This window comes from Pyrgilauda ruficollis, unplaced genomic scaffold (assembly GCF_017590135.1).
Source record: "Pyrgilauda ruficollis isolate IOZ18807 unplaced genomic scaffold, ASM1759013v1 scaffold21, whole genome shotgun sequence".
Taxonomy (NCBI): domain Eukaryota; kingdom Metazoa; phylum Chordata; class Aves; order Passeriformes; family Passeridae; genus Pyrgilauda; species Pyrgilauda ruficollis.
In genome coordinates, this window is record NW_024520318.1 from 818094 (window position 1) to 942923 (window position 124830).

A 124830-nucleotide genomic window follows, 5' to 3' on the forward strand; every position below is an offset into this window, starting at 1 on the left:
AGAGGGAGGGAAACAAGGGTGAAAACTGCTTTGTGGTCTCCTTACAGCCGTGAAGCCCCCGTGGCAAATGCAGCCAAGACTCACGAGCACCCCTGTAGCTGCAGCATGGCAGGGAGCTGCCGTGCTCTGAGCCCCCCACGCCCCTCTCATCCCTCCTGTGGCAAGCCCAGCCGAGCCCTGCTCAGGGCTCCTGTGCAGGTGTCCTGTGGTCACAGCTCTGCTCAGCACCTCCGGCTCTCTCCTGCTTGCAGGAGCCGTCAGTCCCAAGGCAGGGCTGCTTTGCAGGGATCCCTGAGCAGGGGGCAGGAGCATGTCCTGCATCTCACCTACAGCACAGCCCTTCCCCTGCAGCCCTCAGGAGGGGGACTGCATTGCTGCTTCTCCAGAATGGGAGCAACCTTCAGTAAAACTCAGGCCTGTGTAACACTCATGGTGCCAGGCACTGTTCAGCCCGTCACAACATTTTGAGACACTGGAATAAACCATGAGCTTCACTTTCTTTGTCTGGCTTTGCCATAAAGCAAATCCTTTTGGGATAAGATCCAATTTGTTGTGAAAAGAAATATGACTCTGTGTAAAATATTTATTGGGGAAAAAAATCTCTGATACAATAACTTTGTTGGCTGCACAGCTGTTCCTGTAAGAATCCTATCTGGCTTGGTTCTGCTAATTATATCTATCCATCTGATCTCATGGAAATAATTTCCAGCAGGAATCATGTATTCCTGACAAGACCATCTGACCTTCAGGGATTGGGATCCTTCCAGGCCCAGTTGCCACAAGCAAGGGCAGCGAGTCCCTGCTGCTCACAGCAGTTTGGGTAAGGCTCCCCAGTGAGTGCTGCCCTGCACGTCCACAGCTGGACCTAGGGGAGATCGACGTTGTAACTGCAGCAAAGAACACAGTAACAGTATAGACGTTATTTTAAACAGCACATCTTCTGTTGGGAGCTGAGGAATGAACTGCAGGCATCAATTCTACAATAGACCTCAGTCCAACAGCCCAAAACAAAAAAAAAAAGCAGAGGGACAGTTTCAAAATATAAGAACAAGGAGAGGACACAAGGCTTAAGAAAACTCTCAGAATGATCTGTGGCAAAACGCAGCTACTGCTTTGCTGCTGAAGAACAATCCACAAGAACAACAATTCCCTCATTTCTATTTGTGTGCCCTGTTACGTGATCTTGGTTTATGTTTTCCCCCTCTGTGCTGGGGCACTGAGACACTCAGAGTTACACTTGGATGGGCAGCTGGGCTCAGAAATGAGATTCCTTTTTAAATTCTAGCTCACTGAGGTTCTCAGACAGGTTGGTCTCAGGGCAGCCTTTGGGGCAGCCTCTGGGACTTCACTGCCATTAACTGCTGAAAGCTGGGAATCCCTTCAGATGCTTTAAATGGCTCCAGTGCTTCAGGGGAGTTAGGGCCAAAATCAGGAGGAGGAACGGGGTAAGGCAGCAGGGCTGCCAGGCTTTCTGTGACAAAAGAGATTTTAAGGGGAAAAATCCTTTTAGTGCAGGAGCTGTCAGAACCTCACTGACCTCCCCTCACTTTGCAAAGCAAATTGGCCATTTTTAGTGTTAAAACACCCAATATGTTTAGAGCACATCCCAGTCTTCATCACTGCATCAGTAGCCAGAGATCAAATACTGGAATGTCACATTTCTGTCTTTGTTGCTGTACTTGTAACCTCTGGGAATCTGAACCCACATGCAGGAGGCTGGCAAATAAATGTTTTGTTTTACAAATTCTATGTGATCCCTATAAATAACTGCAGCCTACACTGCTTTAGAGGAGATTGGAAGGACAGACCAACTCATCTTCACAAAGGGAATGCTCCAAGTAATAAAATCTTTATGGCTTTGTAATACTGGTATTAATTTTTAAATCATATTTCTTTCAATTGATCTTTTTTCCTTTAAGAGAAAACCCTGATTTACTAGCAAATCAAAAGCCAAGTTTATAAGCCTTGAATTATTTTACTACTTTCCCATACTCTCTTGTGACCTGTAGACTAACATATGAGAATATCAGATTATTGCATTCACAAAATAGGTTTATGTGTGGAAAATTTGTTTAATGAAATGTATTTTATTAGTCACACTAATCTTAGCATTTGAAAGCTCCCTTAAAAATTGCTAGACATTACTTCTGCTCGCATTTCCATCATGAAAATAAAGGCTGATTTATTTGATAACTATGCAACCAAAGACCTGAAAAAAATCCATGTATTAAGCTACTAAATAATTAATTCCACATGCTGCTCCCTAGGGCTCTGGGTCTACACATGATTTCTGCTGGCAGAGAGAGGCATCACTCAGCTGAGTGCTGAGATCCCTGCAAACACCAGCAGCAGTGTGATGGTGAAACAGAGCACGGTGCCGAGATCTCCGTGAGCCGGGCCAGTCCCCACCGGGGTCCCGGAACAGCCGCGATAACCAGGAGGGCTTGGCCCTTGTACAGCTCCAGTTCCTGGCAGCTGAGGGATGGCAGATTCCTCCAGAGCTGCCACAGCATGGCCCCATCTCCTGAGACCTCGCTCGCCAGGGCAGCTCCTGGGATCCCTGCAGGGCTGGAGGGGCTGCGAGGAGAGGAGCAGCAGTGGGAGCCAGGGCACAGCCCAGGGTACAGCCCGGGACACAGCCCGGGATACAGCCCAAAATACAGCCCAAAATACAGCCCGGGATACAGCCCAAAATACAGCCCAAAATACAGCCCGGGACACAGCCCGGGACACAGCCCAAAATACAGCCTGGGGCACAGCCTGGGACACAACCTGGGACACAGCCTGGGACACAGCCCAAAATACAGCCCGGGTCACAGCCCAAAATACAGCCTGGGATACAGCCCAAAATACAGCCCAAAATACAGCCCGAGACACAGCCCAGGATACAGCCCAGGACACAGCCCAAAATACAGCCCAGGTTACAGCCCGGGGCACAGCCCGGGGTACAGCCCAAAATACAGCCTGGGGCACAGCCCGGGACACAGCCCGGGATACAGCCCGGGATACAGCCCGGGACACAGCCCAAAATACAGCCCGGGGCACAGCCCAAAATACAGCCCGGGACACAGCCCGGGACACAGCCCAAAATACAGCCCGGGTCACAGCCCAAAATACAGCCTGGGACACAGCCCAAAATACAGCCCAAAATACAGCCCAAAATACAGCCCCCAGGGCACAGCCCAGGACACAGCCCAGGGATGCAGCAGCTGAACACAGAGCCCAGTGTCCCACAGGTCAGCAGACCAGAGCAGCTCCGCAGCCACGTCCTTCCCCTGAGCTGAACGGGCACGGGGCACAGCCCGGGGTACAGCCCAAAATACAGCCTGGGGCACAGCCCGGGACACAGCCCGGGATACAGCCCGGGATACAGCCCGGGACACAGCCCAAAATACAGCCCGGGATACAGCCCAGGACACAGCCCAGGTTACAGCTGAGCCCCCAGGACAGCCCAGCCACCAAAGCTGAGCCCCCAGGACAGCCCAGCCACCAAAGCTGAGCCCCCCAGGGCACCCCCAGCCCCCAGAGGACCCTGCAGCCCCGTGACCACCGCCCCTCAGCTGGCACGGTGGGCTCAGGGGCAGGAAAGCTTCCTGCAGAGGGGCTGAGGAGGGGAGGCAGCAGAGCAGCAGGCAGGAGCCACCTGGGACACTCCAGCAAGGGTTTTACCAGGGTGCTCTGCCTGATCCCGGACACAGGGGTGGGAACAGCCACACTGGATCACATTTTTGGCTGCTTCTGTGTTCTAACTCCTGAAAAACAAGGGATGTGCTCAGCCGGGATGTGTGTCCAGCTCTTGGTTCAGCCCCACATTTCCTGGTGGGAAACAACTGACCAGAGTGAAGATGCTGCACTCACAAACAACCACTGGCCTGTAATTCAGCTCATGTGCTGGGCAAAGTCAGACACGGGCTGAAAACATCTTTATTTGATCTGTGTCCTCTGAAAGAACACTGGCTTGTGCCAGCAAGGAACACAATGGCAAAACACAAACTGGCTGAAGAAGAAAGGGTGTGTTCATTATCATAAACTGAGAAAAACTTTCTAAAATGTCATGTTTGTCTAAGATTTATTTCTTGATTTGACCATTCCAGTTGACCATAAACGCCGGATAAAATGGAGCAAGCTAATTTCAATGTCCTCTTTAGAGCAAAATGAAGAATTTCTTCGCACTCTTTTATTCTACATTTTCGTAGAATCAGGGAATGGTTAATGTGATTTGGTGACTTTTAAGAACACCAAGCCCAACCATCAGCCCAGCAGCATCATGTATTAAAAAACTCCAGGTCAAGTGGGTACAAGGCAGCCTTAAAGTCACCTTCCCCAACAGAGGCACTGCAGATATCCTGCTCTTATCTGCTCATATGAGGATTCACTGCTTTTAAAAGCTGGGAAAAGCCAGGTTGGGACAAAATTCAAGATCAGAAGAAAACCTCTGATAAATCCAAGCCAGGTGCAGGGGTCTCCCAGCATGTCCCAGCAGTTCCTGGGAGTGCCAGGGAGCTCCACACGCTGCAGACTCCCCCAGGAATGCCAGCTGGATCCCTGGGACCTCGGTGCAGACTGGCACTGTGCTCCTGGAGGGGCTGCCTCACTTCCACTCCTCCTGCAGACAACCAGCCAGGTCACCTTCTCTTTCCTTTTCCAGGTGATTCTGCCATCACATTCTCTGATTCCATGCCCCCATGGAGATGTTCCCTCCTTTAGCAGCCCATCCACCTGAAGGAGAACACGAAAGGGATCCTTGTCCTTGCTTTTCCTACAGCTTATATATTCCTTTTTAAATGAACCCTCTGTGCTGGGAAAAATGCATGTCCCTTTTAAATTTACCATGGAAAATCAGTTAATTCAGAAAAGCTTTGCAAGCCTTGAAAAGCTGTGAAGATACTACCAAGTTTTACCTGACCAGAAATAAAGTTCTCAAAAGCAATAAAAACGGACCATTTCGTGCACAAATCAAAAGCCAGTCTTATTGGTAAGAAGGGAGCAGTTTTAGGAGAAGACTGCAACCAGAGAGTCCTGGGAGAGAAGGTGTGTGAAGAGCAGCAGCTCCAAAGTGGTGCTGCAGTTCCCTCTGGTGACAGCCAGAGCAAACTCCTCTTTGCAGGAGCCGGGAGGCAGTGATGTCCCCTGGAACAAACTCCTCTTTGCAGGAGCCGGGAGGCAGTGATGTCCCCTGGCAGCTCCCTGCTCCAGGCAGGGCTGGCTGCCAGCAGATGGCAATCCCTGCCCGCAGAGCCGGGCCGGCCGCTGTCTCAGGTCTAGGGAAAAGCCTTCTGAATGGTGAAAAAAATCAAAAAAACGAAGCATTTCTAGAATTAATTGCATTACATAATGTTTACATAGGAAAAATGTTATATTGACTAGTATTTCTGGATGCAAAGCCCTCCTTTTGGGATACAGAACCTAGAGAGAGAAGACAGTGAGGGAGCTCTGCCCTTCCATCAGCTCCCGGGAAGGGAAGGGAAGGGAAGGGAAGGGAAGGGAAGGGAAGGGAAGGGAGCTCCTCCTGCAACAGCCCTGCTCTGGAAAACACTTCCATAATCCACATTTCTGCTACCCCACCTCTCCACCCCCTTCTCTTGTTTCTAGGGAGCAAAGAGCAATGCCTGAACTCGCCTCTCTCTCCTCAAAAATCAGCGTGTTCTGCAATGCTCCTCAAACGACAAAAGAGGTCACAAGTGACATTTCCCCAGATTGGTGTTATATTTGAAGAATAATGGGTTTATAAAATCCTCCTTCAAAGGATAAAAGGCCAGTGGTCCCTTTTCCAGGCCCTTCCCCGCACACAGAAATTTACCACTTTAATTACTCCACTTTGAAGTTAATTGCTGCAAAAATACTTAAATTCTTATTTCAGTAAAAGGCTTTCCTCAGAGTCAGTTTATTCTGGCTTCATTTAAATTAATCTGAAATAAGCTATCTTTAAACCTCATCAAGAGCATGTTATCTTTTGTAAGGACTTAAGAGCTTTACGATCATGCTGCCAGTAAAAGCACAGGCAGAAAAGCCTCAAGGCTGGGGGGAAGAAGATAGTTTTGAAGATTGTTTTTAGGGATATCATCTCTAAAAATAGTCTTTTGATAAGTTATCTTGCAGTTTGGATTTAAAGCAAAAATGGAGGCAAATCACCCTCCTGGGGGTGTGATAATCTCTGCAAGATCATCTTATCAGCAGATAGCAAGATCTTCTTGTTTTCTAAATGTGCATCAGAACTTTTCATGGATTTTTACCTGAGCACCAGCCTTTGTCACTTCAGCAGGTGCTGTGAACTGCCATCGAGTTTTCTAGGCTACAAAAATCCCCAAAAATACTGAAGTCAAAATATTCCATGAGTTACACGAACAGTTACCATCATCATCAACCAGCAGCAATAGTTTAGAATATACCAAAACTCCAAAAGAAGCACCAAATCACTCACTTCTTCTCTCCAGAGAAACTGATGCTGCTGGTAACTGATACAAACATATTCAGTGAATATTACTATTATTATTATTATTATTATTATCTGATACATTCCCTCATGCAAATTGAGGATTCTCAAACCCCAAGGCTTACTTTTGTACGAGCAGACACATGGGAAGGGAAGTAAAGCAACAGTTTAATTTCCAAATAGTTTGGGATTTTTCAGACATTCCCTAAGTGACATTTTTCCCTGGGGAGTTATTTCTGAACAAGCAACATAAAATTTAAATGCTGTCAAATGCCAAAGGATGTTTTCTTCTAAATGAATGCTAATTAAATTAGTAGCAAAGGTAATCACATTGACCTGAAATTCTGGATGTATTAAGCGACATTCAAATGGAGACAGTTAATATTCAGTGTCATGTCTTTCTGCACTGACACATTAGCATATAATTCTTAATGGAACACAGTTATTAAATGAAGGATCATTACTGCACTGACCATGTCCTGGAGCTCTGTTTGTGCAGCTCCTTGAGCCACTGACTGTGACGCTGCCAGTGCCAGGTGCCCTCATCCCACAGGTGACACAGGTCAGTGCAGGACTTGGTGCCATGGCTCTGTCCTCCTAAAATAAGCTCAGGTGAGTTAAAATTGATCCCAGAGAACTTCATTTAAAACAGCGTCCTTCACACAGCTTGGAGGAACCTCTAGGTCATCTGTGACTCCTTCCAGGAGTTTGGAACTGTCACAGGGATGCCACCCTGTCCTTCCAACAACTCCACAGCAGCAGGGCTCAGGAAAGGGCACAGGGAACCCGGGGAAGACCACCAGGAGCAGGAGGGACAGGACAAGGGGGAACGGCTTCCCACTGCCAGAGGCAGGGCTGGGTGGGATATTGGGAAGGAATTGGTCCCTGTTCTCCATGGGGGAAGAAGCACAAACCCCAGTGTTCAGATTTAGTCAAATCACGTCACAGCCTCCAACGTGCCAACGCTCACAGCAATGACAGCATTAGAAAACCTACTGAAAACAGTCAAACAGTCTTAAAAGGCCATTCTTTGGCCTTTGTCCTGTGCCTGACAACTGTCCCCTGCCAGCTAGAGAGACAGGGGGCTTTGTGACACTGGTCCTCCCAAAGCAGCCTGTGCCCTCACATGGAAACAATTCCCAGGCTGGCATTTGGGATTTGGGCAGCACAGCTGAGCAGTGCTGCTCCCTCCCCTCACTGCAGGCACCTGGGGCTCCTCTGGGGACAGCAGACTGACAGCGTGTCCAGTTCCAGGTTTGTGCATGCACAGGCTATTTTTAGTTGATTTATTTTTAATTTGCTGTCTGTACTGCACTTACTGCTGCAAGATCCCTGACTGCATTTCCCAGTGCAGTGCTCACCCCTGTCCCGCTGCTCCTCGCCCTCCAGCCACTCCAGAAGCATGAAGTTAAGCATATATTGTATATGTTATATATTGGTGTACATAGGAGTCACTAAGATCACAGCTTTGGTCTCTTTCTGCTCTGCCCTAAGCTCTGACCCCGGAATGATGACATTAAAAACCTACACAATGGAGATATTTCAAAGTATTGTCCTCTAGCCTCCCCAAAGTAGTCAATATGTCTTAAAATGTCAATAAATTAATGTTCTCCTACTACAATGAAAAGTTTTGGATGGTTCTCTCCAGGCTGGTCAATAATACTGACAGAAGGAGCTGCTTTTGGAGCTTCAATGTCTGACAAACACTACAGGAGTGCCTGGGCCTTAAACCACAACTATTTCTATTCTCTCTGACAAATTATTGATCTCCTTGCTTTTCTGGTTGTGAGGAAAGCTCTCCCTGCCCATCCAGGTATATCCACCAAGCTCCTCCCCACCTTATCTCAGCACAGCAATATCCACCCACAGCACAACACAGTCCCATCCCTGCAGTGACAGCTCCCAGACACGGGAAGCCAATGATCCCATCACTTAAACATCCTCATCTTTCAATGCTGCACCTGGAAATGCATTTTAAAATTTAGCATGGGATAATATTAACAAATTCCCAGTATTGCACTTATCCCTTATTTAAAAGGCTTAAGATATATCCCTTTCTCCTTGTATAAACCAATTCAAGTTATGTAATGTATGTGGATTTACTTTGCCCCAGTTCCAGCTGGCAGTATATTGCTAAGCCAAGGCTGTACAATTGCAATTTGGCAGAAAACAGGTCAGGGTAATATTACACATCAAAACTCTCAAACTGTTCTGAATGCTTCAAATTAAAAAGGCAAATATAAATAACCCTTGTGTCAGAATGATCCTATTCCATTACCTTGCTGGTAAATTTATACTGGGGACACTTTTTATTGGTTCTTTTGCTGCTTTTCCACATCTGTAGGTGCAGTTTGTTGTGACAGATCTTGGGACAAAGCGAGGCTGGGAGTGCCTGGGTGCAGGAGGGGACACCAGCCCCCGGCCACTCCTGCCCTGCCACGGGAGGGGCCCCGGCTCAGGTCCTGCAGGGAAAAGGCAGCGGGGTGAAGGGGCAGGAGGCAAACAGTGGTGTGGGAAAGACCTCACAGGGGCCTGAGGGTTTGGTCATCCTGGCTGGACACCGGGCTGAGACCCAGGCCACGGGGGACCCAGGCCACGAGGGACACTGGGCTGTGACCCAGGACATGGGGGACACGGAACTGTGACCCAGGACATGAGGGACACCGAGCTGTGACACACACCAGAGGAGGGACACCGAGCTGTGACCCAGGCCATGGGAGGGACACGGAGCTGTGACCCAGGCCATGGGAGGGACACCGAGCTGTGACCCAGGACATGGGGGACACCGAGCTGTGACCCAGGCCATGAGGGACACCGGGCTGTGACCCAGGCCATGGGGGACACCGGGCTGTGACACACACAAGAGAAGGGACACCGAGCTGTGACCCAGGCCATGAGGGACCCAGGCCATGGGAGGGACACCGGGCTGTGACCCAGGCCATGAGGGACACCGAGCTGTGACCCAGGCCATGAGGGACACCGGGCTGTGACCCAGGCCACGGGGGACACCGAGCTGTGACCCAGGACATGAGGGACACCGGGCTGTGACCCAGGCCATGGGGGACACCGGGCTGTGACCCAGGCCACGGGGGACACCGAGCTGTGACCCAGGACATGAGGGACACCGGGCTGTGACCCAGGCCCATGTGGCTCCCCAAGCTCATTAACAAGGAGCTCCTCTCTGGAGCAAAGATCTCCCTGCTGGGGACATTGCTGCCTGTCCAGTGTCCTGTGACCAGAGCACGTGCAATGCCAGCCTGCTGCTGTCCCTGCAGCCCCAGGACAGCCCTCAGTAAATTCCCAGGAAATCCGTGGATCTGCAGCCCTGCCTGGCACACGGGTCCCTGCTGCCTGTGAGCCGTGGTCCTGGCTGCTGCCCTGGGCACGTTCACCTTGCCTTGTGCCACCCCACTGCCCAGCCTCTTCCTGGCCTGCCTTAATCCTCTCAGCATTACATTTTTAGCATAATTACAGCTGTTCACTAATTTGCTGCTAACAGATGATTCCAGGTTCATTGAAGGAGATACCAGAACTACCAAGAGCCTCTTTGACGCTCCACTGCCAATTTTAACAAATATTAAGGAGTCTCTAGTAAGTCATGCTAGTACTGAAATTAAGCTCCATATTGGCTCTTTTGGGAAAAATATCTTCCTAACGATATAGATCTTGAACTAACTACAGATCTTAAATTATGGGACTGTCTGCCACTAAACATGACATCCCCATATAAGCACGTCCCAATACAAGCTCCTACTGCCTCTGAACTCTGCTTACTCCACCCTTTTGCCTTTGTGATGTCACACTGTGTGCCTTAATTTCATAAACAGCAGCTGCTCCAGGAAAACAAAACACAGATCATTTCCTTCCTTATTAAATCTCCTTCCCAACTTGTCTTCTGGGTTTTTAAACAGCCTGTTGCTGAATGATCCCTCCACACGTTGATATGGATACATCCTGAGCCTCAGACTGCTTCCCTGCCACACCTGCACGTTGATTTTTTTTTTAAGGAGAAAAACAGAGATTAACGAAAGCATGCAACGCCTGGAATGCTCAGCCCTGGCTCAGGAGCAGGGGAGTGTGCCATGGGTGGCACCCCAGGGGTGGGCACACGGGGTTTGGGGCAGGAGGGGACAGAGGCAGGGACACGGCAGGGTCTGCAGGAGCAGGGCAGCACGGAGGGTGAGCTCCAGCTGTGGCCAAAGAGGAATGCTTTGCTCCAAGGACACAGTGACACACAGGACCCACCAGTCACTGCTGCTTTTTAGGGCCAGGGAGGGATTTTTTGGCCTGAAGTGAGGCAGAGCTCCCCAGGGAGAAGAGGAAGGTGCAGCACCTCTGTCTGGTGGCTGCACAACCCACACCTGAGGCTGCCCAGGGCAGCATCCCAAGGTAATTCCAGGTTCTGCCGCGGCTCCTTGGCTTCAGAGAAAAGCATTCACAGCCCCCCTCTGCCATTAAAATGCCTGGAAGAGTAAGGGTGGCTCAAGCCTGTCTAAACAGTTGTCATTTATTAACTTATGTTTTATGGCACCAGCTCTACTGCTGCAAGGAATTAGTCATTTATTTAGTTCTGACATTTCCTCTCCTGTCATTAAATTCAGTCTTCTGTATAATACAGAGAAAAGAAAACAATTCCCCCATAGCTACTCAAACTTTATGTATAACAATTCTCTGAACAAGATGATGATTGTGTGGGCTGAAATCTCACAGAACTGCAGTGCGACTCAGGAGCGTTTCCAGAGAACTTAAAAAATCCTATTAAAATTCATCCATATCCATTATTCGTGTCTCCTGACATGCGACAACTCATTGCACCACAAATCAATGAATTTTCATTGCCACAAATGCATTTCCCAGCACATCTTTGCACACAGGGCTTGTTCCCTTCTCCCTCCCTGCCGGGAGGGATTGCTGCCACACGGGAGGAGCTGTGAACAGCCCTGCTACACTCCAGACTTGCACATTCTGGGGCTTTTGTGATGCAGTAAAAGACACTTTGCTGCAGAATCCCCCATTTCCTGCTGGCCAGGGAAGGGTGCTGGGCATTCCCAGTCTGAGGAGTGAGGCAGTTGCTGGACAAGTTAAGCTAAGGACGAGGAGCAGGAATCCACGGGCTCTCCTTAAGGGATGGCTTTATTGCTGTTTCGCAGAACTATCTGCTGCACATCCAGGAAATATTCTCTCTTCAGTTTACTTCCCTCCATGGAGGGAAGCCAGGACTGCTGGAGGTGAGAGTTCCTGCTGGGAGCTGGGCCAGGGCAGCTCAGCTCCCTCAGGGATGTGCCCTGGACACTGAAATCCCTGACTCCACAGACCCCAGCTCTTGAGGGGACTCATCAGCCACAGACAGCAGTGAAACTGAGCTCCTATTATGAATTACAGAAACAAAACACCCAACATTTTTCTCTGCTACCATTAAGATTAAACACACTGCAATTCAATAAAGCAAACGCTGACGAAATAAATTCTGTTCTCTCAACACGAGAGTGTAAGGAACTAAGGATGGCAACAAAGTTGTTGATCATCTAACAAAACAAAGGCAGGTAATTAACTCAAGATGCAGGAATGCTAAACAAAGTCAGGCTTCACTGCACTGATCCATCTGAGCTCTTGCCTTCAAGCTGGACCTGGCACAATGCAATCCTGTCACAGTGGGAACAATTAATCATGGGAAGTCAGATGATAGAGACTTTCCTATCCCTACCCAACAGTTTACAGATTCAAGTATATATGACTAATGAGTAAATGAAAAATAATCATATTTTTCCATCTCCTCAGTTTCCGTCATTTCCAGGTACAGGTCCTCTTGCTTTTGTTTTATGGAGAAGGAAGAGATCTGCTGTACCTGCTCATTTTCTTGGCATATACCCTCCATGTTCAGAGCAGGAGCTGTGGGAGAGGAGCTTTTGAGTTACCCTTTGTTTTCAAATGCAGATCCACTCACGTTTACCCCACTCAACTTTAATTTGAAGTGTAATATTCTGCAGATGCTGCTCTGATTCTTTGTTCCAATTTCCCGAAAGCAAAAGGATTTGACAAGGGGCCAAAAGAGGCAGAAATGTCTGAGCGAGTTCCAGCTGCACCTCAAGAGCCCCTGCTTTGCTTTAGGAAGCTCCTGGTCTCCATGGTTACAGAGGAGTTGAAAAATAATGATCAAATCTTACCTTAAATGCTCCCATCCAGCATGAAAAAATAACCCTGCCCAGGATGCCCCGTGCTGACAGCCCAGTGGAGTGTGACCCCACATCCTGCACATCCTGCCCCTGGGGCTGCTCCAGCCCTGGCCATGAGCTGCTGCTGGGCACTGCCCTTGTTCCTGCTGGGCACTGCCCTTGTTCCTGCTGGGCACTGCCCTTGCTCTTGCTGGGCACTTCCCTTGTTCCTGCTGGACACTGCTTTGCCCCTGCTGGACACTCCCTCTCTCCTGCTGGGCACTGCCCTCTCCCCTGCTGGGCACTGCCCTCTCTCCTGCTGGGCACTGCCTTGCCCCTGAGGTTTAACCTGTCCCCTGGAAACCAAAGGATCCTTTCAGGCTGGAGGAGCTGCGTGTTATCAGACACGGACAGGCAAGCGCAGAGCACAAGGCAGCAGGGTGACACCACGGCTGTGCCAGATCTGCTCTGCAGACACTCGGGGTCCCTGCCAGCACTGGCAGCAGAGGGACAGTGACAGAACCCGGGTGGATCCACGCTCGGTGTCTGAGTGATTAATTAAACTTTAACGAGTGTCTGTCTGGCAGCTATTTAGTTCTTGTGCACAGCTCCAGCAGGTGTTTGGTGCCTCAGGGGGCCAAGTTAAACCCAAGGGGGTTTTTGTCAAATCCTCCCCTGCTGCTGCTGCCTCCGAGCCCTCCAGGCCCAGGTGTGCCCAGGTGTGCCCAGGTGTGCCCAGGTGTGCAGACAGGCTGCAGTTGCTGAAGGGATACATGATCTGCAGAGACTCCCAGCTTTCACCAAACAAAGCTCTGTGTGTAATTCTGGGTAGCTCAGGAGCTGCCTGGATGGAAAAGCCTTTGGCAGGAGGGTCAGATCCATGTCAGATGGGCAGCCCTGGGCTCCCTCAGCCCTGAGCTTCCCCATCATGTTCAGGATTGGTCTTGGAGAGGTCTCCAGCCATCCCTGCTCCTTTTTTCTTCTTTATTTCTTTAAGCTTCAGAAAAGGCTGCTGCCAATGCATTCAGCAAAGCCCTGTCAGCCAGTCTGCCTTGCTGTGAAATATTAGCAAACAAGCACTGATGGTAACACAGCCAAGTTTAACAAGATCTCCACTTATTATCCTGTCAATTTTGGTGGGAGAATATGGCATTGCTGTCAGATCCATCTGTTCAGTGCACAGCCTGTGCATAGAAATCACCTCGTCTCACACATGGGGAAAGATTGGAGAGAAATCTGAAGGTAAGAGTGGAAGATTAATTAAAGATCTGTTAACAAATAGTGAGAAGTCAGTTAAGATAATTGACCATCAGAGAGCAGCCAGGGTTTGTTCTGCTGTGGGGAGGGGGGGGGTGAACATTCTGTCTCTCTGGTCCCACAAAACCAGGATTTGTTGCAGCCTGCACAGATCAAATGTTATCCACAGCTTGGATCACCACAAAGTGATATGGACAGGAGGCACAAGAGCATGGCTGGGAAGAGCCATGGAAGGAAAGCCTCCCAGAAGGTATCAATTTAAACATATTTTTTTTAAAAATCAACAGATTAACCTGATCACTGGTCACAAAAATCACTGCTGAAGCTGGAGTAACTTCCTTGGAAGAAGTGGAAATGAAATGGAAAAACTAACAAATGCTAGAGAAGCTTCAAGGGAAACAACAACAAAGAAACTTCATGAAACTTCAAGAAACTAACAGCATTCTGTTATTGTTTATCCTGTTCCATCTAAGAGGTGGAAGGAAAGCTGCTGGGCAAGAGAAAGCTGGTGGAATGATTTCCTCAGCAAAAGCAGGAGGCTGCCATTGGATTCTGCTGGGGTGAAAACTGTGAGCTCTAAGGGGTTGTGTTCCTGTCCCTCCTGCAGAGGAGATGCCTCGGGAAAAGTGTCTGGGAAATCGCATTCCAGTTCTCACCAATCAACCAATAATGGCTTGACCAACTCTAAAGCCATTTCAATAAAAAATGAACAGAAATACGTTCAGCAGCTGCAGCCTCTGCACTGTTGAGCCTGGGAAGGCTTTGGTGGAGCAGCACTGCAGGGCTGCCATCACTCCCCACAGTTCTTCCACTCGGTCACAAATGAAAATATATGGGAGGTGAATGACCACCAACTCAGAATTTTGGCCTAATTTAGATTATTATATACCTCAAACCAAACACATGGAGTTACCCCTTGTTTAAAGCCTCCCATCAGAGCAGCACATGCCTGCTGTGTGAATTCCTCCTGCTGAGCTTTCAGCATCTCCGTTATGTGCAGCAGGAGGTGCTGCCAAAACCATCCCAGAGAGAGGAACCATTTCCTTTAGCTCTGGACTGAATCCTTCTGCACCACTCCCAGCACAGACCTACAGCAGAGCTGGGCCTGAGTTACTGGCTAGAGAAACACCTCCTTTGAGTCAGAACAAGGGCTCTTCTGCCAGGAAATCCAAGGGGCAGTTGCTGGACAAGTGTGCATCAGCCCTTTTCCCTCACTGCTGCTCTCAGTCCGGCAGCACTCCTGCTGCAGGGCTGGCTCAGCTCTGTGCCTGCAACACAGACCAGAGGAGCTGCTGAGGGTTTAGCTTTCCAATTAAAAACTGCATTGGGTGGTAAATCTTGGTTTCTTTCATGAAAGCACACGTTGGCTTTGGGAAAAGCCGAGAGATGAAATCCTCTGCAGTTTTCTCTCCCAGTTTGGGTGGGAAATACTGGCTAGAGAAACACCTCCTTTGAGTCAGAACAAGGGCTTTTCTGCCAGGAAATCCAAGGGGCAGTTGCTGGACATGTGTGCATCAGCCCTTTTCCCTCACTGCTGCTCTCAGTCCAGCAGCACTCCTGCTGCAGGGCTGCCTCAGCTCTGTGCCTGTAACACAGACCAGAGGAGCTGCTGAGGGTTTAGCTTTCCAATTAAAAACTGCATTGGGTGGTAAATCTTGGTTTCTCTCATGAAAGCACACGTTGGCTTCGGGAAAAGCCGAGAGATGAAATCCTCTGCAGTTTTCTCTCCCAGTTTGGGAAGGATCCCACGGCAACCAGGGCTGCATGGCCCCAGTGCTCCCACAGCTGCATGCTGCAGCTCCACCTCTCAATTAGCTTTAGAGAGCTAACGAGCACCCAGTTAAGAACAGTCCTCTTCCACACCCTGTGCACACAGCCAGAGCCCAGAGCAGCTCCTGCAGAGGCAAAATCCATCCAGGGGGCTTAAGCCATAGCAGGAAAGTGGGGTTCAGGCCAATATCACTTCTGCTTATCTAAATTAATTCAAACAGCACATGCACTCTCACTCACCCTTAGAAGGCCAGGCACATTCTAAAAATTTAACATCATAGTCCCAAGATAAAACAAATACAAGAATATTAATTACCATCTTGCTCACTCAGCACCACCTCTGTTTGGAAATCAAACATGAAATAGTACAAAAAGCCTGGCACATTGCTTTAAACCAAATTTCCATCTCTGGTGCCTTTGGAACAGCTTTAGATGGACCAAGACTGGACAAGCAGACAAGAAACAAACCCCACCCCAGCACACACCTGGGGAAACCACCCACTGCACCAGTTACACTGGATTCAAACTGTCTAAAGCACCCAAATTTAACACTCAGTTGTGTTCCCTCATCTTGCTGAACTCTGCACTGCAAGAGGATCCTCTGGGATGCAGCTGAATTTTCATGTTATTGAAAAAATGTTATCAGCCCTGGAAATAAGAAAGTCAAATTAACATGACTTGCAGCACTCCATATTCTGTTCTCTGAGCAGTGTTCATTTGCAGAACTCCACTGAATTTAAAAGTATCACTTTAGACAAACATATCTTTAACTGAAATAAGATTCTGACTATAAATGTTTAAGATGTGAAACACTAAATTAAAGAATTCACTTTAAAGCACTTGTAAGTTAAATGAGTGCTTGAAATTTCAGCACAAATTAATCATCTGCTTCCAGACATCTGTTACCTTAAAAATGTGCTTCCTAAAGTCTATTACTCCTTGAAATGGGATCACATAAATACTGTCTGGCTGCACTGGGGAGCTGCAGTCTGCCCCCAGCTGCACTTCAACTACCCATCCAAGGAATGCCTGGAGCAGGGGCTGGAGCAGAGCAGCAGAGCTGCAGGGGGTCACTGCCTCACCCAGGCCTGGGGAGCTCAGTGCCCCAGTGCAGGTCCTGCGGGGACACTGCAAACCCACCCGGTGCTGCAGCAATGTTTCACTTATCCCAGCTTCCCCAGGAATCCGCTGCCCCTCGTGGAACTGCACAGAGCAGGGGCACAGAGGGCTGGTTCCTCGAGGAAGGAGGTCACAGCCCTCCCTCACAGCTACAGGGCTGTCCCACACCCAGTTTTGGGCTGTCAGACACCAGAGCTGCCACCCCTGGTGTCACTTTGTACATGGCTGCATTCCCTGTGTGCTGGGATGAGATCAGAGAATAGTGGGGTTTGGAAAAGACCTGACTGGTTTGACTATAAAGGAACTGTTTCTGTGTTTTATGAAGTCTAACATGGCAGTTCCCATTTCTTTTAAATGCACCCACCAGGAAGAATGGGATTTCTCTTTATTTTTAAGTGCCCAGCCAAGCAACCAGTGAGATTCAGGCTGTTCAGAACCTCAAACTCCCTTTTCAGCAGCCCTTTGCTGTGTTTTCACTGCACACACACACACATGGAACCAGAGCAGCAAATCCACGTGGCTCCACCTGCAGAGAGGCTGCAGAGCTCCTCAGGCTGGAGCTGGACCCTCCAAAGCTGCTGGGACTGCAGCAGTGACAGGACAAGGCTCTGCTGCAGAGGGTTTCACCTTAAACCCCCAACTGTTCCTCAAGCAAGGACTAACAAAGCACTGCACTGCAGCTGCTCCCCGTCCCTGCCTCCCCTCGCACACAAACACAGCCGTGCCCATCTGCCAGGCCAGCCCTGGGAGCAGAGACAAGGCCAGGTAACTCAGCTGTACCCCGACTGCAAACCCTCCTGGCTGCTCCATAGCTACACTGAGGTCATGTGCAAAAGAAGGTATTTCCACTTCCATGGCTTTCTGCATGCACAAAATCCCACCTCAGCTAGGCCAGCCAGGCACTGTTCATTTTATTTTCTTTCTGTCTCAACCAACAAAGGACTTTAAAAGATAATCTCTGGTAGAAATTCAATTTGTTTCTGCTCCTGCATGTCTAAGCAGATCAGTAATCAGTGTAATCACTGTGCCACTGTCTCGTGTGTGACTGAGGGTCCTGCACGATTTTCCCTGTTGTGAAAAGGAACAGCATTAAAATCTTATCAAAACAAATCCAAATGAGCATCAGTCCAAGAACAAAATTGACTCAACATGCTCCTGGGTGAAAATCTGGCTGTTCTTTCACAAAATGTTTTATTCTTACCTTTTATTCATACCTTAATCTTATTTGAGATGCGAATGGGAAACTCAGGATGAAAGCTCTCCTCCCAAAGTGTCAGAACAGGGGCTCCTGTGCAGGAGTGAGGGATGTGGAATGACTCCCAACACCTGGAACATTCTGTACAACTGTTTAAAGCAGGGCCTGTTGATATTCCAGTAAACAATCATATAAATGTAACTGGACACTCTTCTTTACTTTGAATTAGAAAATATATAATTTCTCAAAAGTAATATTCCAAACCCATCTGTTCTCTGCAGATTGTTGAACAACTTAATTTATGCCTTCTGTCATGAATTAGCAAAGCAATTTAAGCCTGCTAACCCAGGATGTGAGCCACTAGCCTTTACTAGGCTGAAGTGATTGTTTATTCTGCGTTGGTGCAGATTCTGCACCAAAAAAGTCTCCACTAGATGGATTTTCAACAAGCTGCAGCCTTGTTCAGACAGTTTAATTAATTTTGGGAGAGGAATAAAATTGAATGGCCATCTAGATGTCTGAACTGCAGCCTGCTGGTCTGTCCCACCCAGATGTCTCAAACCCCTGGCTCTGCACAGTGCTGCTGGGATCCACACACCAGCTGTTCCCAGAGTTTCAAGGCTGAGCTCTGGAGGTGCCAAATTTCTGACCTCAGCATCCCTTCAGCTCGTGATCCAGGGCACAAAGCGGGAGAGGAAGACATTTGCAGTTTTCCCAAAGTGTCCCATTTCCAGGGAGTTTTGGAGTTGCTGCACAGAGCATGTCACTCCCACGATTCACAGAGACACAAACATTTCTGAGCCAGGGTCCCACACCAGCTCGGGGCTGGCATCACCAGTACTCACCAGTAACCCCACATCAGCTGGGCACAGGAGGAGCAGCAGGGTGGCTCAGGTACCCCAGGACACTTCGTGGCAGGAACATCCCCAGGGGAGCAGCTGGATTGGCAGCAGCTACATTTGTTTGTATTGCTTCCACTCCATGAAAGAAAATGAACCTTGTTCGTTTAAACTAAAACTGAAGAAATATTTTACATATATATATATATAAAGGCTGATGTGTGTTTGGCTTCAGCTGCACTACAGAAACCCTGCCCTGCTCCATTAGCCAAATGTCACTGTCACACAAAGAACTGTCCCCATCTGGATTAATTTCTAAAATTAAGAGAAGAGTATAAGAGATTATGTGATAAAACACTGCTGCAATAATCTATCCTGACCTCCTGCAAGCACCATACAATTTTTCTAAATTAATTCTAATTAAAGCAAGTTTTTTCACTTCCCACAACGGAGATCTTCTCATTTGCTTCCTTACAAGGCACTTTTGCTAGGTCTCAGTCAACCTCCCAGACTGCATCCTGGGCATGAGAAATAAACTGGGATTAATCCAGTGTCTGGTTCTGGTCCTCCATGGAAAAATGCTTTTTGTTTAGAAAATCCACTGTTCTCTCCCAAGTGATACCACAGGCACTCTCCTGTGTAAGAGCCTGAGTGGAACAGTCAGACAAACTGAAATGTGGCTCCTGATCCAGAAGGGAGAGCAGAGCTCAGCTGCCACCTCCAGCCAAGGACCACCCTGTGAAATGAGGGATCCTCCTTGCATCTCCTGCCAAGACAGATGTGTGCAGCCACTAACTGCTGGATTCAGCACCAATCTATCTGGATAGATGGTTTTTTTTTTCAGAAAACATGTAACCAAGTGCTTAAAAATCTATTTTAATGACATTTTCAAGAATAATAATACTCTGCATTACAAAAGAAAGAGGTAAAAGGTACGTCTTTGACATATCAGAAAAACCTACAGCAAAGGCAAAGAGTATCTTCCAACCAAAATAAAGCTATGTTGTTCCCTACAGGGAAGCTTTAGGTGTCTGAGATTCCTTCACCCAATTCACTTTCACTTCATAGAAAAAGGTGAACAGTCAAAATAGTCACTCTACCATGTCAGTTTAAATATTCCACTGACTGCTGACAATTTAGCAATAAAATTACAAATATACAGAAAGTGGATCTACTGTACCAAAGCTACTCACACAACCAACAGCAAAAATACATAACAAAATAAGCAGAAAATAAATGTTTTCATTTATGAAAGCAGAATTACTCCCACATTCCACTCTGTCCCAAATGAACACAGTAAACAAAAAGGAAGACAATTGTTGTCATACTTTGTAGAGAGGGCAGAAGACAAATCTACACAGGACTCACAAATCTGGACTAACCCTAATTCTACAAACCATTTGCTGCAGAATCACAGTTCATACATGAACACATGTAAAATTTATAGTAACAATACAGAACAAGGGATGCTAATGAAGGGTCGCTGCCTGTTGGGCAGAACAAGCCCCGGTCCAGCATTCCAGACACCACAGTGCTTTGGAGAATCCTCACAAAAGGCCAAAAGTGATCACCAAAAGTGTTTTTCCAAGCAGGAGGACAAGACACAAGGAAAGCAGTATTGCCTTCAGTGCAGCGTCAGGCTTCGGAGCACGGCATTACAGACACAGAATGCCACAAATGCACGCGGGCCCCGTCGGCACCCGGCCACGGCGGGCGGGCCGGGCTTCCCTCAGCTCCGGCACGACGGGCCACGTTAAACCGCCCCTGCCTCGCTGGCTTTAACTGCGTTCAGGAACACCCTGGGCCCGAGGCAGCTCCTGCCACCCTCCCTGCGGAGCAGCACCCCGCGGGCCGGGCCCAGCCTACAGCCGCAGCAGGAAATAGATCTCGGGCTGCTCCTGGGCGCCGGGCGGCAGCGGCAGCTCCCCGCAGCCGTGCGGCAGCGCGGAGCAGGCGCCCTCGGGCACGCCGCGGCGCTCCCCGGGGCAGCCGTGCAGGTAGCGGCCGATGTAGGAGCCGGTGGAGTGCCGGTTCGCGGCGTGCGGCGGCCCCGCCGCCTTGCTCCGCAGCACCACGCCGGGCACGGCGCTGCCGCCGCACGGCCGGGGCTTGCCCGCCGCCTCCTGCCGCTCCCGGGCGCGGCTGGCGATGTTCCGCACCCGGCTCTGGCTGCGGGACGACAGCTTCCTCACCAGGGCCCGCGGGCAGTCCTCGTCCGGCTGCCTGGGGCACAGCGGCTCCCGGCTGTCCTGCTCCAGGGACAGCAGCCGCCGCAGCTGCTCCGTCAGCGCGTCCGTCGAGTGGGGCCTCACGCCCTGCATGGCGGCCGCCTTCCTGTCCCTCAGGCCCGAGGAGATGAAGCTCCTGCTGATGTACTGATACTTACTCTCAAAGTTGCAGGAAATGTCCTCCGAGGTCAGGTCTCCCAGACTCTTGGACTTGCAGGGGCTGCTCTGCTGGATGGCCGGGTGTGGGGGGAACGGCAGAGCCGCCGGGCGCGGGGGGCAGGCTGAGCTGGCCGGGGGGGCACGCACTGCAGCCTTGTGCTTCTCCGAGCGCTGCTGCCGCCACAGCCCGGCGTTCTCGCACGCGGGCAAAGCCAGCTGGCTCCCTGCAGCCCCCGAGTTCCAGGAGCAGTGCCAGGCAGCAGCACAGAGCGCAGCGGCGGAGCTGCTCCCGGAGGTCCTGTCACCACCGTGCCCGAGGTCCTGCTTCTGCCTCAGGCTCACAGGAGAAGCCAGCTGGCTCATGTCCTCCCGCCGGTACTCACAGGCGGTTACCAGCAGGTCCTGGCAGTCCCCATCCACCTCCAGCAGGCTGCTGCTGTCCGAGTGCTCCTCAGGGGCTTCCCAGCTTGGTCCAGATTTTGTAGCACAATTCCTTTTGGGATTTGCATTTTGCAAAGAGAGGGATGAAGAGCAAGAGCCGGGCAAGTTACTTTCTAGACTATTTAGTCTTTTCTTGCAAACTAATGCCCTGTGGCTCTTACATTCAGAAGCTGGAGATGCTTCGTGGATAATTGTGTATGTGGAATACTCTGCATCCTCCAGGCTGGAGAACATGGCTGTGTTCGGAGCGGAGAATAAAGAGGATTTGTTGGATTTTGTGGGAGTGAAGTTGTGCCTGCAGGGGCTGCTCAGGTCTGCAGCAAACACGTGTGGGACTGCAGCCCCCACCCTGGGGGTCTGGCTGCTGCTGCCGTGGGGGCTGGAGACAGGGGCCAGGGGAGTTTGGTCATCTGTGCCATCGAGCTGCCCGATGAGAGTGGACACAGCGCTGTCCAGCTCGCTCTCAGTCGAGAGAGAGACTTCATCAATGAGGTGAGAAATGTCACTGTCCTGCAGGGCCACCGTGGAGTGACAGTCAGGGCCCTCAGAGCACACGGTAGAAGAAAGGCAAAGAGGTGCTGCAGTGCTTTTCTTCGTGTCATATTTGTGATTCTCCACCTCTGCGTTCTGAGAAACAGAAGTCCCCATGAGACTGATATTCCCTTCCTTAGATCCTTTTGTGTCATCTTCCTTTTTACCGTCTGCACAGTTTTTGTGGTGTAATTTTTCTGTGGGAAGTTCAGAGTCAGAGTCTTGCATTAGGGGGACAGTTTCATCAGAAAGATTATTCTCCTGGTAATCCACAAGGTGATTTGCTTGTGCTACACCATCTGCAAAAACCAAATGTTCAGGTTGCTCCTGTGGAGGTGGTACCAAACAGTCAGCTGTAGAATCCCTCTGGTCATTCTCCTTCTTGAACTGAGATGCTAAATTTGAAGCATTTGACTTTTGCTCCGAATATGGAAAACCCAATTCTTTCAAGCTTGTTTCCTTCTCATTTGTATTGTCATCACTGTTGGCTAAATTAAATGAGAAACATATTAGTGGCATACAAGAAACACATTAGTGGCTCTGTTTATCAACAGCAGTTTTGTCCTTAGACAGACAAATGGAGAACGCAAAACTAGGTACAGTTGTGACAGAACTTAATCATGGGGTTGTGCAGGTTTAGTACAAATTATCTGAGTGACATGAATAAATGGAAAAATACAACTGCAGGCACTTCATTGAAATTTCCTTGGAATGTCTATTACATCAAGCAGGTGATGTAATATTTGTTGTAAGTAATGTTAATGAGGTACCACATCATGGCTTGCACGTGGCATTACCTTCAGCTGTGTTCCTAGTCACATTTGTACTATAAAGAAGCGTGGCAATAAAGACAGAACAAAACAGCTCTGTTAAAACACACAACACTTGAAAACAAGATGCATGCTTCAAGCTGAGTCAAAAGCATCGAGTAGATGGACTCCAGACTGGTTTATACATGTGGTTACTGCAAAGTGTTACAGTACAAGGATTTCATTTGGATCTTCTACCAGCAGGCAGCATTCACAAGGGCAAGGGTTTGAATTCCTCAAAAAACACATATTGGATGTTCTCTCCACAAATCCTCTTGTCTTTCTGTGCCATATCTGAGCTCTGTGACTCACTCCTTTGGAGATTTAATGAAGCAGGCACTATAGAAGTGAACTTGGTGTAATAGATACTGGTTTTAATGATTGCTAGAAATCAGGTACTCTTGGAAGAAGCAAGGGGAGCCCTGACCTTTCACCAAAAGTAATTTTGGAAGCATCTTACCAGATGTGTTTTCCTCTCCCTTGGCCTCCTGGGCAGTGTCCTCTGCTGGGCAGGGCAGCTCTACCATGAGGAATCTGTCCACGGGCATGGACGCGGGACGCGCCTGCAAGGTGCGGTTCGGCCGCCGGACCACCCCTTCCTTGTCCTTCAGGTCTGTTGGCTCGGAGGCACTGTCCTTAATCTCAGCAGCCTCCAGGAAGCCCATCTTGCTCTTCTTCCTGCCCTTGGCCGGGGCGCTGGCCGTGCGCCGCAGGATGCGCTCGCCGATGGAGCGCTTGCGCGCGTGGTGCCCGCTGGCCTCGGCGGCGCCCGCCTTGGGCGCCTTGGAGAACAGCCCTCGGAGCCCGATCAGCTGCTTGCTCTGCAGGGACAGAACAGCACAGCCTGGCCTGAGCTCGCGCTCGCTGTGCAGGGACAGAACAGCACAGCCTGGCCTGAGCTCGCGCTCGCTCTGCAGGGACAGAACAGCACGGCCTGGCCTGAGCTCGCGCTCGCTCTGCAGGGACAGAACAGCACAGCCTGGCCTGAGCTCGCGCTCGCTCACAAGGCAAAGAGCTGCTCTCACCGTGCTTATGAGTGATGACGACAAAGTTCAAAATGCAGCAAAGCAAAAATTCACACCAAGCCACTCACAGCTACTCTGAGCAAGGAGCTCCCAGCACGGGTCTCCATGGATTCATGCATGCCTGCCTTTCTCCTCATTAGGATGGCAGCCTGCCACAGTTACCAGAGAGCTTTGCTGGGTCTCCTAATGGGACCTGACAAGGCTCTAGGAAGTGCTCGGCAGTGACAGGCTGCACATTAACGTGGAGTTTTCTGTGCATGGGTTTCACCAAAGCAATATTCAGATGTTTCAGAGCCTGCATGGAGAATGGTTCCAGTTTGGCAGTTGCAGATCATGCGATTGGGAACCACTGGAAAGTCTGTGGCCAGCAAGTGCAAAGTGCATGCTCATGAGCTCTACCTTTGTGGCTCCTAGAAAGTGCATTATTGTGTAACTGGGATTGAGGATTAAAGGGCTCCACTGAAAGGCAAAAAGAAATGCAAATCCATTTGGCTAATGTTTTCAAGACTGCCACACAAGCAAATAAGGTAACAGTACATCAGCTGTAAACAGAACCACTCTACAGCAAACCATTTAAAGCTATTTCTTAGTTTAATATGTGTCCCCCAGGAACTGAGCTGATCTCCTCACTCAGCCTACGAGAAACAGCAGTGCAGCCTATCATTCATTCAGAGCAGCACCAAGGGAACAGACCCAGGGACAGAGATGGAATACCAGCAGGAGTCCCCTCCTGCTGCCCTTGCCTCCCTCCTGGAGTTACACTGCTGGTTTTCTTGAGCATATTTGTTCTTACAAGGGCAGCAGCCAAACAGGCCCCTGCAAACCATCCCCAAGGGATGTGATCTCACAGATATGCCCAGATGTGCACATACCAATACATGTGATCCCATCCCGTGCTCCGATGGGATCAGGGAGGAGAAAGGAAGTGGAGCTAGGAGAGGATCTGGACAACAGCTACATTTAAATCCATTTTTATCAGAAGGAAGATGTAAATTTCCAGCTGTACTTACCTTTCCATAGGTCTCATTAATGATTATATGAACAAATATGGAAGCTTCTGTCAGTCCTTCTAAATACACATGGCGATAGCCTGGGAAAACAGAAGTAGAAATATTTCCACACAAACTCACCAAGAACCAGCAGTTTGCATTTTATGCCCAGCTAGCAATGACTGTCTATAAAAGTGATGTATACCCTGGAAGCCACCTGGTGCCTTTAGAAAACTTCTCTGGTGTCCTCACAGGTTTTTCGAGCCCCAGTACAAATTGGATCCAAGTTATAAAAAACTCACCAGCAGTAATTTCCAAAAGCATGGACAACCAAACTCCTTTGAGGAATGGTGCATAAAGCACCCGAAGAGAACAGAAGATTTGTCCAAGCTTCACATGAAGACACAGAGGTAAAGATTTATAAAATCTATCATCTCGTGCTGCTAACGACCTCCTTGGGTTTGAGGGTGGATTTGCATGCCCAGGAGAACAGGGGGACTCACCAGGCACGAGGCTGCTGAAGGCCACAGTTCTCTGCCCCACAAAGTCTCTCCCGATGGGATCGTGGTCCCAGACCAGGAACCGCACCAGGGCAATTTCGGGCATGTGGATGGTGAAGGTGAGGGTCTCCTCCCACACAGGATTGAACCCTGCAGGACAAACAGGACACACTCTGGGAAACAAGTCCAGAGCGAGTGCTTGCCTCAGGTCCAGGAGGAACAGGACACAGGCAGCAGCAGCAATGACTCTTCCATCATGTCAGTCACTAAATGTGACAGATCTGCCTCTAGGATTGCTTTAAAAACAAAATGGGTCTGCCTGGGAGCTGGCAGGGATACCCAGGCAAGCACTGAGATAGATACACATAGATTTGAACTTCTGCATAAAGGAAACTTAAGAACAATTTGGTTAAAAGACAATGTGGGGAACAACTCCTGCCCTTCACCTCTAACTTGTTTGTCTCCACACCAGAAATTCTGTCTGGGAAGCAGAAATAATTTGTTAAAATATAATCATTTTATTTCATCAGATAAGATGCTTTGCAATTTAGAAAACAATAACAGACACTAATTAATTTACACTTATTTAATATTTTACTCTAAGAAGAAGAAGTCACTTAGATTATCTTACCATTGTCATCCACCACCCTGGTTTGATCTTTACAGCAGTCAACAGGTAACCCAATAATCTCCACCTCAACAAAGGGATCTATAATCTGTTTTTCAAAAACACAAGATTTTAAAAGCAAGCCAGTCATATAAATGAAGGTGAACTTTTAAAAAATTAATGGAGTTGATTTAAATTCATGTGAGAATTCAAACCCCTTTGATTGACATGAATTTTCAAGCAGCATTATCATGGGAATTGGTTCCATGAAGTCCATATTGATGTATGGTTTGCATCAAGAGCTATGGACAGCTGTGACTAATTTTCATTAAAGTCACCCTTTAAAATACAAACCAAATCAGTTCTTAAACATCACGAGTAGGACACAGGCTGGGGGAAGTATAGTATGTAGTGACCAAATGCTTGACAGTATCTGAAATGTACTGGTGTATTTGAATAAGGAGAAGGTTTGAGTCACACACTGCTGTTTCACTGCAGGAGCTCCCCTGGAAGTGTCTGCTGGCACCAGAGCTTCTCACCTCTCCTCTGTCCCCCAGCACTGAGTCAGGAGGCTTGGGGAGCTGCTGCCCACTGATGATCTTCAGAATCAGCTGCTTCTTAGGACTGGCAGGAAGTGGATCAGCAGAGTAGGGGTTGAATGTGCCTGAAGGATGGCAAGAATGAGATTGTAAGGAAAAAGATACACATAATAAATATCACCCCCCAAAACACACACAGAGACAGACTAATTCAGTCAGAAATGAGAAACTATGAGTTACAACCTTTTATAAGTGGAGAACCCCTTGGTTTTCTGATTCCAAGTCAGAGTTAGACCAAGCCCTGGATACTTGCTTCTGGGCCACTGCAGAGCTTGCTCTACTTTCCTGCAGCTGGTCATCCTAGGACCCCTTTTTCTTCTTTTAAACTCATGTTAATAAGGCAAAGACTCAAAATATACATATACATGTATGATCACAGTAAGAGATTGCACACTGGTACAAGTCTAAGAGCTACGAGTGCATGGAAATATGAAGGATTCTAGATTTGTTTGCACTTTCTTTTCTTGTGCCTTTGCTGTGAAGGACACTTTGTGAAAGGCCTGGCAGCTACAGTGATAACTAGACTGGAACCTTACCTTTGCACATCTGCTGAGGTTTGAGGACATAGCCACAGTTGCCATTTACCCTGAATTTTGCTTCATTTAACTGCATCACACGTCCCTCAGACTGGTAGTTCAGGGCCACTGAAAGAGAGAAGTGGAGTGTCATTAATAAAGATAATATTACTAGGCACATACACACCCAAAGGGAAGGAAGTCTGTCATGCAGCTCCTACCTAACTGGCAGCCCACATTCCAGTAAGGAACAGGGTTGAAGTTGCTGGAGTCGATCCGGTAGGCTGAGGGATAGACCCGTGTCAGCTGCCTCTGGTTGTAAAGCATGAACTGCTCGGCCTTCTGCTGCACTGCCTGGTGGGCTCTGGTCTCACTGAACGACAGCACGTTCCCTGTGGAGCCTGTGAGCCATGGTACAACCAAGAGACAGGTGACAAACCATCCCAGGGCACGGGGCCTGAGCCCAGACCTCATTCCCTGGGTATTAATCAAGGGCAACGTGAGATTTAATCCAGTGTTCCAGAATAGACTGTCTTGTCTTACACAAATCATGCACCCTGGGTAACTGAAGGGCACCAGCTCCCCCTTCCAGGAGGGTCTGTTGTTCTCCCCAAAAATCTGCAGACTTGAAAGGAAAGCCAAGGGAGAGCTCCAGCTAAAGAGCCCAAGCCCAAGAGCTCCTGCTGGGCCGTTCCTCCTGGAGACCCCCAGACGTGGCAGCTCTGGGGAGCCTGCAGCAAAATCCTCTGCTGGCAGGAGGGGCAGAGGAGTCACTGCCAGGGAGGGAGTGCCCTGCTGGGCTCTGGCTTTGCCCTGTGCCACCCTGACAGCAGCACTCAGCCCCCTCCTCTCATGGGTGACAAGGGACGTGCCAGCCCTGTGCCACCCTGACAACAGCACGCAGCCCCCTCCTCTCATGGGTGACAAGGGACGTGCCAGCCCTGTGCCACCCTGACAACAGCACGCAGCCCCCTCCTCTCATGGGTGACAAGGGACGTGCCAGCCCTGTGCCACCCTGACAACAGCACGCAGCCCCCTCCTCTCATGGGTGACAAGGGACGTGCCAGCCCTGTGCCACCCTGACAACAGCACGCAGCCCCCTCCTCTCATGGGTGACAAGGGACGTGCCAGCCCTGTGCCACCCTGACAACAGCACGCAGCCCCCTCCTCTCATGGGTGACAAGGGACGTGCCAGCCCTGTGCCACCCTGACAACAGCACGCAGCCCCCTCCTCTCATGGGTGACAAGGGACGTGCCAGCCCTGTGCCACCCTACCAGCAGCCCTCAGCCCCCTCCTCTCACGGGTGACAGGGGACGTGCCAGCCCTGTGCCAGCCCCGTACCATCATCCACGATGTCCTGGGCTGCCACGGAGTTGGTGTACACCACCAGGTCAGACAGGGCCCGGCACAGCTTCACTGTCTTCCTGCGGCGGGCAAGCCTGCTGGGTTAAAGCAAACAAAAACAGGCACTTGCAGGATTGAAGGTGTATTTCAATGCCCCTTTCTGTTCTCTTCAACAACAAGGAAATGCAGAATTGTGGGCAGGGAACCCTGTGTAGCAAACTTCCTTGGAGAGGGTTTTGGGATGACTGCTCCTCTCGACCTCCACAGCCCATCCACACAAACAAAATTTTTCATTTAAAACATAATGAAACAGCTGCACCATGGCTGTTCTAGACAAAACCAAGGAGCATTTCAGTGAGAGCAGACACATTCTCAGTGGCACTTTTTTGATTGCTTTTATCCCCATTCTCAGATGCAATGAAGTTGCCTGGGCTGTGATACCTTCTTTAACCTGCATGGTTTGCTCTGTTTGCAGCAGGTGAAATAGGGCCTGGCATCTTTCCACGAGCAGTGGTGCTGCCACACTTCTCTGCAGTTAATTGCTGCTTGCAGCCTGTGACAGGTGACACAGCCAAAACACCGGGCTCACAGCAAACCCACCTGACAGCTGTCATGTGTGACTGACACGTCACACGTGACACAGACACGGCACCTGCTCTGGGCACAGCCTCTCACACTGATGGCACAGAACAGCCCTGGCCTCACCTGAGGGGCTCCAGCTCACCTGTGGGGCTGCCCTGGCTCCTTGCCCGGAGGGTGCTGCTGGCCGTCCTCATCGTCCGAGGCACTGTGGGCCTTGGCTGCTGCCTTTGCAGCTCTCTGTGGGGAAAGAGCCAGGCAGGGTCAGTCACTGGGGCTCCCCTACTGAGCTTGGGGCTGGGCAGGAGGCTGAGCTGGGCTTTGCAGCTCCAGGGACAAAGGTGACCCCCGGGGCTGGGCAGTTTCCCTGCTGTGGAGAAGGAAAGCCCAGAGCACAGTGCCCCCCACAGCAGCGATTCCAGCTGTGGCCGCGAGCAGCTCTGTGTGCTGCCGGCTCTCAGAGCATTATTTCTGTGTGCTGCCAGGCCTCAGGGGATATTTCTGTGTGCTGCCAGCCCAGCCAGGCCTCAGGGGATATTTCTGCCAAGGGTCTGGCCAGCACAGGCCACTCTGTGCTCTGCACCTGCCCTGCTCCTCCCAACACCAGAGGACAACACTGCTCCCCTGGCTCCAGGGCACTGCTCCTGCTGAAATCCCAGTGGATTGTGTCCTATTTAACAAACAGCAACACACAGCAGGGTCTAAATATACAGAGCACTCCTTCTGCCCACCTGTGCCTCCCCCAGTTTAGAAAATTAAACATATTCATTAGTGAAGGTGTGAACAGAGTCTGGGCAAAATGTTCATACATCATCGTCCTGCTCTGTTTTGAGCCACATACAAATATTCAGGTGATTCTAAATTAATACACTATAAAGAAAATAGCTATGATAAAAAAGATTAAAACCTCAAAATCCCCTTTTTTCATAAGCACCTATGATTTAACAGTTTCCAGTTTCAACATTACATCTTCTGTAATGCTAAACACAGCTTCAAATGAGAGTTATTTAATCCCCTTCCATCAAGAGGTAATTAATATAACTGAGAGCTCCTTATCCTTTTGCATCTGGCTCACTGAGCACAGATTCCTTTCCTCCCCTTGTCATACACCCTATTGGACATAATTCAGTTTGCTGTGTTTGGTGCTGACATGAAGTTGACTATATTGGAAATCATTTGCATGGGTCTCTTTGGAGGCTGAAGGTCTGCACTGAGCATGTTCCATGCAGTTGACTTTCAGGAATTGCCAGCTTTAGTGTCTCTGTACCTCCCCAGTAGTTTTTAAAGAGTTTATTCATTTGGCACAAGAGCTGGCTGAAAATGTCATGTGTCAATACTGTTGGGTGGATAATTCTGTATCTGCAAAAAGATCAATAGTAACCAGTCTTTCCAGGCATCCCTTCAGCTGGAAAGGCATCAGGGAGCAGTTACAGGATGTCTCTGTTGCCTCAGTCTACAATACAATCACTTTTTTTTTTAACTATATATACCCTTATTTTTTTCACCAGAGATGAAATGAATGGGCTTTCCAACCTGCTACATCCATTAGGATAACTGGCTGCAGTAATTAAATTATTGACAGACTTTCCAGCCCTCAGCAGAAGCAGCAGATTCCAGTGGCTGATGCTTGCCTGTGCCATGTCATTCCCAGCATGTGTGTGGCCAGCAGCAAGCACAGGGTGCCACGGGCAGTGCCCACTCTCAGGGACCACGGGTACCTGCAGCTCTTACCCCACCCTGAGGGGGGAACGTGCACTGAGCCAAAGCTGCTGAAGGAAACACGAGCACTTTAACTGATGCCAGCTTGGAATTGAAGTGTGAATGGGAGTCCTGGTACTGTCTGCTTTGGAATTTTTGATGGCTCCTAGCTGGCTTCAGGGCAGAGGGACTGGTGACTGATTAAGTTCTTTGAAATGTCTCTTAATGATAAAAAGCTGCTCAGATTCTCAGTCCCAAAGCTCCTCACCACGGAGAGCACAGCCCAGGAGCAGCAGAGTCTGGCGGGCTGGGGGCACAGGGACTGACTGGGCTGGGGTCCTGCCTCCCTGCTCAGGCACCCGTGCAGCTCTCACTGACTCCTGCAGGAAGGGAGCTGGCAGCTGCAGCAGCTCAGGCTCAGCTGTAAACCTGAGCTCAGGGCGTGTGGGAGTAGGGGATGCAGATGACAGGAGCACATTTGTCAGGACACGGGAACGGGAGGAAACGTGGGCACTGTCCCTTGTGGGGGCTGCTCTGTGCCCAGCTGTGAAATGAGAGCCCTCAGCTCCTGCCTGGGCCAGTGGAAACACCCCTGAGGAGCAGCAGAGCAGGCAGTCCGGCCCAGCAGCTGCACAAACATAACCAGGACATGGAAACCAGGAGGAGGTCAGGCAGAACACATCTGCACAGAGCAGGAGCACAGAGCCAGCACTCAGCCACAGCAGCCCCTGGGAGAAGGGACAGTCCCAGCACGGCCCTGCCCACGGTGGGACACAGCAAAACTGGGCCCACACTGAAGCAGGCGCTGTCAGCTCTCTGGAAAACAAGATATGCTGAGATATTTGTCTCTGCAGCTCTTCTGCTGCAGCAAATTTGATCAGAAAATCAGCAATTCCACAGCATGAGTAAAGGTGATCTTTTAGTCACGTGAGAAGTTTTTGTTCATCTTAAAGGTTCTCAATCTTCTGAACAGATTAAGACACCAAGTGTAATCACACAGGCTCCCTCCTCACTGCCCCCATGCCCACCACGCTTGTCTGGAGCAGTAAAACATTGCCAGGGTCTCTGGAATGCTGCCAGTCCTAGAACAGCAACCTCAGCTCTCATTTATTTCACTCACCTTGTGTTTACCAAAGTTCCCCATTAACGATCGACCATGAGACTTTTTCCCACCTTCTTTTGTGTCCAAGTTCTGTGCAGAAAAAGTGCAAAAAAAGCATAACTAAATACCTTCAGAAATGTCTTTAAAGAGTCTGCTACAGTCTCCAAAAGGCAGCATTTCAACCTCATACAAGTAATTGTATGTCACCCTGGCTCACTATTAGGAAAGCAAAATTATTGCAAATGAGAAGAAGTGAGTCAAAGTCTGATCTGTGAACAAATTGAAATCCAAAATCTCATTACAGGACTTTTCTAATTTCTTTGTACGCTTCATAGTTTAGAATCATCTAACTGTAAAGAAAAATACCAACATTAGCACTCAAGACAACAACAAACCATGTAGAAAAAGCAGTCTAGCAAAACCAGGCAAATAACAACAAACCAAGACATCTGAGTGTTCTTGAAAGCAGCCACAAAGGGAAAAGGGAAAGGAAAAAGAATCTCCTAGCAGATAAATGTGGACTTCTCACAGGCAGCCTGCAGGCTGAGTTCCACATTCCCAGCCATGCCCCCAGACATCAGCTGGATAACTCCTGGCAGCATCTCACTTCTTCTGTCAGGAACACACAGCCCTTCATCTTCTGAAGAGCAAAACAAAACTGAAGAATATTCCCCCAGCATTTCAGCTGGGTGTTTCAGTGCTGTGAACTCCAGCTATTCCCTGTTCAGGGCTGAGCTGGAGTCACTTTGGGCTTTCATGACGATGAGGCCACGGGGGGCCCAGCAAAATCAACAACCTGTGTTCAGAGATCTGCTCAGAGCTCAGCCTGGAAGTCTCTGTAACATGTAGAAAGAATCTTTAGCAGATTTTTACTTCTTTTAATAGCAATTATTTGGGAAAAATTGAAGGCAGACCAGTAATGAAAGAAAAATAAATGACCAGTGAAAAAAACAGGAAAATATCCCAAGTGCTCCCTTTCTGGCCCATCAGTTACACAGCAACTCCCTGAAAAGAGCTCTGTGACACTGGTTCCAGAGCAGGCACATCTCCACAGAAAATTCACCCTGTAATTAATGTCCCTGGAGTTTGCATCCAGTTCCTCAGTTCCTGGCTCTCTCACCTGCAGCACCTTGCACTGTGCAGTCCTCACAGGGGCTGTGAAGGGAGAGCCCACGTACCTGCTTCAGGTTCACACTGAAACTCTGGTGAGTTGCCTTCAGCAGGGCTTTCACAGTGAAGCTGTCAGGATCCTCTTTGTCCCTGATTTGGGATTCTTTTAGCAGAGACTCCAGTTTTGTTCTTATAAAAGATTCCACCTGGTGCTGAGTTGCACCATTGCTCTGAAAGACACCAGGAAACCCAGTTCAAGTGGGAGTTTGTGTCCATCCCATTACACACTGAGGTCACACAGTGCTCCCATTTCCTTCCCTCTGCAAGAAAAGACTCCTTGCACAACCCTGCCTGATTCTGCCCTTTCTACCTGTGGCTTCACTCCCATTTCCTTCTCCTTTTCCCCTGGGTCCTCCCAGCTCAGCTCACAGTCCCCCTGCAGACCCCCAGGACCTGGCCATGGGCTCTCTCTGCCTCACAGCTGTCACAACCCCCCCTTCTCTTTCAGAAGAGCATGAATTCCCAGCTAATGCACTTACAGACACCCTAAGCATTAGAGTCCTGCTCCAAACAGTGAAAAAAGGAAGTGTTTTCTGTCAACAGTCGTCCAGACTGTACAGACTCAAACCAGCCTCTTACATAAGGCACTTAAAGTAAAAATGAATCCTATGGAGCAGCGTGAACCTGACACAGGAATTAAAAACTTAGGAATGAAAAACTCTGCTAACAACTGTAAGTAGGACATGGAGTGTGCATGTAAGAAATGCAGAGCTGTCACACTCTGGGAAGTGACTGTGTGCACATACAAAGCAGGGCTTTAACTTGCAGTCGTCCTCAATTTCATCAGCACTGTCCTCTTCTGAAACCTCTCCTTCCTCAGCATCTGCTCCAAGGCTGCAGGGCAACTTCTTACCCTAAAATTAGGAAAAAACACCCCCAATAAATGTGGTCAGTGTTAGTTAGTGCACCCAGTCTGCTCCTTTTGCTTTACCATCTGCTCCTAAATAAATCACCTACTAAATTTCTGTGATATTGCTCCTGTGCACAGAAATGTTCTCAGCATACCTGCTTCATCAGTGGGAGATAGGAATGACACTCAAGGTTTCTACAGAAATGCAGAGGATTGATTTTTAGGCTGAATTTTGAAAATAATAATGCTGCTGCTAATGAATGGGTCAAGTTCACTTCATGCTGGTACCTTTAGACTGGCTTAAATCCCTGAGTGTTACTAGAATGACTCCTTATATACACTTACAGGATGAAAATTATGCTGTTATTTGAAATTGTTTGGCTAGTGAATCAATACTGCCTTTCAAAGGAAAATGTATAAAAAGAGCAAAAACAATAGCAAAAAGATGAGAAATTGGCTTACTTCTCAACAAGGTACTGATTCCTAAATCTGATTTTATCTTTTCCAACAGAGCTGCTTAAATTGAGCAGGGGATGGGAGACAGGGCTTTGTGCAGGGATCCTGTGATGCTTCAGATAGAATTTCTCATTCTGAAAGCAGCTCAGCTCCACAGCAGTCTGCACCCACAGGGCTCCAGCAGTGAGAGCTGGAGGATCACACTGAAATGACAGGCTCACACGTGCTGAAAAGGCAGCTCAGAGTTCAGCTAAGAGCCAGAGAACTCGCCCTCTCCTGCCTTTAGTGCAGTGCCGTGGGATTTCTCACAGGAGTGATGTTCCACATGATTTCCTGTGGATCCCTCAAACACCAGCCCCACGTGTTTGCACAGCTCATTAACCAGCAGCCACCCCAGAAAACTGATGCAGTGAAATGCAAAATCACGGCTGAGCACTCGAAGAGCTCCTAATTTAGGGTCAGCTCTGTACTGTGCACTGCAGCACGTTCAAACTAACATCAGACAAACTGTGAATCCCTGCAGACAGACTGACACCAAGGACAGGGGGAAAGCCAGAGTATCCTGAGAGCTCACACACAAGTAATTGCCCCCTGTGTCCAAGTAAATTAGACAATCTAATAGGGCAGAACTCTTTTAATCATCCTCCCAAAGGTCTGCCTTGTGCTTCTTCCCTGCTCTATCCATTCTGGCTTTTGGAATTCCTTTCAGAGCAAATCTTTTGGAGTGAGAGGCTCACACAATTAATCCTGCACAGAGCTCTGGGGCCTCCTCCAGCTCCTCCTGAGCTGCTCTTCTCCCATAAACACAACACATGAACCATGAGCAGAGTTCCATCCCATGAACTAGCTCTGAGCTGGGTGAGGGAAGGGCAGGAAAGCTTCACTTTTCTATCACTGCGAAGTACTTTGTCCAAGGAAGGACTGTCAGATAATGTTGGGATGCTAAAGGGATATGAACTGGTCCTCCAAAGAAAACCCACAATAAATATCACAAGCAGACCTCTGTTGCATTCTGAACATGCCCAGCAGCAAGTTACCTTCACTAGGATTTTCCCTTTTAAATCCTGAGGGCTGGGAAGCTGTCTGGGATCTCCAGTGCTCACAGATGACAAGTCCAGTTTGTCACCAAATATCTCCTTCAGGTACTGGGCGATCTTCTTTTGCTGTTGAATACTGCAGTGGTTTTCAATGGACAGGATCACTGGAAACCTGGAAACAAAGGCCCAGACACTCTCACAGCTGTGTGTGAAGAGACCCTGCACTCTTACCACCCCCCTGGCAATGAACAGCTGAGCTCTTCCACAGATTTGCCCCCGTTTTCTAAACTCTTGGCAGCCCCGGGTTCTAAAACAAGGAACCCCACATTAACCCAAACCAAATAATGAAAACCACCTCCTTTAGTTTTGAAAGTAACACCCTGTACTTCTCATCAATAAATAACACTGAACTTCTGGGCTTGGTTGGGTTTTTTTCCCACAAATCCATTGTGGGTGCTTTTTATTTAAATAAAGAAAAGGAAGTATTTTCCTTTTATACTCTTTAAAGTACTCAAAATTCTCGACACCCACTCATGATCTGAGACTACTCTATGTGTGTGTGTGTGTGTGTGTGTATGGGTGAAGTCCACAGTTTTCATAATAAACTGTTATAAAGCACCATGGCAAATGAAACAGATTCAGAACACTGCCCCACACCTCAGTATTTCCTCAAACTACACATGACAGCTTTTCAATTTTCTGCTGAAATAAAGTATTTTCAGTAGGTAGAGAAGATCACAGTATCGATTTTTCAGGAGAATTTCCCTGTGGATGTGAGTGAGAAGTTCTATTGAAAGATAATCAGCAGTGTCAGACTGTCCAAAGCCTTACTGAGTTCAAGAGCACAAAAAGGAGCAACTTAGGCAGAACTCTCTCCCTCAATTGATGGGAAGAGCTTGTGCAGCTGAACAATAAACACAACACAGGCAACAAACAGGGGAACAGAATCTACCCTGATGTGTTTAAAGGAATATTTGCACTTCCTGGGCTTGATGGTTGTTTGCAGTCTGGGATTAACTACAGAAAACAGGGGTACCTTCAAACCTGGCTCCACACTTACTCGTTTTTGATGAAGGCGTATTTATTGATGGTTTCTGCCACGTCCCGGAAGAGGATTTTGGAAGTCAGGGTGTAGCCATGGTGCACCACTGGCTCCCCATCTGGGCCATCCCAGCAATCCACTGTTAAGACCAGAAGAGCCACACATTAAGAGGTGCCCCCAGTCTGATCCATTCCTGAGCCCCTGCTGCCAGCAGAGCTCAGCCAGGCAGGGCCAGCAAGGTTCATTCACCTCTTGGCACCTCTCATTCCATCTCCCCCGCCCTGCCAGCTGAGCTCAGACTAACAGGACAGTCTTTCCCGAGGTCAGATGAGAATTCTGCATCCTAGAACTGGTTTTTCTCTTGTATTAATTTGAGGCTTTTTCCTCATATGTAAAACTACAAAGGTATAATAGGTCAAATAATGTTTACAGCTACCTTGGGAATGCAGTTTTTACTTCTGAAGACAAACTATTTTAAAAGAATTTATTTTTTCCCACTCCCAATTTAACTTGCAATTTTATAACTGACTGTATGAAGAGTAACATCAAATCCAGTACATGCAGAATAGACCAGCATAATAAAGCTTTTCCTAATGAATGGCTGTACCCTGAATTCGTACCAAACTTGTCACTGCTGCTGCCTCTACAGGCAGTTAAACTTCCCAAGGAGAAAGCTGCAGAGCTATTCCCTGGGCTCTGAAGTAGCTGCAATAGCTTTGAGGTCAAGGAAAATAACACTGCTGAGTTTTCTTGGGGGCTGTTCTGCAGAAGGCAATCACCAAATTTTCTCAGGTTCATTTTCTGTAATTAATTTTTAAATAGAGATTAACAATTTTTTTTTTTCTAGATGACCCTTTATAATGCTAGTCATAAAAAATTAATATTGAGTCTAACTTTGCCAAAAGATTTTATTTATTTCTGGAAAAGAAAAATACTAATACTAATATAAAACCACTAATGTCTTGTTATTATTTAAATCATGCAGAGCTTAAACAAGAATCCAATGTGATCTCCACGTTCCCCCATGGCTGGGGCTCAGAGCTGCATGATCTTTAGAACCCCTTCCAGCCATTCTGTGATCCTCTGGTGCCTGTGACGCTTGCCCAAGGTGACCATTCCCAACAGAAAAATCCAGTTTGGGGCGCTCAGAAAGCGCTGCAGTGCCTGAGGCAGCCCAGCATCGCTGCTGGGAGCGCGGCCCTGAGCCTGTGACCGGTGCATCCCCCGTGCATCCCCGTGCATCCCCTGTGCATACCCCGTGCAGCCCCGTGCAGCCCCGTGCATCCCCTGTGCATCCCCCGTGCAGCCCCGTGCAGCCCCATGCAGCCCTGTGCAGCCCCCGTGCATCCCCCGTGCATCCCCGTGCATCCCCCGTGCAGCCCTGTGCAGCCCCGTGCAGCCCCCGTGCATCCCCCGTGCATCCCCGTGCATCCCCCGTGCAGCCCCGTGCAGCCCCCGTGCATCCCCGTGCAGCCCCCGTGCAGCCCCATGCAGCCCCGTGCAGCCCCCGTGCATCCCCGTGCAGCCCCCGTGCAGCCCCATGCAGCCCCGTGCAGCCCCCGTGCAGCCCCGTGCAGCCCTGTGCAGCTCACCTTCGACGCAGCGGCAGCCGGCCTGCAGCACGCGCGCGTACATCTCGGCCCGCGACTGGGACAGCAGCTGGTCCCCGCTCAGGTAGGTGTTGTGGGACGAGGCGATGAAGTAGTGGCACAGGGGCTGCTCCATGTCCTGGTGCACCTCGCGGTGCAGGGGGTTGGACACCTCGCACGCCGGGCTGCGCATGAAGCTGGTGAAGCCTGCAGGCACAGGGACACATCGGGCAGGGCAGGGAGAGCACTCTGCACCGTGCCAGGGCTGGGTCTGGCACTGCCTGGGCACTCCAGGGCACAGTGCAGGTCATGGGCAGGGAGAGCGCATTCTGTGATCCTCTGGTGCCTGCTTGCCCAAGGTGACCATTCCCAACAGAAAAATCCAGTTTGGAGCGCTCAGAAAGCGCTGCAGTGCCTGAGGCAGCCCAGCATCGCTGCTGGGAGCGCGGCCCTGAGCCTGTGACCGTCTGACACTGCCTGGGCACTCCAGGGCACAGGGCAGGCCATGGGCAGGGAGAACACTCTGCACCCTGCCAGGGCTGGGTCTGACACTGGCTGGGCACTCCAAGGCACAGGGACACATCGGGCAGGGCAGGGAGAACACTCTGCGCCCTGCCAGGGCTGGGTCTGGCACTGCCTGGGCACTCCAGGGCACAGGGACACATCGGGCAGGGAGAACACTCTGCGCCCTGCCAGGGCTGGGTCTGGCACTGCCTGGGCACTCCAGGGCACAGTGCAGGCCACCCTGGCTCAGCAGCAAACGCCTGTTTGTAACAGAGCTCCTTGGTGGCACTCCTGTGCTGTGAATGGCAGTGCCCTGAGCATGGACAGGGGCACTCAAGGCAGCAGCCACCCAGCCAGGGATCAGCAGCCAAGTCACTGACCTGTCATCTTCCCAATTTTCTTTTTCCTGCAAGTTTATTCAAGAAGATGGTACTTCATTTATAACCCTCCAAATGAGAGCACCAGTGAACAGGGAAAGTTTTAAAAATACCTCCTTTAAGAATGAAACATTCAAAGTATTTGCAAAGGATGGTGCAAACAATACCAGCCCTGAAAGCAGCTCAGAGATAAAAGCAGCTGCAGCAGCAGGTTAAGAGGAGCAGAAATGCTTGCAGAAATATTGTTTAAGTGTCACAGCTGGTTTGTTTTACTTTCTTTATTTCAGTTTGAGTGCAGCGCCCTGGGTCACATCAGAAGCTTGTTGAAGGGAGGCCATACCCAGGATTTAAATACCATGTGGAGGAAAATTCCTACTTCCCCCCTCCCCAGATCACCATGTACATTGTGCTGCTGCACAGAAGCTTCCTTCTGGGCAAAGGAACACAACATGGCTTTTAATCTACTTCATCTCAGCTCTGAGGCTGATCTGCTACTAAACTGGATTCTGAATAAACATACAATTTACAAGTGCTTTCACAAGCAATGGGAATCAGGTATTAAAACCCAATGAAAATGCAACTATCTGTACTTTATTCCACAGAAGCAGAAAAGAATGGATTGTGCAGGATCCCAGATGCCCAGAGCCAAGGCAGAATGAACACTTGGCTTTCATTACCTCACTGGGAGCAGGCTGTAGATAAACTGCGTGGTACAGGACAGTTTTGTAAGAGTGAGCAATAAATCCCCAGAGCCTCAGGCAGCCCCAGCCCCACTCCTGAGCATGGCTGTGATGGATGGCTGAGAGCTGCTGCCTCACCACACCCACTCACATCTCCCCCCTGACTCACACCCACTCTCCCAGCTGCTGATCCAGGGGACAGCAAAAGCCTCACCAAACACCATCAAAGCACTTCCACTCAGCGTGGCAAGAGGAAACTCACTCTGAAACCAAAACTTTTACCTTCAATCCCAAGAACATTCTGCTTCTTGTTTTCTTCTGACACTTCAAACTTCTGTATGATGTCCAGACAATATTCTGGGGTCACATTATTCATCTGCACAAAAACAACAGCAGAGGTACACTCATTTTAAACGTCACCAGCATGTGAAAATCTACTTTACTTGGAGAAGACAAACAGGAGTGAGAGGAAGGCATCAATTAAAACCTGTCATTTTAGTCTCAAGATTAAAATTAGCTGTTTAGCAGCCTTAAAAGTTGTACTGGCCAATACTGCTGAAATGAGAACTATGACATTATATTCTTTAATATAATCTTCTTAGACATGCAAAAAGATTTGGCAGGCTTGGATTTCATTTTCATGTGTTTTCCACTCCTATGATTTCATTACTTCCAAGGGAGTTCACTGTAATACACAGTCTAGGAGAGAAATAATTAAATTCTGAAATGAAAAACAGCAGCTTTTCTGAAACAAATAGGAATTTTGTCAACAGCTTCAGCTAGCCCACAGCTGAGGTTCTAACTGATTTGTGGGGCACTTACAAGTAGACACTTATATTTCCTTCAGAACTAAAGGGAAGGAGTAGCTCCCATCACTCATCTAATCTTTCCTCACTGCCTTGAGTGCTAGAATGAGGACTGGGTGGATTTCATTTCTCCACTACCAACATCACAGGAAGAAAATACTGGCTCTCAAACCTCTGGCACCTTTCTTGTGCCTTCATCCTGTTCACTGTTTGTACTGTCCCAGCTAAGCCAACCTTCCTGAGATGCTGCAGGAATTACACAGGGTAATAAAAAAGAACAAATCAGTAACAAAAATAACTGATTATCCTTGCTTAGGTTGGTGTTTGACTGCAAACACTGCTCAGAGCAGGCCCTGTTCTGGTACAAGCTGGCTCAAATTAACTTTTCCATTATCCCCATGGCTCCTTGCTGGCCCAGTGTGGGGCTCTCATGTGCTTGAGGAATGGAAATGTCTAATCTAGTCCAAAGCTGCATCTGCTGGGGAAAAGTCAACACATTTGTGCTTTTTAATTGTAGCTTGAGCAGTGATGACTTTGGCCATTCATTTTTTGTTACACTTCAGAGTACTCCACTATAAATAATATGGGTTGTTCTCCTAAATAGGGAGTTCTCCTAAAAAAGAAGCCAGTTTAGGAGGCTAATAAAAGCCCCAACCCGCTTTTGTTCTGTCCTCAGGCTGCAGAGCATTTCATATCTTGCCAAATGAGGAGCAGATGGAGCAGAACAGACTGTCCACAGATTTCCAAGCATCCAGACAACAGCAAAACCAAAATGCTGTTTGGGTGAGGGCACTGGGGGGCTGCCTCCTGGCTGGGAGCACGATCAGCTTTTGGGGCAATGCTGCCCTGCCCCAGGGCATTGTGACACTGGGAACATTTGGGGAATCTCCCTGACCTCCCAGTTCTGGGCACTGGGAAGGGGCACAGGGCTGCAGGGTGTCTCCAGCCTGCCCAGCCAGGAGGTTCACCTGCAGGAGCCCCAGGTCTCACTCGTCACGGTCTGCAGTGCTGAGCAGAGCGGTTCCCCAGACTGCTCTGCCCCCGCCGTGTTCTCAGGAGGGCACACAGGGCACTGAGAGGATGCAGAATGCCAGACTGACAGTCAGCTCCAGGTTTCTGCTGCATCAGCAGGTCCATAATGCCCCCCCAAAGGCAGCCCCCCACCTCTGCCACGTGTTCCTCTTCCTGCTCCAGGTCCCTGAGCACCCTCTCACACCACTGTCCTGGGCACTTCAAAAACCATCCAAAGCAGCTCACACTCTTTCTAGAAGCATTTCAAAAAACCTTCAGAACTCTCTTCTGTCACATCTGTGCATTGCCCTCTGCCCCAAGTTAGTATTTTCCATAAAATCCTTTCCCTACCCTTGAATGTAAGTGCATGGCCAGAGACATGGGTGCAGATGTCGCCCTACCTTCTGTTCCACCCTCAGGAACTGGGCGAGCTCCTCAGCAGTGAGATGATCCTTCTTGTCACTGTAGCTTAGGAGCAGCAGGTAGAGATCCCGACGCAAGGACATCATCTTGTAAAACACTGAGAATTCCTCAAAGTTCAGGGTTCCTTGGTTCTCATCAGTGTCTGCCTCCTAAGAGGTAATGACACTCAGGTAAACATGCCAGCACAGGAGCAATCAGGGAATAAAACAGAGCAGGACTTGTGTACACCACAGAAATGTAGTAAATTCCAGTCTGCGAGACTGTTCAGACACAAATCCTAACAGGCTAAAATAACTGCAAAATTATACCATCATCTCTGAGGTTTTTGGTGAAAACAGTTACTAAACTAAAGCCACAGATTCCCTATAAAACTCTAATTTCCTTCTTTAATTTCATGTTTATTTCCCCAATAAAGAGGCTCACCCTGGGCTTTATTCTGATCTCTTGCCCTCCTGTATGCCCTGCAGTTATCCTGGATTAAAACACAGCAAGAGTCATAAGAATATCACCCAAGGCTTCCCCAACAACAGTCTTAAAACATTCAGGACAGTATCAGAGTCTTAAATGCACATTATTTAATCTGCAGCACTCTCAGCCCCAGCAGCACTCTGGGGACAACTGTGCAGCAGCACTGAGACCACACCAAAACACACACCCAGCATCTCCAGGCTTGATTTGCTCTTTCTCCTCAGAGGTAGGAAGAGAAGAAAACAGTATTTAGCACACACTAATACAAGCTTTTTCCTGTGAACATCTGCCTAAGAGGATTGCTTTGGATTTTCAAAACAAAGAATATATTCTGGAGAACGGCTGGCAGGCACTGTGTGGGTCTCCATGCAAAAGGAGCTGCGAACTCCTGTCACAGCAAGTCAGCTGAGAGGAAAGGAATTCTCAGCTAAATGCTGTTGAATGGGGTTTTTAATCATTTTAGATCAATTACCTACCTTAAATGACATTTATAATCTGTGGGAATGAGTAAAACACAAATTAATCTCTGCAACACCACCCCACCAGTTCCCAGGTCTTTGGGAGTAACTCCAGACTCCAAAGATGTATCTCTAATGGGGATTTTATGCCACAGAAGATTCTTCAACTTTCCCATGTTTTACAGCAAACCAGCTTTGAGCTGGTACTGGTTTAGAAAAGTGAAGATGACTTTTTTAGCTCTCCATTATGTCCTTGACTTATCTTTCCTTTCCTGCAGTAAACACAAGGACTGGTGGAAAATGGGAGCTGTTTTCAGACAACAGAAGTAAAAAAATTATTCTAAATCAATCAAATGTGAATGGCTAAATATAAGGAAGTTGTTAAAGAAAACCTAATTACTTGCATAAAGCCAGTTTCTATTAAATAATTTTCCATAAGGGATATAAAAAATATTTTAGTGGCAACAGAGTAACTTCATTGTCCATCATTACCAGCATGGAACAGTTCAGTTCACAGAGCTGAAACCAACAATGCAGCAGAAAGAGTAACACTGGTAACTTTTCAGTGTGCTTCATGCCATTTAAACAGCATTCTGATGCCTCTTTGTCTACAAAAAGGTAAGGCTTTGAAAAAGCCTTGAGGTGCTGGGTTTTTGGTCCCCAGCTGCAGAGCCTGCTGTGGATGTGCCCAGAGGTGGATCTGAGTGTCCCCCTGGTCCCCAGCTGCAGAGCCTGCTCTGGATGTGCCCAGAAGAGGATCTGAGTGTCCCCCTGGTGCCCAGGCTGCAGAGCCTGCTCTGGATGTGCCCAGAGGTGGATCTGAGTGTCCCCCTGGTGCCCCACATGCAGAGCCTGCTCTGGATGTGCCCAGAGGTGGATCTGAGTGTCCCCCTGGTGCCCCACACTGCAGAGCCTGCTCTGGATGTGCCCAGAGGTGGATCTGAGTGTCCCCCTGGTGCCCCACACTGCAGAGCCTGCTCTGGATGTGCCCAGAGGTGGATCTGAGTGTCCCCCTGGTGCCCCACACTGCAGAGCCTGCTCTGGATGTGCCCAGAGGTGGATCTGAGTGTCCCCCTGGTGCCCCACACTGCAGAGCCTGCTCTGGATGTGCCCAGAGGTGGATCTGAGTGTCCCCCTGGGGCCCCACACTGCAGAGCCTGCTCTGGATGTGCCCAGAAGAGGATCTGAGTGTCCCCCTGGTGCCCAGGCTGCAGAGCCTGCTCTGGATGTGCCCAGAGGTGGATCTGAGTGTCCCCCTGGTGCCCCACACTGCAGAGCCTGCTGTGGATGTGCCCAGAGGTGGATCTGAGTGTCCCCCTGGTGCCCCACACTGCAGAGCCTGCTCTGGATGTGCCCAGAGGTGGATCTGAGTGTCCCCCTGGTCCCCAGCTGCAGAGCCTGCTCTGGATGTGCCCAGAGGTGGATCTGAGTGTCCCCCTGGTGCCCCACACTGCAGAGCCTGCTCTGGATGTGCCCAGAGGTGGATCTGAGTGTCCCCCTGGTGCCCCACACTGCAGAGCCTGCTCTGGATGTGCCCAGAGGTGGATCTGAGTGTCCCCCTGGTGCCCGGGCACAGACCTGGAACATCTGCCGGACCTTCCTGCGGGGCAGGCTGACGTTCAGCTTGTGCATCAGCTGGTGGATCTCCTCGATGTTCAGCAGCCCGTCCCCGTTCTTGTCAGCCTCCTCGAAGGTCTGCTTCACCCAGCTGCCAGCGTGTCAAGGACAGGCACACACAGCATCTCCCCACGGACAAGGGAGCCAGGGCAGCTCAGGAAAGAACCTTTTTGTCCCTGCCCTTACTACAGCTCAGCCCAGTGTTAAAACCAGAACTGGTTTGTGGCAATTATTCACAGCTCAGTTCACAACTCCAGCCCCTCTCCACTCCCATTTCTGATGCTGGTTCCTCCTCTGAGAACGTGCTCCATAGTTTTCAAATATTGCTGGGCTTACTCTGGGATCTTCTTCCACGTATCCCTTCATTCTACCTGAACTTCACTCACTTCCCAACATCACCTTTCACCCCCTCCTTGGACAAATATCCCTCAGCACCTCCTGCTAAGTTCTTCCAGTAGCTGGGAGTGGGACAGGGCCATTCTGTGTGCAGTCTCCCAGCTGCCACGCTGGATAAAGCAAACAGGACTTGCAGTGATGCTTCACCAGGAGAGAAGGTACAGCAGACAGGAGCAGCTCAGAAAAGCCATGGTTAAATATAGCAAGCTGAGGACAGGTGCAACAGAGCATGCGATACAACCCCAATGGACCTGTGCCTGCTGTGAATCAGAATCAAACACGGGAGATGTAAATTAAAAATACCTGAAATATGTACATTCTCCAGGAGTACCACTGGAGATTTCCATGAGGCAGAAGAACAGACAGGTTACAGTTTTAATTAAGAGGGCCTTGGGGTTTGGTTTCTGGGGGAAGAGAGTTCTTTGTGTGTAACATTTTAGTCATCACTGTTGTGAAAATAAACTATTGGGAAAAAAAAGGCACATGAAGAAAATATTCAGAGAACATGAGGTTCACTTTGGCTACTGGGCTACAACAAACATTTAAGGAGCTTTAAGGATTTGTGCTCCTGAAAAACAAGGGAGGCTGGAAAGGACACAGGCATCTGACTTACACAAAAGCAACAGAGATGGCCAGGACTTACTGAGATATTGAGATAACTAGAAATAGCTGGTTCTCCCCTTCAAAAAGGAATTCATTAACAAAATGCAAGCCTATCCCCTGACTCCTGAGCAGTTTGATCCAGTCCCCAAGGCACAGCCCATGGTTTGTCACATGCGTAAGTGTCCATGTCAAACCCATTGCTCAGGTTTCCATTGCAATCAGTGGAAGGGTTTTGGTCACTTCAGAGGAGGAGAAAGGCCACGCTGTGCTGAAGTGACTGGAAACCAAGGCAGGACTAGGAACCAGGAGGAAGGCCTGGCCCCTCAAAGGATACTGGTCGTGCGTTCTCTGGCGCTTGGCGAGCGAGTCCTCGTCGCTGATCCCGGCCAGCAGGTACTTGAGCCCCGTGATCCAGGTGCGAGCCTCCTCGGGGTTGGACGTGATCAGGTCCAGGGTCTCCAGGTGGTTGCCATGGTAAATAGTGAAGCAGCAGCTGGGGTCGAAGCTGCCCTCGGCGTGGCGGTGGAAGATCTCCGACTGCCGGCCCTCGCTGACTTTGTAAATGGAGTCGATGACAACTGGGGGGAAAGGGAAACCAAAGGCCACGCTGGGACAGCCAGCCAGCCTCTTCCTGCTTCTCCCAGTTCTGAGTTATTCAGGCTCAGAGGCATTAAACTTTATTAATGTCACATCTTCACACCCCAAAGCCCTGTTGGACCGAAGGTTTCCCTGCCATGGCTGTGCCCCGTGCCGGCTGCCCCGGAGGCTCCGCGCACTTCCCGGAACATCGCAGGGCTGAGGCTACAGGACACAGAAACCAAGTGTCTCCCATCAGCCCACGAGCCCCTGTGTAGCTCTGTAAGTCACATTCTAATACTGAACAGCCCCAGAAATTAGAAGAAATACGAGGAGTTTACTTTTTGCCTTCTCGCTCTTCCGGGAGGGCCTCCATCGGATGCAGGTCCTGTGCTCGTCCAGGTAGAAGAGCCGGACCAGCCCCTTGGTTCCACTCTTCAGCTTCACCATCTGCGTCCCAGACTGCATCACACTCATGCATCTTTCAACTGTGAGGCAGAGCAGAATAAATTCAGCTGAACAGCCACCTCACCCACTAATGACATGACTGACGGGCTGCCCAACATCTGCCAGGCACACGCCAGTTCCGACCTGAACCTCCAGTGACAGAAAGTGGGCAGTGCCAGGAGACTGTTCCTTCTTCACTGCCACCTTCTCCACACAGGAAAATGGAACAGCTCATCTGTCTGAACACCCTCACGACAAAGGAGGCAAAGAAAACTTTCATCTATGTTGAAGGAAAACATTTTATAGTTGTTTCATGCTCATCTTATTTACATTTTTTCTATTACTGCACACAGTGCTGTAATTTTAAACCCCAGCACTCCATGTACTTGGACTGGTGAGATCCTCATTCAAACCCCGCAGTCCTTTGGGCTCAGCAGCCCTGGAGTTTGTCCCTCCTGCTGTGACCCTGGCAGAGCTGCTCACAGAATGACACAGACACATTCACACCCTCTCCATGCTGCCACCGACCTCCCAACACACACTGGGATGATTTCCTTTTATCCACCCATCCCATCCAAATGATAAGGCTTTTTTCCTCCTTGTGTTTTGACTAAAATAAACCCATTTCTTCCATTTCATCTCACATCCTCCCTCCTGCAGCCTTCCAAACACAAGGATCAAGATAACATTTCCTCTTGATCTCAGTATATATCCATGCTCTTAAATTACCTTCTGGTTTTATCCATTCACAGCCTCTCCTCACTTGGTATCACTCCAAATTCATCTCCCTGGGTGATTTGTTTACACTCTGGCTGGCTCCCAAATAAACTCTCTGGGTCTGTCTGTATTTCTTATCACCCCTCCTCTCTCCAGCACTTCTCTCTCCAGTGCTCCTCAGTGTCAAAGCAAAGACTAACCCACACTCCCACTCCTCTGCCAGAGCTGGGATTTATTTATTCTCCCAACAGCTCTGACACACTCACAGGCAGTCAGAGCAGCAGCTAAACATTGGGCAAACCAGGGCTGAACAGCCCTTGGCACTGGAGTACCCTCCCCTGGCTCCCTCACTCACCAGCGCTGGCAAGGCAAACCCCACATGGAATAAACCCCATCAGAAGGAGTCTTTTTCCTGAGTTCTCTTTCTTGGAGGAAGGAGGGGACTGAGGTTGAGCTAACAGAACCAAACTCTTCTGAAAGCCTCATGTGAGTGCAATAAATGTGTCCTTCAATATGTCCATAAATAATGGCACCCCCTGGATCAGCACACTCTGAATGAAGGTGAGTTTGGAAGGGCTTTGAGATAAACCACAAATGTGACATAAATGAAGCCAGAAGGAGATGTTAGACCATATCCACATGTTGGCTGGGGCAGCATTAACTTGGATCTATCCAAAGATGCACAAATACCAGGAAGACAAACATTTACACCACAAGGGATGGAAAACTCAGAACCTGAGAGAAGAAAGATGAACTGAAGCAAAAAGAGTCTGTAAAAATCCCTGTGTACATCCACACAGGAGTGCCTTTTCTTGGCAGACCCAGCCTTTCCCTGCAGATCCGAGTTTAGATCAGGTTTGCTTTGGATTCCTACCAAGACAAACAGGACTTGTCCCAGCACAGCAGTGAGGTTCTCCCTGTGAGTGTGGGGACACAAACCTGCCCTGCTCCATCAGCCTGGCACACACACCACAAGCACTTTTGATTTCACCGATAGAGAGATCACTTCCAGCGGGGCTTTAGCTCAGTAAGAGGTTTAGCAACAAGCTACTCAACACAGAAAATCTGCTTCTTTGCACCTAAGTCTAGCAGTGACTGGTGAAAGTCTTACAAAAAGAACTAATTCTCAAGTAAGTCTCTCTATTAGCACCAGCTCAGTAGTCAGAGAAAAAATCCCAGCCCGGTTTCACTAAGATGCCATTGAGGACAGCCAGCAAAAGGCAGAAGGGAGAAGACCACATTTATTCAACACAAGAAAAGCAGAGAATGGGCCACAGTCAGGTAACTGCAGCCAACAAAACTGGGGGAAAACAAAACCCACAAAAGGAAATCCAGTTCCTTCTTCACCATTTCAATTGCTTAAACATTTCTGCATCACGTTTGGAATTGTTATGGGTGCAGTCACATTCATGCTTCAGGCACGCTTCAGGTACAGGGAATAGATTTTAAAACACTTTCTTTCACAAAGTGGAAGAAACCCAGTTCTGCCCAATATCTCAGCCCCCACCTCCCAAACCCCACCTGCAGTAGGTCCAGTGCCCCAGGGAGCACCATCTTTGCTGCCTGCATTTCCCAATTCCAAGGAAGTACCGTGAGGATTCAAACATTTAAAGAATAGTAAACGTGTAAGAGAGTTCATGGCATCATTCCTGCTGTGTAGGTGTTAATAACAAAGGCCCCACGTTCAAGAAGGGACTGGGGTAATGGAAATGCCACAGCAATCACGAGCCCACTGGATCTCAGCTCTGCAAACCTTTTACAAAACAGCCCATCCTCCCCTTCAGGCTATTTATAAAATATAAGCACGCAAATAAAAAAGGTCTTTTTCAAATCTATTCTCAGTATGCTAATGCCGGTCCCTTGCCAGACACCACACATTAGCATCTGAATCAGGGAAGGTATTGAGCAGTGCAGGGCAGAATAAAGCTCCAGAAAAGCAGTTCAGGAAGGATTTCACTGAGGAATAGGGAAGCTGGTTCCAGAAAAACATCTAATCCTGTAGATAAACCAGGAATACAGAGTAAATGAAGCAGCTCCTCAATGCAGACATAGATTAAAATTTGAGGAAGCGAGACATGATCCCCATTAAAAGATATTCTTCTAACACAAGGACTAGCCGTGCATTTTTTGCTCAAAGTCTGAAAATGAATTAAGTTAAACTAGAACACAATGTAGTTCATGCTACAAGATCAAAGAAAATTAATCTGAAAGTTTAAATAAAAAATTATGCTTATGCAATGTTTAAGGAAGGTATCCCTGCCCATGGCAGGGGGTTGGAACTGGGCAGTATTTAAGGTCCCTTCCAACTCAAACCACTGCATGATTCTATGATATTTGAAGCTTTAATTTAAAATTTTAAAACCCCTGAAAAATACATTCACTTCTGTTTGCAGAGTTATGCAAACTTGACAGTCTAAAATCATCCCAACAGACATCCTGAAGCTTAATGGGATTTAATAATGAAAGACCAGTCTACTTTTCTTGCTCCCAAAATAACCCTTTAAAGCCATACAGACCTGAATCCAAATAGCAGTTTCTAATTTAGTTCAGCCACGAGAATCACTCCCAACACAAACCTCTCCTTGCGGGAGGAGCGGTTTCTGTACCCGGGGGTAAGGCAGATACAAACCCATCTGTGCCAGCTCCACCTTCTCTGGGGTGGCCACGCTGCCCAGCACGTGGCAGGCCTCTGAGGCCAGCAGCAGAGCCATGGAGCCCCGGGATGTCCCTGAGACCCGGGGTGCCAGGCAGCTCTGTGGGTGTCCCCTGCCCACGCTGCTCTTGCTGCCCACGGAGCCGGCACTGCCGGGCAGCTGCGGCTGCTCCAGATGTTAATCCCCAAACCAGCCCGTGCCACCCTCTGTCCCCGTGCCACCCTCTGTCCCCGTGCCACCCTCCATCCCCTGTGCCACCCTCCGTCCCCCAGTGCCACTCTCCATCCCTGTGCCACTCTCCATCCCTCTGTGCCACCCTCCATCCTGTGCCACCCTCCATCCCCCTGTGCCACCCTCCATCCCTGTGCCACTCTCCATCCCTGTGCCACCCTCCATCCCCCAACGCCCCCCAGTGCCACTCTCCATCCCAGTGCCACTCTCCATCCCTCTGTGCCACCCTCCATCCCTGTGCCACTCTCCATCCCATGCCACCCTCCATCCTGTGCCACCCTCCATCCCGTGCCACCCTCCGTCCCCAGTCCCTGCCCGTGCTGGGGTTATCCCTGGTAACCAGGGATGGCTCAGCAGCCCCCAGGATCCCCACGGAGCCTCCATGGCTCGGAGCCACGGCCGCCCCCTGCATCCCGGGAATTCCTCTGGTTTAGAGTGAATTTAACTCCAGCAGTCACGCTGCTGAGTGCACTTCTGCCTGCTCTGGTGCCTCACCACGAGGGCTGCAGGGTGTGCAGGACCCTGCAGTCGACACCAGAAGGAAATTATTTGGGGAAGTAAGACACTACACTGAGCAGCATTTTCCAGCAAACAGAAGAGCATTTTGCTATACAGTGCACATCCCTGCAGTGAAACAAATGCCCCCTCCCATAAAACATCTTCTCTGAGGTTAAATAAATATCCTGGCTATGTTTTCTACTATATTTTGGGGTTTCATTGTTCAAGAAAACATTACCTTTGCATTAGCAGCACAACTCTACTGCCAGGAGTATACCACAAAAGGTTACACCCCTGTTGTGTGACAGATAATTTTACTTTAAAGTCAAAGATCAAAACAAATTTCTTATTGCTGTTCACAAGCATTATTTTCCTGCAGGTTAAGAAATTAATATTTCAAAGTGCAACCAAATGACAAAAGGTCTGGTGTCATCTTGCTTTTATGGACTTACTGTTACAGCCATCTGACAAAACAAAAAGATTAAATAAGGTATAAAGAGCATTACCAAACACTGAGAAGTATAATTATGAAAGAGGATATAAACTGGGTTTCTAAATGATAGGCATCAACTGCATTAAGCCAACATTAAGCTTGAAGAGATAAAAGGTACCCATAAAACGCATGAGTTACTTTTCTAACTGCAGCAGCAGCTCTTCTCCCCTGCATTCAGTGTTTTGGGGTTTACTTTGTGAAGGGTTGTGAAGCCCTGGCACAGCTGCCCAGGGCACTGGTGGGGTCACTGTCCCTGGAGCATGTGAAAAACGAGTGGATGTGGCTCTTGAGGACCCAGTTTAGTGCTGAACACTGTGGTGGTGCTGGGCTGATGGCTGGACTTCACGATCTGAAAGGTCCTTCCCAAAAACCATCGCCCTGCACTGGAGACCAGCACACAACTGCACTGTCCCCTCCCAGCAGTGAAACGCTCTGAGCCCAGCCCCAAAGCAAACCCCAGAGCCCCACCCTGCTCTCACTGTCTGCACTCTCCTGCACCAATGTCCCACCCTGAGCACGAGGTTTGCCCTCCCAGGAATCCCATCAAACACCATTTTCTGCCCAGGTCCAGCCCTGAGAGCACATTTTATCTAAATCCCAGAGAACAGCACTAATGCCACCAGGGTGATTGTTGGGGTGTTACATAACAGCCAAAGAGCCCGGGGGGCACACAGGGCAGATGCAGGTCTGGGGCACGCCAGGGCCCCAGGCAGGATTGGGTTTTGGTTGAAATAGCCACAGCTCATATTTTATGCTGGAGTTTAATTTGCTTCGCAGCAGCTCTTCCAGCCTCACGGAATTTCACATTAAGCTCCTTACAGTGGGTTTAATGGTAATCTCTGGGTAGTCCATGGACATGAGATGGACAATCAATCTCTCACACTTCTGCATTTTACAAGAAGCCCTCGAGGAAGCCACACAGCACCAGCAGAGACACCACAGGCTGAAAAGGGCACAGGCAATTCATCTCAGCTCTGGAGATGCAGAGCATCAACACAAATACCCAAACACAGGTTGAGACTACTCAAAACAACTGAATGGCGTCTAATCAAAGGAAATCACTAACTCTGGGAAGCAGCTCGTGCTTGTAAAGTCACTAAATAATATGCAAAGAAAAAAGGGGTGAAGCTTAAGAGCAAAACCATTCATATCCAGAATGGAGAAACAGCCCCAAGCACAACTGAAATCTATCAGCATGTTTCAGCTCTTTGTTAGCCTGGGAACTGTCTGGTGGTGTCTTTTTTCCCAAAACAAATGCAAAAACTTGGGAGCAGCAGCTCGCAGAAGTCATGTCTGAGTAACATGTATTTCACAGTAGCTGCTCTTTCAGCCTCCCCTATTGACACTGCAGACTCAGTGCTTCCAGGATGACCAACAACTCATCTTATTTTCACATTACAAGTGAAAGGTCTCTGCTCTTCACCTTTTCAAGCTGATCCCTGACAACCCTTAGTTATTCTTGCCATGGGAGAACCCAGAGCTCCTTCCCAGACTGAGGCCCCCTCCTCTTTTGCTGTTAGAGATCAGAAAGGAACCAGAAGTATCCAAACAAAAGCTTGGCACTACAGTATAATCCAAAAAGAGCCTGAATGATCCTTAATGACAAGCTTTGTTCCCTCGCTGAGACTCCACAGAGCACTGTGCAGTGCAGAAATGTCCTGCCAGGCCAGTGCCTCCTTTACAGGGGCTGTGCTGCCCTGTGGGACACCATGAATAATGCATGATTTCCACCCCTGCCCAAGGACCCCCCTTCTGCCAGCTCAGCAAAGTTCCACTTATTATCTCCGAGCAATTAGCCCAGGTTTCATCCTTTCTTCAGAAACAACTCCACCAGAGCTGTCCATTGTGAGAGCCCTGGTGCCACTGCAGCACAGCGTGGCTGAGGACTGTAAGTTTTCCATTAGGACTACGGAATTAATCCTTTGTCAACACTGAAAAGCACAATCGCTTAAGCACAGCCGTGGCCAAGTGCCAATGCACATTGTCACATCAATGGGGTGAACAAGGAGCACAGATTTATTAAGCAAACACAGTTAAGTTTGCACATCCTAATCCTCTTTCTTCCTCGAGGATCCCTCAGCAGGGAGGGCACAGCAGTTGATTATGACACTCCAGAAAGTGGAAAAGCAGGAGGTGGGAAGAAAGGGAGGAGGAGGAGGAGGAGAGTTTCCGCTGCCCCTGCCAAGGGGAGGACGAGCACACAGGTGTGAGGTGTCACCGTGCCAGACCCAGGGTGGCATTCAGGACAAGCTCTGTGTGACAGGGCATGGAGCAGCCATCCCCAGCTCCGTGCCCACGTCCCCAAAGGAAAGCCCGGGGCTCTCCAGGCCGGGGAAGCCCTGCTCAGGAGGGCAACCCCTCCCTCACTGCAGCTGAGCCACCTCTGCAGGGCCAAGGGGCTCCTCCTTGGAGCCTCCCAGCTGGCAGAGAGCAGTCTGAGCATCCCAGGAGCCGTGCCTCCGGATGCAGAGGTGGAGAACAGTGAACCACGAGCCCTTGCACTGCCAGAATCCCATATCTGCCCTCTAAAAAAATCAATAAGTACATAAATAAGGATCATACACCAGCGAACCAGACCTTGTTCTCAGCCTCCCTGTGTTGTATGATACAACAAATACAATTCCCACCACAACACACTGAGCTAGGGCAGACCTCCTCACTCACCACACCGCCCTTTGTACGTCACACCTCCACTTAACTTCATCAATTTAACAAAAAATAGGAAAAATAACGCTCCGTCAAAAAGCCCTCCCTAGAGCCTGCTCCTGTGCCCACAGGGACGTGCAGAGGATGACCTGTCCCAGCCTCAGTGCAAAGCCAGTTCTGATGTCTGCACACTGAACAGCCAACACCCCGCGTGGCAGCACCTCAGCACCACGGCCTGGGAAGGAGTGAGTGCCCTGACGACAGGAAGAGGGATCCAGTCCCCAGGACCAGGCTGCAGGGAGCACTGCTTCCCTCCAGGATGCCAAACAAAGCCACATCTGGGGCTCAGCTAGAGACTGGAAAGAGGGAGAAAAGCAGAATAGAATGGAAGGTGAAGTTAATTAACCTTTAAAAGTAATGAATGGAGACTGCAGTGCAACAGATGATATGAACTAATTTATTCACCCTCCTCAGAAATAACCATTTTGCTAAAGAAACATGTTTATCTATTCTATTTTAAATTACCTCGGTGCAAGTCACCGACTGTGAGTCATCTGTGGGCAAACAATGAACTGACAGTCTCAAACACCAAGTGATTTTATTACTGAAAACGATGCTGTTTTGTGCATCTGAGTTCCAGGCTGATCAATGTTTCTGTTGGTAACACCTGTGGGAACACCTGTGAGGCCCTTCTCTGCTGTACTGATAACCTGCCACAGCACAGGCTCGAGCTGCCTGCCCTACAGCCAGGTTTGCTGGCACCCCCAGGAAAAGCCAGCCTGGGCTCCTCACAGCTCCCACTTCTGCCATGCAAGGAGACACGGAGCAGCACACGCTCCCTGAGGCAGCGGCTGCTGGAGGAAAGAGGAAAAACCAGCACACACACCCCCTGCAGCAAGCTCAGTGCTGGACAGGGCTGGGAAGGTTTCTCACTCTGCTCACAGCGTCCCCAGGCTGCTGTGTGCCACCACTGACCCCAGTGTGGCACTGGGGCAGCTCAGGCTCCAGAAAAGCACTGAAGGAGCTACCTCAACAATTCTAATCTATGCCCCAGGGTTTTGGAAAGACAACAGTTCTTCAGCAAACGGCAACAACCTTTCCCCTAGCCGTGACAGTGTTCTGTGGATTTATTGAATCGAGTAGATTCCATTCATAAGCACCAAAAGCACAAACACTAAGTAGTAGCAAGCACATAACCTAGTTCCTACCTGGCCAGCCACATCCTCTGCAGAGCTGGTGAGACACTGCCCCTGGAGCCATCAGCATCCAGCTGCAGCACCCTCAGCAGGGCCATGCAGGGACACTGTGGTGCCCCACTGTGACACTGGGGTCAGGCAGCACTCAGGGCAACACTGGGCAACCTCCTCAGGATACACCAAACCACCTGGAGGCTTTCCACCTGCCAAAGCTGCCATGTGCATGTGCCAACTTCTTGTGAGTGCATTTAATGCTGAGACAGATTTGAGCTGTTACTGGAATGAAACCTGTGGATGACCAAGCTCTTCCCAGGAGACTGATGCCTTCCACATCGACCCAGACCAGCTTGCTGTTCCAGGCTAATTCCCTTACATATCAGGATTGCAGAGCCTACACTCAGTGCCTGGACAGCTGCAGGCACAGGAGTCCCACAGCAGCACTGATAAGGACATTGAACAGGGCACTGCCACCGTCCCTGGTACAGAGGGGAGCCGGCCATGACCCCACCTCTGAGCGGCCAAACCTCAGTGCCAGGGACACCCAGGACACCCAGAGACACCCCAGGACACCCAGGACACCCAGGGACACCCAGGGACAGCCACTCACTGCTCTGCAGCCCTGGCTGCCCTCCCCACACAGAGATGGCACTGCCACAACCAAGGATGAGGAGCTGGAATGTGGCCTTGCTGTCACATCGAGGTGAGGAGGGGACCGCAGAGTGACCTCGGGCAGAACCCACCCTCAGCCCAGCTCTCCGCTGTGGAATGTGCTGATCCACACACACGGGCCGTGAGATTCAGAGTGTGAACCTGATGCTGTCCTTGCAGCCTGCTGCCAGCCCCTCAGCAGAGCTGGCTGCTGTGAATTATTCAGCGGGGCCGTATCCATTACCTGCGGCTCCTGGGAAGGCGGATGGAGTGACACCTGCCCTCCTTTGGCCACGCCACCAAAGCTCCCCGGAGAGCTCTGGGTCCCCAGCCCCTGGGAGAGGAACAGCAGCCTTTGGCACCACAGCCCAGCAGCCCCAGCACAGGCAGCCCTCCCCCAGGGCAGCCACAAATAACTCACTTTTGCCTAAAATAGGCTCTGGTTTTTATACAATAGCTGTCCCTATTCCCAGAGACTTCCACTAGATAAAGAATATCTACTAAAATCAACCATGGCAGATACAAAGGGAAAAGAAGTATCAACTGCCAACACTGCCCTGAAATTTTCTAACATTTTATAACAGGCAAGATGATATTTCGAAGTATAATCCATGACTGTTGATGGCTTTATTTTAGATTAGTTTGTTTGATTTTGAATTACAGATAATCTTGTCACAAAAATTTCTTCTGCACTACACAATTATGGCAAGAAAGCTATTACGCTAAATGTATTTTCTAAATGTCTTCTTTAAAAAAACATAATTCAACATCCTTAAGGATGAGCAAAATACAAAAATTAACTTTAATCTACCATGATTTCTCCTTCTTTCTACAGCATTCACTCTCTATCCACTTAGAGGCTTAAGCTAACTGCCACTTTCCATTCAGCACTGACTTAAATTGAAAAAAATTAGATGTTATAAACTACAAGATACTGAAGAAAGTTATTCAAGATGTCTTCCTTTTTTGTACCATCTCCTGCAATTCCTGGAAAGACATCTTTTATCCAGTGCTTTCATTCAAATTTTACATACCACTTGCAAATGTTATACTATTTATAAGCACTACTAAAAAAACCCAAAACTCTTCTACACTGAAAGCTACAGCAAAATTCCCAACAGATGAAAAGGTCAAGAATGTTTTTATTCAAGGCAAACACATTTGTAATAATTTAGGCTAACACACAAGTGCAGTTTGTTCTCATCAAAAGAGCAGTATCTCAAACACAAGCTACATGTTTTCATGGAGAAATTGACTTGACTTTCAAGTGAATACAAACCCACCAGGTTTTCTTGTAAAACATTCAGGAATAGATACACAGTTGTTATACCAACAACGTCCACATAAACACTGCAATTTAGCAAACCCTAGGGTTAAGTTACCTGATTTTTCTATAAACATTTCCAGACACACTACGAGCTCATCCTACAGCAATTCCAAACTCAAACTTACCTTTTTCTGGACTTAAATTTTTATATACTTCAAGGTCTGCCATTAAATTTGTAACTCAGGCATTATTGGCAAGCAGAATGGAAATTCTCCCTTCAGGAAAGGCTCAGTTTGATCTTCACGCCTTCAGAGCCAACACATTCGGAAAGCAATCCTTGGCAGTACAGCCGGGCGCCGCTCCTCAGGAGGAGCCGGGAAACCTCGGCGGTCCATAGCGCTAATCCAGAGGCGAGAGCAGGTAACTCGGCTCACGCCGGAGGAGCGCGGGGCCCGGCAGCATCTCCCGCAGCATCCCCGCACACAGCGCTCGGGCCGCGGCAGCGCTCGGGGCTCCGCTGGGGCTCCGGGCAGCTCCGGGCAGCTCCGGGCACCGCGAGGGCTCCGGGCAGCTCCGGGCTCCGCTGGGGCTCCGGGCAGCTCCGGGCAGCTCCGGGCACCGCGAGGGCTCCGGGCAGCTCCGGGCTCCGCTGGGGCTCCGGGCAGCTCCGGGCTCCGGGCAGCTCCGGGCTCCGCTGGGGCTCCGGGCAGCTCCGGGCAGCTCCGGGGGTGCCGCGGGCAGCTCTGGGGCTCCGGGCAGCTCCATCTTGTCACAAAAATTTCTTCTGCACTACACAATTATGGCAAGAAAGCTATTACGCTAAATGTATTTTCTAAATGTCTTCTTTAAAAAAACATAATTCAACATCCTTAAGGATGAGCAAAATACAAAAATTAACTTTAATCTACCATGATTTCTCCTTCTTTCTACAGCATTCACTCTCTATCCACTTAGAGGCTTAAGCTAACTGCCACTTTCCATTCAGCACTGACTTAAATTGAAAAAAATTAGATGTTATAAACTACAAGATACTGAAGAAAGTTATTCAAGATGTCTTCCTTTTTTGTACCATCTCCTGCAATTCCTGGAAAGACATCTTTTATCCAGTGCTTTCATTCAAATTTTACATACCACTTGCAAATGTTATACTATTTATAAGCACTACTAAAAAAACCCAAAACTCTTCTACACTGAAAGCTACAGCAAAATTCCCAACAGATGAAAAGGTCAAGAATGTTTTTATTCAAGGCAAACACATTTGTAATAATTTAGGCTAACACACAAGTGCAGTTTGTTCTCATCAAAAGAGCAGTATCTCAAACACAAGCTACATGTTTTCATGGAGAAATTGACTTGACTTTCAAGTGAATACAAACCCACCAGGTTTTCTTGTAAAACATTCAGGAATAGATACACAGTTGTTATACCAACAACGTCCACATAAACACTGCAATTTAGCAAACCCTAGGGTTAAGTTACCTGATTTTTCTATAACCATTTCCAGACACACTACGAGCTCATCCTACGGCAATTCCAAACTCAAACTTACCTTTTTCTGGACTTAAATTTTTATATACTTCAAGGTCTGCCATTAAATTTGTAACTCAGGCATTATTGGCAAGCAGAATGGAAATTCTCCCTTCAGGAAAGGCTCAGTTTGATCTTCACGCCTTCAGAGCCAACACATTCGGAAAGCAATCCTTGGCAGTACAGCCGGGCGCCGCTCCTCAGGAGGAGCCGGGAAACCTCGGCGGTCCATAGCGCTAATCCAGAGGCGAGAGCAGGTAACTCGGCTCACGCCGGAGGAGCGCGGGGCCCGGCAGCATCTCCCGCAGCATCCCCGCACACAGCGCTCGGGCCGCGGCAGCGCTCGGGGCTCCGCTGGGGCTCCGGGCAGCTCCGGGCTCCGGGCAGCGCTGGGACTCCGGGCAGCTCCGGGGGTGCCGCGGGCAGCTCTGGGGTTCCAGGCAGCTCCGGGCAGCGCTGGGGCGGCTGGCGGGCAGGGATTACCACACTCCGGCTCAGGAGCGGCGGAGTGACGCAGGCTGAATGCGGGAGGGGAAATCCAACCCCGCTCCAGAGTAACCCCCGGCATCTGCAGCCAGGGGTTCTGCGAGCCGGAGGGGAGAGCCCCCAGCACCTCTGCGGCCTTTGCCCTGCTCTGTGCCCCTCCTCCTGCCGCTGTCCCGCTGTCCCTTACTCCGGGAACAGCCCCCTGCAGGGTCAGGCACAAACGCACACGATGCACTCGGCTGAGCAGTGCCAGGAGCAGGAGTGCCCCGGGAGGTGCTGAGCACCAGCTCTGCCAGCAGCTTCAGAACCCCCCGTGCCCCTGGCCAAACCTGGGCTGGTTTAAGGCATCCCAGTGCTCCTGAAACCTGGGGGTTTACAGGCAGTGTGGAACAACGGGCAGAAGCATTCAGACTTGCATAAATTGCACTTCCTTACAACAGAGCCCAAGGGCTCACAGGGCTGGGAAGCACAGCAAGAATGAACTCAGCTCCACATACAATGCTTCACATCTTTCGTTTATTGCATTTTCTAATTCTTTCCCTCTTCAGCTGGCTCTTCCACTGTGACATTTACATCAGTACACCAAAGGAATTCCCAGCTGTATTCCCAAACATTGTGACAGCAATAAAAGAGACAGAATTTGTCTAGCACAGGCCAGGAAAAAGTTACATGAGTGACAACGTGACAGAGAAGGGGGAAAAAAAAAAAAAGCCACTCAAAAAAACCCCTAACAGTTTCACATGCCTGCAGAACTTCAGTGGGATGGGAGACAAGATCCAAGTGGATCATGTCTTCACTTCCTGAGAAATCATTATTTCTTAGCTGTTGCTAAGACAGAGAGCCTTCCCACAGCCCCCACGACAGAGCTCAGCACTCTGCAGGGTATCCATGGACCATGTCCAGCACCCTGGGCAGTGAAACGAGACCCCCGAGCCACTGCAGGATCTCTTGGCTGCTCAGCTGTGGCTCTAATGGCACTGTCAGGCTGGGATGGCAGGAGGTGGCACAAGTCCCACTCTGAGGAGGGAGTGTCACCCACGGCCAGGCAGAGCAGGGGAAATGGGGCGGCCACAGCGTTACCCCAGCTCTGGGTCCCACCTCAGCTCACCACGTTCGTGGCTGAAATCTCCACTCTGAAGCCTCTAGACAGCTGCCAGTGCCTGTGCATTGAAATGATGTGCTGTAGCTGCAGTTCAACAACAAAAAATAAACTGTCTCTGCTGTACAGTTTAATTATTGATATCTCAGATTGCACTTGATAATGTGTTAAATGCAAATTACTCACACTCCTACTGTTGTGTTAATTATAATACAAACTATACACAAGCACCTTCAACGCCACAGCTGCTCTGCAAGAAACCTTACACAATCAGCAATACATTCTTCATCTCCAGAATAAACTTCCTTTTAAAAGCAGATGTGCTTAAATGCTACATGTCTTTAGAAATTCAAGCATGTTACATAGGTTAGAAGAACATTACAGCAAACAAATGAAGATGTTATGTAATTCAGTTGAGAGACAGAATTTGTCTAGCACAGGCCAGGAAAAAGTTACATGAGCGACAACGTGACAGAGAAGGGGAAAAAAAAAAAAGCCACTCAAAAAAACCCCTAACAGTTTCACATGCCTGCAGAACTTCAGTGGGATGGGAGACAAGATCCAAGTGGATCATGTCTTCACTTCCTGAGAAATCATTATTTCTTAGCTGTTGCTAAGACAGAGAGCCTTCCCACAGCCCCCACGACAGAGCTCAGCACTCTGCAGGGTATCCATGGACCATGTCCAGCACCCTGGGCAGTGAAACGAGACCCCCGAGCCACTGCAGGATCTCTTGGCTGCTCAGCTGTGGCTCTAATGGCACTGTCAGGCTGGGATGGCAGGAGGTGGCACAAGTCCCGCTCTGAGGAGGGAGTGTCACCCACGGCCAGGCAGAGCAGGGGAAATGGGGCGGCCACAGCGTTACCCCAGCTCTGGGTCCCACCTCAGCTCACCACGTTCGTGGCTGAAATCTCCACTCTGAAGCCTCTAGACAGCTGCCAGTGCCTGTGCATTGAAATGATGTGCTGTAGCTGCAGTTCAACAACAAAAAATAAACTGTCTCTGCTGTACAGTTTAATTATTGATATCTCAGATTGCACTTGATAATGTGTTAAATGCAAATTACTCACACTCCTACTGTTCTGTTAATTATAATACAAACTATACACAAGCACCTTCAACGCCACAGCTGCTCTGCAAGAAACCTTACACAATCACCAACACATTCTTCATTATTTTGTCTCCAGAATAAACTTCCTTTTAAAAGCAGATGTGCTTAAATGCTACATGTCTTTAGAAATTCAAGCATGTTACATAGGTTAGAAGAACATTACAGCAAACAAATGAAGATGTTATGTAATTCAGTTGACAGGTGCCAAATGGTATAAGACCTGTAGATTTATTCAACTTCAAAAAAAACCCCAAAATCAATCGCCATGACAACTCCTCAGTGTCAAGCCAGGTTTTGCATTTAATCCCAAGCCTTGTCAGTTGGCTTGGCTTTTCCCTCATCCCAGGGCTCACAGGCTCCTGCTGGGAAAGCTCTGCAGGGCCACAGCCCACACAGCTCCAGCAGCCCCAGAGGTGATGGTGACGAACAAGCTTTCTGAAAAAGAACTCATTTCCCTTTACCTGTGCTGATTGACATCAGTGATCACTGCAAGACAAGATCCCTTCAGCCATCACTGCTGTCCCGTGCGTGGTGCACAGTCCCTGGCTGAGGTCTGGCAGGACAGTAACAGCCTCCCCTCCACGCTGGTTTTTCCTGCTTAGGTTTCCTGCCCACACCTCACGAGGCTCAGATTACTGGACAGAGACACAACCCTGCAAGTTCTACTGCAAAATATCCATTTTCCAATAAATGAGAGTATGATTTAACTAACAGTTCGGAAATTACAGCATCAGAGGAAGGTTCATTTTCTAGCTCATTGGGTTTTCCTTTATCACTGTCAAAATAGCTGGAAACCAGCACAAAGCCTAATTCTGCTAAAGAGCAAGAAAAGCTGATTAGAGAACTAACACCTCTTACAGGGAATAGATAATGAAATAAGGAGATAACAACATCTTCATAATCATCTTCCAAGTGTAATCTTAGATGTGAACTGTGAGACAATCTCCTTGTGAAAAGTCAGCCAGCAATGAATAAAACTTTGCATCAGCTGTAGAGAAACTTGTCATTTTTATCAGATTAAAGCTTTTATCAACTCATTTATCGTTAATGAAGACATGGTTCTGTGGAAAGCTGAGAAACACAAAAAATGAAAGGGGAAAAATACTTGGCATTAGAACACAAGCACCTGAAACATTGTCTGGAGACAGATCCCACATGAGACTCCCCCTTTCATTAACAGATGCAGAGACAGACACAGTTCTTGAACAAGGCAGAGAGAGTTTCTTCAAGCACTTTGGGCCCTTTTTAAACCTCAGTGGACTTCAATACATTAATTCCTTAATGCTCTTCTTGCAAACACATTTCCATTTACATCTGTTTGTCTCAAGGAATGGATTGTGGATATCTCACATAAATCAGAACGTGAACCCAAACACAAATTCCTGCACTACTAACTCATCCTGCTTTCCCAGCATCGTTCTGAGACTCCAGCTGAAGCAACTGAAGATAAAAGGCTGAATCCTGCAGCCCACAGCTGGCATCTGTAGCTGTGCCACAGCCCTGCACGAGGCTTCAGCAGAGCTAATTATAGAGCACTGCCCTTCAGCAAACATCAGGCCTGAAGGATTTCTGCAATCTGGCAAAGCTCCAGGACTGCTCCCCCAAAACTCTTGTGCTCCAATAACCAAAATAGTCCATTTGACTGCATAAAAAAGGACAACAGAAGGCATTTTGTGTTCTCATTGGGCACGGAAGTCTAAGGCCACTGAAGCAAGGAGAGGCTCTCCGTGGTTTCCTCATCAGGATGTTGGACAGCCAAAGCCACCAGGATGTGCCCAACACGACCTGTGTTCCCTGTCAGGCTCAGACCCACTCACACCTTCCAGGAAATTCCCTTTCCAAGGTGAAACAAGAGGGCAACACAACCTGCTCCATCCCTGACAGCCTGCTTCCCTCCAACCAGAGGGCCCACACAAGTTTTGGGGTTAATTCCTGCAGATGGTCACAAGCATAAATGAATTCCAAAAATCTTACAAGGGGGGGAAACCCCCAGTCAGATGCAATGATAAAAACTGGAATTATCTAGATGCAGTTTTGGCTGGGGAAGTACTTGCCTTGCTGACTGGGAGGCACTGGGAGCCACAGGAAGGTTTCCTCTGTACACTTTGGGGTTTTTTTCCCTTTACACTTTCAGCCCTGACCATCTGGTAGTGAAGTTAAATGGATGTTTGCTCTGACAGCACAGCCATTCCTACATTGTTACTGCCAGCAAACAAACAAAACATGATGCACATTTACAGCTTAAAACCCCTGGAAAAAAAAAAAAAAATCTCTTCTTCCAAGCCTAGAGGGATGCTGTACTTTGTATTTTGGAACTGCTTGCAAGAGGAAGGAAATGAAAGTGGGTTCATCAAATCCTCAAGGCTATTCCAAACATTCTAATTGCTTGTCTTCTCTGTTCTGCAGAAACTGCTAAAACAGCTCACCCCCAGCCCCTGTCTCTGGTCTGTTATTCTCTGTGTGCACACACACTGCTGTATCTCGCTGCTGCTGCTGCTGCTGAAGAAAACTGACATTTTTGCTTCTGGGCAGATAAGACTCCCCAGAGTACAAGGCACAGCAGCAACCTCCACTTCTGTAACCAAAAATTTCAGACATAAACAGATAAGAATTTTAATATCCTGCAAATGCAGCCATTAGCAGCTTTTCTTAATAAAATTATAAACTGATGAGAGAGCCTTAGGCAAGGTGGATGCACACAGTATTTCATTACACACACGAACCTCAGTCATTATTTAAAGACAACCTGCCAGAGCCCCGTGGAAAGCCCCAGAGCTGTGTATCAATAGTTCTTGTGTAACAGCCTGCAAGTGTCTCAAAGCACCATTAAAACCCAGCAGAGAGCAGCCTGATCCCTGTGCAGCAGCATCTCCTGAATGGAATGGGAGCACTGCTGTTTGGATCTGAAGTTCACTGCACACAGGGATTGAACTGGGACCACAGATAGCTTTCCAGCCTTATTTCCCACTAATCAATACATTGCCTGCTAATCACAATTACAACTTCAGAGCAAGAGCACAAATACAATGCTGTAACCATTTTTCTAAAACCTGTCAATCTTCCGCTCAAAACACCTCAGATTTTCCTGGGCCTGTTTCATATACTTGTGGACAATTTTCAGCTTGCTCTTGTGCCAACTTCCCCCATCAGCTCAAACGAGCCTTTTCCTCCTGAGCTTTCCCTCTGCAATGCACTCAGAGCCAGCAGTCACATCCCCTCCCAACCTTTGATTTCCCAAAGTAAACAACCTGACTCACGTCCTCTCCCCTTCTGTACCCTCCTCCCTGCTCCTGAGCTGCCCCTGCTCAAATGCTGCTGCCCAGAGCTGTGTTAGGCTGGGCCTTGTGGCACCAGCACCTTCACCTTACCCCTGAGTGCTCAAAACTGCATCTGCCTTCAGCTGATCACAGAACCAGAGTGCTTTGGGTTGGAAAGGACCCTAGAACTCACCTTGTTCCACCCCCTGCATGGGCAGGGACACCTTCCACTCCCCCAGGGTGCCCCAAGCCCTGTCCAGCCTTGAACACTTCCAGGGATGTGACATCCCATGGGGCAGGTGCTGTCCTGCTGCTGCAGGGGCACTGCACTGCAACAGGGCTGCAGGCTCAGCTGGGTGCTTCTGCTGCAAGCTGAGCCTTTTTTCCTTTGGGTTTTTTTTGGGATGTTTGGGGTTTTGTTGGTGTTTTGTTTTGGTTTTTTACACAAAACAATTAAACCACCCCCAACAGACACACATTTTTATTAATGCAGTCCATGAGTTCTTGCATTTGAGCTCCTCAGCAGGAGGTGAACAAATGGAACTCCATCTGCTCAGGTGCTTAAACTAATGCAGGTGCCACAAGGGTGTGAAGAAAACACCAGAGATGAGCACAGCTGGGCAGCAAAATTCCTCTTGTGCACCTCAGCAGCCACTTCCCGTTCTCCTAAAGATACTCCTACTCTTTTAAGAACACCAACTGGCCCTGTGGGATACTTTCACCTGGCCTGCCCCAAGGTGCAGCAGTTCCTCCAGCTCACAGGTTCAGCTCCAGACAATCACTCCAGACAGCCCTGATGCACTGAACTGCCCCGCTGCTCCCAGTGAGGGTGCACTGGGATAATGTGAGCAGCCTGAATTATCAGCACAGCCTCTCTGGAGCACCAGAACAGCACACTCACTCCTGGGACATGCACCCATCCTCACAGCACGCTGTGGGACTGCCACCTCTGTCACTGGCCAGGGGGAATTCAGCCCCTCCCTACACTCAGAGGAAAGGAGCTGTCTCTGCAGTGCCTTGCTTGGGTTAAAGGAGACAAATGGGAAGCCCTGATGGATTCTGTCAGGGAAAAATAGTTAAACTTATCTGGTCATCAATCAAAGACAGATAAATTAGGCCATGAAATCTTTCTGGTCTAGGATTCCTGCTAATTATGCCCTGGGCTGTAGATGATTATCACTTTGCAGACTCATCCCTCAATAGCTGTTCATGGATTGCTGGACTCTGTGCTGATCGGTCATTACCCAGCCTTGCACCATTAGCAGGATAAAGGTGGGGTGCTGCTCTGTGCTGACACACCACCTCAGGCCTCAGAGCATGGACCAGACTCCCCTTGCACTATTCTGGAGTGGCAGAGCTGCAAATAAACGCTCCTGTAGCTGTTCCAGTCACACACTGGTGCAGGAGGGCAGGGAGCTGCCTGGGAAGAGCAGGGATTAACAGGCACCTGCCAAAACACTGCCTCAGTGCTCAGGGGCACCCGGGGGAACAGGGCCCTGCCACAAGGTTAGAGGGAACTCTGAAGGAACATGATCCCACCAAAACCAGTGGGACCACACGAGTGGCCTGATAAACCCCAGGAACAAATTCATTTCACTGGAGAAGCAGAATGGTTCTGCCTGGAGACGACAGCACTTTCCCTCTGACACAAGTCCCAAGTGCAGCACACATGAATTAATGTGACAACACCACTGTCAGACTTACTTACAGGAAGTTATTAACATTCTTCTGGTGTCCCAAATAGAACGAGAACTGCTCATGGGCAAGGAAAAAAGCAGTACAGGGAAAAATGGGGCTCTCTCCGAACCGGCCTTCATTAGGAAGATTCACAGACTGACAAATGATTAATTCTCCCACTAAGCCATTAACTTCATCAATGGTGACATAACCACAGTGACAAAAATGCAGATGCAGTTTGTTTTACAGTGGGCTGCAAACCTCTCCAGTCCTGAAAAACACACTGAAAACGGAGCTGTATGTTCTCTAGGGAAAAAAATCACCTTTGCTTTGAATGAGATGAGTATTTCTATCTTTAATTCATAGCCATTCCATGCTGCCGTTATTAATAGTGCCATAAATCTGCCCAAAAGTGATGGGTTTTAATTACTGACCTCAAAGGGAACCAAGAATACAAGGTGTGGGCCTCTCAGAGCAGCATTAGGAAGTCACTCCCTCAGCAGACAGACGATTAGACGAGACCTGCTGGACCCCAGCCCCTGTCACCCAAAGCACAGCGAGCACCGAGCCCGCACAGCTCTGCCCCGGCTGAGCTGCAGCTCCTCTGCGGGGTTCGGTGCTTCTCCCGGGCCCAGCGGCTCTGCCTGCCCGGGGCAGCCTGCCCGGGGCTGCCGCTGCTGCCCGGGCTGCGAGGGGCGAGCACCGAGGGGCAAGCACCGGGCCACGGCCCGGCCCCCGCGGCTCCAGCACCGGCGGGGCCAGCCGGACCTCGGGGGCTCCAGCCCCGGCAGCCCCGGGCTGCGAGGGACGAGCACCGAGGGGCAAGCACCGGGCCACGGCCCGGCCCCCGCGGCTCCAGCACCGGCGGGGCCAGCCGGACCTCGGGGGCTCCAGCCCCGGCAGCCCCGGGGGGGATCAGTCGGAGCCGGTACCGGGGGAATCGGTCGGACCGGGGCCATCGGTCGGAGCCGGTACCGGGGGAATCGGTCGGACCGGGGCCATCGGTGGCAAGCCCCGGGCCACGGCCCGGCCCCCGCGGCTCCAGCACCGGCGGGGCCAGCCGGACCTCGGGGGCTCCAGCCCCGGCAGCCCCGGGGGCCATCGGTCGGAGCCGGTACCGGGGGAATCGGTCGGACCGGGGCCATCGGTCGGAGCCGGTACCGGGGGAATCGGTCGGACCGGGGCCATCGGTCGGAGCCGGTACCGGGGGAATCGGTCGGACCGGGAGGGATCGGTCGGAGCCGGTACCGGGGGAATCGGTCGGACCGGGGCCATCGGTCGGAGCCGGTACCGGGGGAATCGGTCGGACCGGGGCCATCGGTCGGAGCCGGTACCGGGGGAATCGGTCGGACCGGGAGGGATCGGTCGGAGCCGGTACCGGGGGAATCGGTCGGACCGGGAGGGATCGGTCGGAGCCGGTACCGGGGGAATCGGTCGGACCGGGGCCATCGGTCGGAGCCGGTACCGGGGGAATCGGTCGGACCGGGGCCATCGGTCGGAGCCGGTACCGGGGGAATCGGTCGGACCGGGAGGGATCGGTCGGAGCCGGTACCGGGGGAATCGGTCGGACCGGGAGGGATCGGTCGGAGCCGGTACCGGGGGAATCGGTCGGACCGGGGCCATCGGTCGGAGCCGGTACCGGGGGAATCGGTCGGACCGGGGCCATCGGTCGGAGCCGGTACCGGGGGAATCGGTCGGACCGGGAGGGATCGGTCGGAGCCGGTACCGGGGGAATCGGTCGGACCGGGAGGGATCGGTCGGAGCCGGTACCGGGGGAATCGGTCGGACCGGGGCCATCGGTCGGAGCCGGTACCGGGGGAACGGTCGGACCGGGAGGGATCGGTCGGAGCCGGTACCGGGGGAATCGGTCGGACCGGGGCCATCGGTCGGAGCCGGTACCGGGGGCGGCGGTCCCGGAGCGCCCCCTGGCGGCGGCGCCGCAGCCCCGCCGTTCCCCACCGTTCCCGGGGTCCCGCACGCCCCGAGCGCGCCCCGGCCGAGCCCCCGCACGGAGCAGCGTCCCCAGGAGATACTCCCGTGGGTACGGAATGTCAGGGACCACCGGCAGCGGGACACACCAGGAGCCGAAAATGCGGAATAAGCAGAATAACCGTAACTCACCGTGGAACACGCCGTTGTCCGCTAGGAAGTGCCGGCAGTACTGCAGGCAGCTCTTCTTATCCAGACTCCAGTAACTCATGGTGAGGCAGCTTCCCGCTCACCATCAAAGGCTCTGACCCTGCAAGGGAAACGGGAATGGGTAACTGGCACTCGATTTACCAGAAATGCCCCCAGCACTGCAGGCACTGCAGCTGTTTGAGCCCTTTATGCAAAATGGTCCGTCGCTTCACACAAAGAAGGCAGCAAACAGAGTTCTTCACTCTCCAAACGTGCCCATCCCCAGGGATGTCCAGGCAAAGGGCACGGACACATCACCTGGATGGAGCCAGAGCTGCACTGGTGCCACCAGCCAGCAACTCCCCGGGTGCTGCAGGGAGCACTGGGAACCCCTGTCACCTCTGTCACCATCACCCTCCCCAGCCACCGCAGGCCACCGTGGGGCCTGGAGACACGATCAATTTAATCCATTCAGTGATGCTGTCCCATATTTAACGGGCTACAGACACATCCAACACCACCACAGAACTATAAATCCTCCCCACGTGAAGGTTATAGTAATTAAAAAGGTGACTCGAAGGTAATTACCCCCTGATTTTGAGACCAGAGCAGAGTTTTGAGGACACAGGGCCCCTGTGCCCTCGCCCTTGGCAGACATTGCCCTGTGGCACTCGGGATGAAATCACCCATGGACAGGCAGTTTGAGCCTGGGGAGGAGCAGTTACATCAGCACCCAAAATTAACACTGACGGTTACAGGCAGACACACCAGCATTTCATACTTCTTTGAAGCCATGGAATTCTTAATCTCCTGTCCTGACACCAAATCCTTTCACTGGATCCTCCTTCTCCCTTTGCTATTTTATGAAGTTCAGGTTCTGGTTTCAGCAATCCAGACACCCCTTCCTGTTACAAGCCCACTTTGGTCTCCCATTTTATCTCCCTCCCACCTTCACTCTGGTCAACCCAGCTGCTTGCTCGCCCACACTTCACACAAACAACTCCAACTGTCTTTATCCAAGCAATTCTAGCAGGATGTGAGGACACTGCCACCCAAATCTCCCCATAAAATACTGCCAGGGGGCCTTAGTAACAAACCCACCCCCAAATGAAGCACCACAGCACATGAAGGGCTCCGCTCTGCTGACGGACACAGATCCATTTCATTCAGAACAAAAAGGACAACAAACAATCTGAAATCCCAGGAAATGGTACTCCTCTGATCCTTAACGACCAATTTAGCTACAATCCATTCCTGGGGTGCAGACAGCTAGCAAGGGAACAGAAGGACCTGGAGAACCTGTCCCCTGTCCCCAGGCAGCCTCAGTGCCAACGCTGGTGCTGCCTCGCAAGCGTTAGAGACCCCCAGGGCAGTGCCAGGGTGACACCCGTGCTGCTCCTGCCCCCGGGCTGCGGCTGCTCTGAGGGCAGCAGCCGTGGTCGGGATGCTCTGCTGCAGCTGGGAGCCACCAACACCTGTCTGTGCTTTGCTCCATCTTAAAACGTCCCCAGGCTCCACTCGGGGTGTGTTTTGGGTAGGGACCGTGTACTGTTGACACTAAAGGCATGTTTTGCCAAAATTTGGAGCCCAAGCAGCAATAGCCATTACCTCTGCCAGGCTTCATATTCTACATTTCCTGCACTTTCACCCTCACCACCCACGAGCTTTCCTTGTAGCCCGCACTAAGGCCCCTCTGCCTTAAGTAGTAAGACACAAGCTCTAAGTTACTTTTAAAGCACAGGAGTAACACCACAGTCCAGCCTACGGCCAGGCTTCTTGCTTTAGGCTACAGAAGTCCAAGAGGCATCGTGTTTTAATTAAGGAAACCATATCAAATATTCACCACTAAGAATTTGCACACAATAAAAGCAGATCTTATCTCCCGCCCAGCTCCCACACAGAACCTGTGTCACGGGGAGATTTACAGGGAAACGTGGCTGTCAATACAGCCCTGCAGTGCCTCTGAAAGAGCCCCTGAGCCCCCTCCCCTCCCTCTCACGGCCGATACAATCCTCCTTTGTTCCTGCACAAAGGGGTCTCCCACACCACGCTGGCCCCTCCGAACAAAGGTTCTCCCGGGCACATCAGGGATGAAGGCAGACTCCCGAAGGGGCTGCATCAGCTGACACAAACATCCCACAAGAAAACCTTCCCAAGAAACACCAGACGCTTTTTGGATAGTCCTCAAAGATATTTGCTTTACAGGGTTCCAGGAGAGCCCAGCCAAGATCATGCCTTACCCTACAGTACAAAAAAAAAAGAAAACAAAATCCTAACCAATCCCACACTTAGCCCAAATACCATCATTTCAAAGGAACACACACTTAAGAACTTAACTGTATATAAATTTGCATTATTTCAATACAGGAGAAGAAGAACATTCTGTCTATGCCACCGACTAAAATGCAGGCTGTACCTGTATCACTTATTTTATACATCTATTAGCATAAAAAGTGTCCATAAGTATATAATTAGGTTTAATTAGGACTGTAACAACAAAACTTTTTTGGCAAAAAGTCACCAAAATCCTGACCAGATATAAATCTGAGTTCAAAACCAGCTTGATAAAGCAGCCAATTCAGAGAGAGTTGAAAACACTCCTCACTTTTCCACTCTGCAGGTTTCTCAGCTTGGGGTATCATTTTCACAATAAGCAAAATTCCTGCAGGTTCAGCCCTGAGCCTGCCACATTCATTCCAAAATGTAAAACAATTGGTGCTTCACTACCTGAGAGCAGAGATGCTAGTGCAGCGTGCCAGGAATCCACCTACTTTGTATTTTGGTAAAGTTTATTAATCTGGAAGCTGAGCAAGGTGTCCATTATGTGCTGTGCAGAAACACAGCACCTTGAGAGAGCTGCATCTGCTATTTTGGCTGATTCATTTCCATCAAACCTGTCAGCTGCCTTATTTTTGTGCTTTGAGCACTGTGTTCCATGAGAGACACTTTTCCAAAGAGCTTTGATTAGTTGTACAGAGCTGCACTTTACAAGAGAGTTATTAATGGAAGGAAGCTGATACTGCTCAAGTTATTAATGGAAGTAAACTGGTATTGCTTGTTATTAATAGAAGTAAGCTGATATTGCTCAAAGTTGGATGCAGGGAATAACTCACAAGTTAACTAATATTCACGTGTGCACACATGAATAAACAGTGCAGATACAGACAGATGAGGTGAGAGAGATGATCCTCTGTTACCAGAAAGTGGGCAAACTCCTCACAAGGAATCTTTCATTCTACACATCCTTTATGAAGTTATTTGATTCTAAAAGCAGTAGCAATGAATCTTTCATTCTACACATCCTTTATGAAGTTATTTGATTCTAAAAGCAGTAGCAATGAATGTGCAAGGTATTCTGGATGCAGCAGAGGATGCACATGCCCTGCCCAGGCTGGCAGAGATGCTTCTCACGGCAGGAGGCTCAGCACCAAGAGCAATGCCTGACCCCCCATGTCTCTCCGTGTTCTGCAGCTTCCCCTCTCACACAGAAAAAGCCCGTGTGCTGTGCAGGGAAGCAGGGAATTCCCTCATTCCAGGGAATCACAACGCTGCCACCAGCAGCTGCAGGCTGAGCTGCACTCAGCAAAACCTTCTCAGCTCGGGCTGCTGGAAAGGCTCAGCACGGACCTGTTCTGGAGAGCAGCAGCACAATGCAAATATTTACCTGCACTGTTTAACCTGGACACTGAGCAGGTGCCCAGTGTGAAGAGGGAATAAGCCCATGGCCAGGAAGGTGTTTGAGCCCAGTGGCAGCTCTCAGAGCACACGCTGAGTGAGTGCTGCTCACCTGCCCTCTGCCCTGCTGGTGCCCGGGGCACTTGCACAGGTAACAGCAGTGACTCCATCATTCCTGATCATTCCTGACCAGGGATCATTCCTGACCATTCCAGGGCAGAGCTGCAGGACACCAGCACGTCCCTGGGACCAAACCACAGCTCCAGGAGCAGGGATCATTCCTGATGGCAGGGCAGAGCTGCAGGACACCAGCACTTCCCTGGGACCAAACCACAGCTCCACTTCAGAGCTCAGATCTACCCAGTGAACCCACGTGGGAAGTATGACTTATAAAAAACAGATTCCTTTCCTTAGCCCCAAATGGTGTATAAAGTTCATGTTCCTGGTAATTAAAGAAAAGGCCAGAAAACACTGAATATTAAGTGGGCTACTGATTTTGGAAGCTTGCGCCCATTAATTTCAAATTTGAGCATGAAAAATAGTTCAGAGATACTGGGCTCTCCAATTGACATAAAGGAAAAGTATAACAAAATAATAATATTAATTTTAAAAAAGGTAAGAAATGAGAAGAGCAATCCAGAGTCACACAAAGCCACCCCAAATGGTGGAAATAATACTGTGAAGGAAATGATGCTGTATTGGCCCAGCTACGGCCAGAGCCCTCTGATGAGCTTTAGAGATCTCAGTGTGGGAGGAGGACAGACCATCTGGCTGGCACTAAGCAGCAGGAACAGAGTCCAGAGAGAAAGGCTGGGCTTTAGTGTGGCAGCTGGGACTGTGGTGGGGGCATGTGGCATCTCTGATGCCCAACTCGTGTGGGCAGCCACCTCCCAGCCACTGCAAACAGAAAATAAACACCAAAGGACAAGTGCTGCTTTGAACTTCCCCTGGAGAATCCTGGAGTGGTATTGAAAACCTAAGCAATTCAGCTTCACAACAAACCTGCAGTGTTATTAGAAGGGAGGAATGCAGTGCTTCATCTTCAGTTTGAGAACAAGCAAGAGATTCACTTGCTCTCCTCGGGAACAGAGCGAGGGCTGCCCAGGGGGATCACTGGGTTTTCTCTACAGTTCCTTGGCTCAATAAAGAAATGTTCCCCATCAAGCTGTACATCATTTCCCCAGGTGCCATCAGCACTCAGCAGCCGGGCAAGCACGCTGCAGAGCACACAGACACTTGGCCAGGACATGGTCCCCAGGGCTCAGCCCTCTGTTAGTGCTGGGAATAACAGGTACTGACCCCAGGGAGAAGCTCCTCTGCATTTCTGCTCACACCACCACATGCAGCCAGGAAACTTCATGCCCTCACCAACTTCCCTTCCCTACCACATTAAAATACACTGCAGGTTCTCTCCTAGTTAATCAGTAGCCATCAACAGGAACTTCCCAGTCCACGTTTTTACTTTCTAACCAAAGTGACAACTCTGGTAGAACTGCTCTCAAGCTTTCGGAGACCAGTTCTGCACATGGGCTGGATTTTTTGAAACAGTATCCACAAACCAAAGAAGTTCTTGGATGAAAAGCTTAGCCATAGTTAGACCTAAAAACCACAAATCTGAAGAGATTATAAAACCCTAATATGACAATATTCCATGGGGCATCCACCCATCTGCAGTCTTGGGCTTCTGATTCCACTAAGCCACTACAGTCACCCAAATATTGCTAAGCATTTAAGCTGGTCTAAATTCATGCAGATTTAGATTTAATTGTGACACAAGCCAAGCTCTAAGGGTTCCACACATCATCTGTGCAAATCTCCGCTTTAATCAGTATCAAATATCATCATTTACTCAAAATAACTTGCATAAACATTGCTAAAGTTATACATATGGGAGCCAGGCAGAATAGGCAAGGCACACGAGATGGAAGTTCCATACTGCTGACACAAAAAGACACTTTATCCAACAAATTGATATAATTTTCATACTTACAAAACAAAGTTCTACCTCCCTATGGTATTAACTATGTCATTCATGTATGGCTACTTCCCAGAGTTAAAGCATCTTGTATGAAACCAAAAGCTTAAAAAATACCCTTGGAGTTACAATCCCTTTTGAACAGCAAATATTTAACCATAAATATTACCAGCATGGAAAAAACATCAACAATGCTTAGCAACAGAAAACAAAACTATCCAGTATGGGATCCTTTTCCTATTTCTCTAGGAATTGGTCTGGAGGAATAAAAGCAGAGATTTTTCTTGGTTTATTTTTCTGACAGATGAGTTCCCTAATCAAATGTGCCAAGAGGCCACAACAGCTGTGCTGGCACCACGCTGGCAGCAAAGGTGTCCAAAGGGGCAAGCCAGAACAGGAGCAAAGAAACACATCCTGTGGATTTCCCTGGGAGCTACTGGAAACTCAGAATTCAGAGATGTCTAATCAAAGGGGAAAGGCCACAACAGAGTTTGGGATGCAGATACTGTACTTGCACGCTCTTAGATAGATGAGACTTACTGAAAATGCAGATTTTTAGACATTTTTACCGGGTTTAATCTGGTATTTTGGCTATTCCCCCAGTAGAGCACTAAATACATGTTGCATTGCTCACCAGGTGATCACAGAGGCTCAGCCCAGCCCTGACTGCATCCAGTTTGGGTCCTGCTAGAGGACAAATTCCCAGGATTTGCTCTTCAGGAGCACGAGGAGCAGGCTGGGCTCCCTGCAGAGTGGCAGAGCAGGGTCTGGCACACAAGCTCCCCGGCCCCCACTCCTCCCAGGCAGGCAGGGCACGGGGCTGAGCCCCCTGTGCAAAGGACACCTCCACCTGTGCCAGCCCAGCAGCCCTCAGCAACCCCTGCTCCTCCCGGGGCCGCTCATTCCCATGCAGCTTTTGTTCCCAGTCGTTTCTCCACTCCTTCTGGAAGCCATGAAAAGCATGTGTCAGCACAACTTGCTGCTGAGGAAGGCATTAGAAAGGATTTGAACCGACTCCCCATGGCAACGGACCCTGAAAGGGAATTAGCATTTGCTCCCCATTCCTCCAGAAGCCTAGATGGAATTTGTTTTTCTCCTCTTTAAGGAATTATTTGCAGGAGGGCAGCGTGCTGCTGCCTCTAAGGTTCAGCAGGCACAGCTTCAGCTGGCACCTGCCTTGCACACCCTGTCCAGGGTAACACTCATCCCACCAGACATGGGACGGGCAAATACGAGTGAGTCCATCCGTGTTTTCCTTACACAGACCTCTAGTGCTCTGCAGACCTTTCTGCTGCCTCTGCCAGCTCTGTTCACCCATTCCCCAAGACAAATCAGGTCTGGGTTCGCTGCACAGAGAGTTTCAAGCTGCAAATGAATGCAGGAGTCTTTCTGTAAATGAAAATCTAAAACTTTCAGAGACAGTTGTACAGAGTTGTTTCAGAGACAGTAGTACAGAGACAACTCACAATGTGATAAACTGTGGAGATAAGAATAGGACACCTGGAAAGGACTTTGCCAATGCAGCCGTGTCTGAGGCATGGACACGGATGACCTGCACCTTGAGTACTTGGCCACTTACCAGGGTGTGTGTGGTTCCCCCAAGAGTGGGCATTTCACTCCATAAGATCCTCTGTGCTGAACATCAATTAACACAGTTGGTAATTGCTAACATTCTTCCTTGTTTTTTCAGCTGTGGGTGGAACAACATCCAAGCAAAGAAGGAGAAGCTGGTGGGGCTCAGCACTGGCTGGTGTGACCCATGCCATCCCAGCCACACGCTGGGTCACGCTCGGTGTGCAAAGGAACAGGAACTCCGTGTCAGACCCAATCAATCACATCCGTAACAGAGCTCACACGCTCTGCACCACAGCCTGCCTCCACTTGAAGTTTCTTGCAAGCAGCCTTGAGTTACTTCAGCCTGAAGAGACTCACATGGGCACCTCATGCCAAGACCTGTAACGCACACGCAAACGCCCTCGGAGGGTTTGACATCCTTCAGTGGCCGACTGAGTCTCCACCAGGGCACGTGGCATTCTCAGCACCCTGTGCCCAGCTTCTTCTAGCCCTGCAGCAGGCATCTGCTCCAAACTCTGCCCTCCTCCCCCTGCCCCTGCTCTGCACTTCACTGTCCCTGGGGAAACCTTGGTGAGCACCCGTCTGCAGTGTCAGATACTTCCTCGCATTGTGAATCCCCCAACCTGCCTTCTCATCCCTCAGATCTGTGCTCCACATCACTCTCAGACACCCAGGACTCTCAGAGTCCTTCTGTAGTGTCAGAGGAGCAGCAGAAGGCTCCAAAGTCAGGAGAGCAGAGGGCAAGCTCAGATCTCTGGAGTGACAACGCCGTGACCGTGGAGACTGGAGCAAGAAAGGCACCTTTGTTACAGAAAACAGTTCCAGTTTCCTAAATAAACAAGGAGGAAAACAAACCCAAGGGAGTACACAAGAACACACAGCTCCCTGCTGGCCGTTAGATCAGTCTGGCACCAGCTGACCCCCGCAGGGCTCCACCAGAAGCACCTTCTGCTTGTGGGCTGGCAAACAAAGCCAGGTTTGTGCCTGGCACAGCCCAGGCCCGCAGGTTCAAACCAGAGAAGGCACTGCCCAGGGAGCCTCCAACACCTCCCAGCGCCCAGCCACGACTGCTGGGAGCCCGCTCTGCCGGGAGAATGGTGCAGCGCCCTGAGCGCAGCACAGCCGCACATCCCCGCACTCATCCGGGGCTTTCTGAAAGAGCCCCGGGCAGCCAGGCGTGACAGTCACCTCCTCCGAAGGCACAGGCAGAAAACGCTGTCCAGGTCTCCAGCAAACCTGCAAACAGACACTTGCTTTCCGAATTTGGAGAGTTTGTTTTTGTTTTTCTAACATTCGGGCTTGTTTAAACCTATTAAAAAGCCCAAAGGAAACAAACAAAACGAATCACCACACTAGCCCACGTGGCTGTGCCCTGAGTGTGCCACTGACGTTATCAATTTAAATTGAATCGGATCTTGGGTGACACCTTAGAAAAAACTCAGCTTATTCAGATTTCATTAAAGGAAAACTGCTCCGTTTACAGAAAGATCATTTTGTAGAGCAAACAGAAACACACAGCTTAAAGCCTTTCCCAGAAATAAGGGGAAGCCAAATCTTGAACAGAGGACTAATTTTCGTTCTGTATTTTGATGCTCATGAAACTGTTTTACTGCCACGGGTATTTCTTGACAGTGTTTTAAATTACAGATCAGCTCATGCAAAACTGGGAGCTGTTAATAGCGGGTGGCCTCTCCTTTGCTTTTCTGGAGTGAAAATTTTATTCTCCTTCTCAAATACCGGTGATTTTGATCAAAGTCATGGCGGGACACCCGCCTCAACGGCTGAAAGGACAGCAGCATTAAATCAATTCCCTAGGCAACCTCCCAAGCCGAGCCCCTATTGTTAAAATAATGAGTTGTGCACCACTTGATCCCAACCCACCAGCTGATCCCCAGTTTTATAGACAATAGGTAGCACAGAACCAGAAAGCACCCGTGAATGGATCATTTCTCACAAATCGTGCATCTTCAGCTGATAAAACTTAACATTTCTTTCTGTAACAGCCTACGGGCATTTTAAGTGTAGGCAAAGAGCACCCTTCAGAGTTCAGAACAGATTTTATAAAAGTAGCACTCTCAAACTTATTCCAGGGAGCTGATGCTTAAAGAACCAGGAAGACTTTTTAACAGCGTGCATGCACTCTGCTGCCTCTCACCTCCCAAAAAGCCTGGATTTTCTTTCCATATTCCACATTAACTCAGGTGCCTCACTGTAGGGTTGAGCCCTGCCTCTCCTTTCAGTACTGTTACCTGCAATTATTCTTTGACATTTCAGAACAAACACCTTAACTTTTCTTTCATTTCCTAAGTTTTGCAACATAAGGGCCAGAAGTCCCAAGGACAAGTAAATCAGGAGGGCCCCCTGAAAACAGGCAAACATTGTGTTTTATAACTCAGGAGTTAAAGCACACTTTAAACAAAGAGCCTATGACTGGTCCATCAGATAAGGCTTATATCTTTCTCTCTGGAATTTAATAACACTTCTTCTAAAACACTTTTTGGCCAGCTGGAGTTGAAGTTCCCAGAACTGTACAGAGTAGCTTAATTACAACAAAACGTGCATGAAGTTTAATTTCTACCTCACTGTACTTAATTTTTAAAAAATTGTCTATGGACTAGGCAATTCGAAATAAGGTATTTTTAGGGAGGACTCAGTCCAGCAAGAGGTTTGACTCTTCTCAGCACCGTCCCAGCACCTTCCAGGTGGGGACAGGCGCGCTCCCGCTGCTGAGCTGCGCTCCTCAGGGGGGTCGGGATTTTCCACTGAGCCTCGCTGGACACGGGCTGGGCCGAGCCGAGCCGAGCCGAGCCGAGCCGCTGCAGCTCGCTCCGGTTCCACTGCCCGCGGCCCAGGTGCTGCCCCCGCACATGGCCAGCGGCGGAGAGCGGCTGCAGCTCGTCCCGGCGATCGTCCCGGTGCCCAGCAGCACGAACACGGCCGGGGCAGCGAGCGGCACCCGGAGAGCCCCGGAGCGGCGGCTCCGCTCGGCGAGCGCTCGGGGCACGTCCGTGGGACGGGCTGAGAAGAAGCTCCAGCTCGCACAGCCCCACCGCAACTCCGGGCGGCGAACACCGGGAGAAAGCAGCATCAGCCGCGTGGGAAAGCCCAGCGGAGGCTCGCAGGGACACAGCCCCGTCCCGCCGGGAGCGCCCGCGGGGCCGCGCACAGGGCCGGGGCTCGGGGGTCCCGTCCGCCCTCACTCACCAGCCCCGCCGGGGTGGGCTCGGCTCGGCTCGGTCCGGTCCGGTCCGGTTCGGTGCGGTGCTGTCCCTCGCCGCCCCGGCCGCACGCACAGCCCCAGCCTGGTGCGGGTGCACAACCTGCTCCGTTCAAACCCCAGCGCTGCCGCCCACCGCCCGGCCGGGACTGAGCCCCGGCCCCGCTCCCCTCAGCGCTGCCCGCCCGACCCCCGCCCGGCCCGGCAGTCTCTCCTCCCGCGGGACTCACCGAGCTCCCCCGGCCGAGCCGCGGGGAGCGGTGCCGGTGGGACGCGACGGGAGCCGAGCGAGAAGCGGCCCCTCGGGGCGGCCCCTCGCCCAGCGGGTGCCATGGAGACCCCCGGCCCTCCCACCCCACCCCTGCCATGGGCAGGACACCTTCCGCTGTCCCCGGCTGCTCCAAACCCTGTCCAACCTGGCCTTGGGCACTGCCAGGGATGCGGCAGCCGCAGCTTCTCTGGGCACCTTGCGCCAGGGCTTCACCACCCTCTGAGTAAAGCAATTCTTTCTTAAATCCAATCTAAACCCGTCTCCCTTCGTTTAAAGCCGTTCTCCTATCACAATAGCGCTGCTCAGAAGTTTGTTCCCAAAGGATGCAAAGAGCAGCCCCGTGCCCGCGCTGCCGGTGGGCTCCGAGGGGCCGGGGATGTTTACGGCCATTTGCCTGACATGCCACACCAGCAATAAAGAGTCTGTGCAGTGTCAGAGGTATTTTTCTTGGGCCATTTGGAGGCCGGCTCTCTCCTTTCACTGCCTGTGGTCTTTTGAAGATGTTGCATCGTTCGTGGCGCATTCAGAGTTGCAGGGGTAAAGGCACAAGTGCTGAACAAATTTAATTCTTGTCCTTATTCCCAGTCACAGAAGTGCCTCCTCTGTTGGGAATCCTCTGCTGCGGGTGAAGGGAGGGATGGAGCTGCTGAGGGGCAGCCCTGGGGGTTTGTGTAGTGGGGAAAATGCTGCTTCTCCCCCAGCCAGCTCAGCCGGGTGCTGCAGAGATATTTGTCTCTGCTCCTATTACTGCTTTTCCAATAGCCAGGCCTCCCACAGAGACAGGATCTGCAACCTCTCAAGCCCTGCACAGATGGAAAGCACAGCTTTGAACTGAATTGGGCTCTTTCTGAGGGGGGAGGGTGTGCTGGTGGGTTGGGGTTTTTTTCAAAGATAAGCCCTGCGTGATAAGGAAAACAGCATTAACAAACAATTACAGGACCTGACCCTCAAGGAATCATTTGTCACTGCAACCACAAATCCATGTGAGGGAACAACACAGTGTGTTCACATTCGCCCACACCTCACCTTTGCTTGCTAGAAATGCAGCATGTGGCTTCCTGAGACTTTTCTCTCAGCTTTACAGTGGATTTTTGTGATAAATCCTCCTGTGAGTCATCTACAGAAGTGTGAAGTCCAGAATTATATTTAATTATTACAGAAAATAAAGCATCAGTGTACAATTATGCCCAGCTTGGAGAAGCTCCTCCTACTTCCCAGACGTAGGAACACCTACAAACCCCCAGAAGTGGATCGCTGCTGAGCCTGAATGCCTACCTTGGGTTAAAACTCAGCTTTGAGTTTTGCTCTGGAGGGTGCCCCAGCCAATCCCAAATCCCTGACTGCCTGATGGGTTTCACATCCAAGAACCACGGTGGTGGCTGGCTCAGCCCTCTGCTATCTCATGCACAAAGCCAGGATCTCCCTTTTCTTGTTTTCCATTTCCAAACGGGCACAGACCCCTGGTTTGCTGTCCCGGAGCTGCCTCCCCTCTCCCCCACACGGGGTTCCAACACACTGCAGCTATTTCACGGCTCGCTGCTCCCTAGCACCAGCCTCACCCTGGGAGGACCAGGAACAAAAGGAGTAAAGAACCACTAACATCTATTCTTACCCAAGGAAACCGGGCTTTTTTAGGGATCTCGAGAGTCACAACTTTGCCCTGAAGTCAGCAGAGAAAATGCTGATGTAGCAACTAATTGCAAGATAAGCAGTGCTCAATTATTAACGGTTTTTTTTGTACCACACTCTTCTCCCCAGTGTTTCACTGGAAAGGAATGACACAGAAAGAGGGAAAATCTGTAAAACACCTCACTTTAAATAAATATTGGGACCGTGGGAGGTTAAACAAAGGTCAAGGGCTTGGTGTATAAAACATGTAACAATGAACTTGAGAAATTCCATCTTTATTCTGAGAATATTTACAACATAAATAGTAATACACTCATGTACTTCACATGTGTATCAAAAATAAAGCAAGAATTCAAGTTCTTAGCACATTCTGATCCTCCTTGTCAAATTTCACGTTAAAGTTTTATATTAATCTAATTTTAGATACAGAACCATCAGAAAAAAAAAACAACACAGGTTTTTCCTCTTCAAATGAAAGCTGTCTTTGAAATATCTGGATTCCTGACATTATATTCTTTGATACACCAAGTGATGGTTTTCCCCTGAGGAAATTTAGTTATTACAACCTTATCAGCTTTTCAAGATCAACCACAACAAATCACCTTTTATATCACTAACAATGCAACCCATCATTCAAGATGAATGAGTTTTAAACCACAAATTACCAAAAAGTAGCATAAGAACAGAGTTCAAACAAAAAGGTTGTGTGTAAACCCATCCCACGAGCTCTGTAAAGGCCTGACATGGGGTTTGTGTCCAGCGTGGGTTCAGCAGCAATGGCACACTACAGAGATGTGAAGGGAAACTCAAACCTGCACTGGGCAGCACAGCCTGGAGGAGTTCAGCAGGTGGGAACTGGACAACTAATTTAGGATATCACTGTGGAGAAGTTTGGCATCAGAACATTTTCACTGGTGAGCTGCACGCTGCTACTAAACTTCAATCCCGTGTGGGTTTTGAAATGGGATGCATTCTAAATAACCAGGAACTAGGGGTTTATATTCTGTGTAATCCATGAACTGTGGGGTTTGTGTTCGAGTCAGGGACCCTCAACATCACAGCACTGTTTGTGATCACAAACATACACCAATCCCAACTCGGGGAGCTGCACTCCCCACCTTTTCACCTCTCAGTAGAGCTTCTAACCCAGCTCACAAACCGCTTCAGCCTCTGCAGGAATTTATTGCTGCTGATGCGCTCCTGGACTCTTTCAGAGTAGCTCTGCTCTTTCCATATGCCTATATTTTTCTTCACAGCCTTTAACTCAGCCCGGAGGAGCCTTTTGTGCAGTTTCAAGTAGAGGCGGGAGTGGTGAGGCAGCCCCTCAATCCGAACTGCTCTGGCCAGCCCTTGGCTCAAGAGCTCTTCGTTCAAGCACATGCTGAAAAATCCACCCTAGAAAAAACACAACAAATAGATATTCACCTCTGGAACAGGGTTATTTGGGGTTGGTGTGAACTCCCTCAGAGGTACAAACTTTACTCATGGCTGTATCTACACTTTGGCAGGAGAAGTTAAAAGGGAAGAGGAATCCAGGTGACTTCAAACCCAGCTCCAGTGTGAGGGTGGGCAGGCCCTGGCACAGGTGCCCAGAGCAGCTGCGGCTGCCCCTGGATCCCTGGCAGTGCCCAAGGCCAGGCTGGACAGGGCTTGGAGTACCTGGGACCATGGGAAGTGTCCCTGCCCATGGGCCAGGACTGGATGGTCAGAAAGTCCCTTCCAACCCAAACCATGCTGTGATTCTATAATGCAAGGCATTTGTGAGGGAACATTGGATAACAAACATTAGGCTAATCAGAACTACAGATGCCTTTTTGGCACTGGCAGAGCAACACATTCCTGCCATGAATCAGCCTGAAAAACTACTGCTGCTGCAATCAGATTTGCAAATGCAACATTTAAAATTCACTCCAAAGACGACAAATCATAAACAACAACATTTGTTAAATGTACTGAGGTAACTGTGTGACTACAGTCACATCTAAAACTGCAGCTAAGAGCCAGTGTTTGTGTCTGTCCGTACCTTATGGACTAGGACGAGGCACTCCAGGGCCGAGCTGTCCCTCCCCAGGAGCTGGAACCACAGGGGCTGTTTGGGGAGCAGCTCCCGCTGCAGCCAGGCCGTGCCTCCTGCAGCCAGCTCCACCCCGGCCAGGCGGATCAGCAGGAGCCCCTCCGGCTGCCCTGCAAGGGAAAGGGACACATCTGCAGCTGGGGCAAAGCTCGGCTTTGCACAGACCCTCAGCTGCTGGCAATGAACTCATTCCTGTGGACTAAAAGAATTCCTTTCAGTTCCCCAAAGCCAACAGGAATCTGGCTCTCATCTCTTCTTCAGGGGAAAAAAATATGTCAATTCAAGGCTGCCCAATTCATATTTTGGTTTATTTTGCATGCAAAGAAAAAAGATCTGCTCCCACTCTCAGTCCCTATCTTTCATCCACAGGGGCAGAAGCATCAGCCCCTCCTGGTGTTTGTACAGGCAGTGTGAGAGTCACAGGCTTGATGGACAGTTTGTTTCTGACAGAAAAACTGTCCCCAAAAATCGGTGTCTGCAAACAAAAGCACAACTCCAACAGAGGCTTTTTGCCAGGAATGAGATGAGCTGTGCAAGCAGAAGCACTGCCTGAGTGCTCACTTCTGCTGCTGGAAAATATCACCGTAACTGTAAGGATTAACACAAACACTCTAGTGACAAACTGTACGTATCTCCTCATGTCTTTTACTCCCCAGTTTCCCACCTGCAAAGCACAGAAAGACCAAAAGGCAGAGCTGGAAACGTGCCTCAGCCCTTCCTCTCAAGCTTGCAGCCACTCTAAGGTCAGCACATTTCATTTCTGCCCTTGCTCTTCACACTCTTTTCCTCATTACTCACATTTTCTCTGGATGGCTGAGATGAAAGGAACGCTGATGGGAATGTGCTCAACTTCCAGGCCCTTCTCTGTGATGTGATGTAATTTCCCTCTCAATTTCACATTCTTTTTTACAAACTCCACAGGTATATCCAAAGGATTTGTGAATTTTGTTGTCTATTGATGGAAGGAAGAAAAAGACAAAATTCTAAGAAAAAATATAGAGCAGTTACAGCCACACTAAATCCAACGTCTTATAATAGTTTGGGAAATTCCACCTCTATTATTAGACACCATGGGCAAGTGAATACAGATATATATTTAATAATTTTCCCTGTTTTACAGGACTTGCAATGTCGGTGCAGACACAAAAACCAGGTTTAGAGAAAGAACAGAAACTGCCATTTTTTTAGCAATGCCTATTGAAGTTCACTTGATTCCCCGAGAAAAGAGCGTTTTAGAAGCAGCCTGAATGGGGCTGGGAGAGGGGTGAAAGGAAGCCAGAGGACAGACACGCTGAAAACAAAGGCGGAGCAGGGAGGGCAGAAACAACCCCGCCTTTGATGCCCGGAGGAAACCAGGAGAGGGACAAAGGCAGGTGAACAGCTTTGAGAAGATCACAAGAAGATTAAATTTGATACTACAGCCTGGGAGGATCCAAAGGGGATGATTATGTGATCACACAGGAAAACCAAGCTGAGCAGCAGCAAAGACTTGGGCCGTGGCACAGGAATGGAGCAGCCACAGGTCTGGGGTGAGGGAGAAGGACAACTGAGACCCCAAAAAATTAAGAACCCCAAAATTTAAGACGCTGAGGTCTCACTGTAAGAGGCCTTAGCAGAGAACTGACCTACAGAGCTGTGAAACCCACTGAGCACTGCTGTATGACTGCTGGGAAATAAACCCCCAAAACACCACAAATAAAGCTGCGTGCCCTGTGTGTTATTTACTCAGCAAACCTCCCCTCTGCGACCCAAAGGCCTCCCACTGGGAACACGGGAATTTGGGACCTTGCAGGCAGGAAACCTAGAGGTTTTTAGGAACAAAAGTTGTTCAAAGCTGATCTCATTTGCTCCACCAGCCAGGTTAATGCATTCACAGGCTCTTGGGTCAAAACCAATCAAACAAAACACAGAGAAAAAGAATTCTGGCAACATTTGTAGTTCAAGTTTTCTGGTAGGATTTTTAGGTAAAAACACCACACAAATGTTCTCCTGCATAATTTGGAATTGTGCAGGGGGAAGAAGAAGGTAACTGTGATTTTAAAAGCAGCTGGAACCCTGTGGGAGCACAGTGGCTCCTGCCTGTGGAGGCTCAGCTTCTCCAGGAGTGAGCAGTGTGGTGTTAGTCCAGCGTGCCCTGAGCGAGGGAAGATTTGGGTGATGTTTAAAACCATTCAGAAGCAGTTCTGCGTGTGGAAGGACAGAGAATACACGAGGCAAGAGGCTGTTTCAGCTGTGTTTGGACAAGGGAGGGGTCTCAAGTTGCAGTGGGACAGGCAAAGGGTCATTACCCCTCCCAGGGGCGTCAGGAACAGCGAGAACAAGGGACCCGTGGAGATGCCACAGGACAGCGACATCGAGCCCCTCGAGACCTGAATCAAACTCTGCTGGTTTTTCCTCACTCGTTAATCAGTAGCTGTAGCAGGACCGTTATGATTAAGCAACCGCATTGTGAACCTTGCACGCTTGGCTAATCTTTAGTTTTAAGGAAAAGGGAAGACAATGCCAAGATGAATGGGCTGTCTGGGCGGGAGCCACCAGCCGTGGAGGCAGCCGGGCTGAGCTGGGGAAAGGCAATTCCAGCAGGGGGACAGCGCGACCACTGAGCGCTGAGCACGCAGGAGCCAGCAGGGAACCTTTCGGGGGGACCACCAGCTCCTGCTCTGCCCAAACCACAACAAAACACGGGCACGCTTTGGCGCTGCCGCCGGCACAGCCCGCGGGCGGGACAGCCCCGGCGTGAGGCAGGGCAGGGCAGGGCAGGATCCCCGCCGCGGGCCCCAGCGGCCGCGCCGGGCTGCCCCCGGTTCTGAGGGGCCGCGCCGGGCTCTCCGGCATTCCCCAGTTCTGAGGGGCCGTGCCGGGCTGCCCCCGGTTCTGAGGGGCCGTGCCGGGCTCTCGCCCCACCCCCGGGCCCATTACGGGCTCTCCCCGCACCTCCCTGTTCTGAGCGTCTCGCCCCGCATCCCCCGGGCCCGTGACGGGCTTCCCCCGGTTCCGGGAGGCCGTGCCCGGCTGTCCCCGCATTCCCCGGTTCCGAGCGGCCGTGCCGGGCTCCCGCCTGTTCTGAGCGGCCGTGCTGGGCTCCCCCCGGTTCTGAGCGGCCGTGCCGGGCTCCCCCCGGTTCTGAGCGGCCGTGCCGGGCTTCCCCCGGTTCCGAGCGGCCGTGCCGGGCTCCCGCCTGTTCTGAGTGGCCGTGCCGGGCTCCCCCGCATCCCCCGCGTCCCCCGGGCCCGGCCCCGCACTCACCACGCGGAGGCTCCGCGCCAGCAGCAGCACCCCGGCCACGGCCGCGCCGGCGATCAGGCCCTGCGGAGGAGAACGGGGCTCAGCCGGGCCCAGCGGGCCCCCCCGGCCCGGTACCCGCCCAGCCCCGTGCCCGCCCAGCCCCGGTACCCGCAGCAGCCCCAGGTGCGCGTCCGCCCACTCGGAGAGCCGGGCCAGGGCCAGCGCGGCGCGCTCGGAGCCGCCGCCGCCCTGCTCCGGCATGGCCGCGTCCCGAGCGCCCCCGCGGGAGCAGGGCAGCCACAGCTGCTCTGGGCACGCTGTGCCAGGGCCTGCCCACCCTGCCAGGAACAATTCCCAGTTCCCAATCTCCCATCCATCCCTGCCCTCTGGCAGTGGGAGCCATTCCCTGTCTCCTGTCCCTCCATCCTTGTCCCCAGTCCCTCTCCAGCTCTCCTGGAGCCCCTTCAGGTCCTGGAAGGGGCTCTGAGCTCTCCCTGGAGCTTTCTCCTCTCCAATGAGGTTAAACTCTGCATTAAGCTCCTCAAACCTGTACCACACCTCCTCTGACCCTTCAGATGCTCCTTTCTTCTTGGCATTTCAAATTTGTTTGTTTTGTTCTTGTTGGTTTGGGGGTTTTTTTGTTTGTTTGTTTTCAATGTTAAAGATTAAGTCCCTACGAATTCTGATGTTGAAAAGAAAAACCACTTTTGAACAGAGTTGGTAGAAAAAAAGTAGCAAGATACAAATCTTATGGGCGGACTTCAGCAGCCTGCTAAGGGGCTGGCACAGCAGCATTTCCAACTTACAAAATAGCTACTTAAATTGACAGCACTAATCCATAACTTGTTTTACTAGTTTGAAAAAGGACACAGTTATTTATTTCAGGTAACATATCTACTGATTTGGAGTTCATGTGTAATTTTGATGTTGTTGAAATAATCTAATTATTGATAAGCAATCCTTAACTTATCTTTATTAGTGACAAGTTTCACTGGCACCTTTAGAAATAATGAAAAAAAATTGCAAAGTAAAAAAAAAATCTAATACACAGCAAATTTAATTTCTCCGCTTCTACACTTGGAAGTTTTTCCTCACAATCAGGAAAGTTAAAACAACCCCTCTAGGTAAGCAAGATGTAATTCAGTAAGTGGCCCACGGTTCCAGAGGGGATACAGAACTGAAGTGCCTCACAGAGTTAATGCAGTGGAGCTGGTGGGACAGGGACTGAAAGGAGCAGCCATAAATCTGATATGTTTTTTGTTGACTTTGTTCTTATGCAGAGGGGAAATCAGAAGGCATGGAGCTTGGGCAGTAAAACCCATGTGATTTCACTCAGCAGGAGTGGTTTTGCTGTGCTTGAAGCAAACTGTCAGCTGTGTCCCTCGAGGGAGGGACAGAGGACAGGAGGCCGTGTCCAGCGAAGCACGAGGTCAGTGTCCTCTTCCAGTCCCCTCCTTACCCCTGATGCCAAGGAGACCCTTGGTACACCCACCCGCCTCCCCAGCACTCCCGAGGTGGTATTGGGTCACTTTTCCCCAAAACACACAGTAGCAGAAGATCCCAAACCCCCTCCCAGCCCAGTCCTTCAAATACTGACAAGAAACATGGCAGGGAACCTCTTGCACCTTTGCAAGGGATGTTTAATAGTTTTCCTTTTTGATACCAACGTTCCACACACACCCAGCGGGGTCTGAGTGCCTCTCCAGCACCTGTGGGTCCCTAAGGCACTCAGGAGGGAGCTCAGTGGGAGAAATCCAGCGGGAATGTTTCCACCACGTGGCACCAGCAGTGAATTCTGCAGCAGCTCTGCCCAGGACTGCACCCGTTGGATTGGTGTGAGGGTGAGTCCTGCACCAGCTCCCTGGGAATTTGGCAACTTTGTCATCACTCTTCTCACCCCCGCCTGGGGGGAGTCTCAGTGCTCCCACTGCTTTTGAGAATGAATATTCAAATTTTACTAAGACAGTTTAGATAACCAATGGATTGGTTTTCCCCTCTCAACTCACCCCTTCCAAAGGCCCACATGCCCTCCCTTGGGAAGCACCTCCAGCTCCAGCTGCAGGACTCAAGGCTCAGAGGATTGTGCGTGATTCCAGTCCTACCTTACAGCATTTTGCCATCAAGAAAGTACCTTGAACGTAAATCAAACTGCCTTGAAACAGCGGAAATAAATTAAACAAATGTAATTTGCTTATAAAAATAGTTTCTTATAAATCTTTAAAGCTTATAAAAGCCAGAAAATACATTTAAAAGAATCTCCGGAACATTTCATCCTTCGAGGCGTTGTTACAGTTCAGAAAGTGAGAAGAAGCAAAGCCCACAGACATCTCACATTGATCTTCCCACAAGGAATTCCACAGTACCATGCTTAACCTCCACGTCAGAATGCCTCGGGCATCCTTCCCCGGCTCAGCTGCCCTGTCAGATCACTTCTGTGTGAAAATAAAAGCTGGCACTCAGCTGGCAATGCTGCTGCCTCTACAGCCACGGCACGAGGAGCTTTCCCAGAGGTGCCCTATGGAATCAGCAGCTCTGGAGGCAGGGGTAAGCATGGGGCACAGAGGTGCTGCTTTAGCCATTCCTTTCTGAACTGCCCGTGCTGTGGGGAGGGCAGTGGTGCCACACACAGCCCTGCCTCGGCCACGCAGATCTCCCTGGCGTGGCACAGGAACACCGACGTTCCGGGGTGCTGATTATGGGGTATGTCTTTGTAATAAAACTAAAACCACCTTGCTGGTCCATCCAACACCTAAGTGCATCAATTGCTCCTCTTGCACTTCCACGAGGACTGGCCTTCGTCCTGCAGCTTTTTGAATTTTGGTCCAAGGAAGAACCACCAGGCGAAGCCCAGGATGACGCAGACGATGGACTCCACGTAGTAGCCATCCAGGGTGGTCACACAGGAGCCCCCAGCTGCTGTGCACAGCTGAAACAGAGCACAGGGCAATGCACTGAACACACAGCTCTCCAGAGCTGCAGGGTCTCCCTGCTCTGGTCAGGACTAAATAGAGTTGTTTACTCTTTGTTGTTTCCTATGCAGTTGGTCACAGAGGCTTTTGAGCTTATCAGCAGCAGGAAAAGTAACAAAGTACCAAACCTGCTCTAGACAGGTGGGAAATGGAGCACATCAGCCCAAAGGGCAAACTCCAGCAAACAGACACAGCCCCGCTGTCAATGCTGGCCCGCAGGTGCAACCACTGCTCCCAACCTCACAGAAAAAGATGATTTTTTTCCCTAGCCATCCATGCTGTGGACTCCCCAGACCTGGAAGTGTCTAAAGCCAGGCTGGACAGGGCTGGGAGCAACCTGAGATAGTGGAAGGTGTCCCTGCCCATGGCAGGGGTGGCTTTCAGGTCCTTCCAATCCAAACCATTCCATGATTCTGTACGTAGGACAAACACACCCAGGGATGGTTTTGAACTGGAAGACAAACACCCAGCATTCACAGGGTGATTGTACAGCCCAGGATTGTTTCTGCTATTGTTTGGCTTTCAACACTGCTCTAATCCCAGGATTAATCAACTCTCTGAGCTGAGGCTCTGCCAGCATTTTCATTATTCTGAGACATGTCAAAATCAGATTAGGAATAAGAAGGGAGTGGTGGTGGAATGTCACCAACCAGGAGGATGTGAGAAAAGATCAGAGCAGTAAGGTGAAGGAGGAAGGACTCAACCTGAGTAGAAGCTGAGACACAAGGAACCTAATTAGTGACAGGCTAATGAGCAAGAGGCTGGGAAAGCATCTGCTGCAGAAGCAGTTTCCCCTTGCACCAACAAAAACTGCAACTCCAGTTCAGACAAGTCATGCTGGACTCCAGAACACTTTGATCATTTAGAGAACCTCCATGTCCTAGAGCATCCTGGCATTCAGGAGGGAAATAAATCTCAGTCATGGGCACAGAAAAAAAAAAACAAAAAAAAAAAAAAACAAACCCCAAACATTTCCACTCTTCAGCTACATCAAATGTCTCATTTGCTGTGAGGAGGTGAATTTGAAATGTTGCTTTCCCAGCAGTTTTGTGTCCTGTTGTTTGATCTGTGTACAGCAAGTTCTTTGTTCTCTTCCACAGGGCTCCCAGAACTGGGCAGGCAGCCAGACCCTCTTGATTTCACGGGGAAAGTGGACACCAAAATCAGAGAGCAGAGCAGCATCTTGGAGAAGGTATCAAGGCAGGCAGATAAGAAGCCTCCAGGGAGACAGGAAGAAGAAAAACCTAGCACAGAAATGGAGGGCCCTGGGAGACAGAAAGGCTGCCAAGGACAGAGCCCCTGACTGCACAACTCAAAGCCACACCTACAGGTTCCTCACGCTGCACAGAATGTGACACCAGTCTGGAGCTTCTACTCCAGCTCAGCATGGGAAGAAAAAGCTCCCTACTCTGCAGCTGCAAACCCTGGGTAATGGGTACTTATTCAGAGTGCACAGCTGCTAACAGACTGGATTTTATCAGACAGGAAAATGAGCTCCATCAGTGGGAATTTGTGAGCACAAGCTATCCATTGTGAAGGTTTCCAAAGGAAGCCATTTAACTGGGACATTGAGCAGAGACCCCCCAGCCCCCAGACTCACCTCTGTGGCCGCTGCAGTGGCACAGGTGTGGCCCTGGGCCCCGGCACACTCCTTCACTGTGAGGGGGTCCACCAGCCACAGGGCCACCGTGGAGGGCCAGTTGCCCCCCAGGTTGGAGACGGTGTTGAGCAGGGTCATGTAGGTGCCCCCGATGAGCGGGTCGCTGACCTTGGCGTTGAAGGCCATGATGGCCACGTACATGCTGTACAGGGTGATCTGGGGACACACACAGGCCAGAGACAACTGAAACGCTGCTGAGACATCCCCTGAGCTCAGCAGCACTGACTGGGAAATGATCCCAGCAGCAGCTCCTCCTGCAGCCTGTCCCTTTCTGCGCTAACTCGGGGAGTGGCCTTGCTGCTCGGCTCAAGTCATGCTGCAACAGAGCCAGCCTCACATGCACTGGCATGACTTGGGCTATCAAACTGAAATACAATCAGCCAGCTAAAACACAACCTTCTGCATTTAAAAATCACCTCTCAAGGCCCTGCATTCCAGTTCTGATCACCGTGTATCAGGTGCTTGTTTCCCAAGTCTTTGGATCGGATCCATTATGATGTTCCTCCAACAACTGAGTTTTTTTCCTAGGACCAGCATCACATAACTTTATTTATTTGCACAACCAGTACACTCATCAGCATGCCTACCAAGCTCAGGCACAGTTCTGGGGTTTCTCCAGCTCCTCTGTGCTTTTGAGCTTCTGGGTCTGGGGAAAAAGGAATCTGGGGAACCACCCCAGACATGGAGAACTCTAAGTAGCTCACAGATGATGTCCAGTGGAGCACAGGGAATAGAGAGGAGTAACACCAGCAAGAGTATTAGAAGTCAGTTCTGCCACACAGCACAGGTCAGGCTTGGGGGGATTCCAGTGTGACCCAGGACAAGACAGGGAACAGCATTTCCCCTCCCCACACCGGGAGTGTTACCTGGTGTAGAGCATAACTCAGCACCACCACAGCGTAGTAGTAGACAGGAAATCCTCCTTCATGCTTTACTTTAGGAGCCCACCACACCAGGAAAGCGAATTCCAGGCCAAGCAGCAACCTGGAGGGATGAGAAAGATGATTTGTTATTCCAAGTGACTCTTCCCATGTGTTTCCTCAACACAAAGCAACCACTGACCAACCACAGAGAGTGCATTACAATAGTTAGATCTGAATAGTTACACCTATTTCTACCTCAGAATTAGATATCAAATATTTGACAAGCAGTAACATTGTTAGTTAGGAGCAGGAGAGCACTGCTCTAATGCTGCTGTACATGCACATCCCAAACACCTCATGCTCTGCTTCCACACAGTGACACTGCATGAACCAGACAGTTCAACTCACTGTGACAATCCTGACACACTTCTTTGGACCTGGAAGTCAGAGAGTTACACACAAAACCCTACAGGTGATCTGAACACACAAACTGAGCACACATATTACTGTGTTCCACTAACATGAGGCTTCACCTGTAAGGCATTGCTTTGTAGAAGGTGTTCAGGGGCTGGGGGCCCGCTGTGTATTTGCTGATAACCAGAGGCAAGATGATCTGCAAAGGAACCATTGGAACTGCCAGCAGAGCCAGGTGCTCTTTGGGGACTCCCTCCTCCACCAGTTTGAGTCCTGTTACAGCATCTGCTGCTGAAAACCCAACCTGCAATGTCAGGGAGACAAAATAAGCCAAGGAGAACAGGGAGTTTGGCTAGAAATGCAATTTACTCCCTATCACGTAAACTGAGAAATGGCATACAGAACACACTGTCACTGAAGTCACTTCTGCCCCGATGTGATTTCCAAATAAGTTCTACATGTTCTGCACTTGCACACTCTTACTGTCACCAGCCAAAACTATTCCAGGAACATTAAGTAGCACTGCCATTCATTCCTGTGCCTTCACTGCTGCTGGCATCCTCAGTGTCCAGCTAGGAGCCATGGAAACAGCTTGGACAGAGCTGGGGATTCTGAGCTAAAAACAAACATTTTCTGTCCTTTTAACTGCAGGCTACACAGCCTGTTTAAAAATGTACTTTACTTTAACACTACATTGCCACCAAACTTCTCTTCAATGTTTGTGTCAAACACAAAAGCTCTCACAAATCTTTTCTGCTGCACAGCCCTGCTCAGCACAATGAGATTACCCATTCTGCTTGAATTTCATGTGAAAATTCACAACTCTTGTGACAGCCAACAGCAAAACTAAGTTACATTCAGCAGCCTTCTAGAGCCTGATGCCAGCATTTAACAATTCTTAAAGGTATTTACGTACTTTTGAAGTGAGGATCAAGAGACAGAAAGTAAGAACTGCTGGCATCTTGATTATTGAGAATAGCAGCCTGTATGTGTCAGTGATGCCTTTTGTTTCTTCCTTTGCTGGTATTAGCTCCTGGTTTTCCTTTTTCAAAAAGGCAACCAATGTAGTGGTAATCAAGAAGACAGCTCCCCAGAAAAACAGGAAATCTGGAGGGGAAAATAAAATAAAATAAAAATTTCTTAGTAGCAGCCATGATTGACAGTTGTAGAACACAAACCTAACAATCAAAGTGGAATAAAAACAAGCAGCAAAAGCAAACCACAAGCACAGGTCTACATACAGTGAGTGCCACAGCTCTGCCCTCCTCTGAAAGGAGGTGTTTGCTGGAGCTGGGGCAGAGGAGCAGCAGCAAACCAGGTCACCTCCCTGCTGTTTGGGGGGTTATTACCACAGTGAGCGTGTTGGAGGAGGAACAGAAGCAAAAATGAACGTGTTGAAGGATTACACACACAGCCACTACAGGCTGATAAAGGAGGAAAACCACATGTAATAGTTAGAAAACAGGGAAGAACCTCCAGAGGCAGAGCTCCTTGCCAGCTCCTCCCTTACCCTGCAGTCAGGGAACCACTCTGTGCCCCAGCTCTACATCCCTATCTAATATCCATCTCCCACCTGCAGGAAACAGGGGTTTAGGAGGCTGAAGATGGCCTGAGGAAAGCTTTTACAGAGTTGTAAGGAGCCCTCAGATTTGTCTGGCTGACGTGGATCCTTGGCAGCATTCCAGTGCTCCGTTTAGGCAGATCAGTATCTGCTAAATCGTGGATGTGGGGCAGTAAAAAACCACCAGAGAGTACTTGCTGATTTAGAGAATGGCCAGTTCAAGATCATCCTATCCTCTGCCTCTACGACAGAGGCAGGAAAGAGCTCAGCCACGTGCAGGGGGTAGGACAGGAGCAGCCTTTAGCCCTCCTGGTCAGGAGCAGCTCCAGCAGCTCCGGGAGACCCGGCAGGAGCAGCTGGGGCTGGGGAAAGGAAGGGCAGAGACAAAGTTCGGGCAATCATCGCCTGCTCCTCGTGCACAGCAGGGAAGCGTGGAGGAAATGCAAGGACTGCTCCAGGTGTGTCCCACCATTCCCAAGGTAACAGAAAAATAGGCTTTTCATGCCATTTCTGCTACTTCTCCCCTTCCTAAAATAAACGTGACCTCACAAGCATCAGATTGCTCTCTCTTAAAAAATAAGGTGCCCTGAAGAGACATTCTCAAGGAAAGATGCATTTTCTGAGAGTCTCACCAACCACAGCTGCTGGCTACAAAGGATGTAGAGGAGCAGTTCTCTAATAATAACCCTGAGCATTATCACTGCAGTGAGAGACACAGTGCAAGGATGGGGATAGAAATAGCTCTGAGCATCATCACATGAGTGCTCCTGATCAGGCCAGCCCTGTCAGCTGCAGCACAGCACTGCAGGGGCTGCATCAGCAACAAAGCAAAGCAAGAAAAAAAGAAAAAAACCCACCACATACATATATATATAGTAGTTACGACAAAAAAGGGCTTTTGAGGCTGAGGCAGTTTACATAAAAATAAGGTACATTTCCTTTCAAATGCAAGGAACCTCACTAACAGGCTACGAGCAAGAGAACTTTGAAATTAGAGTTTGCGTAAGGGATTTCAAGGACAAACTTTCTGGTCCCACCACTGCTGCTTCCCCAATCCCTATTTTGTTTCTGCAGCTACACTGCTGCTAACAAAATAAACCACTGAGATGGGGTAAAACAAGTTTTTGAACTAGATCAGGGATGGATCAGGCTGGAAAACAGCCATGAAGAAGGTACCCACGTGGTACAGGTACAGGATCCCCTCCCAGGAGGAGGGGTGCTCCACAGTCCCTGGCACAGGTAAGTGGGGGTGGCCTTTGAGGGGCACCTTTGTCCTGTGTTCACTCTTTCCCTGTCCTTCCCTTTCCCTGGAATGGGCAAACCAGGCAGGAATCACAAACCCAGTCAGGGAGCTTCCCCTGCTTTAAAAAAAATATAAGTCACCTGAACAGCAAGTGCTAAATCAGCCTCTGGATGTGCCAGGACAATCAGCCCACAGAAGGGTTTTTCCTGTTTCCTTCTCCGGCATTTCAGCCTGGCACAGCCCAACACAGCCTTTGCTTTGGTGAATTTGATGGTGGGTTTACATTTGTCCACATTATTTCCTGAAGTTAATGAGAACAATGAATGCTGCTGCTTCTTAAGTGCTAAATCAGCCTCTGGATGTGCCAGGACAATCAGCCCACAGAAGGGTTTTTCCTGTTTCCTTCTCCGGCATTTCAGCCTGGCACAGCCCAACACAGCCTTTGCTTTGGTGAATTTGATGGTGGGTTTACATTTGTCCACATTATTTCCTGAAGTTAATGAGAACAATGAATGCTGCTGCTGCTTCTCAACAACTCAAAGCTGACTTAGGATCACAGAGTATCTTGAGTTGGGACAGACCCACAGCTCATCCCAGCTCCTGGTCTGGCACAACACATCCCTGGCAGTGCTGTCCAAAGGCTCCTGGAGCTCTGGCAGCCTCGGGGCTGTGCCCATTCCCTGGGGAGCCTGGGCAGTGCCAGCACCCTCTGGGGAAGAAGCTTTCCCTGATATCCAAACTAAACATCCCCTGACCAGCTCCAGCTGTTCCCTCTGGGTGCTGCCCCTCTGGATCATGGAGTGTTGACTCTGTTCTTTCCCTGGCACTGGGCTCAGCCTACAACAAAAGTGCTCAGAGATCTGAGCTGTCAGAGAACATTCACCTTTTCCAGCAGTGAAGTTTTCTGCTGCTTTACCTGCCCAAACCTGCTCATTACAGCCAGGGCAAGGACCAGTGAGCCCCTGTGCTCCTTGGTGAGCTGGTTATTCCTGCTGCTCTCGGTTGCTCCAGGGAAACACCAAACTGTGCCACTCACACGAGTGAGAAACAGAAATTTCTTACAGTTTTACTACCTGAAAAACCATATCCTGCAACTACAGTGTCAGTTATTTGCTGTTCTTACTCCACCCACATCAATACTCCAGGGCAGGTTAAGGAGGTGGCATTGCTGCTGTTTGGGTTTGGGGATAACGTCTTTTAAAAACAGCCCTTTTGTAATAATAACAAACCCATTTATACAGACAGCCCTGAGAGAAAAAACCTTTAAACAACCAAAACCCTGGGCAGTAAGGGAAGTACAGCCAAGCCAAGCTGTCTGAACAGCAGTGGCTGCAAGTTGCATCAGCAGCAAAGACGTCAGTGTGCACTGCAATGAGAGGATGGACACACCAGCCCAGAGCTGCACAGCTCCAGGGAAAGCCAGGAACCTGCTGGGACACTTGGAGGGCCACTCTGTGCTCCCTGACACAGGCCAGGCACGAGGCTGGCAGCAGGGAGCACAGAGGAGGACTGGTGAGCAGTGCTGAGAGCTGCAGAGACCAGGCAAGCACAGCAGCTGCGGACACTGCTGTCCTGATTCATCCCTGAGGAACGGGCAGGGCAGAAAGCAAAGCTGCCCTTCACACGACAATTCCAGCCTGTTCTGGCACACCTGAGCTTTGAGATGGCACAGGCAAGGCAGCCAGTGTGAGGGGGAGCAGAGACTGAGACCACGGGGATCCCTGCCAGGGTCACCCTGAGGCTGCCAGATTCCTGTCCTCCCTCACCCTTGCAACCAAACCAGCTGCACATGAAGCATCTCCAGGGTAATACCCCTAACATCAACAACACAGAGCCCTTCTGAGAAAAATCCCAAACCCCATCAGACAGAAACATCCCTCCTCTGACGGCCAGTTATGCTTGGATTACCACACTCCATTTAATTGCTAAAGAGAAAAAGCAAATCCCCCTTAATTTACTAAAATAAGGCCTTCCTTGAGAAACTGGCTACATGCTCAGCCCTGAACACTTTCACCTCTGTTCTGTGAGAAATATATTGGAAGAAACTTTTTTTTTTTTGGTTCCCCTCTTTCTTCTTCCCACATGGAGACTTCGGCTTGCTTTTTTTAAAGAGTAATCTACTCCATGCCCATTAAACTAGGAAGGAAAAAAAGAGTTCTTCCAAAGTGCTTAGGTCAGTCAAGATAATGACGAGGCAGGTTTTCCACACACTTTAGCCCAGAAAAGTCTGAAGTCCAGTGCATGTAGCAGTGGGCTCTGCCAGCCTCCAAGGAGGCTGTGCTTTCCCACGGGGCAAGGGACAAACCAAACCTGTTTGGTTCCCAGCATCAAACCACAGAGGGGTCCAGGCACAGGGAACAAGCATCCTGAGGAAGATACAACCATTATTATTAGGAAAAAATCCTTCCCTGTGAGGGCGGGCAGGCCCTGGCACAGGGTGCCCAGAGCAGCTGTGGCTGCCCCTGGATCCCTGGCAGCGCCCAAGGCCAGGCCGGACACTGGGGCTGGGAGCACAGGGGGCAGTGGGAGGTGTCCCTCCGTGGCAGGGAATCTCTTTAGTCCCTTCCAAACCAGCGCACGGCTCCGCGCCGGCACACCCGTACCTGAGAGGGTGACGATGCCCCGCGGCTGCGGCTCGAAGCGCAGGTACTTGTTGCAGAAGGAGGCGGACTCGAGGGCCAGGAAGAGCACGTTCCCCAGGAAGTAGCCGGCCGTCTGCCCCACGGAGTTGCAGGTGGAGGCGTAGCCCACGTTCTCCCGGGACAGCATGGTGAGCGCCCAGCCGTCCACCGCGATGTCCTGCGTGGCCGCCAGGAACTCGAAGAGGAAGAAGGTGACGGTCAGGGCCGCCACGTCGGGGCCGCGGCCGCGGCCGTCGCCCAGCAGCGCGTCCACCTGCGTGGACATGTAGATCATGAAGAGCCCCAGCACGTACTGCGTGGGCACCAGCCACGACTTGCGGCGCCCGAAGCCCCGCAGGTACACGGCGTCCACCAAGGGCGCCCACAGCAGCTTCAGGCTGAAGGGCCAGAACACGAAGCTGAAGAAGGCCTGGTCGGTGTAGCTGGCGTTCTTGCTCTGCAGGATGAGCGGCACGCTGCCCGCCAGCCCCAGCGGGATGCCCTGCAGCACGTACAGCACCAGCAGCAGCAGGATGCTGCCCAGCTCCGCGCGGTACCCGCGCGCCGGCGCCGGCAGCAGCGCCTCGGTGTCCCCGGGCAGCCCGTCGTGGGGCGGGTCGCCCGTCAGGTCCAGGCTGTGCTGGCGGGTGGCGGCGCGGCGCTGCCGGCCGCCCTCCTCAGCGGCGATGGCGGGCGCCATGTCCGGCAGCGGCCCGGCAGCGGCCCCGGCGCCGCCGCGCTGAGGGAACCGCCCCGCCCCGCGCGGGCCAGGCGTGGCCGCCCCTCATTGGTGCACTGGGAGTGACGTCATGCATAGCACCGCCCCGCTGACCCTGATTGACGGGGCAGGGGCAGCGGGAGCGGAACCGGGAACGGGAACCGGCGTTGGGGTCGGGATCACGGGGCGTCTCCGTGCCCGGGAAAGGCCGAGGGAGCTGGGGCTATTCAGCCTCGAGAGGGGCCCTCAGCCCTGGCTGTCCCTGGGTTCAGGGAGGCTCAGAGCTCTGCTCCGCCAGGTTCTGCTCCGGGGGCCCAGCAATGGCACCGGAGCCACCGGGACTGAGCCCAGGAGGTTCCAGCTCGACAGAAGGAAGATCTTTGCTGCGAGCACTGTAACAGAGACCAGAAAGGGTGTGGAGTCTCCTCACTGGGGATACTGCAGACCTGTCTGGACACAATCCTGTGCCATGTGTTCTGAGATAACCCTGCTTGAATGCAGTGTAAATAGAATGTAAAAGAATGACACATCCCAAAAAACGACAGACCAGAAACCCCGATTTTGAACAAAACCTGTACATTTCTATCAATCAGCCTCAGGACAGAACCATTTGGAATCTGACAGCAGAACCAGACGCTGGTGTGTGATTTCATCTTAACCAGAATTCCTTCATCCAGCCCTTTCTCCATGCCTTCTATTTACACTGATGCTCAGGGAGAGGCACCCAAACCGCCCCGGGACCGCTCCAGGAGGGTTCCAGGGATGCAGTCACGTTCTGCGGTGTCCGCTGGGGAATTCACCCAGCAGGCACAGCAGGTTCAGTGTCCAAGGCCAGGATGGACCCTGGCCGATGGAAGGTGTCCTGCCCACGGCAGGGGGTGGGACGGGAAGGGCGTTAAGCTCCCAACCCCGAGCAGCCAGCGATCCCATGGCACCAGAGGATGCTCACGCACAAAGCTCTGATTGCTTTTACCCTGACAACAGAACAAAATGAGCCGCCGGAGCCCAAGCCCCTCGGCGTGCCGGGGCTCTCGGGCCGTGTCCCGCCGTGTCCCCGCATCCCCGTCCCGCCCCTGACCCCGCCGCTCCTCCCCTTCCGCCGGAGCGGCCGTGCCGGGCGGCTCCTCCTCCCGCGGGCGGCATTAGCTCATCGGCCGCGGCTCCTCGCGGCCCTTTCTTCGCGCTGCCCGCCGCCCCCATGGCCCTGTGCAACGGGGACACCAAGGTCAGTGCTGCGGCCGCGGGGCGCGGCGCTGCGGCCCGGCCCGGCCCGGCCCGGCGGGCACATGGCGGGGCCCCGCGGCCCGGGAGGGGAGCGGGACCGCCCGCGCCGCAGCCGCAGCCCTGGCTGCTGGCGGAGCGCTAATTCATTAATTAACTGATTGACCCCCCGAGTGGGGCTGCTCTAACCCCAACCCCGCCCGGCTGTGTCCCCGCTGGCGGCCGGGGGCTCGGGTCATTCAGCGGCGCGGGCAGGGCTCGCCGCCCCAGCCCCGCGTGTCCGTGTGGCCCGGGCACGGAGCGAGCCGTGCGCCCAGCAACTTCCAGCTCCTTCTGATAATGCAACTTCCCAGCCGGGCTGCCTGGAGCCGCTGCTGTAGCGGGATGAAAGACTTGTGCTGGTTTCTTTATCGAGTTTGTGGAAACCCGTGGCTCGGGGGGGTTCGAGCGCTCGGTTTCGGGGAGCGAGCTCGGTCCCCGTGTAAGTTTCCTGACGCGGTTTCCCTCGGTTCACAACCTCCCCTCCTGGCCGGGCTGCTCCTCTCCTCCCTCCTTCTCTCGTTATCACACAAGAAGCTGTGCCTCTGGAGGGGTTTTGGGTGCTCGCTTCATCCCTGTGTGAGTTTTCTGGCCGGCTTTTCCCGGCCGTGGTCGCAGCCTCCTTTCGTGGCCGGGGCTGCTCCTGGGGCTCCGGTTCTCCCTGGCCGTGGGCTGTGCGGATCCGGCTCATCCTGCCCGAGTGGGAGCACGTTCTGCACGGCCCGGCTGCCTGCAGCCCGCGGACACCTGCGTGACACTCGTGTCTGCTAAAGCCTCCCTGACAGGAAGATTTGGGGACTCTTGTCTGGGTCTTGGGGATGGCCCGAGTGTGAGGGAGCTGCTTTCCTGTTACACTGTGAAATACGAGTGAGCGTTCTTAGACCTGCTTAGTTTTAGTACCACGGGGAAACAGTTAAACTCTTGTAAAACCTGTGCTGGCTTGAGAGTGCAAGAGCAAGGCTCCTGGTTAGGCTTGTTCTGAGTTACCAGTGTGGGTGAAAGCTTGGGGCCGAGGGCTCGGGCAGAGGAGCTGCTGCTACTTTCCAGTACTCCAGAATGGGACTGGTCTGTATAGAAATGTGGTTTATAAATTGCATTAATGACCAACCTGCAAGCATGTGGCTGTGTGAAATGCTGAAAAATCCCCTGATTCTGCACAAGTGGGCCGCTAGGAACTTGCACACTCAGTTTAGGGCACTAGGTAGGCATGTGAGGAGCAGGATTTGTGGTGTCCTTGGCCGGTAACCCAAGCCTGGTTCCAGTTCTCCTACCTCAGCTCACCAGAGTTCTCAGAATTACTTGTTTTTACACAGAAGAACAGCGGTGATGGAAGGTTCTGTCCTGCAGCGTTAGCGTGGTGGCATGAGGCTGGCAGCACAGCTGGGGTGACCGCACGGCTCAGGTGGCACCTGGCACCTTGGTGCCATGTCTCGGGTCCGTGGCGTTCACGGTGACTTGTGACTTGAGTTAGCTGAATAGAGACTCTCCTCTCTCGCTGTGCACGTGTTTTTAGCCCCGTTTTCAGTCCTGCTCTGGGGACAGCAGCCTGGTGCCTCTGCCCCAGTGCCTGGACGGCCTGGGACTGTCAGAGCAGCTTCACAGCAGGTCTCAAAACCAGCATGTTCTCCACGCTTGTGTGCAAATGGACCAGAAGACAAGGAGAGCTAGCTCTACCTGTACTGAGGGGAAAAAGAGCTTTCATTCGAGGCTGTTGAGCCCCCAGCAGGAGGGGGTGCTGGCTCCTTAAGCCCCGTCTGTCCCTGCAGGAGCTGGGCTGTCTGCTGTCTCTACATCTCTGCCCGTGCTGTGCCGAGCTCAGCTGCCATGCTGGCTGCACATGAGCAGCATCTGTTCCTTTTTGGATTTCATCAAATGAAGTTTCCCGTGGTAAATTGGGGTTTAAAACCCCTAGCCTTGGAACTGTGCCTTTCAATAAGTAAAGCCAGATCCTGTGATGACTTTTCTGCCTTTTTTCCTTTCCTCTTTTTGCCTGTGATTTATGGTGGTGTACATTGGGCTCTCTTAGTTCTGAACCCCCTTACAGCTCTACTTGTCTGGTGAGTTCACAGGAGTCTGGGTTGCTGTCCTGCCTCTGCTGGGATCTGAGGGAGGTGCAGGTTCAGGACACAGAGCAGCTCATGCTGCTTTAACAGTGCTCCTTAACTTCAATCAGGCTCTTTCTGTTTTCTCACTCCTGTCTCCCCCACAACTGTTGCTCATGCCCCCATTTACCACACCTGCCTGCCCAAAGCATCTCAGGGTAGGGCACTGAAAACCAGATTTATTTATTTATTAGCTAAAGGTGTGGGTGCTCAGCTATCAGTCCAGCTGAGCTGACACCAACAGTAACTTCTGTTTAGTCTTCTTTTGTGAGAGGGCTGCAGAGCTCTGGCCTTAAATGACACAACCTACTGCTCTGAAACAATTAAAGACTTGAAATAAAAAAACAGCACTGCCAGGAATAGTGTTTTCCTCAAGATGGGCTCAGGAAAGCACAAGGATGTTTGTCTGTCTGGCAAGAGCTGCTAATGTAGAAATTGCCAGGTGAAAATGCCAGAACCACTCTAAAAGTGATTCCCTCCCTGCACTGGAAGGGAGGACAGCTCTGGTGACTCTGCCTCACTGGGGGTGTGGAGGGGTCTTTGCTGCAAAATCTGCTCTCTTCCAGCATGTGCACTTTTTGTTGTGTAACCCAGCACTAAAAGTCATTAAGAGCTCCCCGTCAGGCAACTTGGCTGCCAGCTGAAGGGCAAAAATTAAATATCTGATTTCAACCCGGATTTAGGCTTTTGAGGGATTTAGCACTGTTTTTTTCCCCCACTTATGTCCTTTAATTAAGATAAAACCTCTTCCAGCTGGTGTGAACTTTGGACATTTCCAGTGTGCTTGTTGGGAGGTGGTGTCCCAGCAGGATGATGCTCTCCAGAATCACCTGTGGCTGCTCTGGGGTGAATTCCTGCCCCAGCTGGGCATGCTGAGCAGCAGGGATGGGAACACAGGCGAGTTCTGCTGCCTGGTCCAAACGAGCAGAACCACTCCAACCTGCCATCAGTAAAACCTGAAATGGAGCTCCAAGGTGTTTGGGGCAGGATCTGCCAAAGTAAAACCTTTCCCAGTCTGTCCTTCACCGAGCTGCACTGGCAAGGACAGGGTGAGCTTTAAGGTAGGGGAAGAACACCTTGAGAGAAGTCAGTTCTTTAGGCAGTCAGTTCTTTGGATTTTTGGTGTTAGAGCGTGGCTGTTGGTTCTTCCTTGGAGATGCTCTGATAAAGGACATTTCCATGGAATAGCTGCCTCTCCTCACACGTTTCTTTAATGAAGAAACTCAGCTTTGTGTTTTTTAGCACTCTGTCAGATTTGGCTGAAGTTGGCCAAGCAGCTCAGGCGTGAGGGGCTCAGAGGGAACCACTGCTTTGTTCTGGCGTGCAGTCTGCTCAAATGCTGCGCTCAAAATGTGTTGGGCTTTTTTTTTTTAATCATTCAGCAGCGACATTTGTTCTCAATTTCCCCTTCTTATTCTCTCCAGGAGGTAATGTCAAGTGAAGTTCAGCATATGAGCCAGCATGACAGTGGAAAACATTTTTTGTTTGGTTTTGTGCTGTTTTGCCTGAGAAAAAGGCCAGTGCTCTCAGTTCTCACGGGCTGTGCTGGGGTTCGTGTGGAACTGGAAAACGGAAAAAGATGGAGAGGCTGCAGATGGTGATCAGGGCATATGAGCTCTTGCTTGTGGGAAGCTCTGCCTTCACTAGATCATTAGCATTTTTCTTCCCTAATTTGTGCCCTGTTTGGTTTGGGGGATGGGGATGTCGTGTCTGTCTGTCTGCTTGGGGTGGATGTTCTGTGCTGGTGTCCAGCACCTTTATCTTGCCAGTGCCTCAACTGGTCCTTATCATCTTCAAGTTTTTTGGTTTTTTTGGTTTTTTTTGCATTTTGAAGTTTCTTGGCTGGTCTTTATCATTTTTATCATAAATTAGCATAGTTAATTAGCAAAGCCTCGCACATGTTAGTTGTTAAAGAGATCTGGCTTTGTCAATGGGCTGTCAGTGTAAAGCCAGGGAAGGTTTAGGTTGGATATCAAGAGACATTTCCTGACAGAAACATTTGTAAAGCATCTAGGGGGGCTGCCCAGCGTTGTGGTGGGGTCACCATCCCTGAGAGGGTTTCTAAAATATGTGGAAGCAGCACTTGAGGGCACAGTTCAGTGGTGACAGGGGGTGGGGTTGGGTGGACAGCTGGACTCAGGCCACTCACAGAGGCCTTTTCCAGCCTCGTGTCTCGGTGATCCCGTGGGATTGCTGAGTGGGTGATCCCGTGGGATTTCTGATGTAGGGGTGAGTGATCCCATGGGATTGCTGAGTGGGTGTGGGTGATCCAGTGGGATTGCTGAGTGGGTTTGAGTGATCCCGTGGGATTGCTGATGTAGGTGTGAGTGATCCCATGGGATTGCTGACGTAGGTGTGGGTGATTCCATGGGATTGCTGAGTGGGTGTGGGTGATCCCATGGGATTGCTGACGTAGGTGTGGGTGATTCCATGGGATTGCTGAGTGGGTATGGGTGACCCCATGGGATTGATGTCATGGATGTGGGTGACTCGATAGGATTTCTGACATGGCTGTTGGTGGTTCCATGGGATTGCTGAGTGGGTGTTGGTGGTTCCATGGGATTGCTGACATGGGTGTTGATGATCCCGTGGGATTTCTGGCTGGGTGTGGGTGGCTCTGTGGGATTGCTGAGTGGGTGCAGCAGTCCCGTGGGATTTCTGGCTGGGTGTGGGTGACTGTGATTTCTGCCTGGGTGCCGTTGACAGCCCGAGAACGCCGGGGCAGAGCTCAAGGATGGGCAGCACCACTACGAGGGCGCCGTGGTGATCCTGGACGCGGGCGCGCAGTACGGCAAGGTCATCGACCGGCGCGTGCGCGAGCTCTTCGTGCAGTCCGAGATCTTCCCGCTGGAGACGCCGGCCTTCGCCATCCGCGAGCAGGGATTCCGGTAGGACCGGCCCTTCCCGGCCCTCCCTGCTTCCCGTTCTGTGCCCGTTCCCTGCTCTCTGTTCCATGCCCCTTCCCTGCTCTCTGTTCCTTCCCTGCTCTCTGTTCTGTGCCCATTCCCTGCTCTCTGTTCCATACTCAGCTCCTGTTCCTTCCCTGCTCTGTGTTCCATGCTCACCTCCTGGGCTCTTCCCTCTCTCTGTTCCCTGCTCTCTGTTCCTGCCCCTTCCCTGCTCTCTGTTCCTGCCCCTTCCCTGCTCTCTGTTCCTGCCCCTTCCCTGCTCTCTGTTCCCTGCTCTCTGTTCCGTGCCCATTCCCTGCTCTCTGTTCCTTCCCTGCTTCCCGTTCTGTGCCCGTTCCCTGCTCTCTGTTCCGTGCTCACCTCCTGCCCCTTCCCTGCTCTCTGTTCTGTCCTTACCTCCTGAGCCCCTTCCCTGCTCTCTGTTCCGTGCTCACCTCCTGAGCCCCTTCCCTGCTCTCTGTTCTGTGCCCATTCCCTGCTCTCTGTTCCATACTCAGCTCCTGTTCCTTCCCTGCTCTCTGTTCCATACTTGGTTCCTGTTTCTTCCCTGCTCTCTGTTCCCTACTCTCTGTTCCGTGCCCATTCCCTGCTCCCTGTTCCGTGCTCACCTCCTGTGCCCTTCCCTGCTCTCTGTTCTGTGCCCATTCCCTGCTCTCTGTTCCATACTCAGCTCCTGTTCCTTCCCTGCTCTCTGTTCCATGCTCACCTCCTGGGCTCTTCCCTCTCTCTGTTCCCTGCCCTCTGTTCCTGCCCCATTCCCTGCCCTCTGTTCCTGCCCCATTCCCTGCCCTCTGTTCCTGCCCCATTCCCTGCCCTCTGTTCCTGCCCCATTCCCTGCCCTCTGTTCCTGCCCCATTCCCTGCTCTCTGTTCCTGCCCTTCCCTGCTCTGTTCCATGCTCACCTCCTGGGCAGTAGCTCTAACGTTGCAATAAAGCACACGGGATTCTCTGTTTCCTCACCTAGGAAAAGCCAATTTTTATTCACGTAACTCATTTTATGCAGTTTTCACAGACCATGTGTTCAGCTCCAAATGGCTGGTAGTTTTCTTGCCCAATTCATTGGTTCAAAGGTGTTTGTGTGTGTATGTGGTAAGATTGTCTCTTCACCTAGGTGTTTACATTTTTCTTTGTCTAATTTTATGGGACAGATCTTCTGTTATTACAGGTGCAACCTATTTTTCTTCCTAGAGTAGGTTGTTGTGCTAACTGCTTCTATTCCTTTGATTCTTTCATATGGGAACTTGCAAGCCAGCTGGTTAGCTGCACTTGGAAAAAGCAACATGCTTAAGCCCTGATTTTATGAATCCTTTCTTTTATAATACCTCTGCCTGTACACAGGTATCTCTAATGCCAGTGGTGTGAATGATTCCCTCCTGTGGCCACAGGAACACCTGACACAGGGGACACTTGGGCAGAGATCCATTTGTCTCTCCATGCCTTTTGTACATTTGTTTCCTAATGTCATTTTGGTAATTTCAATTGCAGAGCATCATTCAGGAGGCTGCATTTTAACTGTCTGCCAAAATGTAGATGATTTATGATTTTGCTATGTTACCTGCTGAATTTTTTGTGGGCTTCTAATTTTTTTTTTTTTTACTTTTTTTTTTTTTTTTTAATTAGACTAACTTGGGTACTCAAGGTATTGTGGTAAATCGTGCCTGATGTTCCTGGGAAGCAGCTAAAAAAAATTCCTAATTGACACTGCCACTCATTGTTTGCAGCAAAGAAAGGTCTCACAAGTACTTAGTACTTTGTACATTAATTTTTCATGTTTTGTTAGGCTTTTTGGGATATACATCTCTTCTGTGTGTGGAGAATAAATACAAAGTCTACAAATCACCAAAGATTTGTGCTTACTTGTCAGTTTGGTACAAATCCAGAAATTTGGTGCATGTGGGATTTTGGTTGTGCTCTGTAACAGATAAGACAGTGCTGCAGAAGTGCATTTTTCCAATCAGTGATAATTAGTGAAGCAGTAAATAGTTTGTGTTGATGCAGGTTTGCAGTGGGAAGAATTCAGAGTATTGGGATTAGACCTGTGGGAGCTGTCATTGCAAATAGTTGCTCTCTAAAATGTGGCAGAGCCTCTTCCCCCAGGTCACTTCTCAAGGTTGGGGTGGTGGTTCCAGGTCAGCCAGGCTGGTCAATAACTCTGTTTGTGTCCCCAAAACCTGTTTGTGTCCAGTGTCAGTCAGCAAACCCAGCAGATCCACAGCTGTGGCCGCTGTAAGGCTGAGTTTGTGGTTTCCTGCAGGGTTTTGGTGCATATTCCATGTCCTGGGAGCAGCCAGGCTGCATGGAGTGGCTGAGGAGCTGCACCTGGGCTGGGCTTTGAGATGGCAGCAAGGGGACACATTTTGCTGAATGCTGTTTACATGTTGTGTTTGAAAAGCCAGCTCCTCGGCGTTCAGAACACTCTGCAGTGACAAGTGTCACCCAAATGTGGCATGAACAGGAGCATTTCCCACAATGTCCTGGCTCTGGATTTAGTCTGGGCTCTGGGTTTAGTCTGGGCTCTGGGTTTAGTCTGGGCCCTGGCACTGGGCTCTGGCAGGATTCCTCACCCTGGGGAGTCAATGCACACATTTCCCCTGGGTGTTTTGGTGTGGTTCCTGAGGTGCCTGTAATCCAGAGCACAGGGGCTTTCCACACTGGGTCAGGTAGTTTGGGAAGGGCTTTAGGGTAAACCAGAGGCAGGGATATTCATACCAACACAGACAAATGTGCAGGAAATCAGAGTGCTGCAGGAAAGCTTGCACAGTCTGCATCCTGTGCAGGTTCTGACTCTCTGCACAGCTGAGAAGATGCAAGTCCTTCTCTCAGCCTCAACTCTTTTTTTATTTTTAACTTCAGTACTTGGGCACATTGCAAACCCCTCTGTATTATGCCAAATTTCAACTGGTATGGAAAAAACACAGGTGTTTAAGACTCTACTTTTTGCCTAGAAGAGTGTCTAACGATTTTGACTTCTCATCAGAATGTTCAGTCTATAGGTGTGGCTGTGTTCCTTCAATTCCTTCCCAGAACCCCAGGGAGCACTGGAGCTGTGTCAGGGGAGTTTTGGGTTGGAGATCAGGGAAAGGTTCTGTCCAGGCTCCCCAGGAAATGGGCATCAGGAGATGGGCACGGCCCCAAGCTCCAGGAGCATGTTGTGTGGTTCTAATTAATATGAAATAATGTTCTGTACATCTGGCACTTGAGCAAATGCTTCCGTGCATGGAGTTACTTGGAGCAGGAGCACCAGCAGCCACAGAGAGAGCTCAGGCTCTTGATGGCAGTCCAGGCTCAGGAGATGCTCCGTGTCCAGGCTGACCAGAAGTGCTGTGCAGGAGCTGCAGGGAGGAGCTTTCAGGATGGGTCAGTGTACAACAAAACTGCACCCACGCCAGCTGTGCTGGTTCCAGAGCTGGCCTGGAGCTCCCAGCTGGCAGGGGAGCAAATGCTGCCTCTTCCAGCTCCATCCCTCCTGGCCTGGAGGGGCTGCAGGTGACCTTGGTGCCGGGGCTTGTCCTGCAGGGCTGTTCCTGTTGGCACGGCAGCTCAGCTCCTGCTGCTCACAGCCAGGAAAACTCTGCTTGCTCAGTGCTTGTGTGGAGCTAAGGCTGGGGGAACGATTAGATACATCAGATCCCACTTGTGCAACTCCTGTCTGGTTTGGTTTTGCGCTCCTGGCTCGGAACAAGTTTGATGTTCTCTGTGAAACAAACAGTTCTGAGTCCAAGGTCTGGTACCGCCCTGCTCGATGCCGGGACCAGGCCAGAGGTGTTGCCCAACTGGTGCCTCTGCAGTTCATGGTCCTGTAAACCACTGTGCTTTGCAAAAACCCTCTCTTCTCCTTTGAGATGGTTTAATTTTCTTTAATAGTGTGAGGTATTAACTCCAAACCCTACAGGATCGCATGTATTGTGCTTGTGATTCTCAGCTTGTTGCTGATGCCATCTCTGCATAACCAGCATGGATGAAGGGACTTTTATTCAGCAGATTTAGGAGATAGGGGGTGGATTTTTTGGCTGCAGGTCTCCTCCAGGTGTTACAGGCTTCATAAATTATGTGTGTGTATATATATATATACACATGTATAAAAATATATATCTTAGAGCTAATACTCTACATTTGTCCCAGCCAGCCTGCTGCTCTCATAGCTGATGGTTGGCTATGAGAAATTTAAAATACAGGCACTTTTTAGGATGGTTTATATTTGACTTACTTTAAACTGGGGAAATTCCTCCCTGAAAACCTGCTGGGTTTGACAGCAAATATCAAGCTAGGTGTTATGATATCTGTGTTAAAATGTCTGTTAGAAAGTGTCAGTTCTAAGAGTGGTATGAGACAGTGCCAATGCTTACAGTACATAGATTTCAAAGTAACAGAGTATTTTTATTAATGATTTCTGCCTGTTCTGTCTGCAGAGCCATCATCATATCTGGAGGACCAAACTCTGTGTATGCAGAAGATGCACCGTGGTTCGACCCAGCCATATTCACAATAGGAAAGCCAGTGCTTGGGATCTGCTATGGGATGCAGGTGCTGTTGGGAGACAGCACAGAGTCCTTGGGGCTGGGAAGCACCTCCAGGAGCGAGTGCAGGCATTAAATGTGCCTGTGCACAGCCTCCTTGCAGGCCTTGTTCCTGCATGAGCTGGAGGAGCTGCTCTCCAGGAGAGCAGAGCCACAGGAGCATGCATGGATGAGCTGGGCTTGCTGTGTGTTCCTCTCTGCGCTCTGCCTTACCTTGTAAGGGCCCTAAACTGAAGGAGGGCAGATTTGGATTAGAGACACAGGTCCCTTTGCCCTGCAGATGATGAACAGGGTGTTTGGAGGGTGCAGGGGGTGAGGTGATTTCTCACAGGTCCCTTTGCTCTGCAGATGATGAACAAGGTGTTTGGAGGGACGGTGCACAAGAAGAGCGTTCGGGAGGATGGAGTGTTCAGCATCACCCTGGACAACACCTGCTCACTCTTCAGGTGCACACACATTTGCAGTTATCACAGCAGTATCAGCCTGGGAAGGGCTGTCTGGGTGAGAGGAAGGTTATTTAAAAAAAAAAAAAGGCAAAATTAGCTGATAATTTCTAATGAAAATTTTACAAATGTGGTCACAAATAAGCAAGTTGCTGAAACAAATGCTTAGGGATAACTTTCCAATTGGCTCTAAAAAAACATGTGTATTTGCTGGGAATATTGTGTAAACTCCTTATTTCAGAGTCTTCACTGAGACACTGTAAGTGCACCATGATCTGAGAACATTTGAGTTAAGCTCTTGTCTCTTGCTGTGCCCTGCTCTTGTATTTGTTGGTGCCCATCCAGTTTTGGAAAGGGCACAGAAAATCCAAACCCATTCCTCTTCTACCTTCCTTTAACACTGCTTTGTGACTGCTTTATAAACCAGAATTAGATTACTTGATAATTCTCTTGATGGCTTTCAAGTTCCTTGTGAAAAGTGTGACAGTTTGCTCATCCCTGGTGTTCCAGTTTTATCATCTTCCCTCTGTAGGGCTCCTGCAGAACTGTCTGATGTGCCCACATTGCTCTGAAAACACGTAGTTTTGAACAAGAAAAGTTCACTGTGGTGAAATAAAAGGCAAGACTCCCAGTGTCCTGACTCCAGATGGCTCCCCATGTCCAGAGGGGATTTCAGTGCTGGGGTGTCTGTGAGGAGAAAGCCACAAACCCTCAGAACTGAGATCAGTTCCCTCTTGCAGGAGGGGTGTGTTGGACAGGGGCTTGGGCAGCCTCCAGGGGAGGCATCTCAAAGCTGCAGGTGGCTGTTCCTGGGAAGGAAATCCTGCAGACATCTCAGGTGTCCTGGTCTGTGGAGATGTGCTTTTGTTGGAATCCCTCAGGGCATCTCGTGGAAAGGCACAGAGTTAGGTCTTTGTTCTTTCTTGGATTGATTCTGGTTTTTAATCCTGGTTTAGAGGCCTTCAGAAGGAAGAGCTTGTGCTCCTCACTCATGGAGATAGTGTGGATAAAGTAGCTGATGGATTCAAAGTGGTGGCACAGTCTGGGAACATCATAGCAGGTATTTATTTTATCCTGAATTTGTCTTCTGATAATGTTTGGTAAAGAATTATGGCAGACAGGAGTTAGAACGTAATGGGAACGGAGTAATAGCTCTTGGTATTTAATTGCCAAATAAAATTTTAAAAATTTCTGCTGTGTCTGTATGTCAAGCTGTCACGATAATAAAGAAATAAACTTTAAAAGCAATGATCCTGATTTAAATGTGGTTAAAGTTAACATTATTTATATAGTTTATATTTTTTTAAAGCATGCATGTGTGGTTTGTCATAGAAATAAAATATCCTGTGCCCTTTAGGCAGGGGAGAGGGAGACCTGCACTGTGGTGTGCAGTGCCAGTGGGGTTTGGGTTGTGCACTCTTTAATTATTAAAGCTTTATTAACTTGTTACTGTATTTAATATTGCATGAATGTCCAACTGAGCAAGGATAGTGTAGGTACTGAAATAATGTAGGTACAGGGCTTTAACATGACACAGAGATTGTCACAGGAAATTGTGGGGCCTTACAATTTGGGGACTGAAAGCCACGGGAGTCACCCAATGCCAGAGAGCCACTTGGAGGCTCTGGCTTGGCTTGGCTATGCCTTCAGCTCCAGCTGAGTTATTTCTGTTCTGCCACGTGCACCAGGCATAGCAAATGAGTCTAAGAAGCTCTACGGAGCACAGTTCCACCCTGAGGTGAGCCTGACGGTGAACGGGAAGATGATCCTGAAGAACTTCCTCTACGACATCGCGGGCTGCAGCGGCACCTTCACCGTGGAGAACAGGGAGCTCCAGTGCATCCAGGACATCAAGGACAAAGTGGGCTCCTCGAAGGTCCTGGTGAGTTGGGGGCTGCTTTGCACTGCCTGGGCTTGCTGTGGGAGGTGGTTTGGGTCCTGCACGCCCAGGCTGGGGGGTGGCACAGCTGGGGCAGTGCGTTCTTGGCTGCGTGCAGCTGGCTGGTGTGCCCTGTTCCAGGAGCCTCCAGCCAGCTCTCATAGGCTCTTGGAGGTATGTAACACACCCAAGAGAGCTCAGCTACCTTTGGAGGCATAAAAGCCAGCAGGATGGCTTCTGTTGCAGTGTTGGAAACAAAAAGGTTTAATAAAAGGCAAAAAAAAACAAACAGAAAAAGCCAGCCAGGTGCAAGAGGTAAAACTGGTAGAACACCTCACAAAAGCAATTAGTTTCTTTGTTCACTCCTTTTTCTAGTAAATTGCCCAGGTGGGACTTTCTGGCTTCTGTCCAATTAGCTATCCTTAAGTCTGAGGTGAAGTCCCCAAGGTCCTGTGAGGTGGCTTTTCACCTAATCCGTGAGAGAAACTTTTTAGTGTGATAAAGGATAGATGTGCCGCTCCCTCAACACGGGGCACGTTCCTGCAGTGCCCTCCCCTCCCAGTGCTGTGCTGACCGCTGCTGCCAGCCCAGCTGGCCCAGCAGTGTCCCTGTGCTGTCCCTGTCCCTGGCAGGTGCTGCTCAGCGGCGGCGTGGACTCCACGGTGTGCACGGCGCTGCTGAACCGCGCGCTGAGCCGCGAGCAGGTCATCGCCGTGCACATCGACAACGGCTTCATGCGCAAGAGGGAGAGCCAGGCCGTGGAGGAGGCCCTCAGGAAGCTGGGCATCCACGTCAAAGGTACTTCCCTCCTGCTCCCTGCTCCTTCCAGCGCTGGGATTTTGTGGTGGTTTCCCCAGAACCGGCCCTTAGGGTTGGGTTTGCTGAGCTGCTGCTCCCAGACCCTGGTGCCGAGGCGGGGTCGGTGGTGTGGAGCTGCCTGAGCACAGAACTGAAAGCTGGAATGTTGGGCCTTGTTTCCTTGATGGGATCATACAGTGAGCTCCCCATCTCTTCAGGTGCTGCTGTCTGTGCAGGGGGGGCACAGCAGAGCAGTGGGGCTGTGCCGTGCTCACTCCTCTGCTGCGGGATCCTGCTCAGCTGCTGCAGAGTCACTGCATTTCCATTTTCTCCAGTGTCTAGATTAACACTTTGGGCTTCATTTCTTATCCTCAGTCTCTTCGTCAACTGTGAGCTCATTTGGGTGATTAAATCCTACTATAGCCAAAATGACTCTCAAAGCATTTTTTTTCTTGCTTTGAAAGAGGTGCATTTAATGGTTTTGGAGTGACCTTTTGAGAACAAGGTCAAAGGCTGGACTCTCTGACCTGGGATGTCTTTATGATTATGGTAGGAGTTACCTGAGAGAGCAGCAAGTGCCCAGACGTGGCTGATGAGAAGGCTCAGAGGTTTTTTGGTACCTCAGGTGTGAGGAGGTCAGAGAAGACCAAGTTTGTGGCAGCAGCACGAGCTGCTCTGTGCTGCCTGGAGAGCTCCTGCCTCTTCTGGGGCTCTGTGCCTCGCCCAGGGGCTCTCCTGTGCTGTGGCACTGGGTGAGCAGTGCTTCCCACAGCCTGGCCTGCAGTGTCCTGAGCTTCATTCTAAACACATTTTTAGTGGGAAATCCATGTCTTATTCTTGCAGTCCGTGGAGCAACAAACCTGGGCTCTGGCAGGCAGCCAGAGGAGCAAATTGAGGGAATCCCTTTGCTGCAAATGCTCCTGCTGTAGGTCAGGGAGTTCAGTGCTGGTGAAGGATGCCAGAGAACCTCCCAGCTGATCTCTGCGTTGGGAGCCTCTCTAAATTAAGTGGCATAATGTAGCATGAGTAAATAGTGCATCATTTAATTTTGGTTGCAGAAAGGCCTTGGGGAAACACTGTCTGTAAACTATTTAAAGCAAGTAAATTATAATCTGAGAGGGAAGCAAGAACTGGACTTGCATGTGGCTGCCTAATCTCACAAATGGAAAAAGTAATAGGTTAGTAAGAGAAGTAAAAGGCTCTTGTTAAAATTAATTTTTGAGGTAATGAGCAGCCCTATTCAATGCAGTTAATAATCAAAGGAAATTATTTTTATTTTTGGGGTTTTTTTAAAGCAATAAAGTGAAACTTCTATTTTGTAACATCCACAAAAATCCTTATTGATTTTGTAAAAAAAACCCCAATATTCCTGTGATTTCCTGCAGTGGTGAATGCAGCCCATTCATTCTATAATGGCACAACAACTCTGCCCATCTCAGACGAGGACAGAACTCCACGTAAAAGAATTAGCAAGACCTTAAATATGACTACAAGTCCTGAAGAAAAGAGAAAAATTATCGGTGACACCTTCGTTAAGGTAATGCTTACTTGCTGTTTGGTTGAAGTTTTTAAATACTGTGGTTCCTGGGTACATCTTTTAGCGTTTAATCAGTGGTGGTGGTTAATTAGTGGGTGCTTGTGTGAGCTGTGGATGAGCCCAGAAGCCTTTGGGAAGGGACAGGGAGAATATTTAACAGGCACTGACGTTCCTGTACTCTGGGGATGTTTTCTCCATTTTCTGCTCAGCACAAGATGGGGTTACAGGAGTGTTTCAGCAGTGGGACTGTGGCACTGTGAGTTTTTTTGGTTGGTTGTGCTTTTCCAGCTCCCTGCTGTAAACATTCATTAATTCTCGAGACCTCTGACAGCCCCAGCAGTGCCGAACTCTCCCTCTTTGTGCCCCTCCCGCAGATTGCCAACGAGGTCATCGGGGAGATGAACCTGAAACCCGAGGAGGTTTTCCTTGCCCAGGGCACCCTGAGGCCCGACCTGATCGAGAGCGCCTCGCTGGTGGCCAGCGGCAAGGCTGAGGTGATCAAAACCCACCACAACGACACCGAGCTGATCCGCAAGCTGCGCGAGGAGGTGAGCGCCCGGCGCCCAGCCCTGCTGCTGCCACTGCCCCTGAGAGTCACTGTCGTTTGTCATTAGTGCATTCCTTCTGTTTGTGGGATCAACAGAACGAGGCTGTGTTCATGTGGGGTGCAGAAAAGCCTGTAAAAACCGCTTCTGTGTGCGCAGCTCCTTGGGGTGAGCGTGTCGGGCAAAGGGGGAGGCTGCCTGGTTTGGTTTTCTGGCAAAGGGGGAGGCTGCCTGCTTTGGTTTTCTGGCAAAGGGGGGAGGCTGCCTGGTTTGGCTTTCTGGCTGAGGGGGAGCCNGCTGCCTGCTTTGGTTTTCTGGCCTGCAGTGGTGAGTTCTCCAAGTGTGCTGCACTCTGAGGAAGAGCCAGCACAGCACAGGGACCTCAGCCAGCAGTCTGGTGGAAGGTGCTCAGTTACCAGCTCCCCACAGGGGAGAACTAATGATCCATTTCTGATACTGATCCCTGCACAAAGTGTCTTCCAGGCTTTGGGCTTGGGCTGAGCATCCAGCAGAGACACGAAAGGTCTGAATTCATGCAGGCAGAGCCAGCTTGGCCTTCCAGCTCTGTCTGCTCTGCTGGAGCCACGGATTCTTCTGGCACTACCTGGGCTCACTCTCTGTCCTGCTGCTGCTCCACAAAGCCCACATTCACTTGGAATTTCTTTCCAGTGTTTATGGAATCGTTGGCACTGGTGCTGTGAGGTCAGGCCAGTTTAGGTGCCAGAACATAAACATTTCAGGCTTTTTGTTTAGATATGTGAGCTGGAGTGTAAATTGCCTTTTTTTTTTCTTTTCTTTTTTAGGGTAAAGTAATAGAACCACTGAAAGACTTTCACAAAGATGAGGTGCGAGTGCTGGGAAGAGAGCTGGGTCTTCCTGAAGAGCTGGTTTCCAGGCATCCCTTCCCAGGTGTGGAGCTGCTGGATGACAGCAGTGTTCAGCAGATCCAGAGTAACTGCAGCATAAAACTGATCTTTAAACGCAGAAAAAAATCAATTTAGGTTTTCAATTAAGCTCAGTCTTTCAGGAAAAGATGACTCGAGAGCAGCTTGATAAGTACACGTAATGTTTTATCATTAAGCCTTTGTTTGGCTTTGGTGGGAGAAGCCAAAAGAGAAGTTTTCACTAAGTGCAGTGAGCTCTGCCTGAGCTGCCACGTGGATCTGACCTGGAATAATGGCCTGGCTCTGCCTTTCCAAGGGACATTTGCTGTCTTGAAAGGAAATACTCAACATTTCCAACACGAGTTCTCCACTAGAAAACAGCAAAGTTGGAATTGTGGGTTGGTTTCTTTCTGTCTTTGAGGGTGTGCTTAGACAGCTGAAGCTTAGGCAGAATGGCAGAATGCACAGAACTCAGTGACTGGCTCACTGTTCCACACTTCCAGCTGAAAACCAGCTTCCTGTTATTTGCTATAATATTTCTTCAACGTTGCTTTGCAGGTCCTGGCCTGGCAATCAGAGTGATCTGTGCTGAAGAGCCTTACGTGTGCAAAGACTTCCCAGAAACAAACAACATCTTGAAAATAGTGGCAGATTTTTCTGCCAGTGTGAAGAAGGTAAGGAAATCCTACATTTTAATTTTGAGTGATGGTTCTGTAGTGACCTGCAGGGAGGTTTAGCCTGCTGAAAGGTTAAAAGGAGGTTTAATCTGCTGAAAGGTTAGAAGGACTGGTTTGTGCTCCCTGAGGAATGCTGCCTCCAAGTACAGCTCCTCTGAAGCTGTTCAGTGGAATTTTTAGTGCTGTGACTGGTGCAAGTGTTTTGAACCATTTCTGGAAAATGGAACTTTATTTACCTTTCAAATAACAAACAAATTCTGTTGTAGTTAAACTCTGTGCAGATGAGATCACACAGTGGCAGGAAAGGTCTTCCCTCCCTGAAGGAGTTGTAACACTCTGGGTTTGCACAGCCCAGATTCACCAGGTGTGTAAATGCAAGTGCAGGAGCCAGGAACTGGTCCAAAACCTGGAATTTCCAGTGGCTGATGTTTGACTTCCCCATCTCCTGGCTGTGCTGACCTTTCTGGTGGCTGTCAGGCATTACTGGGGGCTGCTCTGAGGTGTGAGTTCAAAACAACTTCCAGAACCTTTTTGGTAAGTCCTGAAGGGCAGGGATTTCCATCTGCCTTTCCTTTAAAAGATAGGGAATTGTGGTGCCATAAAACTGGAGAGTGCAGCTTTATGAAGGAGAAAATGAGCACAGGAAAAGAGTTTCCCCTATGGCCTTGGAGAGGTTCAGCTTAAAGCACAGTGTGATCACAGAGAAGTGCTTCAGCTGCTGTTTAATTGTCAGATGAGGGGTATGCTTTAAATAGTTCCAAGGGGTAAATGTAGACTAAGCCAACAGCTATTTAAATTACACTTTTATTTGTGCGGCGCGAGCTCTGTCTGAGGGGCTGGGAGCTTTAATTCCAGTTTCTTGTTCTGCATCCTTGGCAGCCCCACACGCTGCTGCAGAGGGTGAAGGCGTGCACGAGTGAGGAGGACCAGGAGAAGCTGATGCAGATCACAAGCCTACATTCACTGAATGCCTTCTTGCTGCCCATCAAGACCGTGGGAGTGCAGGTACAGGGCTGGGACTGCTCCTGCCGGGGCAGGCTGGCTCTGCTCTGGGGAGCACTCTGCGGCTGCAGGGCTGGCACTGCAGCCTGGCTCCGCTGGGGAGGCTGTGCCAGCCTGTCCCGGTGCCTGCAGGCTCTCTGGGATCCCTGAGCTCCGTGCCAGGGGCTCTCGGGGCACTGTCCAGCCTGGGGGGTCACTCAGCAGCAGCTGCTGCAGCCCCTGAGCTCTGCTGTCACCCTGCTGTTCCCCGTGAGGCCAGGAGAGCTCAGCTGCCCTGGGTAAAACCCCACTTTGCTTCTTTTGGTTGCTTGTTGCCCTTTCCAGTACTTCTGCGAGCTGTGCTAATCCCTCTCCTCGGGAAGGGGGGAGCTGGAGCAGTGCAGGACACTGGGATCAGCTGAGCTCCCTTGCCCTTCCCTCCCTGTGGGACAGACACAGCCAGGGGCAGGTGCAGGGCTGGCACTCATGGAACTGAGTGCAGTAACTGAGATTTCCTTCCTGAGCAGTAAAGCACCTTGCTCTGCACCCTCAGTGTTGAATTCCTCCTCATATTTTACTTTCACCTGCCTGATGCTGCATGTGGCTCTTTGCAGTCAGCTTTGGTTACTGTTTCAGGCTGCAGTGTCATCAAATTTCTGTGCTTTGTCCCCAGAATGCCAACACTGGCCACTGTAGATGAGTCTTCCCAGCCTGAATATTTCCTTTTACAGCTCTCCCATCTTGCTGTCTGTTTTCTGACCCACTCAGTCTCTCTCTGCCACCAGCTCAGTGTGTGCTGAACGTTGTCCCCAGCTGTGCTGCTGTGTCCTGCAGGATGGGCAGAAGGGGCTGTGAGTGGCCTGGCAGCAGGGCTGGCACTCAGTGTGGCTGTTTGTGTCCCCAGGGTGACTGTCGCTCCTACAGCTACGTCTGTGGCATCTCCAGCAAGGATGCTCCCCACTGGGAGTCCCTGATGTTCCTTGCCAGGCTCATACCACGCATGTGCCACAACATCAACAGGTGAGTACTGAGCTACCTTCATTTTTAACTGTCTCATCCGTGCGTGGGAGTTCAGCAGGTGCAGGCATTGCCCTGTTTAATCTGGGCTGTGATGTTTTTATGTGTTGGACAGGTGTGTCATACAGAGGCCACAAATACGCACTAAATCGAAATAGGGATTTATTTCCAGCTTGAAAAGAAATTGCTGGCCTGTATCCTTGGATTAGGCAGCACCCACTATAATTTATGCAAATCTCTCCTGCAAGGCTCCGGGCTGGGGCTGAGCTGTGATGTGCTGCACTTTGGTTTGCCTTTGTGTCAGGAAGGGATTTGTGGGGCTGTCAGTTCTCATGGCACAGGGAGGGCTCCACAGCTGGGCAGTTTGATCTCAGTTGAGCTCTCTGAGGATACATTTTCTACCCCCTCGAACCCGTAACTTTTCCAGCAGCTGAAGGTGCTTAGACATGAAATCAGCTCTGGAGAATTACACCCTCCTTGCCTGGCTGTGGGATTTCTGCCAGAACTGCTTAGAATTGCTTATAGCAAAACTTCATTTTCTCACATAAGTGACACCTACTGACAGAGCTTTTACTCTGAAAGGTGAGACCTGGAATTGCAAGGCACCTGCTTAAATTAAGTGCAGAGGGGACAAAAGAAGGCATAAATCAGGATTGCCTGTGCAGTTCCAGAGTATGTCAAAAAATGGAAATGAAAGCCAGTTTCTGGCTTCAGAGCACTGCTGATTTCTTTAAGCCCTGCTGGGTTCAGCAGTGCCCTCCTGAACATCCCACAGCTCTGGGAGCTCTGCTCTCCCAGGGTCTTGCAGGCTCCTCTGCTGCTCAGGCACACTCAACCTCTGTATTCCACACAAAAACCCACCCTGTAAACTGGCACATCTGTGTGGTTTGGAGCTTGGGAAGTGCTCCTGGTGTGTGTCTGCAGAGGCACACAGCTGCTGTGAGCACCTGGTGGTGAGTCCCTGCACGAGGCCACTCCAACTCTGCCTCTTCTTCTGCTTCTGAAACACACGGAGTGACATTAAATACATGAAGCTGATGTTTTGTTGCAGATGTTCTTCTGTAGATTTATAAACTTCGGTTTACAAAATGTGCTGAAAACCCCTCATTAACAATAAGGTGCAGCACTTCATGGGGGGGTTGGTGCTTTCCTGGTAAAACTGTGAGCAGAATGAAACGTGGTGCTGTTTCCTGGCTCTGCTGGCACTGGAGCTGCAGGCTGCAGCAGTGTGGTTCGTTCTGTGTGTTGCAGAGTGGTGTATGTGTTTGGCCCCCCTGTCAAGGAGCCCCCCACGGATGTCACCCCCACCTTCCTGACCACAGGAGTGCTCAGCACTTTACGGCAAGCTGACTTTGAGGCTCACAACATTCTCAGGGAGTCTGGTAAGTGCTCCACCTCACCCCAGGGGTCAGACCCGTGTTTCCAGATCCCTGCAAACCCCGTGGGTGTAATCAGAGTGGTACTGGCAAAATCTGCAAGCTGCTAGCTCCAGAAAAGTGATCAGCTAGTGGAATGGCAGTGAAAAGCTGTGGAAGCTGATAGTCCAAGGCCAGGAATTCATTTTAGGGGGTTTTGGGGACTGACTTGTTTCTGACACATCATGAAGCTCAAAGCTGTGGTGCTTCACTGCAGATTTGTGCACCAAGTACTGGCAGGCAACTCAGTCACCCAAATCCCTTCTCTTTGCTGAGCTCAGTGTTTACCTGAGGTGAAGGAGCTTGACACAGTTTTTCCATGGTGTTGGTTTTGGGGAAAGCCCAGATGCCAGGTTTCTCATGGGGGTGATGCTCACAGCCCGTGGGGGTTTCAGATTTCTTAACTTGAAGTCCAAGCTGCAGCCCCAACCCTGCAGAACCAGAGGGTGTGGAGTCCCTGGATGTGCTACACAGGCAGAGCCTGGGAATAAACACTTCTGAGGTTCAGCCTCTTCAGTTTTTTACTTAATTACCTTTGGAGATGTGATCTGTGTGGGAAGCACTGCATCAGCCCTGCCTGTATTTGGTATAAATCAAGTTACAACAGATCCCTCTCTCTGAGGATCCATACTCAGTTTGCAGAGCTGTGTGAACAGAATTTGTACAGAATTAACCTCAAAAGGCTGAGATAACACTGTTGGCTGTGTTGGTAAAGCTGTAGCTGTGTCTCGCTAACTTTTGGTGACACTTGGCTCTGTGTGAATGAATTGCTCCTAAAAATAAGCCTGGAGTTGTGGCTCAGTGAGAAAACCTCCCTGTGCAGCAGCTCAGGCCAGGGCTGGCACAGGGAGGGAGCCTGGGCACCATGAGCTCCTCACACCTGGATCTTGGACCTTGAGCTCCTGGAAACAGGGAAAGTGGGGAGCTGTGCATTGCCTTTCAGGAGGGGATGTTGAAAAATGAGGGAAATGTGATTGTCTGGAGTTACCTGCCCACCACTAGGCAGGGATACTGGAGAGCTTTCTCCTCAGTGTTTCAAAGACTGTTCAAAGAAGATTTTCAAAGATTTGTTTGGGAATATCTCTTCATTTGTGTTGAAATGGAGACTGATAAAACTCCACAGTTTTACATTATGTGGGAAGGAAAGTGGCTCTTCCACTGATTCACAGTGAATTACAGGGATAACACAGATTAGCTGGGATTTTTCTGCGTGCCTGCAAAGGCTGAGGATCATCTCAAGTGGCAATTTATAGAATGTCAGAATGGTTTGGGCTGGGAGGGACATTAGGGATCATCTGCTCCAGGCCCTGGGGACACCTTCCACTTCAGGCTGGCTGCTCCAAGCCCCATCCAGCCTGGCCTTGGACCCTCCCAGGGATGGGGCAGCCACAGCTGCTCTGGGAACCTGTGCCAGGGCCTGCCCAGTGCCCTCCCAGTGCTGGTTTGCAGCTCTAGAGCTGCACCACTGCTGTGAGCCCGGGCTGGGGGACCAGGGGGAGCAGAGATCCCACGGGGTGGGGGAGCAGATCCCACAAGAGGAGGGGAGCAGGTCCCACGGGGTGAGAGAGCAGATCCCACAGGATAGGGGAACAGATCCCACAGGATGGGGGAGCAGATCCTGGGGTGAGGGAGCAGCTCTTGGCTCAGAGCTGGAAGCACAGTGGGGAGCTGTGCAGGGGGATGCAGTGCAGGGGGAGCTGTGCAATGGGGATGCAGTGCAGGGGATGCAGTGCAGGGGATGCAGTGCAGGGGATGCAGTGCAGGGGATGCAGTGCAGGGGATGCAGTGCAGGGGATGCAGTGCAGGGGATGCAGTGCAGGGGATGCAGTGCAGGGGATGCAGTGCAGGGGATGCAGTGCAGGGGATGCAGTGCAGGGGATGCAGTGCAGGGGATGCAGTGCAGGGGATGCAGTGCAGGGGATGCAGTGCAGGGGATGCAGTGCAGGGGATGCAGTGCAGGGGATGCAGTGCAGGGGATGCAGTGCAGGGGATGCAGTGCAGGGGATGCAGTGCAGGGGATGCAGTGCAGGGGATGCAGTGCAGGGGATGCAGTGCAGGGGATGCAGTGCAGCGGGAGCTGAGCCGCGCTGCTGTCACTGTGGTCTCCGTGTGCCCCGTGTGCTGCAGGCTATGCAGGGAAGATCAGCCAGATGCCGATAATCCTGACCCCGCTGCATTTCGACCGGGACCCCCTGCAGAAGCAGCCCTCGTGCCAGAGGTCTGTGGTCATCAGGCCCTTCATCACCAGCGACTTCATGACGGGCATCGCCGCCACGCCGGGCAGCGAGGTGCCCGAGGAGGTGAGGGCCCTGCTCCTCTCCCCAGCCCTGCCCGCTGCTCTCCTCGCACCCCGCTGCCCCCACCTTCCGTTTCTTGCTGTTTTTCTCTGCTGTAAATAATCAGTGGAATGTTTGGTGTTCTGGGAAGAAAAACCAGCAAGGTGGGTGTGACACACTCCAAGGCTTTCCAGCAGAGCTGAGCCAAAATACAACCAGCTAAAGAGGAAGGAATACCCCAGCCATTCCTGGGATTTGGACTTTATTTTTGCATCAGTAATTGGAAATTTCCTGACATTAGGATTTGCCTTTATTTGGCACTTCTGCTTTTACTGGAACTTGCAGTTTAACATGTCAGTGTTCTGTTTGCTCTTTAGGTCACTAAAAGAACTTGAGTCCAGTTCAAGCTTTTTTTTTTTCCCCCAACTTTATCCATGTCCAGTCAAGTACTTTGTCCCTCTGGGAATGTGCTGTAGGAGCAGGATTGACCTTTTATTTTAAACACACTTCAGGAGCATGTGAGCACTGTTTGGTAATTGTATATACTTGAAGTTCTCTACTTTAAGGTAGCCTGTCCATGAAAAGAGCAGCTCAGGCTGCCATGTGAACTGCTATCCCATTGTATAAAATGAGGATTCATTTGACCTCAGTGTTTGTGTTTTAAAACAACCAAACACCACAAAACCCACCCCCAAACAAAATCCCTGCTTTCTTCAAAATGAAAAATGGTCATTTTAAGGCTAGGTAGTAGTGTGGTGACTAAGGAATAGAGGTTATAGAGAGTAATCATATTTATGGAGGAAATAATAAAGTTTTTCTATACAGAGCAATGCAGTGTTAATTTGTGCTTTCTCTATAAATAAAAAAGCATGTCATGTAAGTGGTGTTGGGAACTGAGGGATTTCTAAGGAAGCTGAATTTCTCAGCATCATCAGAGTCTCCCCTGGAATATTGCTGCTAACATGGACTAATTGTGAGCTCTGGAAGGTGACTCTCACTGGACAGCAGAGGTTTTCTTCAGCTGATTTTATTCCCTGCCTGGTGGCAGCGTGCTGGTGCCAGCAGGCTCTGGTGTCCAGCACAGCTGGTGTCAGCAGCTTGCCCTCCAGCCTTTCCAGGGTGCTGTTCATCAGGTCTGTCACACACTTTTCTCCTGATACTCCGTTTCCCCTCCACCACAGGTCGTGTTGAAGATGGTGGCAGAGATCAAGAAGATCCCCGGCATCTCTCGGGTGATGTACGACTTGACATCCAAGCCCCCGGGAACCACGGAGTGGGAGTAACTCCCCGTTTCCCACCCAAGTACTGTGTGCAGTCTAAACCATATCAGAAACCATTCCCAGTGTTGACATGCAGTACTGTGAAGGTGGCTGGGGCTGCTGCACGGCACAGCTTCCCCTGCTGGAGCAGCAGCCCGGCCAGGGCTGCGCTGGGCAGGGGCCGAGGACTGTACGGGTACATGACGGTGCCAGCGCTGCCAGGCCGGGCCCCTCTGCTTTGCCTTTGCCTCTCCAGTGCCCCCCCAGTGTCCTGTTACCTGTCATTTCGGTGTCTCTTTGTTTTTGTACACTGTGTAAAAAGAAGCAGTTTATTTACTTCTACCAAAAGCATTGTTACAGCCCGGACGTGTAAGAGGAGTCGATTCTTTGTGACCAAGCGCTTTGGGATGGATTTATTATAAATAAATATTTTGCCAAATGGAGTAGTGGGTGCTGATGAGTCGTGGAGTGGCTGTGGGTGCAGTGTTCTGTGCCCTTGTCCTGTGCTCCTGGGCATGGCAGCGAGGGGCAGCACTGCTGGCCTCTCCTGGCACGGCCGTGTCCGTGTGTCTGTCCCTGCTGGGCTCCCACTCCTGTCCGTGTGTCTGTCCCTGCTGGGCCAGGCAGGGCTGCTCTCTGTCCGTGTGTCTGTCCCTGCTGGGCTCCCACTCCTGTCCGTGTGTCTGTCCCTGCTGGGCCTCAGCAGGGCTCCCACTCCTGTCCGTGTGTCTGTCCCTGCTGGGCTCCCACTCCTGTCCGTGTGTCTGTCCCACTCCTGTCCGTGTGTCTGTCCCCCCCGCTGCCCTGCCCTGGCTGCTCGGGGCTGGCAGCAGGCCCCCCTGGGAGTGCAGCAGGGAAGGCAGAGCTCCTGGGTTGTGGCTGCTGCGTCCCCAGCGCTGCCCCCGTGCTGCCCTTGTGCCTGGTGCTGGTTTGTGTTCACAGCTTTGCCCTGGCAGGGTTTGGGGTGTGCTGGGAGAGCCCTGGGCTGAGCTCCCCAGCCCTGCAGCCCCTCCTGTCGCTCCTGTTCTGCTCGTGGTAGTGAGGCAATAATTGGAGCTGGTGACTGGACAGGAGCTTTCTGTGTTCTGAGGCAAAGCCATTTCCATCCACCCGTGACAGGAGCAGCTGGATTCTGACCTGAGCAGCTTCCAGGAGCCTGCTGGTACCCCACTGGGCCACTGGAACATGCACCCAGCTCACCCCTCTTATCCTTTCAGTTTTTCAGTTCCAGCAGTTTTTGTTCAGCTGCGAGGTCGCTGTAGTGTTATGGGGTGAAATACTTGGTTTAAACTGTTCAGCAACATGGAGTATTTCAGGGCTGTAGCTCCTCTCCGCCCTTGCCTGGATTTGTGAACTGGAATAATACTGAAAGTGTTTGTTCTATATTTTTGGTGGCACGCATCTTCCTGCTCTTACATTCCCTGCCTACATGTTATGGAAATGGGGTTTGGAAATCTCTGCTCCTAGGAAATGCCCAGCTGGTGTAAATGCATTTTTTTGCCTGTGTCACTGAGGGGTGCTCTGCACGAGGGGGAGGAGGTGGCATGTCCCAGCCAGTGCTCCCAGGGCTGCTGGGGACACGGGGGGCAGGAATTGGGGTGGGGGGCTCTGCCTGCCCCCCAGCCCTGCTCCAGAGGGCTTTGCAGCTTGGGCAGGTTGAATTGCTCACTGAGTCTCCTTTCCAAAGGGGGTGGTGATGTGCACCCACAGCTGTCAGCACCGCTGTGAGCTGCAGTGATGTCAGGGATGCCACGGGCTGGCTCCGTGCCTGTCACACCCTGCAGTGCCAGCGGGGTTTGCCGGGGCATCACCTGGCCTGCAGGTAAGAGCTGCCCTCCAAAGGAGCCCCAGGGCGGCTGCTGTGCCCTGGGGCTCGGCAGCAGGGGCTGGGGCTGTCGTTCCTGGGCGTGTGTCACTGCAGAGGCTGCCAGGAGCTCAGTCTGGTGACAGCAGAGCCCCCTCGGGTCTCACAGCAACGGGCTCGTCCTCGTGGCTCCGTTGCCTTGACAGCAGCAAACAAGCAAAGCTGAAGGAATCACTAAAAATAATGCAAATAATCCAGGCAGCTCTGAAGCCCAGCCCCTGCTGCACGGTGCCCAGGCTGTCCCTGTGCAGCTGCAGCTGCAGTTTGGGTGCTGAGGGGTGAAACGTGCTCCCAGCGAGGCCTGGGGGCTGCAGGGGAGCAGGGGACCCCCCTGCAGCTCTCCTTTATCTCCCTGCAGGCTGCAGCCTTGGAAAAGCCCTCCTTGGAGCTGCATCCTGACCCTGGGCACCACACTGCTGTGCAGCCACCATCCCTGACCCCCGGGGCTGCTTCCCTCTGCATTCCCGGGGCAGGCAGCACCCCCTGCCCTTCCTCAGCTCACAGAGTTGGCTACTGAGCATTCTGGGCATAAACTATTGCACTATGAATCAAAATGTCTTACTGGAGGGGGGGGTGTGTGTGTAAAGAAAAACAATTTAATATGTGTGCCCTGAGCCCTGCCCGCAGCTGTGCCCTGTGCTGCAGCCCTGCTGGGCTGGTTTTGGGGGGCTGGTGTGCCCATCCCAGCAGTTCTGGGTGTTTCTGTGCACCCCCCTGTGCTGCACGGCCAGAGTGAGAGAAACATCACCC

At 50.5% G+C, this 124830-nt stretch overlaps 4 protein-coding genes across 7 annotated transcripts; 1 reads left to right on the forward strand and 3 right to left on the reverse strand.

Annotated features, from left to right (window-relative positions):
- Nucleotides 1–19685: 19685 nt before the first annotated feature.
- On the reverse strand, nt 19686–68156 carry PLCH1 (phospholipase C eta 1). Its single transcript, XM_041467985.1, has 23 exons — nt 68031–68156; nt 46297–46443; nt 45714–45957; nt 44342–44471; nt 41816–41986; nt 39880–39973; nt 38040–38243; nt 36466–36586; nt 35406–35577; nt 33809–33916; nt 33071–33232; nt 31911–31982; nt 29238–29332; nt 28511–28611; nt 27390–27569; nt 27190–27297; nt 26594–26718; nt 26079–26163; nt 25451–25597; nt 24969–25048; nt 24358–24417; nt 23394–23754; nt 19686–22612 (listed from the first exon to the last, which is right to left on the reverse strand). Exons 1-23 carry the CDS (start codon nt 68107–68109, stop codon nt 20628–20630), a joined length of 5031 nt encoding a protein of 1676 aa, XP_041323919.1. The 5' UTR covers nt 68110–68156; the 3' UTR covers nt 19686–20627.
- A 12472-nt stretch (nt 68157–80628) lies between these two features.
- Nucleotides 80629–85942, reverse strand: CUNH3orf33 (chromosome unknown C3orf33 homolog). Its single transcript, XM_041468010.1, has 5 exons — nt 85837–85942; nt 85690–85749; nt 83242–83395; nt 82393–82553; nt 80629–81764 (listed from the first exon to the last, which is right to left on the reverse strand). Exons 1-5 carry the CDS (start codon nt 85927–85929, stop codon nt 81492–81494), a joined length of 741 nt encoding a protein of 246 aa, XP_041323944.1. The 5' UTR covers nt 85930–85942; the 3' UTR covers nt 80629–81491.
- A 1894-nt stretch (nt 85943–87836) lies between these two features.
- Nucleotides 87837–97734, reverse strand: SLC33A1 (solute carrier family 33 member 1). 4 transcript variants are annotated; one of them, XM_041467884.1, is made up of 7 exons: nt 96982–97734; nt 92491–92681; nt 91694–91878; nt 91164–91281; nt 90238–90453; nt 89601–89819; nt 88472–88594 (listed from the first exon to the last, which is right to left on the reverse strand). In XM_041467884.1, the coding sequence occupies exons 1-6, from the start codon at nt 97697–97699 to the stop codon at nt 89637–89639; spliced, it is 1611 nt and encodes a 536-aa protein (XP_041323818.1). In that variant the 5' UTR covers nt 97700–97734; the 3' UTR covers nt 88472–88594; nt 89601–89636. The 4 variants fall into 4 exon arrangements, with proteins under 4 accessions (XP_041323819.1, XP_041323818.1, XP_041323823.1 ...); XM_041467885.1 differs by lacking the exon at nt 89601–89819 and having other exon boundaries at nt 87837–88594; XM_041467889.1 differs by lacking the exon at nt 88472–88594 and having other exon boundaries at nt 89660–89854.
- Nucleotides 97735–98803: 1069 nt separating this feature from the next.
- Nucleotides 98804–122657, forward strand: GMPS (guanine monophosphate synthase). The gene is made up of 16 exons (XM_041467897.1): nt 98804–98942; nt 103786–103967; nt 108398–108512; nt 108854–108951; nt 109905–110008; nt 110637–110830; nt 111460–111625; nt 113011–113162; nt 113537–113710; nt 114511–114616; nt 115150–115265; nt 116148–116273; nt 117154–117269; nt 118518–118648; nt 120809–120981; nt 122139–122657. Exons 1-16 carry the CDS (start codon nt 98916–98918, stop codon nt 122238–122240), a joined length of 2082 nt encoding a protein of 693 aa, XP_041323831.1. The 5' UTR covers nt 98804–98915; the 3' UTR covers nt 122241–122657.
- The last annotated feature ends 2173 nt before the right edge of the window (nt 122658–124830 follow it).

Excerpts from the sequence above, each read along its gene's own strand:
- PLCH1 (XM_041467985.1), bottom strand. The coding sequence starts at position 68,109 with ATGAGTTACTGGAGTCTGGATAAGAAGAGCTGCCTGCAGTACTGCCGG. Across the intron at positions 45,958-46,296 it reads GAAGAGCGAGAAGGCAAAAA|TTGTCATCGACTCCATTTAC; the intron begins GTAAACTCCTCG and ends CTTTCCCCCCAG. Across the intron at positions 36,587-38,039 it reads CGGCTGCCGCTGCGTCGAAG|TGGATTGCTGGGATGGCCCA; the intron begins GTGAGCTGCACA and ends TGGTCTTAACAG.
- CUNH3orf33 (XM_041468010.1), bottom strand. The coding sequence starts at position 85,929 with ATGCCGGAGCAGGGCGGCGGCGGCTCCGAGCGCGCCGCGCTGGCCCTG. Across the intron at positions 83,396-85,689 it reads TGGCGCGGAGCCTCCGCGTG|ACAACAAAATTCACAAATCC; the intron begins GTGAGTGCGGGG and ends TTCCATCAATAG. Across the intron at positions 82,554-83,241 it reads CTCAGCCATCCAGAGAAAAT|GGCAGCCGGAGGGGCTCCTG; the intron begins GTGAGTAATGAG and ends TTTCCCTTGCAG.
- GMPS (XM_041467897.1), top strand. The coding sequence starts at position 98,916 with ATGGCCCTGTGCAACGGGGACACCAAG. Across the intron at positions 103,968-108,397 it reads ATCCGCGAGCAGGGATTCCG|AGCCATCATCATATCTGGAG; the intron begins GTAGGACCGGCC and ends TTCTGTCTGCAG. Across the intron at positions 118,649-120,808 it reads CAACATTCTCAGGGAGTCTG|GCTATGCAGGGAAGATCAGC; the intron begins GTAAGTGCTCCA and ends CGTGTGCTGCAG.
- SLC33A1 (XM_041467884.1), bottom strand. The coding sequence starts at position 97,699 with ATGGCGCCCGCCATCGCCGCTGAGGAGGGCGGCCGGCAGCGCCGCGCC. Across the intron at positions 91,282-91,693 it reads TACAAAGCAATGCCTTACAG|GTTGCTGCTTGGCCTGGAAT; the intron begins GTGAAGCCTCAT and ends TCATCCCTCCAG. Across the intron at positions 89,820-90,237 it reads CCACTGCAGCGGCCACAGAG|ATGCTGCTCTGCTCTCTGAT; the intron begins GTGAGTCTGGGG and ends ACCTTCTCCAAG.